Source organism: Sminthopsis crassicaudata, chromosome 2 (assembly GCF_048593235.1).
Source record: "Sminthopsis crassicaudata isolate SCR6 chromosome 2, ASM4859323v1, whole genome shotgun sequence".
NCBI classification, from domain to species: Eukaryota; Metazoa; Chordata; class Mammalia; order Dasyuromorphia; family Dasyuridae; genus Sminthopsis; species Sminthopsis crassicaudata.
Window position 1 is genome coordinate 221,529,825 of NC_133618.1, and position 144,179 is coordinate 221,674,003.

A 144,179-nucleotide genomic window follows, 5' to 3' on the forward strand; every position below is an offset into this window, starting at 1 on the left:
GTTACTTAGATCATCAGAGACAGGATAGGAATCTGAACCTAGTTCTGAACCTTGTTTCTCAGAGCTGGATAGTGCTTAGAGTCTAGAGATCTCTGAGGCACAGTAGTATTGGTACTTTCATGTTTATCTTAGAATGATTATAGATTATTCCACTTGTGACGGAAATAAAGAAAGAAAGAAAGAAAGAAAGAAAGAAAGAAAGAAAGAAAGAAAGAAAGAAAGAAAGAAAGAAAGAAAGAAAGAAAGAAAGAAAGAAAGGAAGGAAGGAAGGAAGAGAGAGAGAAGAAAGAAAGAAAGAAAGAAAGAAAGAAAGAAAGAAAGAAAGAAAGAAAGAAAGAAAGAAAGAAAGAAAGAAAGAAAGAAAGAAAGAAAGAAAGAAAGAAAGAAAGAAAGAGAAAGAAAGAAGGAAGGAAGGAAGGAAGGAAGGAAGGAAGGAAGGAAGGAAGGAAGGAAGGAAGGAAGGAAGGAAGGAAGGAAGGAAGGAAGGAAAGAAAAAGAAAGAAAAATCAGGTAGAACCAAAATTGGGGCAAAATCGATTTGCAGATTCAGAATCATTTCTTCATACTGCCATATATTAGCTGTAGATCTGCTACAATGGAGAGCCCAAAATAGAAGATTAGAAGGGAAAAAGTTCCCTTGGTAAATTAAGGAATGATTAAATAGCTTGGTTCAAAAAGGCCTCTGATACTTTTCTGCCTAATTACATGTCATGCTGAAGCTTTTTCTTGTCTGACAGTTGTATTTTGGGTTTATCTAAAGTCTTTACTAATGAACCTAATTTGAAATCAATTTCCCCCCCTGATTTTGATGACTACCAGGCACCCCATGGTGAAAATGACTTACTAAGGAACATAATCAGGAGAAAAGTAAGGATTCACATTTGCCCAGAAGATACTAGGAAGCCAAATAAAAACATGTCTAGGAGATTTATATCTTACTCATTTAATTGCCACAGTAACTTAAAGCTAGATATATTGGTTGTTCATCAAGATTAGCAGGGTAGCCTCATTACATGAGATCAAGTTTAGAGGTGTTTTGCATTGATATGAACACAGCCATCATAGTTTTTTTTGTTGTTTTTTTTTTTTAAATCAAGACCAGGCCCAAAGGATAAGAAGGGCATATAGTGCTGAAGAGGGACGGTAGCATTTATTGTTGTCCAGTTCTTTCAGTCATATCTGACTCTTAGTGATCCCATTTGGGTTTTTCTTGACAAAGATACTAGGGTGATTTGCCATTTCCTTTTCCAACTCATTTTGTAGATGAAGAAACAAGTCAAAAGAGTTAAATGACTTGCCTAGGATCACACAACTAGTAAGCGTTTGGGCAAATGAATGAGTGTAGCTTAGAGAAGAATATTAAAACTAGGGTTTTTGAAATTCAGTGATTCAAAGTCTTGCATGTGGCATATACTTACTGTGTGACCTTGGACAGATCACTTAAATTCACCAAGTCTTTGTTTCTTATCTACAAAATATAGGTGAAGAAGTATTTATTTTATGTTTTTTATGTAATTCATCTCTAATTCCATTGCTGTGGGTACTCTCTCTGCTGCTGCAGATGTCAACTGTTCCACATCTTAGCAGATAGCTTAATTAGTTGCTATGATCCCCAAATTCTGGAACCAATCTTTAGCTAGACTTTTCAACTTAGCTAGACTGTTCTTCAAATAATGGACACATTTTGTCCGTATGTGATCATGACTTTTCCACAAGGACCTCCAGATTTATCCAAGGAAGGCCTGATTCCAAAGAAGTGATCAGGCTTTTCTCTCTCAGGTTTATTGAATCCCCCATGGAGTAAAAGTCTAGGGAAATTCTAAAAACAAAGCTTATGTATAAACCATGTTTAGTAACTCCCCCAAATACAAGTCTCTTCTATAAGAGGTGTAATGTGTGAGTATTAGGTAAAGAAAATTGTTTTATCTTAACCTCTGACTTCCACCTTCTGAATAACTTCTAGGGCTCTAATGTCCAGCCATTCAGGGCATTGTTCTCTTTAGTCTTTCAGTCTCAGAACAATCCTGGGCAGTGGTCCTCTTCTTTGACAAACATACTGCTGGGTAATTCTCCCAATGGGCATCTGGCACATGACTTGAGTCCCCATGGCATCTCTAATTCATAGGATAACTTGTAATGTCAAAAACATTCATTTAGCAGACTTGTGAACCTCTCATCTGTGCCAAGAGAAAGAAATTAAAAGCAGAAATAACAATTGAATATTTGAAGTCTTGTTCTGGATCACCCCAGACCTAGGTTCTTGCTGCTTCATTCTTGTACCTGCCACTACTGCTGGGGTGAGGATGAGCACAAAGAGGGGATAAATACTCATAAATACTCATTAAATGTTGCTGTTATTCTGGAAGTGCATGTCCCTCAGCTCAGAGAGAATGTGAATATCTACCTCCCTCCATGAGAAGTGTCCACAAAAGTCCCTACCCTATAATTTTATCAAGTGGATTGTGGAACTCATTTGATTAAGAATCCTTATAACTAATCCCACCTCTATCCAGGAATTTGAGGGCAATTAGGTGTAGTCCAGGTGCTAGTCTTATAGTCAAAAATCCCCAAATTCAAATTCTGATTTAGACACTTACTAACCTCTCTCAGCTTCAGTTTCCTCATCTATAAAATGGGAATAATGATGGTACCTAATTTATAGGGATCTTAGAAGAATCAAATGAGATACTGTGTAAAGTGTTGTGTAAACCTTAAAGTTCAATATGAATATTAGCCATAATTATCTCTTAGTACCCAGCATAGTGCTTTTCAAAGAATAGAATCAGAATCATAAAATATTAACCTGGGAGGGACCTTAGATCTAGAACCTTGTTCAAGTAACTCTCAGACTTTGATAAATGTTTGCTTAAAAAAAAAAAATTGTTGACTCTATAGCAGTGAGCAGATACAGGGTCTTAAGGGGCATATTCCCTGAAACACTATCCTTAACCCCAAAACTGAAAGTGATTTTTCTCACAAAGAGGGTAAGTAGATAGAGCAACATCCCTGGCATCAGAAAGTTTTGGGTTTAAGTTCTGCCTTTGACACTTAATAGCTGTGTGATCCTGGGCAAATTACTTAACCTTGACAAGCATTAGTTTCTTCAATGTAATATGGAACATGTAACAATTTCTTCTTGTAACTTGGGGGTAATCATAAACTTGCCTCATATGCTTGTAGTGTGTATTAAATGAGATTTAAAATACTTTTTGAAAACTTAAAGACTATATGTCATTGAGCTATTATTATCTTGTTCCCCTCAAAGATTTCAGGACACATTGTCTAGATCTCTCTTCAGAACTTATTTTATAATTATTTGTGTATGCATCATTTCTCCCTCATTTGTTTGTAAACTCATAGAGAACAGTATTTTTTTAATCTCTTTTTGTATCCTTGGTATCCACCATGCTATCTCATACATGATTAGATATTAATAACAATAATAGTTACATTTAATAAGATAACAACAATAATCATAAAATAGCTAACAGTAACTTAAAACTTACCATGTTCGTGGCACTATTCTAGATGGGAGATCTAGGTTTGAATCCCAGCTCTGCTGAGTATCCTTATGTGAATCACTAAACTCTAGGAGATTCAGTTTCCTTGACCAAAATTAGTGGAGGATAAAGGAGGTGAGACTAGATGATATATAAAGTTCTAGAAATTCAAGAATCTTTTTCCCATTTAATGAAGAGAGAAAAATTCTTTGAGGTATTTGTTCTTTGACATATTTATTGTTCTACATGTACTATTAAGCTTCTTAAGAGCAATATGTTTTTCTTAATAGGTTAAACATGTGCCATAAACCTTGTTACTTTATTAAGAGTAAAATAAATCAGGCCTCAAGGAAATTTTATAGGATGAAAACAGGATAACTCCTTGAGTTGGACAGAAAAGAAGATATCAACTTTGATATACTCTCTGATCATCAATCAACATAAGGACTCAGGTATGAAGAAAAGAATAGAACATTTGATGGACTATGCATCAGGGAAGACAAATGAGGCTTACTTAAATAAGACTCCAGATCAGGGATGGATTCAACATTTTTTGTGTCATGAATCCCTTTGGCTCTCTGGGGAAGCTTATGAACCCTTCTTATGGATCCCTTCTCAGAATAGTTTTAAAAGAAAAAAATAAAATGCATAAGATGACAAAGGAAATCAATCATAGAAATATGAGTGTGTGGATATGTATGTATCTGTGTTGGTGTTGTTGTTTTTCAATAGTTCAGCCATGTCTGGTTCTTCATGACTCTGGGGACCATAGTGCTCATAGGGTTGTCCTAGTAAAAATATTGGTGTATTTTACCATTTCCTTCTCTAGAGGATTACTGCAAATTGAAATTAAGTGACTTATCTAGAGTCACACAGCTAGTTAAGTGTCTGAGCCTGGATTTAAATTCATGCCTTCTTGACTCCTGGCCACTGAGACATTGTCATCTATAAATAATAGATTGTATATGTGTATATTATATATATATGTATGTGTGTATGCATACATACACAAGAGTGTATATGTCTCCATACATATAGATAGATAGATAGATAGATAGATATAAAATAAAGATATTTTTATATCTTTAACATGTACAAAGCATTTTCCTTACAACTTTTCCATGAAATAGTTTGAGTATTCTATCCCCATTTTTATGGAGAAGAAAGCTGAGCAAGTGATTTACTCCTTGTCACAAAGCTAGCAAATAAGTCTGGACACAAATATATCCAACCATAGTTATCCACATTTGATCTCTCACTCAAGGCTTGGTTATTACTCAATCAATTTGCCAATAAATATTAAGAAGTGCCTTATATGTGTCAGGAACTATGGTAGATAGTACTAGGGATACAAATACAAAATAAGACAGTTTTCTTTCCTCCAGAAGCACATATTCTACTAGGATTTAAACAATCAGGACAATCAGAGCATTTAGAGTTATATAACCTCTTGTACTTGGTTGGCAGTCTTTGATAGTTGAGGAGTTATCTATATTGGAATACATGGGAGCTGTTGGAATACACGGGAGCCACCTGAGAGTGGCTGCTGGAAATCCAATCCAGATCTGCAGAATGGATCTCCTCTTGTAAGAAGATGATACAAGGGATTTGAGAGGCAGTTGTTTTCTCTGATCTCTCTGAATGAGAGACTGTTGAGTTTTCTGACCTCTCTCCTCTTCCCTGGGCCTCCAATTTATCTTATTCCCAGTCTATAACACCTGTGTCAGCAAAGGCTGCACTGTAACTCCTCAGCTGTGGAGGCTCTTGAAGAATTGACCTGTCCCTTAACAGTTATCAGTGTGCTAAAAATGAGCAGAAATTTTATAGGAGTTGGGACTCAAAGATTCTGGGCATTTTTTTTCCCTCAATAGTATTTTATTTTTCCCAAATACATATAAAACATTCATTTTTGTAAGACTTTGTGTTCCAATTTTTTTCTACCTCTCTTCCTTCTTTCCCCTTCCCAAGACAATAGGCAATTTGATATAGGTTAAATGTGCAATCCTTTTAAAAATATTTCCATATTTTTCATGTTGTACAAGAAAAGTCACACCCAAAAGGAAAAAACAAAACAAAATAAAACAAGGAAACAACAACAACAAAAAATAAATAAAAATATATACTTCAATCCACATTCAGTATCCATAGTTCTCTCTATATATGCCAGTGGCATTTTCCATCCCAAGTCTATTGGAAATATCTTAGATCACACACATTGCTGAGAAAAGCCAAGTCTATAACAGTTGATCATCATATAATCTTGTGGCGTGCTCACCATTTCTTATAGAATAATAATATTCCATTACATTCATATCATTCATATACCATAACTTATTTAGCCATTCCCCAAGTGATGGGCATCCTCTCAATTTTCAATTCCTTGACACCACAAAAAGAGCTAACATAAGACTTTCTACCAAGAAGGTGTTTAGTACAAAAGTTCACTGAATGAATAAGCCAATTTCTCTTTACTGCTTCACTTACTCTGTCCCCCATGATGTGATATTTCCCCACATAAATAGAGAATAAGTATCCTGGGCAAGCAAATAGAAGCTCCATGTGCTCATCCAAGAAATGAGTTCCTGAGAGAAGAATTTACTCTCTCAAGAGAAGGTAACAGTTGGGGAAAGCATATACCACTTACATGGGAGAATAGGAAATTCATGAGCAATGTTCCTGGACTCTAATCTTCTTTAGAGGGGAGATCTTTTTAAATAGTATTTTTCCTGGCATTCATTTTCACAAGATTTTGAATTCCATATTTTTCTCCCTTCCTCACCCCTTTTCTCTTCTGAAGATGGTATGCATTTTGATATAGTTTATACATGTGCCGTCATTTAAAACATTTCCATATTATTCACAGTTGTGAAAAAAAAAAACAGATCAAAAGAAAAAACCCACAAGAAAAAATAAAGTAGAAAAGAATATGCTTTAATTTGCATTCAATATCCATCAATTCTTGTACAGATAGCATTTTTGTTGTTGTTGTTGTTAGTCCTCTGTACTTGTTTTGGATCATTGTGGTACTGAGAAGAGCTGAGTCAGTCATGCTCAATCATCACATAATGTTGCTGATATTGTGCATGATGTTTTCCTGGTTCTGCTCATTTACAATTAGTTCATACAATCTTTCTGTGATCTGTCAGTTCATAATTTCTCATTGTACTATAATAGTATTCCATTACATTCATATATCACGACTTGTTCAGCTATTCCTCAATTGATGGGCATCCCCTCAATTTCTAAAATATGCCACCCTGGTGTAATATTAGGAAAACTACTCACAGAAGTCATATGATTATATCAATAGATGCAGAAAAAGCATTTGATAAAATCCAATATCTATTCCTATTAAAAACACTAGAGAGAATAGGAATAAATGGAACCATTTTCCTTAAAATGATAAGTAGCATCTATCTAAAATCATTATATGTAATGGGAATAAACTAGAAGCTTTCCCAATTAGATCAGGGGGTGAAACAAGGTTGCCCACTATCACCATTGTTATTCAATATTTTATTAGAAATGCTAGCCTTGGCAATAAGAGAAGAAAAAGAGATTAAAGGAATTAGAGTACGTAATGAGGAATCCGATGATATGTTAAACTTAGAGAACTCCAGAGAATCAACTAAAAAGCTATTAGAAATAATCCACAACTTCAGCAAAGTTACAGGATAATAAATCCACATAAATCACCAGCATTTCTATATGTTACCAACAAAGTTCAGCAGCAAGAGATAGAGAAATTCCATTTAAAATAACTGTAGATAATATAAGATATTTGGGAGTCTACCTACCAAGGAAAAGCCAGGAACTATATAAACCCAACTACAAAACACTTTTCACATAAATAAAATTAGATTTAAACAATTGGATGAATATCAAGTACTCATGGGTAGGCTGAGTTAATATAATAAAAATGATAATTCTACCAATATTTGTCACATGAGAAGGACTGCTATAGATACTTTTGCACATTTAGGTCCTTCTCACTCCTCCCCCTTTAAAAAAAAAAAACAACTCTTTGGTAGTGGTATCTCTTAGTAGTTGTATTAATGGATCAAAGGATCTAGAATTTTGTTGCCCTTTGGGCATAGTTCCAAATTGCTCTCTGGAATGGCCATTCAGTTCATAAATCCACCAACAATGCCTTAATGTCTTAATTTACCTACAATTTTCCTCTTCAGCATTTATCATTTTTTGTTATTAGTGTGAGGTGTAAGGTGGTTTCTTAGAATTGTTTTAATTTGTATTCTCCAATCAAAAGTGATTTAGAACTCTTCTTAATATGCCTATAGATACCTTTGATTTTATCTGAAAACTGCCTGTTCATCTCCTTTGACCATTTATCAATTAGTAATGGCTTGTATTCTTATAAATTTGACTCACTTCTCTATACATTTGATAAATGGGGCCTTGATCAGAAACACTTTTTTGTAAAGAGTATTTCCCAACTTTTTGCTTTCTTCCTAGACTTGGTTGCATTGGTTTTATTTGTACAAAAGGTTTTTTTTAAAATTTAATATAATAAAAATGATTTATTATGCATTTTGTAATGCTTTCTCTCTCTTGTTTGTAATCAATTTTTCCTAGAGGAGAGAAGATCTTGAGGAGGCAGCATGAAATAGTTAATAGATTGTTGGATAAATCCTAGCAGCATTCCTGGAACACTAATTGGGGACAATAGCAGTATCTGTGTCTGGAGTTGTGGATAAAGTAGACACACTAAAGAAAGACAGTTTCAATATGACACAAAATGTACAGCAGAATACCTAAGGGGTGCTTCATGAAGACCATTAGAAGTGGAAAAATAGACTTGTAGAAATCAAAAGTTGGGAATAAGATCTTTGTCACATATGATTTCTAAATTGATCCACTTTAAAAAATCAATTAATACTTGCTGGCTAATTAATATCAACTGATAATTAAAAGAAGAAGCACATTGGTGGGGGTTCATGAGCTATAGTGCTAGAGAAACCACTGCCAAGCCCCTCAAAGTTACTCATAGAGTCCTTAGTTAAAAAGTAACCACAAATTCTAAGGACATATAGTAACTAATTGTCCAGAGTAAAAAGTGTTTTGTTATAATAGCCTCAGGGTGGGAGAGAGAGAGAGAGAGAGAGAGAGAGAGAGAGAGAGAGAGAGAGAGAGAGAGAGAGAGAGAGAGAGAGAGAGAGAGAGAGAGAGAGAGGGAGGGAGAGAGGGAGAGAGGGAGAGAGAGAGAGAGGGCCACACACACACACACACAGAGACAGAGAGACAGAGAAAAATCGAAAAGGCAGGAGAGAGGAAAGAGAGGAAAGAGAGGAAAGAGGGAGGGAGGGAGAGAGAGAGAGAGAGAGAGAGAGAGAGAGAGAGAGAGAGAGAGAGAGAGAGAGAGAGAGAGAGAGAGAGAGAGAGAGAGAGAAGCAAGAGAGAGATAGCAAGACAGAGACAGAGAGAGAAGGTGGGGGAGAGGAAGAGAGAGACAGGGACAGGGAGGGAGGGAAGAAAGGAAGAATTTAAGTAATTAATATATTTTAATCACTGAGGACTACAATTAGGAAAAAAATGAGACAGTTCCCGATATCAAGGAAGTGATCCTGTAATCGGAGGAGACAACAAATAAAAAGTGTGACTGCAATGCAGATAAAAAAGACCCCCAAATCTTAAAGGGTTCATGGACAGGGCAAGTGGGGGATACTTTGGATAAATCAACAAGCCAGATGACAATGCTCAAATAGGTGTCAAAGTTGTAGAGACAGGTCAAGTGATAAAACTTGGTGGTCTTCCATTTCACCAGAAGTATTAGAGTTCGGGTTTCCAGGTCATCCAAGCAATCTAAGCAGTCATATTTCTCTTTCCAACTGGCCTGGGGCAGAGGAGGGAAAGCAAAAGAGAAAAGCAGCTCAAGTATTCATCATTCATTGAGGTCAATAGAAGACTAGTAATGTGAGACATTTTTATTTCTATTCAACAGTAAATTTTCTCTTTTTTAACCTCTTCTTGGGAACAAAAAATGTGTGTGTGTGTGTGTGTGTTTAAGGATCTGGATTCATTAAAAAAAACATTTATGTTTACCCCTGAGAGTCTGAAAGGCTATGATTTCAAAGCCATCATTTTTTCATTGAGTAGTCCCCCTAAAAAATATTGCTGGTTAGAGTGTCATAGATAGATTCTTCCCAAAAGGCTTATCTCAGCTCCTCTCTGACACTGGTGGCAGAAGGGCTGGACAGATTAAGCACTTTAGGAAGAGGTCCTGCAATGCTCATTTTAGATACTTAATATTTTTTTAAAATGAAAGAATCTTCCTTTCTTTCTTCCTTCCCTTCTTCCCTTTCTCTCTCTCTTTGTCTCTCTGTCTCTCTCTGTGTGTCTCTCTATGTCTCTGTTTTGTTCTGTCTTTCTGTGTCTGTGTCTGTCTGTCTCTCTCTTACCCACCTTGAGGCTACTATAAAAAAACAAAACAAAATAACAAAAACATCTTTTACTCTGGAGAGATATTATATATCCTTAGAATCTGTGGTTACTTTTCCTCTAAAGATTCTAGGAGTAACTTTGAGAGACTTGGCAGTGGTTTCTGTAGCACTAAGGTTCACGAACCCCCACCAATGTGCTTCTCCCTTTAATTATCAATTGATATCAGTTAGCCAGCCAGCATTAATTTGTTTTTAAAAGTGGGCTCAGCTTAGAAATCATATGTAACAAAGATCTTATTCATCCTTAAAATAAAACAAAACAAAATAAAAACCCCTCATTTAACCTTGACAAGCCCAAACTACCATTCTACTATGTATCTTTTCTCCCTCTCACTATCCAACTCCTATTTTTAAAGTCTCCAATCCTCACCACTGACTTATTTCTGAACCCTTATAATCTGCCTTATACCACCATTTTACTGAAACTGTTCTAAGGTTACCAGATGACCTTTTCTTAGTCCTCCAACCCCTTCTCTCTTTCTGTCATTTTTTTAATATAGATTGGGACCTATTCTGTTGTTGGGACCTATTCTGACACTTCAGTCTTTTATTGAATATTGGTTCATTTTATAGACATAAAACAATTCAGGAGAGTTGAGTTATCCTCAGACCACAAACACACAGCACCTTTGTTCTATTTTATTATTCCCTCCCCCACCTCATTCCTCACACCTTATAAGTTCATGTTCACCTGTGTGAAGGATAAACTCCTATACATTGAGAAAGATTTTCAGAACCTAGCCAACTATAAAGAGCAGGCTCCTATCTCTAGGAGAAAAGGCCTGAAGGCAGCTATAAAATGAGTCAAGATAGGTAGGGATAAACATAAGTGAATAGCTAAACAAACAAAATATGAGGGATTTTCTTCCTCCTTTTCTGTCAAGTAATTATGTCCAAAGATTCAAATGAATAGAAGTGGAAGCAGAGACATTAGATAACATGATGCTTTTCCATAATTTACTGACTTAGAATTCTGGAAAAACCTGAAAAGCTTGCCAGAGCATGTTAGTCATGGAATCTTTCCTGTGCAGTAGAGGAAATCTGGAAAACATATCTGTGAACTGCTGTCCAGATTGACCTTCATCCCCTACAATAATCACACTGGAAATTAGCAACACTCCTATCTCTAACTATTGGAGAACTCAATTAGATATCAAACATCCTTCAACAAATCTCATTTGAATTTATAAGTTTTGTTAGAAATTCCCTCCTAAGTGTGAATGCTATTTTAGCTTAAAATCACTCATTTGCAGAGGCTGTTACCAGCCTCACACCAGGTTATGAGAAAGTAATCAATTCTCTATCTCATTTTAAGGAAGCATCCTACAAATCTAGAGAAATAGTACTAATTGGAATTGGTGCCATGAATGAGGCTAATTCAATCCATACCCTTCTCCTAAGCACTTTTTTACCCTTGGTTTTCATGGCATTGTTCTTTCTTGATTCTATTTTCCTATCTTTCTAACTGTTCCTTCTCACTTTTCTTTGCTTAATCATTATCTGTCATTTCCTATAGTGTGATTCTCCTTTGAGCTTAATCTTAGGGCTTTTCCTTTCTTGACATTTTTTCAAAGATTTCACCAATTCTGATCTTCATGAGGAACCCCTTCTTTGATATCTTATGTACATCTTAAACTCAAAATACCCAAGAAAGCCATGTCATTTTCTCCCAATCCTCCTCCTCCTCCAAACTTCTCTTCTGTTGAGATCACCATATTTATAGTTATTCATGTTCATAACCATTCTATCTCTCTTTCCTTCTTTATATCTAAGCTGTTGTCAGATATCATCAGTTCTATCTCCATAATATCTTTTCTATCTGTATTCTTTTCTTTCAAACAGCCATTATCCATATACAGATACTATCATTTCTTACTTACACTATAATAGCCTCCTACTCTCTATTGTTTCCAGTCTCTTTCTCTTCAATCTATTCTTTATGGAACTTATGTCCCCTTCTCAAAAACCTTCCATTTTTAGCAATAATAAATTGTTCTTAAGCTTTGCATTTAAAGCCTTCAGTCTCCCACTTATATTTCCAGAATTATTTCAAACCCATTATCTTTCATGAATTCTATAATTCTATCAAAATGGACTACTAACCATCTCTTGAATTTGATGGTACTTTTCTAATCTTCACATGTTCACTCAGGGTGTTGATCTCCCCTGCCTGGAATTCACTTCTTCTTCATCTCAGTTTGTCCTTTAAAACTCAGATCATGTGCCAACATCTAAAGATAATCTCTAATTTCTCCTATTTGTTAGTACCCTTATCCTTCTCTATTTGCAACGAAATTACAAGGAAAATAGAGAAGGATGAAGGTACTATAGGATATACTATACTCTGAGGGCATACAAATAGTCCTATTCTAATGACTTATCATAATGTAAAAGGAACCCAAGAATCTCAAAGGTTATCACAGTTAACCTAACTTTGTCAGATTCTTCTATGGTAGAAATATTGAATCTACCTTTTAAGAATCTAAATGCATGGAGGCCCACTATCAGATAGATTTCCCCCCTCCCCCCCAGGCTGGGGTTAAGTGACTTGCCCAGGGTCACACAGATAGGAAGGGTTAAGTGTCTGAGACCAAATTTGAACTCTGGTCCTCCTGAATTCAAGGCTGGTGCTCTATCCACTGCGCCACCTAGCTGCCCCCCAGAGATTAGTTTTGTAAAACTATTTTCTTTCTTTTTCTTTTTCTTTTTTTTTTTTTTTTTTTTGCAAGGATGGCTTGATGGAGAGGAGAAAAGGGAAGGATAAGATCAAAGAAATAAAAGTAATACAAAACAAGAGATATCAATAAGATATTATTTTTAAAATTTAATAGTATTTTATTTTATTTTTTCTAGTTGCAGGTGAAGACAATTTTAGCATTCACTTTTCTCACTTTGAGGAAATTATGCAGTTTTTATTTTTAATACACATTGTTTTAGAATTTTGTTGGGAGAGAAAAATCAGAGCAAATGGGAAAAAACTATGGGAGAGATAAAAAAAACAGAAAAAAAGAAGTGAACATAGCATGTGTTGATCTATATTTAGTCTCCATAGTTCTTTCTCTGGTTGCAGATTGCATTTTATGTCCAAAGTCTATTGAAATTTCTTTGAATTATTGAACTACTGAGAAGAATCAAGTCTTTCATAATTGATCATCTCACATTCTTGCTGTTGTTGTATGTAATATATTCCTGATGCTGCTTGTTCAATAAGATATTATTAAAAGAAGAAATATTAAATTCAATTAAATTGAGATGGTTCAAGTCCCATCTCTGATATTTATTATTATCACTAACGCTTTGAATTCCTACCTTTCTGAGACTTGCTTTTTTTATCTGTTCAAAAGAACAATACAATTGAAGTGTATAATGATCTCCTGGTTCTGCTCATTTCACTTAGTATCAGTTCATATAAGTCTCTGCAGGCCTCTCTGAAATCATCTTGATGATATGATGTTTAAAGAATATACTTGAAGCCCAGAATACATGGGTTCTTACTTAACCAGGGAGTTCCTTAAAATGAAAGGTGGATTAGTACATGTTTAACAACTGACTCTCCCCCCCAAAAAAAAAAATCAGTATCATACTTTTAAGCTTAATCTACATGAGTAATACTGTTCCATCACTTTATTAAATTTAGATAATTAAGAAAACACTAAATCAAACCCTGATTTGTAATGTTTGCTGATTTTGGTTTAAATGTTTACACTGAAATTTTAACAATTTAACAATCAGTATTTAGGAGCTCCAAGAAGAGAACTCCAGCATTTCCCAGGCCTATACCAGTGAAATCAAAAGTTCAATCCCTATTCTCCATATTCAATTGTTAAAAGATCTTTTTTTTTTTTCAGTGAAGAATAGTATAGTATAGATGGAAAATATATAACAGTTAGAGCTGGATTCAAATCCTAGGTCTCATAGCTTTTCTATCTGAGTGGCCTTGAGCAATTAAGTCTCCTTCCAATGCTGAGTTTGAGTTTCTTCATGTATCAAATGAAGGGACTGAATTAAAATGGCTTCTAAAGTCATTCTGAGAAGCAGTGATTGTGCATTGCTAGTACCATTGCCATTGAGAGCAAGCTTTCAGCTATGGCCCTAGTTATTTCTGAGCTGGATATAATAAAAGTACATTTAGCAGGACACCAACATTCTACATTCTTTGTGCAAACTGAAATTGCTCAAAATCTCTTTTCCCAGAGAAATTCTAATCTTCTGCTTTTTGGCTTTTCATTGGGAAAGAGAAGAAGAAAAAAAAAAGAAAGAAAAAGGAAGAGGAAGAGAAGGAGAAAAAGAACTAACCACAAAAAATTTTTTTTTTTTGTTTTGTTTTGTTTTTTTAAAGACCATGGATTTGAAGGTGATTATCTTCAATGTTGTTGTTACCTAAAGTCATGATGTTACTTCAAGTCAAAGTTACTAGCTACAACTTTAGGGTGACCTAAATAAATTCTTTCCTAGAAAGGCTCTTAGCTCTTCTCCAATACTGGTCATATAAGGGCTAGAGAGATCAGGTACATTTAGTAAGAGTTCCAGTAATATTTATCTTAGCCACTTTTTTAAAAATGGAAGATTCATGTTACCTGGGCTGGGTGCACAAGATACATTAGAAGAACTTATGAGTCATGGAATTTGGGGTTAGTAGGTACATAAGAGATTATCTGTTTTGACTGCCACATTTCACAGAGGAGGAAAATTAAAATTCAAGGGAGGAAAGTGACATGTCTAAGATCATATATTTAGAAAATGGAAGACCCAGGACTAGATAATCTTCTCTGTCCACTTCTGTTAGATAGAATGCTAGGCCTGGAAGTAGGAAGACCTGAGTTCAAACATGGCCTCAATTATTTATTATATTACTGTAGGAAAGTCACTTATCCTCTGTTTGCCTCACTTTTCTTATTTATAAAAAAAAAATAAGGATAATTAATCACACCTATCTCACATGACTGTTAAGAGGCATAGTGACATAATATAAAGCACTTAGTATAATGTCTGGCATAAAGTAAGTGCTTTAGAAACATTAGCTAGCTAGCTTCTCTATTTCTAGTAAAGTCTTTCCCAACTACTGGCAAATAGAATCTTCTTTTATATCATGACTTGTTCCAAGTCCCACTTGTAAATGGCAGAGTCAGATTCCATCTCAGATCCTCCTATACACAAAGTTCAGTGTTCTTTGAATTTAGGTTAATTCAAAAATCATGTATAAAACATCTTATGTGTCAGAAATTGTGGTAGTTATTAGATACATGTAGACAAAAACCAAAAAACCCCTGCCTTTACATAACTTCTATGAGGGATATAGAAGACTCTTCCCCAAAATGACTACTCAGAGATCTATATCAGTAGAAAGCAGAAAAGTTGTTTATTAAAAACCTCTGGAGGATGAGCCGTCCCATCACAAGATAAGAAAGAGAATGCTTGTGGTAGGAGGGCTAAAGAAATAGTAAAGATACATAGCTTTTATACAAGAGATTATATCACAAGTAAGAGAGCATTGAGAAGGGGAGGGAGAAATTGGTTGTTACTATTTAGAGAGATTGGAATGGAAGGTTTCTGTTTCCAGAAATCATCTAAGAAACAGAAAATCAGGCCTTCAGGCTTAATCAAGCAGGTAATGGTCAAGCTAATAGACTAAATATCAATAAATTTTAAATACTGATAAATGTCATCAGCTCAGATTAAGTAAATATGTTTATAGCTGGCCAAGACTCAAGTAAATATGGGCTTGCACATTATTATATAGGTTAGAGGAGAAACACAGAAATAATGAAAATAAAATACAGAAAAATAATTCATACATTCCTGTAAGTTCTTCACCTTATTTCTCTATTCCATACACATAATCTACTGTGAGATAATATGTATCTTGAGACATAGGTACAAAATACATGTAAAATAATACAAGGTAATTTTAAAGAAGAAGATATGTTAGGGATATCATGAGGTTTCACAATTTATCTGGCATCTGAACTGTGCTTTGAAGTAGGTCAAGAATTCCAAAAGGCAGATATGAGGAGAGATTATATTCTAGACATGGGAGCTACCTGTCATAGAAATAGGACATACAATGTTGTGCACAGAGGACAACCAGCAGTACAGTTTGACTGAAGTGAAGAGTATTTGAAGGAACACAATAAAAAAACAAATTTTGCAGGAAAATGGGAATGAAGAGCTTCAAATTTGAAGCTGAGGATTTTGCATTTTATCTTAGAGGAAATAAAATCCCTAAGCCCTTTTTCCCATTCTCCAGATTGGGAAAATAAATTTCCCCACTCTACCCCAATATAAAGAGAATTGTTTGTATTGCATTTGAAAGGTATTCAATACTTTTAATAAATTCAAACTCTTTAATTTTTTAAATTATTGCTATCACTCCTCAATGCCTGTCACTCCTTCCTCCTCCCCCCACCTCCTACTTTCACATCCCAATTACTGATAAAACCCTTCCTTGTCACCAAATTTATTTAAGCAACACAAACCAACACAATGGCCATGTATATCAACATGTACCTCATTCCCCACCTATTCCACCACTTCTCTTTTTCAAAAAGAGGAAATTATAGCTGACTATTCAGTCCTTCAGAATCAAGAGAGGTCAGTATTTTGTTGTCTTTCAAGTTTTTTTTCCCCTTAACATCACTGTGGTTATCAAGAAACTAATAATATTATTCTAGTGACATAATATAGAAAGAAAATATGAAGCACCAGAACCACCAACATTGGAAGCAAAGGAGATCTGGAAGGTGAACACAATCATGCCTTGTTGACCACAAAAAATATCAAAATATCAACAGTAATGCAAGGCTATCACCCAGCCTGTGTAGAACACAATATTTCTTTCTTTTTTTTTTGGTTAAAGCTTTTTTATTTTCAAAACATAATTTTTCAATATTAACCCTTGCAAAACCTTGTGCTCCAAATTTTCCCCTCCTTCCCTCCATCCCCTCCCTAGATGGCAAGTAATCCAATATATGCTATACATGTCAAAATATATGTTGAATCCAATATAAGTAAACATATTTGTACAACTATCTTGGTGCACAAAAAAAAAATCTTATCAAAAAGGAAAAAAAGAGAAAGAAAACAAAATGCAAGCAAACAACAAAAGAATGAAATGCTATGTTGTGATCCACACTCAGTTCCCACAGTCCTCACTCTGAGTGTAGATGGCTCTCTTCATCACAAGATCATTAGAAATGACCTGAATCATCTCATTGTTAGAAAGAGTCACATCCATCATAATTGATCATCATATAATCTTGTTGAAGTGTATAATGATCTCCTGGTTCTGCTCATTTCACTCAGCATCAGTTCATGTAAGTCTCTCCAGGCCTCTCTGAAATCATCCTGCTGATCATTATTTATAGAACAATAACATTCCATAACATTCATATACCATTACTTATTCAGCCACTCCCCAAGTGATGGGCATACATTTTCAGTTTCCAGTTTCTGGCCACTACTAGAAATGGTTTTAATTTTTTCATCTGAAAATTGTCTGTTCATATCCTTTCACCATTTATCAATGAGAGAGTGGCTTGAATTCTTACAAATTTGAGTCAGTTCTCTATATATTTTAGAAATGAGGCCTCTGTCACCTTAAATGTGAAAATATTTTCCCAGTTTATTGCTTCCTTTCTAATCTTGTCTACATTAGTTTTGTTGGTACAAAAACGTTTTAACAATATAATCAAAATTATGCATTTGGTGTTCAATGACTTCCAGTTATTCTTTGGTCACAAATTCCTTCCTTCTCCACAGATTTGAGAGGCAAACTATCTTATTAGAACACAATATTTCATGGGAGTACTTTTTGTGGTACCAAAAAACCAGAAACAATGTGGGTAACCATCAACTGGTAAATGATTGAACAAATTGTTGGAATTTTATTGTGTTGTAAAGAATAATGAAAATGAGAAATTCAGAGAAACATGGATAAACTTGTATGAATTGATGTAAATAGAATTAGGAAAACAACATACATAATGACTGCAAAAACATATAATAGTATGTGCATTAGCTTTACATAACTGCTTTTTACTTTGTGCAGTTTGGGGGGAAGAGGAAGAGTTGGAGAGCATAACCAGTGTGATGCAATATCCACAAGGAAATTGGAGAAACAGCTTCCCAAAAGGCCTGATGACATGTGATGGAAGGACCCTGCTTCCTGATCTCAAGTATGTGCAAGACATTCTGTAACTATTTCTGATCTACTCACTACATATATAATGGAGAAGAGTCATTTTGATTAACTATAGAGCCAGAATCTTGGTGCCTTCAAAAGGTACTAGTGAGTCAAAGTGAATCTCTTGGTCTTCATTTTCTACCAACTGCTATCTTGTGAGACAGACATATCAGTGGGAAAAGAAACCTCAGGCCCTTGTTCTCCCACCAGGACCATGATGTTTCTATCTATGTTGTGTCTGGTCTTTCATGTTTTTACATAAAGAAATACTAGAAATTACTACACCTTATTAATTTTGAAAGATTATACAAGGGAGCCACCAGTAACATAGAAGCTGGTGCCCATGCTAGGATTAGATGAAAGCAAGATAGTGAGTGGCAAAGTTTCAAACAACTTGTTTCCCGAAGTAGATTAAAAGCAGCCAAAAGGGGAAGCTACTCATCCATCCCCTGACAATGGCAAATTTGTATATGAATTTGTTGGGATAAATGCTATGTAGAAGATGTTTTAAGTTTGGGATGATTCTCCCCAGTATAGGGAAGATGGTATAGGGAAGAATGTGTCCCTAGATGTTAGGGAGAAATACTTAGTAATTTCTATTCTGGTTATATTGTCAATCAATCAATAAACATTTATTAAGTGTCTACTATATACTAGGCATATAGTAAGCAATCTTCATATAACAGCTAATTTATATTAATTGGTTAAATGAAACTGGCGCCTAATCACTGATAGTTAATGTTGGAGAGAACATACTAGGATGTGCCCTACAAACAATAGCATTAGAGAAGGATCACTCCAATATGTAAAAACTTGAGGGGGAAATGTAGCCAGATTCTCTTTGGAAAACTGAGTTCTGAGTCTAGTTCTGTTTCTTTTAAATAAGTTTTTATTGGTGTCTTCTATTCTTACATGATCTTCATTATCCCCAGTATCTTTTTCTTATCTCCTCCCAGAGAACAATCCCATATAACAAATAACATTTTTCAGAGAGGAAAAAAAGACATTGAAGAAGTCTAAAAACATGTGCAATATGTAACATTTATACACTTTCCACCTCAACAAAGAGATGAGTTGTGGGTATCTTTTTACCTTTTTATTCAAGGAATACTTGATCTATGATTTATAAAATTGATTTATAATTTGACTATAATTATAATAATTATTCATTTAATACTATAACTATTATAAGTACTAATTATAATTTTATTTGTAATTTATAATATTGATTTATTTTATTAAATTTCCCTTTGATTTTTTTGGTGTATCATTGTTTGTTCCATTTACATTGTTGTAGTTACTGTGTATTTTTCCTTGGCTCTAATTACTTTACTATGTATCCATTCAACATGGATTTTCCATGCTTCTGTGTATTTAGCATATCCACCATTTCTTACAGCATAATAATATTCTATTACATTCATATATTACAATTTATTTAGCTATTTCATAATTGATAGGCATCTATTTGGTTTGCGATTCTTTGCTTTCGCAAAAAAAAGTGCTATTGTAAATATTTCAGTGGATATGGGAATTTTGTTTTTATCAATGACTTCTTTGCAGTATAACTTCTTTCTATGTTTGTTACATAAATGTACTCACTTCAGGGAAAGGTGAATGGAGAAGGTATAAAATGTGGTGTAAAAAGGACATCAGTAAAACTTGAAAAATAAAAAAAAATTCCATACAGTCTAGAAAACATATGATCAAAAAAACACATGGAAGGGCACCCAGCAAAGTGAGTGATTAGAGGATAATCTTTAGAAAAGGGAATCCTCATCAAAAACTTCCTGAGATCCATCTCTAATATTTAAGAACAAAGCAAAATCTTTAAATGTGTTTACTACTAATGGCCACTAGAGAGAGTTGTGGGCCTTTAAATATTTCTGATAAAGTCTAAAGTTATTTTCCCAAAACGTGAAGACAAAAATGAAAAACAGAAAACAAAAAACAGAAAGAAAGAAGGAGAAAAAGAAAGGAAAGAAGGAATGAAAAGAAAGGAAGGAAGAAAAGAAGGAAATAAAGGAAAGAAGGAAGAAAAGTAAGAAGGAAGGAAGGCAAGAAAAAAGGAAAGAAGGAAGGAAGCAAGGAAGGAGAAAGAGAAGGAGGAAGGAATGAAGGAGGAGGGAGGGAGAGAGGAAAAACAAAAAGAAAGGTCTCATTTTGTTTGTGGGACCTGGTAAAGAATGAAACCAAGAAAGAAGGTATCAATAAAATAAAGAAAAATTCGAAAGATTATTGTTGTTCAGCCCTTTCAGCTAAAGGCTTACGCTTTGTGACCTTATTTCAGATTTTCTTAGCAAAGATACTGAAGTGGTTTGACATTTCCTTCTCCAGCTCATTTTACAGATGAGGAAACTGAGGCAAACAGAGTTAAGTAATTTGTTCAGGGTCATGCAGCCAAACTTGGTCTGAGACCAGATTTTATTTCAAATCCACCTTACTCCAGAATTGGCCATTTATCCTGCCTGGCAAGCATATAATAAGTGTCTATGCATTAGGTCCTGGGCTAATCACTTTACAGATCTCTCATTTGATCCTCAAAACAATCTTGGGAGTAGGTTGTATTATTTATCCCCATTTTACAGATGAGGAAACAGAGGCTGAGAAAAGTTCAGTGACTTGCCCAGGATCACACAGCTGAGATCAAATATGAACCCAGGTCTTCTTGATTACAAGTACAGTGTTCTATACATTGGACCAATTAGCTGCTTCTGAAGTTTAGTATTGATTGCAAGATCACCATATGATTCATTTTTGGGGTGTGAAATTAATTAATCTTCTTCCTCTAGAAGATCTAAAATTTTTAAAAAATTAAATTTTTTAAAAATTAAAAACTTAAAAAAAATTTTAGTTACATGAAAAAAGTTTTAATATGCTTTTAAAAACTGAGTTCCAAATTCTCTCCATCCCCTCTCCTTTTAAGAAGACAAGCAATATGACCTTGATTATATATGTGATTATTTATATATATATATATATATATATATATATATATATATATATATATATATATATATATATATACATATATATATATACACATATATATACACACATATATATGTATATATATGCAAAATGTATTTCCATATTAGCCATGTTGCAAAAAAAACCCACACATACACACAAAACCAAGAAAAATAAAGTAAAAAAGTATGTTTTAATCTGCATTCAGAGTTCATCAGTTCTCTATCTGTAGGTAGATAGAATTTTCCATTATGAACCCTCTGGAATTGTCTTAGATTATATTGATCAGAATAACTAAATCTTTCATAATTAATCATCCTTATTGTATTAATGTTACTGTGGTATAATGTTCTCCTGTATCTGTTTTCTTCAGTTTGTATCTATTCATATAAATCTTCCCCAGGTTTTTCTTAAACCATCTTACTCATTATTTCTTATGACACAATAATATTCTATCATAATCATATATCATTTGTTCACAATCATACCCATAACTTGTTCAGATATCATCTAATTGATTCAGTGCCCTAATTCTTGAACTTGAGAACTTCCAAACTTAGAGTACCCATGAGGCAACTCCCATAGTTGTCACTCTCTCAAGAATCAGCGCACTGGACTCAAATCCCATCATTGATAACAAGGTCATTATGTGAACTTAGGTCACTTACCTTTCCTGGACCTCAGTTTCCTCATCTACAAAACTAAGGAAACTAGAATAAATAGACTTTGAGGTATATTCCAATTCTATATCTATGATCCTAAGATGTCTTCTTTTACTAAAAGGTTCACTTCAGGAATCATATCACTAAGGATGTCAAAATCTTGCCCCATCCATATCCAGTTCCCTATTGAATAGGCAGAGACACATGAACATTGTTCATATATCAAAACTCTATGCTTCTGTATCAATACTGCTACTGACATCTCTTGGGTTGGGAAAGCTCAGTCTCAGTCTCAGTAAATTCATCTCATACATATATATATATATATATATATATATATATATATATATATATATATATACATACAGAAAGAGAGAGAGAGAGAGACTTAACTAATGAAGAATTATTGATTGTCTTCTTTGTTAAAGCTTTTAACTTATAAAACATATGCATGGGTAATTTTTCAACATTGATCCTTGCAAAAGCTTGTGTTCCAACTTTTCCCCTCCTTCCCCCACCCCTCCCCTAGATGGCAGGTAATCCATGTTAAATATATTAAAATACATGTTAAATCCAATATATATATATATATATATATATATATATATACATATTTATACAGTTATCTTGCTGCACAAGAAGAATTGGATCAAGAAAGAAAAAAAACTGAGGAAGAAAAAAAAATCCAAGCAAATAACAACAGAAAGAGTGAGAATGCTATGTTGTAGAAAGAATTACATCTATTAGATTTGATCATTGTATAATCTTGTTTGTTGCCGTGTAAATTATCTCCTGGTTCTGCTCATTTCACTTAACATAAGTTCATGTAAGTCTCCCCAGGCCTCTCTAAAGTCATCCTACTGATCATTTCTTATAGAACAAGAATGTTCTATAACATTCATATACCGTAACTTATTCAGCCACTCTCCCCAATTGATAGGCATCCATTCAGTTTCCAGTTTCTTGCCACTGCAAAAAGAGCTGCCACAAACATTTTTGCACGTGTGGGTCCCTTTTCCTCCTTTAATATCTCTTTGGGATATAGGCCCAGTAGAAACACTGCTGGGGTCAAAGGGTTTGCACAGTCTGATAATTTTTAGAGCACAGTTCCAAATTACTCTCCAGAATGGCTAGATCCATTCCCAATTCCACCAACAATGTATTAGTCCCAGTGTTCCCACATCCCCTCCAACATTCATCATTATTTGTTCCTGTCATCTTAGTCAATCTGAGAGGTGTGTAGTGGTACCTCAGAGTTGTTTTAATTTGCATTTCTTTGATTAATAGTGCACTAATTAATAGAGCACTGACTAGAAATGGTTTTAATTTTTTCATCTGAAAATTATCTTTCATATTCTTTGGCCATTTATCAATTGGAGAGTGGCTTGAATTCTTAAAAATTGGAGTCAGTTCTCTATATATTTTAGAAATGAGGCCTTTATCACCTTAAATGTGATATAAGAATGTTTTCCCAATTTATTGCTTCCTTTCTAATCTTGTCTGCATTAGTTTTGTTGGTACAAAAACTTTTCAATTTAATGTAATCAAAATTATCTACTTGGTTTTCAATAATGAATTCCTGTTCTTTTTTAGTCACAAATTTCTTCCTTCTCCATATATCTGAAAGGTAAACTCTCCTATGTTCTTCTAATTTGTTTATTATATTACTCTTTATGTCTAAATCATAGATCCATTTTGATCTTATCTTAATGTATGATGTTAGGTGTGGGTCAAAGCCTAGTTTCTGCCATACTAGTTTCCAATTTTCCCAGCAGTTTTTGTCAAATAGTGAGTTCTTATCTTAAAAGCTGGGATCTTTCAGTTTGTCAAAAATTAGACTGCTACAGTTATTAATTTATTGATTGTCTTCTTAACAAGGCACCAACTCATGTCCATTCACCATAGAAGAAAATAGTGCTGAAAAATATTATTTCCCTTCTTTAAACCATTTGAGTTCAAATCCAACCTCGGATTGTATCCAACCAGTTGTATACTCTGGGCAGAGTTGTATAACTCTGGGCAAGTCACTTAATTTCTGTCTGACTCAGTTTTTTCATCTGTAAAATGAAGATAATAGCATTTTACTTCTGTGGTTGCTGTATGGATTTAAAGTAAAATATTTTATATTAATTTTTATATTAAAATAAAATAAATATATTTTTAATATTCTCAACTTTGATGTAAGACCTATCATCATCCTTATTGTTCAATCATCTCAGTCATGCCCAACTCTTTGTGACTCCATATGGGATTTTTCTTGGCAAAAATACTGGAGTAGTTTGCCATTTCCTTGTCCTACTCATTTTACAGATGAGAAAATGGGAGCATAGTTAAGTGACTTGCTCAGGGTCATATAACTAGTAAGTATCTGAGGCTGGATTTGAACACAAGTTGACGTCTATTTGACTCTAGGAATGGCACTCTCCACTTGCCACCTAGATATATCTTCATTATCATTGAGCTTTATTTTCCTTTCTCAACTAATAATGAACTGAAGTATACACCTGGGAAGATAGGGTACAATTTAATTCTGATATTTCAAGGTCAGAAAGTCGCCTGTAACAGGCCATTATGGACTCGATCTCTTTTTCCTTTGTGTGAGTTTAAAAATTCCCAATAAAGACTTATTGCTTCTTTTATCCATTCTAATTCATTTGCAAAGTCTCCTTTGAATCCTAAGACAGCTACAAGGATTGAGTCTTATAGCTCTTGTAGAACTGTGGGTTACTGGGATGTCCAGTTGTAATATCTACAGCAAAACAAGCAGTCTTTTCTTCCAATTTAGAGTTCTGAACTTGATATTGATATTGTAACATTATAAGCAGGATAAGTCACCATAGCAACTAGAACTTGATTCTCTGGCCAGAGAGGTTTAGCAGCTGCTGGAAATGCGTGGAGCTTTTTTAAACTCAGATGAGAAATCCAATGATTGCTGGACCATGGCAAAAGTGTTCCAGTCAAAGAAACAACTGCAAGGGGACTTGTGGCAAACTAAGTGATTAAAACCAGCCTTTTGGTTGACTCAAGGCCCTGTTCCCCTCCTCAGAAGATTGAAGAGAGGACAAGTCTGGGAGTAAGAAATGAAGAAGCATTGGTGTTTTATTTTATTGCTATTCTTTAATAGCTAACTCATGCGACCATGTACTCATGAATTCCACAGAGTTCATTTACTCATTTATACACAAAAATATTTCTTGAACACCAACTGACAAGATATAGTATAAAAGAACCCAGCTTTGGGGGGTAAGGAAACTTGGGTTCTAGTCCCACTTCTGTCACCATCTTGCTGTGTGATCAGGACTACTCACTTCCTCTCTTGGTCTGTTTTCTTTTTTTAGTGGAAGACCAAGGGCACTGGACCAGTCACAGAATCATAGAATTTTAATGATAGAATGAATGCTAAATATAATAAAATCTAGTTCCCTTATTTATAGGAAGAGAAAAATTAAAACTAGGTCAGAGAAATTCATGATCCTGGGAATGATAGATGGTTAAAGCTGAAAAGGACCTTGAAACAGAACAGAAGACATGAAAGAAGGGATTTTAGTTTAATATTTGCTCATTTATTTAATAAGCATTTATTATGTTTCCCTCCCACTTCCTACTAACCAAATAAGAAAGAAACAAAAGCAAAAAATTTGTCTTCATATTTAGATAATCCAACATAGAAGATTCCAATATGATCCTTGTCCAAAAATATGCCTTTCTCTTACTTTAAGTCCATCACCTCTCTAAAAGAAAGTGAATGGAATTCTTCACCTTCAGTCCTCTGGAATCATACTTCATCAATGTATTAATCAGAAATCGAAATTTAGAAAGAACTTCAGCACACAAATTTTGAGAGCTAGAAAGATTTGCAATATAGAATAATGATGCTGGAAGAGATGTAGACCATAGAATGCCAGAGCTCAAAAAGGATTTTAAAATAATTTACTCCAGTTCTCTCATTCAACAAGAGGAGACACTGAGAATACATGATTTCACTTGAGTAAAGACATACAACTGTCTTCACCCTCCTATCCTAGTCCCTCTGTACTTCCTCTCAGCTATGAATCCTTAATTTATTTTTTTTGGTTTATTTTATTTTTTATGTATTTAAGACAAACTGTTGTTTCCTTTTTAAACTCCCCCCATTTGTTTCTTTTTAAAATTGACATTTGTAATAATATCTTTTGTTTTTATATCTTCATTTCTCAACATATCTCTCCACCTCTCTTGAGAGAGCCAGAAGGTGTCTTATATGTGCTGTGTTGTTCCATGTGACAGTGGAGATAATAAATTCAATCCCTGGAGATACACTCTCCTTGCTGACAGAAAGGCAAATGTCTACAAAACATCATGAACGATGTCTTTTCTCCTCTGTTGGAAATTTTTCTATTTTTAGTTCTTTTGCTCAATTACTGCTCAATGTGAATGAACACAGATGAACCAATATTCTTCTGTGAGATTAATTGAAAATAAGATACATTGAAGGCTAACATTAATACCAGTAATTTCCAAGTTATAAAAGGTTGTGTTTTTTTAATTGACTTACTTACCTACTAAAATCTAAATATAGATACATACATCTCCACCACAAAAGTTCTCTTGTGTCTGTGTACTTCTATGCTGACCAGCAGAATAATGGAAAGTATAATTTTCCCAGCTGGAAGTAAAGACTTAAAGACATGATGGTTGAATCAAAGACTTAATGGAGTATTGAGGAAGCCTGGAAATTTTGGAACCCTGAGTGCTGACTGCAAGGGCAAGGCTAATATATAATATATAGTAATTAACCAAAAGAACAAAAGGAAACTCACAGACTTATGGTCCTAGATCTATTAAACTATAATTGAAACTCTAGTTCTTTCTGGAGATAAACAGAGGGATATAACTACAAAATGGGGGTGACTTGGTTTGCTGGAAGATATAAAGTGGCAAGTTTAAACCTAACAGGTTACAGCAGTGGAAGGACTGTGTGTATGGACCTGATGATGCCCCAGGACCAGCTGAGCTAAGTTTGGTTATGTTCAACATAAGAAAACCATAAAATTAAGATTTTCTTTCTTTTTCTTTTTTTTTTTTTTACCATTTAGACTCAGGAAGACCATTTTATTAAGGCAAAGAATGATCTCTTTTTAGTGTAATTTTATTTTACTTTTTAAAATTAATAAACATTTGTTTCTCCACCCCACCTTACACTGAAGAGAGAAACAAAACCCTTGTAATGAGTATGAAAACTCAAGCAACACAAATTCCCACAATGGTCATGTCAAAAATAAGTATTTAAAAATGTTTTCTCAATGACATAAAAATATTTTAAAACATAAAAAAATGAGTTTCAACTTTTCTCCTTTATTTTCTTCACCTTCTTTGAGAAGACAAGCAATTTAATACAGATTATGAATGTGCAATCATGCAAAACATATTTCCATATTAGTCATGTCATAAAAGAAAACACAGACAAAAAAACCAAAAAAGTAAAATTTTTAAAAGTATACTTCAATATGTAATCAGATGCCATCAGTTCTTTCTCTAGAGCTGAGTATCATTTTTCATAAATCTACAATCATTATATCGCTGAAAATAGCTAATTCACTCACAATTAATCATCATATAATATTGCTAATATTGTGGATAATCTTCCACTGGCTCAGCTTATTTCCCTTTAGGTCAGTTTATAGAAATCTTCCAAGATTTTTTTTTTCCTGAAAAGTATCCTGCTAGTAATTTCTTATAGCACAATAATACTCCATCATAATCGCATACCACAACTTGTTCAGCTACTCCCCAATCAATAAGCATCCTCTCAATTTTCAATTCTTTGCCACAACAAAAATATCTGCCACAAAATAGATCTTTCCTTCTTCTTTGATCTCTTTGGAATACAGACTTAGTAGTGATATTATTGGATCAAAGAGTATACAGAGATATATAGCTGTTATGATCCAAATTGCTCTCCAGGATGGTTGGATCAGCTCATAGTTCTACCTATAATGCATTACTGTTCCAATTTGTCCACATACCATCTAAAATTTCTAATTTTCTTTTTCTGTTATATTAACCAATGTGATAGGTATAAGCTGATATCTCAGAATTGTTTTAATTTGCATTTTTCTAATCAAAAGTGAATTAGAGCATTTCTTCCTATATCTATAGATAGCTTTAACTTATTCACCTGAAAAATTGCCTTGATAGACTTCCTATCCTTTGACCATTTATCAATTGGGGAATGCCTCATATTCTTATAAATTTGATTCAATTCTCTATATATTTGAGAAATGAGAATTTTATCAGAGAAACTTGCTATAACCTCCCCATTTTCTGCTTTCCCCCTAATCTTGGCAGCATTCATTTTGTTTGTGCAACTAATTTAAAAATTTTAAAAATTCTAAACTTGTAATTTAATGCAATCAACATTATACATTTAGCATTCCATTATGATCTTCATCTCCTGTTTGGCCATAAATTTTTCTCTTATTCATAGATCTGACAGATTAAATTTTCTTTGCTACTCTGATTTGCTTATAGTATCACCCTTTATGTCTAAATCATGTATCCCTATCTTGGTATGTGGTGTGACATGTTGGTCTACACCTACTTTCTACCAAACTGCTTTCTAGTTTTCCCAGCAATTTTTTTGTTAAATGGTGAGTTATGTATATCTCATTAAGCATTGTGAGTTCATCATCTATCTGTTAAAAAAGGGGTAAGATGCTTCATCATCAGTGCTCTTGAATTATAATTAGTCATTGCACTGATCATAGTTCTTAAAGTCTTTAAATCTATTTGTCTTTGCAATGTTAATGATAGCATATAAATTCTCCTGTTTATGTTTACTTCACTCTGCCTCAGTCAGTATGTCTTCCTAGGTGTATATGGATCTAATGATGCCCTAGGACTTTTTTTTTTAAAGACATAGACAAGCTTGAGCATGTCTAAAACAGGGCAACCGGGTTAGACCCAATGCCACAAAGATTAAAGTCAGAAACCTGAAGGGACCCAACAACAATACCTGGAAAAAAAGAGATTGTGTTGGGATTTGAATATTGTACTGGGCAATGCCTCTACTACCTGATGAATGGGTGAATAAAGGCATCCTGTACCAGTCAGGTGATCTCCATTCTCCAATGCTGTTTGTGAAAGGCTGGAGCTCTTGATGGCACATTTCTTCTATGTATTTCCCATCCTTTATGTTTCTTGATCATCTGTTTTCAGTAGGAGGGCATTTTTAAGGGCACCTAAGTGGATTAGCAAATAGAGCACTGGTCCTGAAGTCAGGAAGACTTGAGTTCAAATAAGGCTTCAGACACTTAACGCTCACTAGCTGTGTGACCCTGGGCAAGGCATTGCTTGCTTTTGTTCCTCATCTGTAAAATGAGTGGAGAAGGAAATGGTGAAACACTCTAGTATTTCCACCAAGAAAATCCCAAATGGGGTCATGAAGAATCAGGCATGATTGAAATAACCCAATAACAAAAGCATTTTTATGAATAGTATTGTGGTACTGTGGATATGGGAACATTTCTAATAACTTGATTTACTGTGATTTTGATAAATGTATTTTATTTTGAACTAATGTGGCCTATAACTCCTAATTATTCTTCCTGCTTCTGTTCTTTCTTTTTTCCATCCACTCTCTATGAAAATATTCTTCCTAAAGTACAAAACTGACCATGTTATATAAAGTGTTCCCTATCCCAGGCAAAGAATTCTCTTTGATGTTACTTAAACACAACATTCCCCTTTTTACTTCCATATCCATTCTCCTGTTCCTGGAATATATTCCATCTTTACCTCTGCTATTTAGAATTTTGAGCTTTCTTCAAAACTTAGCTTTCATCTCCCATACAATGTGCTTATGCATATTATGCTGCTATGCCTTATGACTTCCAGCAGTATTTATAACTGAAACAGGAAAAGGGAAACAGATAGGCAAGAAATGGAAGAGGTTTTACAATATTTTCAGAGTTATTTATCCTCTTCATCAATGATAGTGGGACCATTATGTCAGAACTCTGACTCATTTATCTCTAATGTGCAGTGCTTAGTCCAATTCAATGAGAATGTATTAAATATCTATTATTGCATAAGTTACTGTGTTAGATGCATAAAGTATTTTTGCTTTTGCAGTTGGTTAATCAACTAGCATTTACTAAGCAGCTACTTAGTGACTAGGCAGCAATCTTGCCATGAAGTCAGCAATAGTTTTGCCATTGCCATTTGCCAGAATTCCCATATTTTCTTGGGCACACCAAGATAATATGTATAAGCCAACTTTTTTCCACTCCTATCTAAGCCCACTCCCTATCTCTAATGTTCAACTCTTCTCTTCCCCCTTTCCAAATCCTAATCCCTACTCTTGCCAGAGGAAATCTAAGAATCTTTCCCCACTTTGATTCATAAGTCCGCCCACCTCTTCCCAATAGTTGTGGGTTAGATAGCCAGACCTTGCTACCTACCTTATAGTTTAAGCTTTATGACTTCTGTACTTTTTCATAGACTTATAAGTTGAACTCTCCTAAATGCTTTGATTTCCCCTATTAGAAAAAATATATATAGCTAGTCTTTATATAGCTCTGTAAACTTTGTAGAGCATGTTATACATGTCATCTCATTTGAACCTTATGGCCAACACCATAAAATGCTATTATCCCTAATTTTTCAGATGAGGAAACTGAGTCTAAGAGAAGTTATATGACTTTTCTAAGATGATATAGTTAGAAAGCATCTGTATTCCTGATTCCAGGTCTAATATCCAATGGACTGTACTACATAGCTGCCTCCTGGATAATGGGGATTCTTTTCTTTCTGGTTGTATAAGCAGAGCTTAGCACAGTACTGGACATGTAATCTTATTAAATACTTGTCATTCATTCATTCTAGAAAAACAAAGACAAAAGATCTACTTTCCCTCTATTCTATAAACCACTATCTTTCATCAAGAAGGAGGCCTAAGTGAACCCTTAATTCCACTTATTTTAGTGGAAAAAGTACCTATGGATACCTGAAGATACCTCATAATCATATCTTAGAAGAAAGAAAACAAGCATTTAGTAAGTGTTTACTATGTGCCAAGTACTTGAGGTTCATAACAGCCTTGAGATATAGGTGCTATAAATATCCCCATTTTACAGTTCAGAAAATGGAGGCAAACAAGTTAAGTGACTTGCCTTGGAATGACTGATATAAACTACCCCTTCAGAGAAAAAAAACAACCCACAAATCAAAAATTTAACCTTTGGAAAATTAACTTTTCTCTTAATCTCAGTTTCCCCACTGATAATAGATCACACTGTTATAAAGCACTTTAAGGTTTGAGGTAAATATTGTGTAAGTATGAGTAATTATTCTTATTTTGCAGTTGAGGAAACCAAGGCTCATAGAAATTAAATAAATTACTTAGGGTCACATCTATAAAGTGAAGGGAATGGCCCTGATGACCTCTAAGTTTCCTTCCATTTTATCATTGATTTATTCTCTAGGGAAGGTAACATGGTGTAATGACTGGAGCACTGAATTTGGAATCTAAAGACCCGGACTAAAATTTTAACTATGACACAAGTTCTCTGTGCCTCACCTGTAAATGAAGAGGTTAGACTAGGTAATCCTGTTTCTTAGATCCTGTGATTTATGTATTTGTGCTTTGGGACAGACTTACTTTTATTTAAAGTTCAGTTCATGCACTAGTCCTGGAGCCTTGAATATACACAGTATGTGTGTCTGAATTCATCTTATAGGATCCAAATTAAGATTTTGACTTTCTGAGATTTTACTCTTCCTTTAACTTTATTCTATCTGATATCTGTTGTTCTTAAGTATCCTTGTATATCTTTTTTACCCACAGGACTTTCACCAGCATCTTGAAAGAGAAACTCCCATCTGGTATGACTTCTCAGAAGAGGATTGGTAATGTGCATTAAGAAGCATATGGCCGCTGAGGGCTGGCACAAGCCAGGGAAGACTCATGATTTTGGATGGCAGCCCCTGAGCAGTGAAAAAGGCAAATTCTCCATGGAAAAGGAAGGCAAGCTTCCTGTCTCTGCCCTTGTTCCCCATCAGCTTCCACAATACATGGGTTAAATTACTCCTCCACGAAGGGCATCCTCTCTCTAGTAAGCAAAGGGTCAGAGGGTAGGGAAGTATAATAAGTTGTCTAGTAAGACAACAACTATTAGGAAGTGTATTTATATATCTGTAGACTATAATGCCTGGAAGGGGATTTGAAGATTATCTGGTCCAACATCTGTATTTTGCAGATGAGGAAGCAGAGGTAAAGATAATTTCATCAGGTCATATAAGGTGCTAATTGGCTGGGTCAGGACTTGAAACTGGGTCTCTTTACTATTTGGCCAATGAGCTTTCCACTGTACTATTCTACTTTTCATTTGATAGCTGATTTTTAAAAATGTGACTTTTCAGAAGTCAGTTCCAAAGAACAGTCTTCAGCATGGCTGACCATTGTGCACTGTTGTCTGAAATGTCTGGTCAAAGATTGCATTGATTACCATTCTTACATGGTACAGTGGACAGAACACTGTCTCTGAAGAATAAAAAAACCTGAATCCAAACATCAACTCATATTTAGTAACTGTGTGGCCTGGGCAAGTAACTTGTTATTCAGTCATTTTTCAATCATGTCCAACTCTCTGGGATCCCATTTGGGTCCAGTATCTTTGCAAAGGTACTAGAATGGTTTGTCATTTCCTTCTCTAGATCATTTTACAGGTTGGGAGAACTGAGGCAAACAAAGGGTCATACAACTTACAAGTGTCTGAAGGAGGATTTGAACTCAGTTCTTCCTGACTCCAAGACCAGCATTCTATGTATTGCTACTTCATGAAAACTTATTTAGACTCTATGTAAATGAGGAAGTTCACTGGCTGTCACAACTTGCACTAAATTGGATTTAAGTGAGATAGAGTTACACAACTTCCCTTTCTTTTTCAAGTCATCAAAGTCCAGTGGTAAGGCAAAGGTCAAAATTCAGTGGATAACCTTGGCATCTGATGTCTGACCAAGTTCTAAGTGCTCATAGCTTAGCTGCCTTTTTGACCATTGGAACAAATTGTTCCCATCTGCCTACTGTGCCAGAAGAAACCTTCACATGTTTGAGAGACACTCCCTTAACTCTATGATGGTTTCAAGGACTGCTGGTTATCCTAAATCTGATATAGCCTATTTGCTGAGAGGTTTTTACTAAGGTATAACCACTGCACATGGTTTCTTGGGTTAGATTGGGAGGCAAATGAAGGAAAAGGAAGGAAGAGGTTAAAACTGAACACAAAAGGTTTTAATGCAATTTTAAAAATTATTAAGTCTAGCAGGATGACATTCTTTCTCCAACATCTTTTTAAGTATCTTTGATGTCTGAGGTCTTTTGCTTATGTTGGAAGAGCTGGGCAAAGGAAAAAGACTTTATTTCTACCCTCAAAGAGCTAATTTTTGAATATGTCTCTCAATATGTCTCCTGGGAAGGGAACAATGATCACCAATCAAAACTCAGGATTTTAGGACTAGAGTTAGAAGATATCATAGAGATCATCTAATCCAGAAGCTCTCTATGATTTTCACGTCATGTCAGGCTCCCTGAAGAAGCCTATGCAACCCTTCTCAGGATAATGTTTTTAAATAAATAAAATAAAATGCATAGGCTTATGAAGGAAACCAATAACAATGATGTAAAGCTTTTCCCATTAAAATTCATGAACACTCTTAAATGTTCCCCAGTTAACAAATCCCTCATTTTACAAACATGGGGAGACCCAAGTTTATCTGTTGTTCAAGTTATACCAGCAAAGTTTGTTCCTTATTTTGATTATGGTTTTGCACATTAACCTGAAAAGGATCTCATGAGTATCTAAGAGTCTTTAAGCCTAAGTAGGTAGCTATCTGTACTAGAAATCTTTGATCTATACAATGAAGTCCCTGAAAACTGGAAATTAGTATGGCAGAAATTAGATATGGATCCACATTTAACACCATATACCAAGATAAGATCAAAATGGGCCCATGATTTAGGCTTAAAGAATGAGATCATAAATAGATTAGAGGAACAGAGAATAGTCTACCTCTCAGACCTGTGGAGGAGGAAGGAATTTATGACTAGAGAAGAACTAGAGATCATTATTGATCACAAAATAGAAGATTTTGATTACATCAAACTAAAAAGTTTCTGCACAAACAAAACTAATGCAAATAAGATTAGAAGGGAAGTAACAAATTGGGAAAATATTTTTAAAGTTAAAGGTTCTGACAAAGGTCTCATTTCCAAAATATATAGAGAACTGACCCTAATTTATAAGAAATCAAACCATTCTCCAATTGATAAATGGTCAAAGGATATGAACAGACAATTCTCAGATGATGAAATTGAAACTATATCCACTCATATGAAAGAGTGTTCCAAATCACTACTGATCAGAGAAATGCAAATTAAGACAACTTTGAGATACCACTACACACCTGTCAGATTGGCTAAGATGACAGGAACAAATAATGATAAATGTTGGAGGGGATGTGGGAAAACTGGGACACTGATACATTGTTGGTGGAGTTGTGAAAGAATCCAACCATTCTGGAGAGCAATTTAGAACTATGCCCAAAAAGTTATCAAAATGTGCATACCCTTTGATCCAGCATTGCTGCTATTGGGCTTATATCCCAAAGAAATACTGAGGAGGGGAAAGGGACCTGTATGTGCCAAAATGTTTGTGGCAGCTCTTTTTGTTGTAGCTAGAAACTGGAAGATGAATGGATGTCCATCAATTGGAGAATGGTTGGGTAAATTATAGTATATGAAGGTTATGGAATATTATTGCTCTGTAAGAAATGACAAGCAGGAGGAATATAGAGAGGCTTGGAGAGACTTACATCAACTGATGCTGAATGAAATGAACAGAACCAGAAGATCGCTGTACACTTCAATGCTGTATGAAGACATATTCTGATGGAAGTGGATATCTTCAACATAAAGAAGATCCAACTCACTTCCAGTTGATCAATGATGGACAGAAACAACTACACCCAGAGAAGGAACACTGGGAAGTGAATGTAAATTGTGAGCACTACTGTCTATCTACCCAGGTTACTTATACCTTCGGAATCTAATACTTAATGTGCAACAAGAAAATGGGATTTACATACATATATTGTATCTAAGTTATATTGTAACACATGTAAAATGTATGGGATTGCCTGTCATCTAAGGGAAGGAGTAGAGGGAGGGAGAGGATAATGTGGAAAAATGAATACAAGGGATAATGTTATAAAAAATATTACTCATGCATATATACTGTCAAAAATTTTATAAATAAAATTAAAAAACAAAACAAAACAAAACAACAAAACAAAACAAAACAAAACAAAACAAAACAAAAAAACAAAAAAAAAAAAACAAAAAAACAATGAAATCCCTGGTTTGGAGGAACAAAAACCAAGTTCTAAACAAAATACTTCCTGCCTTCAAAGTGTATATATTCAGTTAGGGCATGGGGGGGAGGGGAGAAGAGATTCCTTGTACAAATAACAAATATAAAATAAATACAAAGTATATACAAAATAATTTGGAGAATGGATGGACACTAGTAATAGAAGGGGGCAGGAGGATCAGAATAGGTCTTTAATTGTGGTTCATTCATTTCAGTCATGCCTAACTCTTCAAGATCCCATTTAGAATCTATATAAATAAAATGAGATATTTGTAAAGTGTTTTGCATAGTGCCAGATACATAGTAGGTACTATTTAAATGTTAGTTGTTGTTATTTTGAAGTAGTAAATATTGTAAGTCTGTTAGAGCAGCAGGAGGTGAAGATGTTCCTTAAATTATTTGAGAGCAAATTTTACCTTAAATATTGCACTTGCAAATCATTCTTATCAATTAACCTGTTGGGACTTGTTAGGTAGCATCATCATGATTTGTTGTATGGACTTAAAAAAGAAAAAAAATGGATTTTTAAAAAAATCTTCTTGGTAGAGATAATGCAATGCTTTGCCATGGCTTTCTCCAGCTCATTTTACAGATGATGACACCAAGGCAAATAAGGTTAAGTGACTTAACCAGGGTCAGACAGCTAGTATGTGTCTGTGGCTAGATTTGAAGTCTGGTCTTCTTGAATCCAGGCTGGCATTCTATCTATTGGGCTACTTAGCTGCCCCAGGTCTCTAATATGAGGTCAAACTTGATTTCAATCCGAAGGAAGCTAGGAATTCTGAGAAGACAGCAGAGGGGAGGATGGGAGGCATTTCCAACAAGGTTCCTTTTCCCCTTTCTAATAACCTATGTTACTTTGGAAGTTGTTTCCTCTCCTCTTGGTCCAGCTTCAAAACAAGCAGCACCTGAGTTGGGATTTGAAGGCTGAGAATGGTTTCAACTCAAAAAAGTAAAGAAAGGGATTCTCAGCCATGAGGGACACCTTGGACCAATGTCCAGAGGTAATAGAAGGCAGGACAGGCTGAGGTTATGATGGCTGATCAGTGCCCAGAAACTGCTTCAAAACTCAGAAGTCTTTAGTAATTGTAAGGCAGGGTATCTCTAGAACAAACTCTTAATCACATTCCCTAGCTGGAGAGATAGGGATTAATAGAAAGTTTGAGTTAAATACTTATCAAAGTGTCAGGGACTCAGGCTTGGTAAAATATAGTTCCCAGTACTCAGTCACTGACTTAAGAGCTTACCAAATCTGGAAAACAACTTGAACCTCCTACAGATTATTGTGGCAGAAAATCCAACACCCACAGAAGTTAATTTTTCTTTTTACTGTGATAGTAGTTGATAGAGGGATTATTATTTTTTTGCTGCTTTAATATGTATATCATTTAATTCTTTTTCCAAGCATTTTCTCTGTGGATTTGGGCATTTATTTCTCTCTGGGGCTTAGTTTTCTCGTCTGTAGAATGGGGAAACAAAACTGGAAAAGCAGCATAGTGTCATTGAAAAGAATGCTAGATTTACAATCAGAGGGCCTACATTTTAAATACCATCTCTGTGTGACTCGAGGCAAATCACTTCTTCCATTTGATCTCAGCTTCTTTCTTGAAAAAGTGAGAGTTCAGGATTAGAAAATGTCTGAGGTCCCTCCCTTAAAGCTGTTGACTGTGCTGTGTTTAAATTTCAAATGAAACAGAATTGAGGAATAAAGCCAAGATGGCAGGAAAAAAGGCAGGGCTTTGCCTGAGCTCTCCCCAGAATGTCTTTAGTGACCTTTAAATAAACTAAAACAAAACTAGAATAGCAGAATCCACAGAAGGATGGGGCAAAACAATTTTCCAGCCCAAGACAATAGAAGGTCAGCAAGAAAGAAGAGTGGAGTGCAGTACAGTGCAGACCCCACCAGCATAGACCAGGCCTCAGAAAACTAGTAGCATGCCTTTGGAGTAACTGAATCAGCAATAGCGATGGCTGCTTCTGGAGCTCTCAGCACACAGATAAGGGGATCAAACAAGTCATCAGAAGGAGATTGCCAGAATCTTTTTGCCGCTACTAGGAACAGGATTCTGGTGCTTTGTCCATACTTAGATCTGGGTCGAAGCCCTGAGTGAAAGTCCCAGGGCCAGGAGGAACATTAGCTGGGACCCTTTTCACAGTTCTGTGGTTGAAAAAGAGTGCTTATGGTCATTCATAAACTAGAGAAAAGGCCAGAAGAGTAACAAACACACTTCTCCTTAGATCATGTCATCTTGGAAGAATTGAAAATTTATAGATCCTTAGAAAAAATCTCTGAAAATAGGCATGGAAGCTTGGGACAGTGCATCCCCCATCTGGAAGCAGAGCCTTATCATTAATAAAGAGTTAAGAGTCAAGAAATAGGCTGGGAAAATGAGCAAACAATAGAAAAACCTTCACTATAGAAAATTAATATAGTGGCAAGGAAGATAAAAACACATTCAGAAGAAGATAGCAAAGTTAAAACTCCTATATCCAAAGCCTTAAACAAAACTATGATTTGATCCCAAGTTATAGAAAGGCTCAGAAAGGGTTTTTAAAATCAAGTAAGAGAGGTAGAGGAAAAATTGGGAAAAGAAATGAGTGATGCAAGAAAATCATGGGAAAAGAGTCAACATGTTGGTAATGGAGATACAAAAAATACTGAAGAAAATAACAAATTAAAAAATAAAATAGGCCAAATAGAAAAGGAGGCATAAAATCTTACTGAAAAAGAAATTCCTTACAAATTTGAATTAACAAGTAGAAATTAATGTCTCTATAAGATCAAGAAAAATAGTTTTTAGTTTTTTCAAAACTAAAAGAGTGAAAAAAGTAGATATGTAAAACATCTCATTAAAAAAAAAAAAAACTGACCCAGAAAATAGATGCAAGAGAGATAATTTTAAAATTATTGAACTTCCTGAAAGCCATGATAAAAAAAAAGCTTAATTTTTTTAAACTAGTTTTTTTTTTAATCTACAATTGTTATAGTGAATAAATAATATGACATTGAAGCAAGATTTAGTTGGGAGGGAAGGGGAACCTGGAATATTTCTTCCATTATTAAAATAATGTAATTCTTTAAATTGTCTATCTTGACAAAATTTCCCTTCTCCTTATAGACACACAATCCACTCAAATAATTTGGAGAAAATGTGCAGAATTCTTCATCTATTGTGAGAGTTACATAAAGGAAAGTAAGGGAAGAGATAGGGAAAAATAAAGAAAAAGGATGTTTATGGAAAATAAAGTAAAACCAAAGAGGAAAAAGAAAGGAAACAGAAGGAAAAGAAGGCAGTGTGGTACAGTAGAAAGAACACAGTCAGCAGTTAAAAGATATAGGTTCCAATCCTTTCTCTCATATTTAACTACCTGGATGACTTTGATCAAGTTATTGAAGCACCCTGTGCCTTGGTGTGTTCATCTGTTTAATGGGGGGAGTTGGACTACATAGCCATTCAGTTTCCTTTCAGCTCTATAACTAATGCTCCTATGAGAAGGAAATCCTGGAATAGTTTATTAGTAATAGAAATAGACATAAAAAGGACCTCTTTTTTGTAAGTCCAGAATTTCTAACTGAAAGCCTAGAACTGAAGGCATCTAATTATCTGGTTCATATCTTACCCATGGATTACAAAAAAGTCTTAGTGGAGAATCTCGGCTACTTCATAAAGACTTGGTCTCTGGATGCCCCCAGAGTAGTCCGACCTTGTTCCTATTGTGCAGACATATAAACGGAAGCCCTAAGAAGGGAAATCATTGAGGTCTTAAGTATGGCTGAGGTGGGGTAACAAGGGAGGGGTCATAAGTGAAGAGTCTGGAATTTGAGCCATAGGTTCAAATAGGAATAGGTTAGGTGCACAGGACAAAATAATCAATGACTATAGTAATCTAGTGTTAGACAAACCCAAAGACCCCAGCTTTTCAGATAAGAACAAAAAAACTGCTGGAAAAATTGGAAATTAGTTATGGTATATGAATGCCATGGAATATTATTGTTCCGTAAGAAATGACCAGCAGGATGATTTCTGAAAGGCCTGGAGAGACTTATATCAACTGATGCTAAGTGAAGTGAGCAGAACCAGGAGATCATTATAGGTGGCAAAACAGGATTAAATTATGATCAGTTCTGATGGACGTGGCTTCCTTCAACAATGATATGATTCAGGTCAGTTCTAATGGTCTTGTGATGAAGAGAATAATCTCCACCCAGGGAGAGGACTATGGGAACTGAGTGTGGATCACAACATAGTTTTTTCACTTTTTGTTGTTTGTTTGCATTTTGTTTTCTTTCTCATTTTTCCCCTTTCTGATCTGACTTTTTATTGAGCAGCATGATAATTGTATAAATATGTATACATTTATTGGATTTAACACATTTTTAACATGTTTAACATAGATTACTTGCCATCTAGGGGAGGGGTTGCGGGGAAGGGGGGTAAATTTGAAACTCAAGGTTTTGTAAGGGTTAATGTTGAAAAATTATCCATGCATATGTTTTGAAAATAAAAAGCTTAAATATCTGTTATGTCAGAGACAGAGACAGACAAAGAGAGAGAAATAAAAGAGAGAGAGAAAGAGAGGGAGAGAATAAGAGGGGGGAGGGAGGAAGGTAAGGAGAGAGATAGAGACAGAGAGCAAGAATGACACTGGGAGCAATCTATTGGAGAACAGAAGATGGGATTGGGAATATAAAGAGAGAGATATTGTATCTGGCAAGGAGAATACTAGAATGAAAGAGGAAATAATGGAGGATGATTTTATCGAAATATAATTTCAGAGGAGAAGGGGTGATCTTGAGTGAAATGTTCTCAAATATTTTGAAGTATGAGATGAGGTCCTGAGCTGAAAATTTTGTGCCTATGTGGGGAGAGAAGTCATATTATTAGTGGAGAAATCTTCCTGACTTCAGGTCTGGTGTTCTATCTACTATTGCCCAGCCTGAATCTTAGTATATTGTATAGAAATTGTTATCGTATTAACCTGTTCCCCTTCAGCCTGAGCTAAAACTGATACTTTGGCAAATAAATAAGTCCAATCTTATTTAGTCTACTATGCCAATTGAGCTTTAGACCACATGATTCCACCTCTAAATGTCTCCCTATGTGAACTTGGGTATACTTCTCCTCTCTGGCTTTCTTTATGATTTAAAATGAGGAGAATGGATTGAATGGCTTTTGAGAAACTTTCCATTGCTAAACCTAATATCTCAGAAGATTTTGAAAAATGTTGATGTGGTGTTTTAACTGAATGGCATTTTTCCATTATGTCAATTTTTTTTTTTTTGGTGATAAAAGATGAGCACTACTTTTAAAAGGATATACTGGAAAATAAAAATGATGCAAAAACAAAAACTGACACTGAAAATTCAAAAAGGGGAATACAAAATTATATGGCTAGAGGTGAGGAAAGCACCAGTAGAGAATTTCATTAAATAGAATTTCTACTTCAAGAGAACAGAGTAACAAGAAATTATAGTAAGCCAAGAGAAACTCCTCTTACTCGTTCTCCATTCATTTCAAGTAACAACACTAAAACAGATGTTGGTAATTTTTTTGTGTCATGGAACATGTTTTGTGGCTTGATTATTTTTCACAAGATTTTAAATTTATAAAATAAAGTACTTAGGAAAAGAAACCTAAGAAATTATATTGCAATAAAGTTTTCTTTTTCATTCAAGTTGATGAGTCCCCTGAAATTTACGCGTAGAGCCCTTAAATCCAAATGAAAAAACTGCTTGAAAAATAACATAGCTTTTAACTGAAGGACAAGTACATGACTTCTGTCTCAAGCTTGTTATATCAAAGCACTGTGAGACCAAAAAACAGACTTATTCACTCATCCTGCTGTTGACTGATATGAAGCAAAGGCATTAACTAAAAAAGACAAGCAGAATTTAATTTAATTTTTTTTTGATAAAGGGGACAGTAGTTGTTTTGATAAGCATTTCTCAAGAAGGGAATGTTCTTGTTTGCAAAATAATATGATTTATATTCTGGATTTCATTTGTTTACATTATACTTATAGATGGCAAATACTTTTCTTTACAATGGTTGATTTTGCTCTACAAACAATGACAATTTTATAGATGTTATCAACCATCTGACTAATTGAGTGGAGGAAGATATTGAAAAGCATTTCTGCAGAACTGTATCTCTAATTTAGTATAGTTGAAAGAAGATTGAACTGCATTCAGAAGACTTGGGTTTGAGGTCTAAATGACCCTTTCTATCTAAATGACCTGGGTCAAGTCACTTAAACTCTCTGACTTTTTTCTATCAATAAAGTGGGAATGATCACATTCATATTAACTACCTCAAGATTTATGTGAGGATCAAATCAAATAATATATTTTAGAAGTATGTTGTGACCCTAAAACTTAGAAAAATAAAATATATTTGGAGAGAGAAACTTAAAATTTATGCTTTTCTTAAGGAATTTTCATATATATATATAGCTGTAAAAATAATTTTGAGAAGACATTCCTTAAAGTAATACAACGTACTTAGCAATGTCTAGACATGCTACTTATTGTCCTCTAATACATTTGACAGCTAGGTACATTCTCCAACGTGTATTCAGATTTATTCATGCATTTCTTGGATCCCAATTTAAAAAGTTTGACTTTAAAATAAAATGTCCTCTAACTCAGGGCAAATTATAGCCTTGAATTCTCTTGCACAAGTTCACTGTTATGTTCAAGAAAGTGTGACCAAAAATACATTTAGTTATTCATTCATTCTTCTGTCTACTCAAGTTAGCTGAGTAATATTGCTAAAGATATTTATCAAAAAGGTAAGCAAAATTTTAAATGGAATCAATTACAAAACCTACCCATATCATTCATCAAAACATTATTGACATTTCTCAAGAAGGTAATGTTTCCTTATTGTATTTTATAGTTTGTTTATTTATATTAACCCAATTTTCTAGATGACAAATTCTTTTCTTTATAATTGTTGATTATGATCTGCATGGGATGGGAATTTTGTGAAAGGTGTTGACCATCTGACTGATTGAATGATTTGTGGAGAGTAGAAGAAGGAAAATTACTATCATCATTATCACTTTATTAAAGAGCTTTAAATTGCCAAGAAAAGACTGTATATAATCTAATAATAGGGAGATAAGGAGTAACTAAAATTTACTGAGGGGAAGATAGAATAGATTGCAGTGAAGAAATACTTGAATTAGGAAAGGCCTACTGGTATTTAGAAGATTTAGGTTTGAGGCCCAATTCAGACCATTACTAGTTGGAGCAGGTCACTTAAGTTGAGTTTTTCTATCAATAAAGTGGAAAGATCATATTTGTACTAAACATTTCACAAGATTTTTGTTAGAATTAAAATAAGTAAAATAATTAAGACATGTTTTGCAACACTAAAATTTAAAAAGGAAGATATTTGAAGGAGAAAGTATCAAATTAATTTCTCTCTTACAGATTTTCATATATAACTTTTTAAAAATTAATCTTGACATGATATTCTCCAAACTAATACAAAGTACTAGATGGCAAAGTCTTGTGTAGAACATATTTTTCACTTTCATTTAATACATATGACACTCTTTTTAAAAAATTCAAGACAAATTATACCTGTAAGTTCTCTTGTACAACTTTATTTTTATGTCAAAACCTTTGTGACCAAAAATGGAATGATTCATTCATTTTCTTATTTACTAATTTAGCTGAAGTAAAGACATTAATCGCATTTGTGAAGCAGAATTTGAAGTAGATTTAAAAAATAATCCAACAAAAACATAACCCTATCATTCATCAAGTTACTGTTAATTTAATAAAAATTGCTCAGGAAGAGAATGTTTCTTTTGCAAAATATTATTTGTATTTTAGTTTGCTTACTTATTATCTACTCTAATGCTATAGATGGAAAATTTCTTGATAATTGTATCAAGTATATCTAATTCAGGTTTAGTGATGTCAGATTTTATTGATGCCAGAATATTCTGAACACCTAAAACACATTTCAAAAGGCTCTGGCAAAATAGAAAATAAAACACTGAAGATAGGAGAAAGCTAAAACTTTGAAGACCACTTCTCAAACCCAAATCCTCTTTGTATTTGCAAGCAAGTAAATTCAAGCAACAAGAAAGCTGAACATGAAAAATAATGTCATTACCCTAACCTATCCTGAGTCATATTCCTATGTGTGTATATATACATACATGTTTTCATATGTGCATATTTTGTACATGTATATAATTACATATATAGAGAGATATATTTGGCTATAAAGATAAAATTTGAATAATAAAATATGAATACTTTTCTCCAACTATTCTTATATATATAGAATTTATATAAATCATATGATGTATATGTATAAAATATATAAATCGTCTATTTTTAACATTTTATATAGAGATTATATCGTTATATAAAATTATGTATGTTCATATGCATGTGTATGATATATATAGGAATATGACCCAGACAACTTAGGAAAATCACAATTTAAAATGGATTTGTATATATAGCATCCTATAAAACAATTGTTAATCTTGTAAGCATTTCATAATAGGTTTTATAAACACACATATGTATATATGTGCATATATATATACACACACATATATTTGTGTGCATCTACACATACACATATGAAATACAAAAACAAATCCTGGACTTTCAGCAATATTGCTGAGAGAATTATGTTGCAGAAAGTTAGGGGCCAGCTCTAAGGACCCCAAACTCATTTATATCCTCTTTTAAAATGGAGAATTTTAATAAAGGGCAACATCATCCATTCAGTCTCCAAATTGCACACTCTCAAGGCCATTTTCCCTTGCTCATTTAGTCTCAACTACATATACTCATGATGGTGTTGTTATTGAATTACTGCAAGGTGTCTGATTCATGCAAGTCCATTTAAGGCTTTCTTGGTGGAGAAACTATATTGGTTTGCCATTGCCTTCTCTAGCTCTTTTTATAGATGAGGACACCAAAACAAACAGGGTTAAATGTCTTGCCCAGAGTCACACAATCAGGAAGTGTCTGAGGCTAGATTTGAACTCATAAGTCTTCTGGATTTCAAACCCAGTGCTCTATTCACTGTATCATCTAGATGAACCTAAACAATTATGTGAATTTATATAAACTGGTAAAAAATGAAGTAAGTAGAATCCAGAAATTGCTATAGAAAATTACAATAATAAATATGGAAAGAAAAAAAAAAGAACAAATAAATCAGAATTGAATAAATTGCCATTAAAATGATCAAACATTTATTTTAATATAACTAATATCTTTCCAATTATATGAAAAGATAATTTTCAACATTCATTTTTATAAGATTTTAAGTTCAAAATTTCTCTCCCTCCTTCCCTGTTCTCCCCAAGATGGCAAACTATCTGATAGAGGTTGTACATATGTAATCATGCAAAATGCATTGCTATACTGGTCATATTGTGAAAAAAGAAATAGAACAAGGGGAAAAAGACTACATACAAAATCCAACAAAAATAAAAATAGTATGCTTAGATATGCACTCAGATTCCGTCTGGATGTGAATAGCATTTTCTATTATTCACCTTTTGGAATTATCTAATATCATTGTAAGAGGTAAATTAACCATGATTGATCACTGAATAATATTGATTTTACTATGTGCAATGCTCTCCTGGTTGAACTCATTTCAGCTCAGAATGAGTTTATGCAAGTTTTTCTGAAATCCACCCTCTTAACATTTCTTATAGAACAATGGCATTCCATCACATTCATATATCACAACTTAGCCTCTTTCCAGCTGATGGATATTTTTGTGATTCTCTGACACCACAAAGAGTTAGAAGAACAAAAAGTCAAGAATATCAAGAGAATTAGTAATAAAAAAACATGTAAAGGATAGTGGCTTAGCTGTACCAGATCTAAAACTATTATAAAGCAGAAATTATCAAAACTATTTGGTACTGGCTAAAAATTAGAGTGGTGGATCAGTGGAATAGGTTAGGTACACAAGACAAAATAGTAAATGATTGTAATAATCTATTATTTGATAAACCCAAAGACTCCATCTTCTCAGATAAGAGCTCACTACATGATAAAACTTTCAAGAAAACTAGGAAATAGTATGACAGAGACTAGGTATAGACCAGCATCTCACATACTATACCAAGATAAGGTCAAAATGGATAAGTGATTTAGACATAACCAAATTAGGAGAGCACAGAATAGTTTTCTGTCAAATGTATAGAGAAGGGAAAAATTTATAATCAAACAAGATATAAAGAACATTACAAAATATAAAATTGATCATTTGGATTATATTAAATGAAAATGTATTTGCATAAGCAAAGCCAATGCAATCAATATTTGATAGAAAGCAGAAAATAGAGAAGCATTTTTTACACGAGGTTCTCTGACAAAGGCTTCATTTCTCAAATGTATAGAGAATTGAGTCAAATTTATAGGACTACAAATCATTCTCCAATTAATAAATGGTCAAAGGATAGGTAGTTTTCAGAAAAGGAAAATTAACGCTCAAAAATGCTATAAGTTACTATTGATTAGAAAAATGAAAATTTAGAATAATTTTGAGGTAACACCTCACATCTCAGATTAGCTAATGTGACAGAAAAGGAAAACAATAAATGTTGGAGGAGTTATGGGAAAATTGGGACACTAATGCATTGTTGGTAGAATTGTGAAGATACTATTCAATTTGGAGCTATTTGAAAGCAATTTGGAACTAAGCCCAAAGGATAATCAAACTGTGTAAACCCCTCCACTAATGAGTCTCTAACTCAAAGAGATCTTTAAAAATACACTTAAGGAGGGGACCTTAATGCACAAAATTAGTTCTAGAGAAGAGATATGAGAATTTAACTCCCTCTCCCATTCCATGCAGAAATTAGATAGACTAGTGAGTTGGACATCACTGGCTCTAGATAATTAGAGAACTTGGATTCAAATCCCACCTTTAAATGTCTCTGTATGTGACTCAGGGCAAGTTATTTCTTCTCTCTGTGTTTCTTTATCTCTAAAATGATAAGATTGGATTAGCAAACCTCATAGACTTTTTCAAGTGCTAAAACTATGATCCTTTAGAACATTTTGAAAAATGTCAGATATAGTTCATGTGTTGGTTTAATTGAATGGTGTTTTCTGTTCTCCATAATAAGAGATGACCACTTATTTAAAAGGTTGCATAAAAAATAGAGATGATGCAAAAACAAAATATAGTCATAAAAATTCAAAAAGAGGGATACAAGATTAATATAGTTAGAGGGGAAATGCCAGTAGAATGTTTAATTAAATAGAATTTCTATTACAAAAGAATAGAATAACAACAAATTACAATAATCTCCTATTTCACTTTCTGCATTCATTTTGGGAGAACACCTGAAAACTCTAAAACAGGTATTGATAACTTTTTTTTAATCATAGAAACTTTTTTGTTGCCTGATGAAGTCTATGACTATTTTTCACAAGATTTTAAATTCATAAAATAAAGTACTTAGGAAAAAGAAACCTAAGAAATTATATTGCAATAATTTCATTCAAGTTGATGAGTCCTTAAATCCAAATGAAAAAACTGCTTGAAAAATAACATAGCTTTTAACTGAAGGACAAGTACATGACTTCTGTCTCAAGCTTGTTATATCAAAGCACTGTGAGACCAAAAACAGACTTATTCACTCATCCTGCTGTTGACTGATATGAAGAAAAGGCATTAACTAAAAAAGACAAGCAGAATTTAATTTAATTTTTTTTTGATAAAGGGGACAGTAGTTGTTTTGATAAGCATTTCTCAAGAAGAGAGTGTTCTTGTTTGCAAAATAATATGATTTATATTCTGGATTTCATTTGTTTACATTATACTTATAGATGGCAAATACTTTTCTTTACAATGGTTGATTTTGCTCTACAAACAATAACAATTTTATAGATGTTATCAACCATCTGACTAATTGAGTGGAGGAAGAGATTGAAAAGCATTTCTGCAGAACTGTATCTCTAATTTAGTATAGTTGAAGGAAAATTGAACTGCATTCAGAAGACTTGGGTTTGAGGTCTAAATGGCCCTTTCTATCTAAATGACCTGGGTCAAGTCACTTAAACTCTCTGACTTTTTTCTATCAATAAAGTGGGAATGATCACATTCATATTAACTACCTCAAGATATTTGTGAGGATCAAATCAAATAATATATTTTAGAAGTAAGTTGTGACCCTAAAACTTAGAAAAATAAAATATATTTGGAGAGAGAAACTTAAAATTTATGCTTTTCTTAAGGAATTTTCATATATATATATATATATATATATATATATATATATATATATATATATATATATATATATATATATATATAGCTGTAAAAATAATTTTGAGAAGACATTCCTTAAAGTAATACAACGTGCTTAGCAATGTCTAGACATGCTACTTATTGTCCTCTAATACATTTGACAGCTAGGTACATTCCCCAACGTGTATTCAGATTTATTCATGCATTCCTTGGATCCCAATTTAAGAAGTTTTACTTTAAAATAAAATGTCTTCTAACTCGGGGCAAATTATAGCCTTGAATTCTCTTGCACAAGTTCACTGTTATGTTCAAGAAAGTGTGACCAAAAATACATTTAGTTATTCATTCATTCTTCTGTCTACTCAAGTTAGCTGAGTAATATTGCTAAAGATATTTATCAAAAAGGTAAGCAAAATTTAAAATGGAATCAATTACAAAACCTACCCATATCATTCATCAAAACATTATTGACATTTCTCAAGAAGGTAATGTTTCCTTATTGTATTTTATAGTTTGTTTATTTATATTAGCCCAATTTTCTAGATGACAAATTCTTTTCTTTGTAATTGTTGATTATGATCTTCATGGGATGGGAATTTTGTGAAAGGTGTTGACCATCTGACTGATTGAATGATTTGTGGAGAGTAGAAGAAGGAAAATTATTATCATCATTATTATCACTTTATTAAAGAGCTTTAAATTGCCAAGAAAAGACTATATATAATCTAATAATAGGAAGATAGCAAATAACTAAAATTTATTGAGGGGAAGATAGGATAGATTGCAGTGAAGAAATACTTGAATTAGGAAAGGCATTAGAAGTCTACTGCAATAGCTGGGGTCAACTTGGTGGCACAATGGATAGTGCTGAGTCTGTGTCAGGAAGAGCTGAATTCATAACCAGGCTCAGATACTTAGTAGCTGTATGACTCTTGTCAAGTCACTTTCCTCAACTGGAAAATGGGGATAATAACATCATCCACCTGGATAGTAATAGGATTTATATAGCATTTACTATGTGCCAGGTACTGTACTAAGAGCTGTGAACATATTTCATTCCATCCATGTGAATCATGAGAAAAGCGATAAGAAAAATGAAAGTGTGTTAAGCAGGATTATTCTCAAGTCTCCTTGACTCTGAATCCAGTACTCCACCTCCTGCCATCAGGAAATAATACATTTATTGAGTCCCATGCAAATATTGATAGCCTATCCTAAGTATTTATTTCCTAGCCAAAACAGGAAGGACAAGAGAGATCTTGGCTTAGAAGATAGGATTCCCAGACTCTCTCTGTCAAAGTCCATTTCCTTTTTAGAAGGCTAGATATAACTTGTAGGAAGAATGTAGCTCTTACAAACTACAAACTCAGTCCTGTGGTGAGGTTCTTAATTACTCTGTTTGAGATAAAACTAACTATATTGAAATAAACTAACCATAAAATAAGCAAGAAGGTTGAAGAAATGAATAACATTTTCTTTTTTTTTCTGATTACTCCTTTTTTATGAATTTTATAATTATAACATTTTTGACAGTACATATGCATAGGTAATTTTTTTACAACATTATCTCTTGTACTCCCTTCTGTTCCAAATTTTTCCCCTCCTTCCCTCCCCCCTCCCTTAGATGGCAGGCATTCCCATACATATTAAATATGTTATAGTATATCCTAGGTACAATATATATGTGCAGAACTGAATTTTGTTGTTGTTGTTGTTGTTATTGTTGCAAAGGAAGAATTGGATTCGGAAGGTAAAAATAACCTGGGGGGAAAAACAAACAAACAAAAATGCTAACAGTTTACACTCATTTCTCAGTGTTCCTTCTCTGGATGTAGCTGATTCTGTCCATCACTGAACAATTGGAATTGGATTAGCTCTTCTCTATGTTGAAGATATTCACTTCCATCAGAACACATCCTCATACAGTATCATTGTTGAAGTGTATAATGATCTCCTAGTTCTGCTCATTTCACTCAGCATCAGTTGATGTAAGTCTCTCCAAGCCTCTCTGTATTCATCCTGTTGGTCATTAATGAATAACATTTTCAAAGAGTTATAAATAATAGATCTCTGGAGAATATTGAATGAAAGTAGAAATGAATGCAGCTCATGCATTCTCAGCTATGCATAGCCCCTTCACAAAAATTGTCTATGTATTAAGTCTTAAAATTACCATTTACAACTCATAGAAGAGGAACTTATAGGGAGTAAAACCTAAGAATTCCAGGACGAGGCTGGGATATTGGGCAAGATGAACTGAGCACTAGTCTACACTGTTGGTCTTCCCTGGTCACACCTTACTGTAGTAGAATCTGTATAGTAAGAGAAAGGAAAATGAAACCAGGAATTCAAGAGTAATACATGGTAAGCAAGGGGCACTGGAAATTGCTGGTTCTTGAGTAAGGAGATTGACCTTGGTTCCAATCTTGCATTTTTTTAATACTTTCTAGTTTTGGGAGTATGGACAAATCAATAAACTCCATTAAACTTCAGTTTTCTTATTTATGAAATGGTGACAATCTATTAGGACTGTGCCCCAAAGAGATCATAAAGGAGAGGAAAGGACCTACATGTGCAAAAATGTTTATAGCAGCTCAATGAGAAGGAACTGGAAAGTTAGTGGGTATCTATCTGTTGGGGAATAAGTTATGGTATATGAATACAATAACATATTATTGTTCTACAAGAAATGATAAGCAGGCTGATTCCAAAAAAATCTGGGAAGATATACATGAGCCTATGCTAAGCAATAAGAACCAAGAGAACTATACACAGTAAGAATAAGAATATGTGATGGTCAACTGTGATGGACTTAACTCTTCAACAATGAGTTATTTCAAGGCAATTCCAGTAGACTTAGGCTAGAAAATACCATCCTCATCCAGAGAGAGAACTATGGAGACTGAATATGGATCAAAATAAAGTATTTTCACCTTTGTTTATTTCTTATGATTTTGTCTTTTGTTCTAATTTTTCTTGCACAACATGACAAATATGGAAATATGTTTAAATGAATTGCACATATTTAACCTTTATCAGATGCATACTGTCTTGGGGAGTGGGTTGATAAGGGGGGAGGGTGAAAAATTTGGAACACAAAGTCTTACAAAAAATAAATGTTGAAAACTATATTTACATGCAATTAGAAAAATAAAATACATTTGAATTTTTTTAATAGTGACAATAATAAATCTGACATAAGATTATTCTGGTAGGTATCAAATGAGATCATGCATGTAATGTTCTTTGGAAAACTAAATGAAATATATCAATGTTAGCTATTCTTATTCATGAAAGAACTCTTAAGAGATTTTTGCTGGGACTAAGCCTGAAGCCAGTCATTTATTTTTACACCAGGCAAAGCAGATTCCTTTTCTTTATTAAATTCTCTTTTTGCCCAGCATCATTTGCCTCTTTTTAAACTCTAGTAGGTTGACACATGTACTGAAAAATCTCTCCAGTGCCTCAAATTGTTTACCCAAATACAATAATTTCTTCATGCTAAATTTCAAAGGAATGCACATGAATTCTCTATCTCAAGCTAGATTCTAGGAATCTAGTTTGTTGTTGTTATTTTTATAGAAGTAAAAGGGAAAGGAGCCTGAATATTTTACTCTTGCAGTTTAATTGTAATTGTCTTCCCAGATTATTTTTATTTCCTGGAGACCCTTTAATTCTGGGGAACTCCAGTAGCAGACTGAAACTGGCAATCCATTTCTCTAGTAGAAGAGAGAGAAAAGAATAGAACAAGTTGGGGAAAGAGAAGCTAAAAAAATTAGAAAGAGTTGAATATAGCAGGAGGCAACCTCTGTTTGGCAAGGAGAGTCTATCACATGCTGGCCCCTGCCTACCTCTGCAGCCTTCTTTTTAGTTTGTTTGGATTTGTTCTTGTTGTTGCAAAGAAACTGGGTTTAAGAGACTTGCTGGGGGTCACACATATAGAAAGTGTTAGGTATCTGAGTCCAGATCTGAATTCTAGTTGTCCTGACCCCAAGGCAGGTTTTCTATCCACTGTGCTAGCTGGCTTTTTGCTGCCTTTTTATATTTTACTTTTGCCCACATGCTTTTTGTCCACACATGCCTTCTTGTTATCTGTCACACAGGCTACTACATCTCCTAATTCTGTTCCTTTTCATTCTCTTTCTGGAATGTACTCTTTCCTCTACACCTACTAGCCCCTGTGACTTTCTGCATGTTATTCAACCAGAAATACATTGTATACAATAATAGCAAGATTGTGTGATCATCACCTATAAAAGACTTGCTTCAGTGACTCAAGGCGATCCTCATAAACTTTGGCTAGAAAATGGCATTTGTTTACAGAAAAAGAACTATGGAGATTGAATATAAGTCAACATGTACTATATTCACTTCTTCTTTCTCCTTTTTTTTTCTTTTATGGTTTTTCCTTTTTTTCCTGATTTTTCTCTCCCACCATGATTCATTAAAAATGTATATTTAAAAACTTAATATACATATATAACCAGAAAAAATAATTAAAAACATATGAGCACAAGTTGTCCAGTTGTAGCCAACTTGTGATCCCATTCAGGGTTTTCTTAGCAAAAATACTGGATTGTCTTTCTGGAAGGGCTCAGAATACAGACCTGTAGTTGGACAATTTGTCTACTGTTAAGCCATAATGTATAGTGCTGGATTTAGAGTTTGGAGGACTTGACAGTTATCATAGGAGAACAATGGCTATATTATTTAACTTCTCAGCCCCAGTTTGCCTATCTGTAAAAAGGTAGTATTAGTATCATCATCTCTTAGGACTGCTGTGAGGATCAAAAGAAATAACATGTCAAGCATTTTGTAAACTTTAAAACACTGTATACACATTTACTCTTATTACTGACATCAGACAAGCCTCACTAGGTTTAGGAAAGTTTTAGGAAAACATGGACAAACAAATGGTGAATATTTTTAGCCAAAGAACAAATTTCCATTGCCTACTACAGTGTAGAGGTACTGTTTGTAATTTGGAGGAAAGAAGACTCGCAGTGATGAAATCATGGACCCAGAGCATAAAGTTAAAAGTCACCAGATGAGTTTGGAGTCGGCTCCAAAACTTCTTATTGCTTTTTGAACTTAGACATGTTACTTGCCTTCTCTGAGCCTCAGTTTTCTTCCTTTGAAAAATGAGACAGTTGGACTGGATGACTGAATTTCCTCTAGAAATAGTGATCTATAATTCTTTGTAGGCTAAAATCTTCCTGTATCTTATTGGCATATACAGAGCTCAGTTCTAATTTAATTCACATTTATAAATATCTTAAGCACCTACTGTGGCTAAGGAATTTTGCTTGCCTGGGGGACATAAATATAGGTACAACACATTTTCTGCCCTTTAGTAAATTACAATACAATGGAAATGTGGGAAACAAGCATACAAGTAAATATAGTATGAATGACAATGGACTAAATTTAAAGGAAAATTTCAGGAAAAGTATTCTGAGAAATTTGAGGAAAGTTAGGTCACTTTCACATAAGCACAGGTTCAAATCAACAAAGTTTCCTGGTGGAGGGAGCAGTCTCTAATAGTCTTGGTTTTGTTTTTCTCCTTTTCTCCTTAGAACATAGAATCTTCCACATAGCAGTTTACAAATAAGGAAATCAAGACCTCTTGTCCAGCGTCCTACAGTTAAGAGCCTGAGATTGAAAAACTACTTTCTGATTTCAGGGCCAACACTCTATCCATGGTGCTGGATATATTTATTGGGTTAAACTGGGTATTTCTAAATGCTATCGATCTAGTCCATATTATATTTTATATTTATTTTCTACTTCCTTTTCTATGACCACTCTGATACAGGCCTTCAGTATGAACTGGCAAGGTGACAGGATCTCATAAATAGCATATATGACCACATCATGCTAATCCAAACCTGATCTGGTGAAGAAGTTGGTGATCACTTTTCTTCTTACCATTAGACCCACAGTATGCAGAAATAGCTTTGTCTTTGCAGATAGAGGATAGGAATAGGAACCAGACTTGTGATTTTTTTGATATAAGAAACTTCTGGTTGAGGAAATACTCTCAACCCACTTTCTCTGTAATTTATACAAGAGAGTGGACAGGGTGGGGTGCAATGAAGGTACAGAGATTTTCCAAGGTGGTTAGGAAAATAATGATGAGAAATACAGAAGAGGAGATCCAGAGAATGGTTGTAATTGTGATGAGGTAATAAGGGGACAAAAGATGACATTTATTTTGCAATAATTTCTCTTGGAAGCATTTCCTTTTATCCCAGTTCAAGAATGAAGAAAAAGAGAATATTGTGATTTACTATATATGGTTTTCCCATTGCTGAGTATTGTCACAGAAAACCCCTGAAAATTTGCAGTGGAGTTCCAAGGAAGCAGAAATTATAATGGAATAATGACTAGATTAAATGTGATACCTTTGTAACTATTAAAAAGCTACAATAAGAGCAATCAATCAAAGGGAAATTCTTGGCCCACAGAAGTAAGATGGAACCAAGATGACGATAAGAATGTATTTATCTGGAAGATTTTTTTGGGGTAAAATTTACCATTCTTCCTCTTGACTTTCTGGAGAAATGGTCATGATCAATGTTTACCTAGTGACTAACCAAGGAAAGGGCCCAAAACTGTGGTTATATAAGGAAGAACAGGGAAGCAAATAATAAACAAGTGCCAAACTTTTCTCTTTTCTTCCAGAAGAAGTTATAGAAAAGTTTAGCACACAGTCCATAAAATATATTTATCTTGAAAGACTAAGGTAACCAACATATCTATTATTGAATCCAAGAGGCAACCCAGTCTTACTTTGGCTTCCTGGCAATTTTCATCAGATTCATCCACAACAGGAAATCAGGTAGGATACTTCAATATTTCCTTAAGAATTCTTATTCTAGAGTCCATGGATTTTCTTTCTGAACACATCATTAACTGCATTTCAATATAATTAATTTTATTTGCAATGCTATTCATTTTATTTTATGCTCCTAACTGCATTATACCAGGAAGAGATCTTTAAACTTTACCAGACTGTCAAAGATGTCCATGACACTACAAAGGGTTCAGTTTACTCATTGCATGATCTACAGTATTGAGTTAAGGTCTATTTTATTTCTGATATGAAGGAAACAGGGTTTAGCTTGAACCAAATATTGCCAGGCTCAGGACAAAGGCGAGGGTGAGGGGTGGGGATGGGGGGGGTGGAATCTCATCACCAATCCAATTTAATCTACATTTTTGTTCGCAAACCTAGGATCTGATATTTTGAAGGAAATATTGTCCTTAATCAATAAATCAAGTAATGAAAATCTTGAAAGTAAAGGAGATTGTTCCTCTTTAGGTATTTTTTTTTTTGCTGAGGCAATTGGGGTCACACAGCCAAGTAGTGTTAAGTGGCTGAGGCCAGATTTGAACTCAGATCCTCCTAACTTCAGAACTGGTGCTCTATCCACTACACCAACTAGCTGCCCCAACTAGGTAATTTTTTGAAATTTTTAAATGAATTTTAAACCAGAAAGATTTTTAATGAATTTTAAAGAAATATAATGTAGACAATATATTTGTAGGTTTTGTGCTATTCCATTGCTATGACTTAGAGGAGGGTATTGCAGAAGAATGAGATGAATCATAAATGCAAGTAATAGGCTTTTATCACCATTATATTTTAATTCACAATAGAAGGCCTGTGAATTGAGACACTCAAGGGCATGAAACAGGAAGTGAGGAAGTGGAGAAAAGCATACATTCACATCAGTTTCTAGTAAGATATAAGTACAACTAGAATCCAGAAAGGGCAAATTACATAGCATCAGGATCAAAATTACCATAATCTTTCTTGCTATGTTGCCAGTTTCTTTCTTTTCTTTTCTTTTTTTCTTTTCTTTGCTGAGGCAATTGGCGTTAAGTGACTTGCCTAGGTTCACACAGTTAGGAAGTGTTAAGTACTTGAGGTTAAATTTGAACTCAGGTTCTTCTGACTATAGGGTTGGTGCTCTATCCACTGTGCCATCTAGCTGCCCAGCCTATGTCTTTTATTGATCAAACATTTCTTGGATGGAAGCTCTTTGAATTTTTCTTTTTTTTCAACTTTTTTTTCAAAAGTTTTTTTTAACTTTTAGCTTGTTTCTGTCTCAAAGGATTTAAGGCAGTGTGCAAATAAAGTCCCAGAATTGGATAAAATATTTAAAGATATACCGAGTAGTAAAAAGAAGTAGCAAACATTGTTCTAATACCCAAGATGAGCAGATTTTAATGCTTGGGTAATAAATTTGACTTTAAGTCTTTTAACAAAGTAAAAAGGAAAACACATTGAGTCATATACTTTTCAATTTCTTATTACAGAAAACATAATTCATCCATGAAGAGAACCTTTTTTTCTGATACCCAATTCAAGCAGGAATTCACTGTATGGAACTATATTTAAAATTCATTGTGTACCACTTTGGGATTTCAATAAACAAAATTTCCATCATGTCCACATCTAATCTAAATGTAGAATTCATTGGTATCATAAACCAGTGAAATATCATACACACACACACATATACACAAACAAAACTTCACTGACAACTTGTGGACCCAGTATTGGTATAGTTCTGGGAAATGAAGCTGCACGTATGACTGTAACATATTCAGACAATTCTATTCATGTTACAGGCATATTGGAGAAGATTTGAGGCTATTAGGAGCTCTATGTGTGAGGTGTGTGCATGTACGTTTGTTTGTTTACAGAGGTAAACAGAATGAGAAAGCTCTATTTATAAATGCATCTAGAATGAATAGACTCCAAGAACTTTTGTAGCCAGTGATCCCAAGTATACCAGAGAAGAATAGAAATTGTTGGGATTTGCATAGAGTCAAAGATTGCAATTTGGGATGCATCAGATATTGTAACTATTACTGTGTATATATATATGATAGAAACCAGTGCACAATTAGTAAACCAGAATCAATCATAAAGTGATATGAGACTATATATTTAGCATAGTTTCACAAAAGAGATGAAGGTGATGTTCAACCAGATGACTATCTTATTGATACTCCATAAAGGCAGAATTCCTGACATTAAATTCCTGTGTTTCAGGAAGAGAATATAATGTGTTAGATGTTTTCAGAAAATCTAATACTCCAATGGATTTGTGATCTCATGGAATCCCAGACTTTCAGACTTAGAAGGAATCTCATTGGTCAATTACTTCAACCTATATCTAGAAAAAGTTATTGGCAATTTCTTGGTTGACATCTCCTAAGACATAACGCTGTTACAAATCCACAATAACTTTTAAGAATTTGGTGCCTTCTTTTTAAGACCTTTCAATGAGGTAGGCCTTTCATTGTTATACTCAATAAGTATAACATTGAGGTTATAGTTATCTATATCCTAATAATTTTCTAGGTTATCTGTCTTCCACAGCCCTTGATCACACACTTTTTACTAATTTTTTGTGTGTTTTACATCAAGAGGAAAAGCAAAAATAAAAAGACAAAGGAAAAAACATAAATTGGCTTCTCTTGTTACATAATTGAAATATGATGCTAGGATGTTTTGGAAATCATCCTGAGAGAAAAAGGAACTAAGATGTTCTTCGACAACTTTCTGTGTGGTACAAAAAGATAGCAAAGCTGAAAATATATAGCTACAAATGGAACACATTTGTGGATAACAGAGCAAAATTTTCTTCTACCCTTCTCACTGGTATTCCTCACAGGAGTATTTGTCTCAATCTTTATGACTTTTTCTAGTCCCAGAGAGTAACAGCTACTGGAGAGTATTGCCTCCTTCTTTTCTCACATACATTTCATCTTTCAAGAAATTCTTATAGTTTATCCCCTCCTTTCCATTCCATTATACAAGTTTAGTGGGTCAATGCCTTTGCATTTATCTAATGAAATCATTTCCTAATTGGTCTTTCTGAATTTAATCTCTTCTTCCTCCAATCTTGTTCAACATTACTAGATTAATTTTCCTACATAATAATCATGGTTGGAATTTTTTTAATGCCTCTCCACTGTTTACCAAATAAAATCCAAACTCCTTTATGGTTTTCCATAATCACAGGACAATCTACCTTTGCAGACTAATGTAGTCTTTGCTTGCCACAATGGAATGACTTTCCTCCATGCCTTTGCTCATACCATTTTCTATAGCTATATTCCTTCTCTATCCTATCCCCACACTTAATATGTGTTACGAAATCTTGCCTATCTTTTAAGACTTAAGCAGCACAAATTCCAGTCTCTTTTTAGAATTCTTCCCTGATTATTCTTCCAAATAAAGTGATGTGTCCTTCCTCTAAACTCTTCATGAACTTTACTTATAACCTTTTAATATACTTATGTTTTATATTATAATGATCAATATATATCTAAATCTATCTATCTATCTATCTATCTATCTAAAATTTTCATTTCCCTGAAGGTAGGAACCACATCTTACCCATCTTTATATATACAGGGTCTAACATTGGGTTCTGGACAACATAGATACCTAAAAAAATGCTTGTAGCAAAATAAAAGGAATCAATGTATCTATGTTGAAATTGGTTACGTCCTAGCTCATAGGAGCCCCTTGACATTGAGGTCAGAGTTCTCTTCCTCTATGGGAAACCTTGAATCTAGTCTAGCCATTTATCCAAAGCCAGTAGTTGCTTGACTGAAAGAATAAAGGAAGAGAAAAGGAGAGAATGTGGCATCTCTGGGCAAAAGAACACAGGGATTCAGGCACTCCTTGTAAAAGTATCTCAGTCCCCCAGTAGACACACTTCTTTGATTAGGTTCACAAAGTCCTCTTGGCATGTTGAAGACAGCATTAAATGAAAATTTTCATATACATGGAATAAGCCAGAATAAACCATGAAAGAATAGGTGATTCATTCTCATAAAAATTCTTTCTTTTTTACCAGAGCAGGGTAAGCACAATATTCCAACACCATGGACAGCATTGTGAAATTCAAAAACCAAGACTTCATCTCTTTGAGGAATGACTGTTTAAGGAGAGGCCAACTATTCGAAGATGACATGTTCCCAGCCAATGACAGAGCTATAGGGCAGAAACTCCTGAATGATAAAGACATTACAAGCCCTGAATGGAAGAGACCAAAGGTGAGTTTGAGCATTATTGATAAGATTAAGCAGAAGAGTACCAAGATGAGTTAATGTGAATGTGTTGGAGGAACTCAAGTGGTCAGTTTAGAGAGGAAAAAATTTGGGGGACATAATTAACTTTTAAGATCCTCTATGTGATTTACTCACATAGAAGAGGCATTAGATGTGTTCTAGTGAACAGAACTAGTAGTAATGAGGAGAATTTGCAATATATATGGAAAAGTTCCCCAATCACTAGAGCTGCCCAAAAAGAGAATGGGATACCTTTAATAGTACTAGGTTTCCTCTCAGTGCAGACATTTAATTGAAGGCTAAAAGACTATTTGACAGTTTATGATAATGGTGATTCCTCTCATATCAGAGAATCATAGATTGAGAAGTGAAGGAGGATTTATCTAATTTTTTAATAGCCCTTCTGGGGAAAGTGAGACATACACACATACGTATGATGCTCCAATAGCCTTAATAAAATTTTAATTATTAAAACTTTAAATTGCTTGAGACTTTCTCTTAAGTTGATAAATAATCCTGTTGGGTAGGTATACAGATATTATTGTTCCCATTATGTAGAAGAGAAAAAGCAAGCAAAGAAAGTTTAAGTGACTAGCTCATGGTCATGGTGTCTAAGGTGGGTTTCCAATCCAGGTCTTTGCTGTCTCCAGGTCCAGCCATCTTTCCACTATACAATGTTTCCCCTATGAATCCATAGTGTCTATCATCAAAAGTGCAACATGGAAAGGTTGTTTGCTCACCAATAGAATCTACCCCAAAATCATTAACCTCTTACTCAAAAAGTCAAATTAATAAGCATTCATTAAGTGTTTAATATATGTTTGGTCCCTAAATACCATGGGCAAGCCAATGTGCTACATTTAGGAATACGAATGCAGCTTAAAAACAACTCCTTCATCAAAATGCTTAGTAGCACATTGGCCCACTATCTCAGAGTCAGGCATTTATATATCCCCTTTGGAGTCCTAAGGGGTACTTTCAGGGGGGACAAATCTCTTCTCTAATACAATTGATTCAAGCCATCACTGGTTGTACTCCTCTCACTGTTAGATACTAGTCAGTGACTAATGCCAGTTAAATGTCACTCAATGTGACTGAACCACTAAATATCAATTAGCTTTTTAAAAGGAATATTTACTTTGAAGATAGAACAATAACAAAAGTACAAACATTTTCTTGACAACATTTTGAGGGCTACTCCCTCACCACCTCCCATATAACATTAATATTTGGGGAGAATGGACTCAGATTTAGCAGTTTCTTAAGAAGCTTGGAACTGCCAAATTTTTGATTAAATATAATATTGTTATCTAATGAGTCCCCCATGAGGTCCTCACATCTCAATACCTTATTGTAAGGCTGAAAAAAACTACATGAAGCCAACTTCCAGAATCCTATATGGGATTCTAGGATGTTAAGAAGCTAGGAAGCCTCAATGATCTGATTCTCAGAGACTTGTTTTCTTAATATTTTGAAATTCACATAGAACCTCCAGATTAAAAACCTTCACCTACAATTAAAAAAAAAAAGCAAAAGACTGAAATTCATTTTCACAGGACCTTATATGGGACTCACAGGGAAAGGGTCCATTACCTGTGCAATAGCAACACTGTCTCTCATAGGAAGCCATCTGAAAAGGCATAAATCAAGAGCAGAGATCCACCAAGAAAGAAGCAGAGGTTGACTAGTATCCTTTTGAATGCCTTCACAGACAATCAAAGAACTATATGTACCAAATTGGAACCAGTTATATGATATGTACTCATTCTCAAAGTCTCTCCAAGGCACTTCTATTACATGTCATCTTTATTCTTATACAATCAGGTCATGCAATCCTCTCCACAAGAGGAGTAGTATCTGGGGGCATAAAACTGTAAACAGATAAATATCCATGTGGCAATTTGAGGAGACAGTAACACTAAGAAGTAGGAGAGATGAGAAAAGCTTTCTGTACAAAATGCTCTTATGAGCTGAAACTTCAAAAGATCAAGGGATTCCAAGAGATAAAGGGGAATAGAGACAGATTCCAGGAGTGGGAACCAACCTGTATAGTGGTGCAGATGGGTGATAAAATGTTGAGCCTGGGGAGTAGCAAAGTAGCTAATTTGCCTGGAATAGAAAGTATATGAAGAGTAGTAATGTGAAATAACAGCAACATTATAGAGTATGCTACAAATACTGTTTCATAGGATTTTCATAATAACTAAAGTCCACCAATGAGGAGAGTCTTATGCAAATGACCTTTGAATCAATGTAAGATCTCCATGTTTCTGAAATCTGTTCTCCTTTTAGATCATAAGGTCCTTGAAAGGAGGTAAGACAAGGCAAGGCAATAAGTATTTCTTAGGTGCTTACTGTGTGCCAAACATTATCAGGGGATACATATTCAGACAAAGAAGAAATATAAACCCTGCCTTCAATAAGCATACATGCTACTCAAGGAAGACATGAGAAAGAGAGTTATAAAGGAATTGGGAGAGGGGAGCTTACACAAGTTGGGGAGGAGTGGAGGCTATCACGATGTCAGGTTTATGAAAGTGATTAGCAGAAACCAGTAGGGAAGGGAAGGCTGGTTAGCTTAAGCCATTCTCCAAAATGGAATTCCCCATTGGAATTCACCAATACAAGAAGGCAGCCACATGACAGAGCACTGAATATTTCTTCATGTTAAATAGTCAGTACCTTTCACAGTACTTCATCCATGGTAGCCTTAATAATTATTTGCTGGGTTTAAATGTCTTATTTCTAGTAATTTTTATAAATCTGTACTAATAAATGTTATTTAATTAGTACTATTTACTTAGTTTTTTAATCTATAAAAAGCAACTCTTTTGTTCACAAGATACTACATAAGGATACAGATTCTTCGAGCACCTGAATATTACTTAACCTTGGGCTGCCAGTTTGTTCAATAATTATTAAGTGGCATTTGTTGGAATCCTCAGCATATGGGCCTGGAACATAGTAGGTACATAGTAAATGTTTATTAATTGATTGATTAAAGGCAAAATTTGAGGATTGAGCTAAAAGTTCTCAAATGAAATTTTAAACACTTAGCTAAAAATAATCTCAGACCTCAAAAACATTTCACCAGGTCATAATGGTAGGAAAAAATCATAATCATGACTTTTTCTTTTTCCTTTTTAAGGATATAATGAAATACAAGACCCCTAACTTTATTCTGAATGGTATGAGCAAGTTTGATCTTCAACAAGGATCTGCTGGTAAGATGAGGGCATTTTCTTTCCCAGGTACAGATTCTGAAGCCATAGCCACATAGTAGCCATCATGTTGGACTGGTAGAATTTTCTTCTCAAATCTACCCTCTGATTAGAGCATCCCTGCAACAAAAGATGTGCAGGTGATCCAAGAAAGCAAAGGCTCATTAGAAACAAAGATTCTGATCTTGAAGAGACTTGAGATAATTGCTAAAGCCTGTTCTCCCTCAATGGCTAGTATAGATTTAATTATTCTTATTTTTTCAGTCTTTTTATACTTTCCTCCTCTCCACACACCACAAATCTGCTATATTAGCCATCTTGCTATGCCTTCAAAACAACAATGGAATTCTTATCTCTATGCCTTTGCAATTGTCATATCTTCATATTCAGGATACTTTCCCTCCTCTTTATTTCTTTCCTGAATTCCTCCAGGTCCCAGTTTCAATTTCGTCTTCTACAGGAGGCCTTTTCTCATTCCCTGAGGCTGCCTTCCATCTATTCTATATATTTTGTACAAAACCAGTTTTATATCTGGTTATATACTTCCTCCATTAAAATATATAATCCCTGAAGACAGGACCTTTCCTTGAATCCTTAGAGCTTCTATTTATTGAGACTTCCCATTTTTATGAAGTATTTCCTGATTTCAAAGGGTCTAAATGCACAAGGGTAATGAGTAGAAAATATTTTTTTACTAGTTTTACCTACTTTTTATTGAATCTCTTTTTCACACAATAATTCTTTATTTTTTCCTTTTGCAAAACAGATTTATTTAGGGGAATAGTTTACAAATCAAATAAAGGGATACAATAGACACAAGGAATGGTAAATATGAAATAGAGTTGGGAGAGCATATGATTAAACTAACCAGAATTAGCCAGAATAAGGAGAAAGATGCTTAGAAGAAAGGCACTATGAGGAGGGCTTAGTAGCTTACTCCTGAAAAGAACTTATCGCACACAATAATTCTTCAGATACTTAAATACAACTCTTATGTTCTTCTACAGCCTTCTTTACTCCAGAAAAGACTTTCTCCAATTTCTCAATTGATTATCATGAGATCTTTGCCTTCCTAGTTGCCTTCCTCTCAAAGTTTTCCAATTCATGAATATTCATCATAAGTAAGACATCTAGAATTGAGTACAATATTTCAGATATGCTCTGACCTGAATAGAATACAGTTATATTTTTGGACATGTCCAATACAGGACTTTCTTTTGCTCAACTAATATTTGTTAAAGAGATTTTCTTTTCTTTTTCTTTTTTCCAAGAAAGGGGGTGTTGGAAGGCAGAGAAATTAGGTTTATGTTAAAATTAGTTTCAAAATGTCTTTTGGAAGAGGGAGTTCACACATTGGTGATTCTTTTATACTGCCAAAATTTTAGGTCATTTGAATGGCAAGATATTAAGAAGAATTTGCAAAAAGGGAATTCAGATAAAATAGAAACAAAAGAAAAGTTAGGAGCATAAGTTGATTCTTGGGAAAAGCAGATCCAGAAAAAGCAGCAAATGGGGTGTCTTGTGGGAAGTGAAGTATTAGGGAAGCTAGTTCCTTAGAATTATAGCAGTTTTGCAAAGGAGGAATCAGAATGTCACAAAAGAACAATATTAAGTACTTTGCACTGGCAGGAGAGAATATATCTTGGTATCTTACATGGTTCTGAAATTTACTACCGAGTAGATGCTTAATAAATTGTATTGATTCATTGATACCATGAAAAGCTCAGTTGCATTTTAAGCTAAAGCAGTAAACTGAGGTTCTTTGGGTATGACAGATATATTCACTCCCTGGAAATGGTGTGACTCACTTATCTCTTCTTGAGGGCTGAATCTGACTAACCATCACCCTCTTTTCGGTTTTTCCTGGACATGGACAACTAATATTTATCCCAAAATTCATCCAATTATACAGTCAGAGATGAACTATAGGATCATGTGTTTAAGAAAGGTATTGTGGTATAAGAGGAGTAGTCCCCTAGGAACAGCACTGAATTTGCAATCAGAACACCTTAGTTTCAATTTTGATCCTGCCACATACTGCCTATGTGACCCTGAGTAATTCAATCAGCATTTCTGAGCTTCTATTTCCTTGTCTATAAATTGAGAGATTTGGATAGTTTCTAAAGTCCTTCTTAGATTTATTTCTTAAAATTTTTACAGAAAGGAATGAAAAATTTATGATACATCATTCCTATGACAGGGTGATGTTTCAGGTTAAATCAGTGTGATGAGAGACCTTCCAGTTAATGAAGCCGTTCAGGAATGGAATGAGCTATTTTAAGAAATAATTAGGTCTCTGTGATCACTGGGAATACATCCAAGAGAGGCTGAATAACTATTTGTTGGAGATGTTGTCAAGGGAATTCTTGGTCAGGTACAGGTTGGAGTAGGTGACCTTTGAGTTGCCTTCTAATCCTTGAGATTAGATTCTACAAGTAATTTTTCTATGTCTTTTGACAGGTGACTGCTGGTTTCTAGCAGCACTGGGCTCTTTAACCCACAAACCAAAACTTCTGGAAAATATCATTCCAACAAACCAAAGCTTCACACAAGAATATGCAGGAATTTTCCATTTCAAGGTATGTATATCCTGGTGCTTGTCTTATAATAAAGTGGCCATTGAAAAATAGTAGAGTATTTAAAGACATTCATAATATGATAGATAGCTAGTGGCACAGTGAATAGAATGTTTGACTTGGATTAGGAAACATTGATATTTACTAGCTTTTTTCAGAAGGTACTAGGCATTCTTTCCTTGAAGTTCTTCAGACAAAAACTGAATGAACAAATCCTGTATATAGTAGTCAGTCAGTTAGTCAACTGGCATTTATTAAGTACTGCATTTTACAATTTTACAAGGATACAAGGAAAGGCAGGAAACAGAAACTATGATGTGGTGAACTATATAATTTCATGGGTCCCTTCCAATTGTGAAAGGCAATAGGCTAGGCACTCTCTTACATCACTTTGCTGTCCCTAACACTTGCTTTTTTTTATATCAATATGGATTTTTAAAATATGATGTGGCAGGAACTATGTTTGCTGTTGATAGTACAAATATGACAGCGGGACAGGTCTTGCTCTCAGTGAATTCACATTCACTGTGGAATTCCACATAGGTGGAATATAAAAAATTTACAAGATGTAAATACAGAATAAAGTCATAAGAAAGAGAAAGTTATTCAGGAAAAAAGGCACGAACAACTCAGGGAATAAGAAACATTTAGGAGAGTAGGAGGGAGGGAGGGGGGAGAAAAAACATTGAGAGAGACAAAGACTGAGATAATAATAGTGGCTAGTATTTAGGATGTGGACTTTGACAGAGTTAATTTGGTCCCCATTATCAAGAAAATGAAAAATCCCAAACTGTCTTGTTTGCATAGAATGATGTGAAGCTGAAGTTCCCTTGGTTTTGTCTAAGCTCTGAATTTGTCCAGTTAGCATCTTTAAGCAACCTTTGTCCAAACAATTTCAGCATCTCAATCCACGCTTCCCTAGATCTTGCCTGCTACTCTTTTATTTTCTCTGGTTATAAAAGATTGTATTGCCCCAAATCCAATTGTTCAGTCAGTATGACTGTTTAATGTTTTATAGGTGCTTGAACCTGTGAAGATATTTTAATGTAAAATAAATAGCACTGAAAAAAGTTCATGTCCAGTATGAATTCTACTAGATCTATTAAATGTCCCTGCTGGTTGAAAGGTTTCTCACATTTTTTACATTTAGATTTCTCTCCAGAATGAATTCCTCCACATATAGTAAAGCATGAAGTGATGTAAAAGGTTTTGCCACACTCATTAGGTTTTTCTTAAGAACATATACTATAGTAATGATTAAGTTTTGAGTGGTAATTGAAAGATTTCTTATATTTATTAAACATAAGTTTCTATACCATAGAAATTCTGCTATGTTTAATTAGGTCTGAAAGCCATTTGAAGCACTTTCCAACTCTACCATGTTTATAAAAACAATTTTCTATAGACACTGTTTTGGGAGGAGGACTGAACTGAAATTGAGTTTCTTTCATACTGAAAAAAATTGAAACACTGAACTTGTTTTTCTATAATTAACTATTATTGAAACACTGAACTTGTTTTTCTATAATTAACTATTAGTTTCTTGGACTGTCTTTCCATGTTTTCTAATCCAGTATCATAATTCCAAGCTTCTCCCTATTTAGAATTCCTAAACCATTCTTTTTTAATCTTCTGTAGATGACTTTCTTGTAGAAATATATTGCTTTGGAGTTGACTCCTTGATTTTACATTCTCTCAGTGGGGAAATCTAGGATAAGGCACTTGGGAATCCAGAAGTAATTTTTTTTCCCTTAACTCTCCTTTTCTGAGTAACAGGCAAAGTCTTGGTATGGCATCCTTTCTCTTGAGGGTTATTGCCCTCTAAAATCATTCCTTCTCGAGTGTTTTCTTTGATATTCTGACCTTTGCCAAGTTTTGTCTCCCTGAATGAGGTGCCATTTTAATTCCCCCTTCCCACCCTCTCACTCCGCCCTACACATAGCAGACAAACCCTGAGAAGGCAGGACATCTTTTTGATTTTTTCCCTTAGGCACTTTTTTTTTTTGAACAATTGCCTTTCATTTTCAAAACACATGCAAAATAGTTCTCAGCACTCATCCCTCCCCTGTGTTCCAAACCTCTCTCACTCCTTTCACTCACCCCTTCCCTAGACAGAAAGCAATCCAGTATATATTAAACATGTGCAATTCCTCTATGCATATCTTCTTGCTGCACAAGAAAAATCAGATAAAAAAGAAAAAATGAGAAAACGAAAAGGCAGCAAAGAACAACAAAAAAGGTGAAAATATTATTTTGTGATCTTCCCCATAGTTCTCTCTCTGGCTCTCTCCCTCATAAATCTATTGGGATTGTCCTGAATCACCTCATTGTTGAAAAGAGCTAAGCCCATTAGAATAGAACATCACATAATCTCCTTATTGCTGTGTGCAATGTTCTCTTGGTTCTGTTCACTTCATTTAGCATAAGTTCATATAAATCTCTCCAGGTCTTTCTGGAAATCATCCTTCTTATTGTTTCTTATAGAATAATACCGTAACTTATTCAGCCATGGACAGCTATTCAGTTTTCATTTCCTTACAACTACAAAAAGGGCTGCCACAAACATTTTTCCACATGTAGGTCCTTTTCCCTTTTTTTATTATCTCTTTGGAATACAGACTGAGTTGAGACACTGCTTGCTGAATCAAAGGGTATGCACAATTGGATAGACTTTTGGGCATAGTTCCAAATTGCTCTCCAGAATGGTTGGATCAGTTCACAACTCCACCAACAATGTATTATTGTCCCAGTTTTCCCCCATCCCCTCCAATATTTATCATTATCTTTTCCTGTCATTTTAGTCAATTTGAGAGATGTGTAGTGGTATCTCAGAATTGTCTTAATTTTCATTTCTAAGCATGAGATTATTTAGTTTCCAATTAATTTTTGGTCTATTATTCCCTGGCCCTTTATTACATATAATTTTTATTGCATCATGATTTGAAAAGGATGTATTTCCTATTCCTCTTTTTCTCCATTTGATTTTGAGAATTTTATGCCCTAATACATAGTCAATTTTTTTGTAGATTTTATGTGCTGCCCAGGAAAAAGTATATTCCTTTCTGTCCCCATTCCATTTTCTCCAAAAGTATATCATACCTAACTTTTTAAAAATTCTATTTACCTCCCTAACTTCTTTCTTGTTTATTTTGTGATTTTATTCATCTAGTTCTGACAGAGTAAATTTGAGATCCTCCACTAGTATAATTTTACTGTCTATTTCTTGTTGTAGCTCCTTAACTTTTCTAGTTATCTGGAAACCATACCACTTGGTGGAAATAAATTGAGTATTGCTATCACTTTTTATTTATGGTACTATTTAACAAGATTCCGTTTCCTTCTTTATCTCTTTTAGCTAGATTTATCTTGGCTTTTGCTTGATTTGAGGCCATAATCACTCTCTTTGCTTTTTTTTACTTCAATTGAATAGATTCTGCTTCAGCCTTTTACCTTTACTCTGAATGCATCACTCTTCTTTAAATGTATTTCTTGTAAGCAACACATTGTAGGAGTCTGGCTTTTAATCCCATTTGCTATCTACATCAGCTTTATGGGAGAGTTCATCCCATTCACATGCATAGTTAAAACTTCTAACTATTTCCTACTATATTATTTTCTCCAAGTTATACTTTACTCTTTCCCTTCCCTTTTTCCTTTTCCCTCTTCATCAGTGTTTTTATTTTGACCACCACCTCCCTCAATCTGCTATCCCCTTTTACAGCCCTTCCCCCTTTCATATCCCTCTCTCTTTCTACTTCTATTCTCACTTCTAGTAATCTCCTCACCTTGTTCTCCTTTCCCCTCCTACTTCCCTATAGAGTGAGAAAAGTTTTTGCTTTAAACTAAATATGTCTGATAGTCTCTCTTTGAGCCAAATCTAATGAGATTAAGCTTTACACAATCCCTCTCTCTTCTTTCCCTCAACTGTAATAGGTCATTTTTGCCTCTTCGTGTGATGTAATTTACTACATTTTAATTCTCATTTGCTCTTCTTCCAGTACAGTCCTTTTTCCATGACTAGTTTCTTTTTCATATATCACAATAAAATAAAATTATACCTGTATCCTCTAAGCATAACCATAACAGAGATACAAATCTCAAGAGTTAAATATATCATCTTCCCACATAGGTATAAAAACAGTTTAACCTTTAAAAATATAGTTTTTTCCTTCCTTTCTACCTTTTTATGCTTTTCTTATACTCTGTATTTGAAAATCATATTATCTGTTCAGCTCTGGTCTTTTCATCAAAAATAATTGAAAATACCCTTTTTCATTGAATGTCCACTTTTTTCTTCTGAAAGATAGTGCTTAATTTTGCTGAATAGTTGATTCTTGTAGTCCAAGCCCCATCACCCTCTAGAATATCATATTTCAGCTCCTTTGATCCTTTAATGTGAAAGTTGCTAGGTCCTGGGAGGTCCTGATTGTGTCTTCTTGATATTTGATTTGTTTCTTTCTGGAAGCTTGCAGTATTTTCTCTTTGGGCTCATAGTTCTGGAATTTGGCTACAATATTTCTTGGAGTTTTCATTTTGGGATCTCTTTCAGGAGGTGATCTATGGATTATTTCAATGGCTATTTTACTCCCTGGTTCTAAGACATCAGGGCAGTTTTCCTTGATGATTTCTTGAAAGATTTTGTCTAAGCTCTTTCTTTTATTGTGGTTTTCAAATAGTCCAATAATTTTAGATTATCTCTGGTGGGTCTATTTTTTCAGGTCAGTTGTGTTTCCAATGAGATAGTGTCCATTTTTTTTCTATTTTTTCTTTTTCATTTTTTTTGGAGGATTTTGTTTGAATGGTTCTTGATATCTCATTGATTCATTCTCTTCCATTTGTTTGATTCTAATAGCTTTAGTGAATTATTTCCTTCAGTTATCTTTTTTTACTTCTTTTGAATTTGGTCAATTGAACGTTTTAAATGAGTTGTTTTGTTCATTGGATTTTTTTCCCATTTTACCAATTCTATTTTTTTAGGGAGTTGTTTTCTTTTTCCATTTCACCAATCCTGTTTTTTAAAGAGTTGTTTTATGCAGACAATTTCTGTGTTTCCTTTTCCAAAGCTCTCATTTCCTTTCCCCATTTTTTCTTGTAATTCTCTTTTGAATTCTTCTAAGAGAGCCTTTTGGGTTGGAGACCAACTCATATCATCCTTTGATGCTTCATCTGGAGATATTTTGCCTTTAGTGTCTTCAGAATTTAAGGTCAGTTTTTCCTTGTCTCTGTAATAACTGTTGATGGTCAGAGTTTTTTGTTTGTTTGCTCATTTTAAAAGGTTGAGGTCTGTTCTTAGGGCAAAGGGGAGATTGTCCCAAGCTTCCTCTACAGGAGGCTGGCTTCATGATGTCCTGAGGCAGGTACTGCCAGCTTCCTCCCCATGCTGGGTGAGCATGTTCAACTTCTGGTTGTTATGAAAGTAATTCAGGGGCTCACAATTTGCCTTCTGTAGTTGTGTTTCAGATCTCATAGCTGGTCTGCTGATTTACTAGCTTCTGAATCAGGACAGAGTAGCAAATTCTGCTGTATTTTGGTTAAGAGGTTCCCACTAGATTATCCCAACACACCAAGAACTCTCTGCCTTGGGTCTCCCTGTGGGCTGCATCCAGTATACTATCTTATTTGATTCTTGTGAAGAAGATACAATTATTATTCCCATTTTGCAGATGAGGAAACTGAAGTTGAAGGAGGTTAAATGACTTGCCCAAGGTCATATCTAGTTAAGGTTCTGAGGCTGAATTCAAACTCAAGTCCACTAAATCATGTACTTTATACATTAGCCCACCTAACTGCCTTAAAGGTCTTTTCTCACACCAATCCAATGAGATTTATATGGGCTGCAGTTAATTCCTAGGTTCTATTATTTTCCTCTATGACCTTTTAGAATTCCTAATTTCTTTCAGGGATTAGTTCAAGCATAGTGCTATCTAGAAACTTCACTGAGCACAGCAAATTTCATGGGAGAGTGATTCTCAACTGATTCTCAACACAGTTTGTCCTTCCCAATAAAAATCACTTTTCATGTATCTTATATCTATTTTGCATATACTTTTGTAACCAACAGACATTGCTATTAGGGAGGTTTTACTAAAAGCAATAATATTCATTATCTTCTGTCCACTTTCTGAATATTACCCAATTCCTGGGCATGGCCATGGCCATGCTTCCCACTCTTCTGACACCATTCTCTTTTCAATGCATAGCCCTAGTCACAAGACTATCCCTTGGGCTACTCTTTTATTCTGACCTTCATTCTATAGGTAGAAACTTCATTGAAATACTAGTGCTTTGTGGTTCTTGCATTTTGCAAATTCCTGGCTCTGTAGCCTGGGGTAAAGATTTGAAGTCATATGGTGTTTCTTTTTATATTATTTAGGAACTTATAAGAGTTGGTCAAAAACATATATAAAGCTCCTATTATATGCCAGGTACCTTGCTACATGCTGGAGAAATTAAATCAAAAAAGAAAGACAAGATTCTGTCCTCAAGAAAATTACAATCAGATGGGAGGGAAATGAAGAAAGGAACCTGAAGGGGGTTAGGAAGAGAAGAATATCTGTCCCAGGCATAACTGAGAAATTCCCAACACATAGTGTTGGGAAATTCATAGCCAGGCTGGAAATGAAAAGATGGCTAGTCTGAGGGTGGGGAAAGGTTATATGAAGTTATTAATAAAAATCAAACCCTTAAGATTCACTCCTTCAGTTCAGCCCTTAAATAACAGAAGAAAAATAAAACACCCTGACATTTTTTTCAATTTTGTATATTCCAGATTATTCATGACTTTCTCCATTGCAACCCCACTTAGGCAAATAATAAACACTCATGAATTGCATTATTTGTGACCAATATGGAACAAAATCAGAAATTAGAAGCAGTTTAAAGAAATAGAAAAAATATTCTAGAGGAAGCCTACCAGTGACAGACAAAATGAAAGGACAAGGGGTATTAAAACATTATTATACTTTCATGTATCTACAAAAGTGATAATAATCAGATGCAGCTTCTAGACATTCCAACTATATCCATCAGGTGGAATTTTCCCCTCTCTAATAAATAGAGACTGTGGCATTAGGAATTAAGCCTGATACTCAGATTCTAGTCTTCACATCCTTTGTTTAAAAAAATAAAAAAAAAAAAGCCTATATGAGTTTTTCTTTCTTCCTCCTCACTGCCATTATGATTCTGTACTTACTTCTCTTCAGAATTGAACTCCTGAATTTTTTCCTCAGTCCTTTTAGATCATGGTCCTCCATCTAGAACCTAGGTTCTTCCTCCCTGTATATGTATTTTGGAGGCAAGAGAGAGTATTGGGCAGGAAAGTCGCATTGTCCTTGAATTGTGATTTACAGAAGTCCACTGGGACTTCTGAATCTCGTTTTCATGACGTCTCAAAAATCTGGATAATGAAGTTAATATGCACACATACATATGTTTGTTTGCATATCTTTTTGAAGAAAGGAACTGTTTGCCTCCTTTCTTTGTATCCTTGATGACTAATATAATACCCCCATAGAGTAAATGCTTAATAAATACTTGTTGATTGATGGATAGGATAAACTTTTGGTAAGTTGTTTTAAATATGCAAAACCTAGGACTTCAAAAGTAGGAATTAGTAAACTATGGCCCATTGTAGAGCTAAGAGAGTGAGCCATACAGAAACTAGGTATCTATATGTCTATCAGGTAAGGTCACCGTTTCACATATCTATCAGGGTAAGTTCAAAGTGGGTACATGGTTTAGACATAAAATGTAATATAAGCAAAGTAGGGGAGCATGGAAACTTTTACCTTCCAGATCTATACATGAGGGAAGAATTTATGACCAAATAAGTGATAGAGAGGATTACATTAAGTATATTGGATAATTTTGATTTCATAAAATTAAAAAAAAGTTTAGCACAAATTAAATTAGTGCAGAGAAAATTAGAAGAAAAGTAAGAAAATAGGAAATCATTTTTACAGTAAGTTCCTCTGATAAAGGCTTCATTTCTCAATTTAATAGGTTACTGAGTAAAATTTATATAAAAATGAATTTCCAATTGATAAGTGGTCAGAGGATATGAGCAGTTAGTTTTCAGAAGAAGAAATCAAGATTATCTATAATCATATGAAAAAAAATGCTCTAGATTACTACTGGTTAGAGATTGCAAATTTAAAAGCTTTGAGGTGCCATCTCATGCCTATTCGATTGGCTAAGATGACAAAAAGGAAAATGATAAATGCTGAAAGGGATGTGAAAAGTAAGCACATTAATGTACAATTGATGGAATTGCAGACTGTTCTAATCATTCTGGAAAACAATTTGAAACTATAGTCAGAGCTACAAAATTATGCATACTTTTTGACTCAGCAATACTACTACAAGATTGGTGTCCCAAAGAAATCAAAGAAAAGGGGAAATAACCCATTTGTACAAAAATACTTATAGCAATTTCTTTTGATGGCAAAGAAGTGGAGATTTAAGGGATGTCCATCAATTAATTGAACAATTTGTATATATGATGGTGGTGGGTTATTATTATGCTATAAGATATGACAAAGGGGATCAATTCAGAAAAACCTGGGAACTTACATGAATTGATGCAGAGTGAAGTGAGCAGAACAAGGAATTTACTGTACAACAGCAATATTAACAGCAATGATCAACAGTGAAAAAAAATAAATTATTCTGAGTACAATGAATCAAGATAATTCTGAAGAATTAATGATAAAATATGTTACCTACCTCCAGAGAAAGAACTGATAAACTCTAAGCAGAAAATGAAGTATTTTAAATTTATTTTTCTTTCTTTTAACAATTGCAATAATATTAAATAGAAATATGTTTTATAAGATTTTCATGTAAATTAATATCTTATTGCTTGTCTTCTGAATGGATGTGGGAGGGGCTGGAAGAAAGAAGAGAATTTGTAGCTCAAAAAAAAATTTAAAAGTTGTTAAAAACCAATATTTCTTTGGGGTGGAAGAAGAATAGGAGCCATGAAAAATAGGCAATAGACATTATTTGGCCTGCAGATCATAGTTTGTTGTTGTTGTTGTTGTTGTTGTTTTTTAATGTAAAACATTCTTAGCTCATTGGCATACAAAAACAAACTACTAGTTAGAGTATATTGATCTGAAACTTAGAGAGGTCATTGAACATGGCCAAAGTAACATAGAGTTGGCAATCATTGTTGGAGTAGTAGCAGCAGCAGCAGTAGCTGCAATCTTAGTAGTATAGCAGCAGCAGCAGCAGCAACTAATTTTTACAGTACTTATAATGTATCAGACCTTATACTAAGAGTTTAACAATTATTCTTTTATTTGAACCAGAGCTTAATTTAAATCAAGGTCATTCTAATTGGGAATTTTCTCCCTTCTCTTTCAGTTTTGGCAATGTGACCAGTGGATAGATGTGGTGGTGGATGACCGTCTCCCTGTGACATCAAACAGGGGAGGTTTTCTTTTTGTTCGTCCTCGAAGTGGAAACAATGAATTTTGGCCCTGTTTGCTTGAGAAGGCTTATGCCAAGTAAGCATTCTATGAAATTTCCAGTTCTCCTCTTCTCTCTGCTTTCCTGGATGGGTGTGCTTACCCAGCTGTACCAGTTGTGACTTGCCAGATGGCATTAATCTTTAGGCAAATCTGCTGTCTATAGGGCATGCCTTGAGAGAGAGAGAGGGAACTGGGGCATTGAAAATAATATTTGTTATGACTCTATATCAAATGCAAAATTCTCTTTGACAACAGGACTGAGATTTCATGCCTTGAAGCTCAGGTAATGACTTTTCTTTGTTTAAAATGCACTTATTAATCTATTTTATCCCAAGTTACAGAGCTAATAAAGTGTCAAGGTCAGAATCTGAGTTCAGTACTTTTTGTCTCCAGATCTAGCACTTTACCCATATAGAGAGGGTAGAGAGGGAGGGGAAGAAAGGGGAGAGAAAGAGAGAGACAGAGAGACAGAGACAGAGATTAGATATAGAGATATGGAAACTATCTTCATAAAAATGATAAATCAGTTTATGGGAGCTGATGAGATCACCAAATGAGATAGTATACATAGAGAAGAGCTAGGGTAGAGTCTTGAATGACATCTGAAATTAGTGGTCCTAGCTAAAGGGCTTCCTGAGAACAGTTCATCAGATAGGACACACACACACACACACACACACACACACACACACACACACACACACACACTCTATCTCTATCCTCTAGGGATTTCATTAATTTCTACAAGTTCAATGATTATCCTGGGGTAGTTTCCCAAATTGATATTTCCAGCCTTAATCTCTTTCTTGAACTGCTTCATCCACCCCAAATGGCCAATTACCTATTAAGCATATTCCCTAGGATATTCCAGAAACACTCAGACTCAACTTGTTCAAAACAGAATAGTTTCTCAAGTCCTCTCCTCCTCTAAACAAGCCTCTTCTTCTGAGGGGAATATCATCTTTCTTCTAGCCACTTATGTGAACAACTTTGGAATGGTCTTTTTTCTTTCCATAAACCTCCATACCCTGTTATTTTCCAAGTCTTACTGATTTAACCTGAATATCATCTTACATCTGTATCCTTCCCTGTACTCACATAGAGTCTCTTATTCTCACTCATACCCTCATTGCTTTTCCCCCCTGAGGCAATTGGGGTTAAGTGACTCACCCAGAGTCATACAGGTAGAAAGTGCTAAGTGTCTGAGGCCAGATTTGAACTCAGGTTCTCCTGACTTCAGGGCTGGTGCTCTATCCGCTATGCCACCTAGTAGCCCCAAGTCTGTAGGAAATGACTTGAGAGAGAGGGAATTGGGGCATTGAAAAGAGTGTTTGCAACCCTTATCACTTCTTACCTGGCATACAAAAATATCTCCCCTCTCCAATCTGTCTTCCATATAAATAGCAGCATGATTTCTCTAATTTTTCTGATTATATTATTTTGCTACTCAAAAGTCTTCTATGGTTTCCTATTGTTTCCAGGATAATATCTAGCCTAGTATTTGTAATCCTCTGCAATCTGTCTCACTTTGCCAATGTTACTTCTTATTATTCCCTTTTCATACTCTCTACTTCCTAGCCCAAATGACCTTCTGACTATACAAATCATCCTCTTTGACACTTCTGTGGCTTTTGTGAAAGTGATTCCCCTATGTCTGGAATGTTCTTCTTTCTCATTTTCCTATTATGTGCATGTGTGTATGTGTGCGTGTGTATACATATACTTATATATGTATATATATATATATATATATATATATATATATATATATGAAGAGAGAGAGAGAGAGAGAGAGAGAGAGAGAGAGACATATTTAGAGAGAGAATTTGTCTTCCTTAAAAGTCTAGTTCCTACATGACACCTTTCCCAATCTCCCATATACCCTAATCCTTCCCTTTTGAAATTAGTTTTTATATTTTCATCTTTGTTCATATCTCCTAGCAGAAAATAAGTTTATTACTACATATAATAAATATTCAATTGATAAATTGATAATTTGTTCATTTGAATTGAATTTATAGGCTTTATCACCATAGCTTGAGAATTTTTGAGTTTTGCTTAATAATACATGGGATAAGTATTTACTTGGAGAATATTTCATTTGGCTCAGATCTGTAATTTCATTGATATAGAGAAGATAAGGAAACCTTCCCCCTACTAATATAAATCAATATTTTCTCTTCAAATTATCATCTTCAAAAATTGAATCGCTTTCTATTCACTGACATGATTCCTCTAAGAGTATAATACTAATGAGTCAATTCTGTAAAATTTCTTTTCTGAACTCTGAGTGTCTAATGACTAATTCCAGTTTCTCTTTGACAGGCTACATGGCTCCTACTCCCAGTTGCATAGTGGCTACATGAATGACTCACTGGTGGAATTAACAGGAGGGGTGGCCATAGAAATCACACCAAAAGAAGTCCTTTTTAAGAATTTGCAACTGGCTGAGCAATATAACTCACTAATAACATGTGGGCTTGTAGATGTAAGTATCAGGTGCGGTTGTGCCATGTTCACCAACTGTTTTGTCTCATCATCCTGTCTTGCTAAAGTTAAAGTACTAGCCTGTATTAGAGGCTATTTCCCCCCCAAAAAAAATCTTCACATATGACATAATGACATGAATATTGACTCTTAAGTTACAGAGCCTGAGTTCAAACCAGACCTCTGCCATTTACTACATAAACCACTCTGAAACTCTGTTTTTTCATCTGTTATTGGAGAGTTGGCTTAGATTGCCTTGGAGCTCCTTTCCATCTCTAAACTTATTATCCTATTAACCAGGATACCCCAAGGCAATCTTAGATCCAGTCCAAAAATGATTATGACAGCTTCCAAACTGATGTCACAGCTCCAGGTACTTGCCTCTGCAGTTCCTATCACTAGTACTTTTTATCATATTACTTTCCTGATGAAAATCCAGGGAAAAGGCTACCTATAGAGTAAATAAGAAATCTTATCTTAACATTGAAAGTCTTATTTTCTGACCACATACTATATTTGGAGACTTAACTCCAACTCCTCCTCATGCCCCCAAAGTTCCCAGTAAAACTAGGCTGCTCTTGGTGTGATCTTCTGGATTTCAGAGTTAGACCTAGGATTTTTATTTTCAAAAACAGTTTTGTCAGTTCTCCAGAGACCAGAATCTCTGAGAGCTGTTTTTGTTAATCAAATTCAATAAGAATCTTATTGATAAGATAAAATTTATTCACTTATAATGATATGAGGATAAACATCTATTGTCTAGACATGACATCTATCCTGAATTGATAAGGCTACATGAGCAACTATATTATGAAATGAGATCATTGCTGTATGAGAATTACAGCTGAGAGACATAAATGTTCTTCTAGGACTTCAATCAAGCTACAGTAACTGAATGAATTGTTCTTATCTACTCTAGGAATAATTCTCTTTAAGGAATCAGGTTAGATTATCCAAAATAGAAGACTATATTCCTCAGGCCAATGGTTCTCAAACTTTTTGGACTCCTTGATACTCCTTAAAAATTATTGAGAGTCCTCTCAAAGAATTCTTATTCATGTGGGTTATATGTAACACTATTTACTATATTAAAATTTTTAATGTCCTAATATTATTATAAAAATAAGTTTGCTCTCACAGATCCTCTGAAAAAGTCTTAGGAATAACCAGAGGCTGCTGGAAAATGCTGGAGAGAGACACAATGATTTTATGAGAAAATGGGGGAATACTTAATTTGAAGGGAAATCTCAGCAAATAAGAGCTTCAGTTCTTTAAGCCCTGAAAGGCTTATTTTACAGAAGAGATATTAATTATAATTTATTTGATCCTAAAGCACATAACCAGAAGCAGTGGTTAGAACTTGCAAAGATATAAATTCAAACTTAATGTCAGCAAAACTTCCTAAAAATTATAGTGTAATGGGCTACCTCAAGATATGTTTGTCCTTATTGGAAGTTTGCAATGAAGATTGGATAATCATTTATTGGGTGTGATAGTGATTTTTTTCCCCAGTATGAGTTGGATTAGATGTCCCCTAAAATATCTCTCAGCTATGAAATTCTATGATTCTTTGCATTTTATCATTAGGTGAACATGTCCTATGTTTTCCCACTTTGTCACTTTTACATACACTATATCATGTTTCTATAAAGTTTTCCCTCTTCTTCCTTCCTCTATCCCCTGCAATAGTAACTAGTAGGACTAGGGCCTCTTTATTTTTTCTACATGTTTAGAAGCCCAGCTCAGATGCCATTCCCTCCACAAAGCCTTTCCTCTCTACCCCTTACTTGGCCAGTGATTACCTTTCCCTCTTCTAGACTAATGTAACATTTTGTACCTCTCTTTCATACTTATTACATGTTACAATGTATAATGTTTATTTATGCTAGACATGGTGTATGCCTTTAATCCTTAATACCATGAAGGTCGTGGATGCTAGATCTCTTAAACGCAAGTGGTTTGAGCCACAATAGCTAAACCAATCAGCTAATTTAAGGGGACAAACTGATTCAGGTCTGAGATGGACCAGGTTGAAACTCTTATACTGATTAGCAGTGGGATTCAACCTGCCATTAGTCATAGCACTTTCAAACTGGAAAGATAGGAATACCCAATCATCATCACCATTTTTGCATACTTTTTAAATTTTCTTACAAATTAAAAAAACCTCCTTGAACATAAGGGCCATGTTTCACTTCTATTAGACTTCCATGATAGCTAATAGAATGGTTGTTTCACATTAGGCATTTAATATCTGTTTTCTGGACCAATGTTGAATGAAGACATGTGGTGTGTTTGAAAGGAGATGCCTAGTTTATTATTCAATTGAGGTTATATAGTAAAAAGCCCACAGGAACATTCATAGTTTCTTTTAGTTCTGTTACTAATCAATGGAAATCATCCTGCCAGTATAGATGCAAATGCTTAAATGCTACTACACATTTGAGATACTCTGTATATGCTTATATGTTTCCCTGTTTGTGTTACTGTATAACAAATCAATTCTGAAACTAAACACTGTCTCACTTATTTTTTTTCTCTTGAAGTATTCAAACAACGTAGAACGCTTGGGACTAGTGAATAAGCATGCCTATTCGGTGACTGGAAGTGCAGAGGTGAGAGCCCTCTCTTCTCCTTTTGGTAGATGAAGTAAGCAAGGCTTGAGGTGGGGGAGTGGTCCTCACCACTGTCGGGGATGACAGTAGAAGACAGGTTCAGCAAAAGGTTTATTATAAGATTCTGGAAGAAGAGCACCAGGGTTCAAATACCACCTCTGCCTTGTTTTTCCTCGGTGTCCTTCTTGTGTGAGAATTTCAATTCACCAGGTTTCAATTTCTTCATATTCCTAATAGCCAGTATCTCTTATATTTATCAAACAATTAACTATAAATGAACAAGCATATCACCCCACCTCTCTCAGGCACTGCTGAACACTGGAGAGACAAAGACAAAAGTGAAAGAATATTTGCCTTTAAAAAGCTTCCTTTATAATGGAGAGAATGTATACACAGCATAAGCAACATATAAAAACTAAATGCAAATAATTTCTGGGGGTAGTTGGGGGAGGAGAGAATGGACAAACAGCTGATAAGTTTTTTGAATTGAGCTTTGAAGAAAGTCAAAAATTCTACCAGAGTTGTTTTAAGAGGCCAAATATCTTCCATCCCTGGCCCTGCCCATCAAATCAAAAAATAAAATAGAGGGGGCAGCTAGGTGGTGCAGTGGAAAGAGCACCAGCCCTGAAGTCAGGAGGATCTGAGTTCAAATCTGGTCTCAGACACTTAACATTTCCTAGCTGTGTGATCCTGGGCAAGTCACTTAACCCCAATTGCCTCAGCAAAAAAAAAAAATAAAAAATAAAAAAAATAAAAATAAAATAAAATTAAATTAAATTAAATTAAATTAAAATTAAATAGAAGATGCATATAGTCTGCCCATTTTGACAAATAAATTTCCCAACAATGGATCTCAGTTTTATTCTCTGTAAAATTAATGCATTAGATGAGATGAGATCCCTTCCAGTTCTAAATCTATGATTCTCTGACCCATCATAAGTAGTTTCTCTAGCTATGATAGTGGATTTAAGTCATCTCTAGTACTAATCTAATCCAATCCTTTCATTTTATAAATGAAGAAACTAAAATTTGGAGGAGATAAATGACTTTTTCTAGTTATCTGTAAAGGAAGCATCACATGGTCATAGAAAAAAGTTCACTTGCATGTTTCAAGATGCACGGTCTGGAAGCAATAAATTACAGGCTTTAGCTAACTGAGCTAATTAGTCATAGACTGGATAGCAATACAACTCTCCACCAGAGACTATCACAACAGAAAGCTTAACAAAATTTTAGCCTCCTTTGCCAGCCCTGCAACAAATTCTTGAGAAAAATCAATGGCCTTATTCTTGAGTAGCTTTAATAATTTGAAAAAGGGCCCTAACCGATAAATTAAAAGATTATGGTCATTCACAAATGTGTTGTACCTGTTTATTCTTCAATCCTTCTTATTCTCCTCCATAGGTAGATTCATAGATAGAATGACTATTTTTTATTTTTATATTCTTTATTATTTTATCACTTCTAACCAAACATAGAAAATCACTTACTTGGAGCATTTGGGGAATAATTGGATGGCTCAGTTAGTCTTGTTTTCAGAATTTTTCTGAACTATTAGTCTTTCTTCCTCTCAGTGTTCATACAGTTCCTTAGCAATAAGTTATGTTTTGAGGAAATCTGGCTAAGTATTTCACTAGGACATGATTTCTTTCTTTCTTGGTTCAAAAATAGTTTAAATTATAAATTTGGTATCATCAAAAGAAATTCAGTGAATAAATAAAAATTTAAAAGAGTATACATAAAATCATGAGCTCCAAGTTATAATTTTTAAGAAATGTATATTAACAGAAATGTAAAGGTGTGTGATATCAATATCAAATATAATTATTTCATTCAGAAATTTCGCCAATGTAAAATTGCCACAAGAAGATTTAAGGAATATTGAAAGTGTTTTAGTCAAAAAACATTTGATAAATCAAATGAGATAATATTTCTAAAGTACTTAATACAGTGCCTGGCACTCTGGGCGCTTATTAAATGCTTGTTACATTTCTTCCCCCGCCTCCCAGCCCTTCACTTATCAAATGGAGAGGGATGGCTGCCAAAGACAATGCTGGGTTATGTAAACAAAGTGTGTGTGTGTATGTGTGTGTATGTGTGTATGCATGTATGTGTATATATACACATACACATAAACATATATACATATACATATCTATAGAATATAAACAATCCTTTACAAAGAAGGATGATAGATGATTCTAAACAGTATTATCTCATAATGAAGAGAAATTCAGTGACAAGTAAAGCCAATCTAAATGAAGTTAAAGCACTAGCACTACTATCCCAGTTCCCACTCTCATTTGCAAGTCAATCACAACCTAGAAGTTGTGATTAATTCATTTAATGCCTTTTATTGATTGACTGAATAGGGGTGTTTTCACCTAATTGAGGCATCAGGGTTAGAATATGATTATTTGTCACTTTAAATGGGGCCCAGGTAGAGGTGGATGGGTGATTGGTTAAGTTAATGATACCTTTACATAAAGAAATCTATACTAAACTAAATCATCTTAAAAGCATTCAGGAATGAAATTGAGAAAATTATAAACAAAAGAAAAAGGGAAAAATTTGCAAAACTTATTACAACACATTTTTCTCAAAAAAGATAACAGAACTTTGCACTTGGATACTCATATCTGAATCACTGAAGTGTTTCCAGAGGAATTATGGGAAAATGATGCAAGGACATGAAATTTGGGTTAGAGTCAATATAGGAAAGTGCTCCAGTCACAGAGAGCCCCTCTATTATTTTGCTGACCAGAGAAAAGAAAAGACAAGGAAAAATTGGGGCCTGGATCTTTAACCAACTACACCAATGATCCTCAGACAGCAGGACAAGTAATTCTTAGGCAGTGGAAGTAAGGACCTATCATGTCAAACAAAAAACACCTACAACTTTTTCCCAAGCCAATTAGAAAGAAAATTGTGAATTGAGCAAAGTTTTTCTCAAGCAGCCTCTCCAAATCTATTTTCAGTTTCTTTATCACCTCCCATTTTCCAAATTCCTCACCTATAAAATAGGGGGATTAGAATAGATGATCTCAAAAATTTGGCTCAACTATTATTCCTGTAGCACCAAGTTTTAAACACATGGAGACAATTTAATTAAGTAATTCATGTATGGTTTTTAAAAATACCTAATTGTGTATTTACTTATTATATTATATATTATATGTATGTAAATGTGGTCATAAGTGATGATTTCAGGAAGGAAAATATATTTCAATTCATCAGAATGACTCTCTAATGAAGGAATTTCAATTAATATGGCAAGCACACAGACATGTTTGGAGATAGGGGACTTTTTTTGATGGTCCATAAATGATAGCATATGATTGCTTACTATATTTAAGCAAAAGTTTAATCCTACTTCTATCCTTTGGGCTATATATAGTCACTGACTTTGAAAGAATTTGAAGGCAACCACCAAATAGAAGACTTATCTAACTTCCATTGCCACTTTTGGTAAATTTCTTCTCTAAAGAATATGATGGGCTTGGGATTAACAGCATTTTCCTTTTTCTTCCCTTAAAACTCCTTGCTAACTTCAATACAGCATTTGTTGTCAAACAAGTACAAAATATTATGCCACAGTGTGAAGAAATCCCCTGGTAATATCTATATAAAGATTAGGTAAATCACAAGTACACAGATCCATGTGATTCAATTTGCTTGATTTCAGCAAAAAGCATGAGTCCCCATTTCTCTATGTTTCAGCAAATCATTTGGAACTGACATCCTCCTTGTTTGTTCAGTCATCTTCCCCTCCAACTCTAAAGTAGAGTTGGTTATTTACAACTCTCTTTGTCCCATAGAGGTCTTTTTCATCTGGACTCCAAAGGAAAAATGTTCCCTTGGATATTCTGACTCAGTAGAATCCCTTAGATTGCACCCAAATAATTCCTTGAATTTGCCATTCCTATCCTCTGGTTTCAGAATTTGCCTCCAGTTTCTCAAGACCATCCTTCTAATAACAACCATTTGGCCTTGTACTTAGTGCTTCTCTTAATCTTCAGACTCTTCAATTGGGATGGATTTACCTTGGTTTTTTTTTTTCAGATTTTTCTCTATTATTGTCTTTCTTCTTATTCTCTAAAGGTTTGAATGATGTTTCCTACCCCTCTCCACTATCCAGGAGTGATGTTTTTCTAGTCTCCCTGGTGTGGGATCATTTCCCCTTCCCTCAGTGAATCACCTCTCCAAGTCCTCCTCGGTGTATCACTGTCTTCTTGTAAAATCACAAAACAGTAAAGACAATAACATATCATGGCAATGTACAATGATAGAATGATTACACTTTAATTCATTTAAACTCACAATCATAAGGAAGATATATATTATAATATGATTATATAATTATATATTATATTATAAATTACATGTAATATATTATAATTATATATAATATTACATATAATATTATAATTATATAAGATGTATTATTTCCCCCCTTGCTTCATTTTACTAAAAAAAAATTTGACTGTAGCCAAATGAAGTTAAATTAATCCTTGAAGATATAATCCCCACCTTTCTGCTATTTCTATTTTTCTTTTTTGTTCTTTTTTCATAGGTTAGTTTGGGTACTCATCAAGAAAAACTCATCCGTTTGTGGAACCCTTGGGGTAAAGTAGAATGGACAGGAGCTTGGAGTGATAAGTATGAGAATTTTTTAAAACGTATCTTGCTTCTACCATTGGGAAGAAAACCATGACCTTTCAAGAATACTTTCCTCCTAAAACTCATGATGTTTCTCTGCCCCATGATTACCCATTCAAATTTTCTCATCAAGTATGTCCAGGGTTACATATGCCACATCTTCTCTCTTATTATAGCTTCATATATGAGTAGGAGGGTGTGTATGCTCCCTCTCAGGTTTTTTTTTCTCTTTTTCTTATCTTCTATCTACTCTCCTGTCTTCTTATCTTTTTCTTCCATTTTCACTATTGTCTCTTTCTCTCTTCTATCTATCCATCCTCCTTTACTTTTTTTCCTCTCTTTTCCATCTAGGCTTCTCTCTCTCACTTTCTCTCCTCCTCCTCCTCCTCCTCCTCCTCCTCCTCCTCCTCCTCCTCCTCCTCCTCCTCCTCCTCCTCTCCTCTCTGTGTATGTCCCTTTATCTATTTCTCTATCTATTTGAGAATATAGCCCCATAGGAAAGCAATAAAAAGCTCCATCTTTATATAATATATATATATATGTTATATGTGTTATATGTATATTTAATTCGCTTCTGGGCACCACATTTTAGGAAGGACTTTGATAAGGTTTAACATCTCCAGAGATGAGTGAAAGATGTCCAGAATTCTCAAGTTCATATTCTATGAGCATCCAACTGTGAATACTGTACACAATGACTAATTTCTCTGGATCTCAGTTTCCTTATCCATAAAATATTTGTACTGAATTATTCTTAAGTCCCTTCTTTATGCTTCAGAAGATTGAGGATGCAGAGGGGGAAAAAAGGATGTTAACTGTTTTTAACTATTTTAAGAGCTATCATAAGGAGAACAATAAGTTTAGTTCCTTGTGTGAGAAGTTCCAAAGAAGCAAAGTTAGCCCTGATATTGGGTGGGGAGCCTTCCTAATTTTAGAGCTACCCAACAGTAGAATTGGATTTCTTGGGGTGTAGTAGTTTCCTCCTCTTTGGAGGTCTTCAACCAAAGGGTTGGTGGTCCTTTGGCTATATGGTAGAAGGGCTCTTTTCCAAGTACAGATTAGACTATATAGATTCTGAAGTTCCTTTTGATCTTAAAATTCTGTGATTCTATAGTGTACATTGCACTTCTTTTTCCTAACTAACAAGTTTTCCTAAGTCAAACTCATATCCATTTCCCATTTAAATTGTTCTCCTTCACCAGTAGTCTAGTGCCAAAACCTCTTGGGTGACTGTTTCATCACTGGTCCTCCCTATAACTCAACCAAGCCTAAAGAGACAGTAATTATGGAATACATATGATGAGGTTAGTAAATATATTAGATTCTGAGGATCCAGATGACTATCATAGTCCTTGTCACAAAACTTACACTATAGGAGGTGACTACAATATAATTTAAATTATTAAAGTGCAATAAAAAAGGACATACAACTTGCTATAGTAGTTCTAAGGAGGTAGATATGATAGCATCATAAAATCTTAAGACCAGAAGAAAATTAAACATCCAATAAATGAATATTCTCTACAACATCCTACACTTTACTCAAGTACTATCAGTTTCCAGAAATCCTCTATTCTGAGATTTCCCATTCTATTTTCCTGCAACTGTTATTATGAGAAAGTTCTCCTTTATGTAGAAAAATAGGGAATCCCTACTTGTATGTGAGGATTTCACATGTGATGAGGGAGTATTGTAGCTGGAAGAAAGACTAAACATCTCTAGCCTCCTTTTCCCTAACTCTTCTCCAAGCAAGATGTTTATTCCTGTCAGGAAGGGAAGCAAGAGAATGGGGCTGAATGTTACTGTGCACTTCTCAGAGAGAGGCTGTGTCAGGATAGAAATATATCTATCTGCTTCCTTAAATTTTATTATTCTAGGGTATATGACCAAGTTCTGTATCACTTTGAATTACTTTGTCATTTTTAGGGGAAAAAAGGACACCCAAACTCTATAATCCCAAGCTTGAATTCCTCTCCACAAAATTCATGAACACACATAGAGAATAGCAAAGAAACCCATTTATCCAAATGATTAACAAAGCAGAAATTGGAAAACATAGACATAGGAAAATATATACTAGAAAATCATGAGTGAAGAGGCTTTCCCCAGTGGAGTAAAATAACCATTCAGTCAAGAGAAAGAGAATATTGGATCTCACTCAAGGGGAAACTTCCTGAAGTCTCTGGAGTAACAATCTGAGAATGAGGACATGATGGAGACTGCCAGTTCCTCTCATGTTTCTTTCAAATTTTTTACTTCTACATCCACATAGCCTCATCCATCTTCTTTCTCCAATCTGGAAACTCACTTAATACTGAAAAAACTTGAAGTTTGACCAGTCCCAGAGGGGAGACTCTGAGAACTGAAGTTATCTCTCTCTCATCCATTCCACTCCACTTCTCACATAAATGAGAACCCTCATCTCCACCAATGAGGAGAAAGACCCATACCAAAAGCTTTGGGACAGGGACTATATTTACAATAAACCAAAATCTTTCATGAAGATTCCACCATTAATCCTAATTCTGTTTTTAGGAGCTACACAGAATAGGTGTAATCTCTCTATATTACAATAGCCTGAAACATCTTCTGAGGAAGTATACCAAAGAAGGGGTTTTGAAAAAGGTCTGAAGAAGTGTCTAGACTGCTATCAGGCCTACACTTTCTTTTTCACCTGAGGTGCTGTGGAACAAACATGACAATAATTCCATTAACTAAAGAATCAAATAAAATTAGAAGAAACTATAAGGGAAAATATTTTACAGTCATCCCCAGTGTAGAATCTAAAGAAATGAATATGTATGTATCTATCTATCTATACATATATACATACATTTGTGTACATATATATATATATATATATATGTGTGTGTGTTCATATATATGTAAAGAGAGAAAGAGGGGCATATACATACATGTAGCTGTGTATTTACACAAATGTATACACATATGTACACAAACCTATTCATCCATAGTGGTACATGTATGCACACATAATATATACATGTATATGCATGTATATATACACATATACAAATATACACAAATGCGTTTATATTGTATTTTTATTTACATATATATATTTATTTAATGTACTTAGAAATTAAATATGTCTGTGCAGCAGTGATATTAATTGGTCATTGGACATATTATAATCTAATGACTTCTTAGAACAGTTCCACATTGTTTTCCAGACTAGTTGGACTAATTCATAGCTCTACTAGTATTATATCAGCATTCCCATCTTTTGATAGTCCATGCAACATAAGTCAGTTTTGGCATTTGTCATTTTTTCCAATTTGTGAAGTAAAACCTTAAAGTTTTTATTTGCATTTTTACTTGTAGCCTTCTTTTGTTTGCTTTTTGATAGTTAATTTCTTTTTTAAAAAATTGCCTGTGCCCTTTGGCTACTCATCTATTTGCAAAGTAACTCAGTTCCATCAAACCTAAATATCCCAATATATCTTGAATATCAGCTCTTTATCAGAGTCAATAATCAATATCATCTCATTGCATCTATGTGATATCTTTTTCCATTAGGCTTTTGAACTTATGTAATAAAATTTTTCTTTTTAATTTTTATTATCATCTTTACTCTTAATTTAAGAATGTTCTCTCTATCCATATATCTGATCCTTATATTTTCATAGCCATATTGGAATATGCAGCTCCATGGTATAGTAGATAGCTGTACCAGAAGTTAGAAAAAAAAAGAGTTCATATCTAACCTCAAACAGTTGCTAATATGCAATTTTGGGCAAGTTTCTTGATCTCTGTTTATATCCGTTTCCACAACTGTAAAATCGGGATAATAATAACATCTATAATTACTATGAGGCTCAAATGAGATAATAAATTTAAAGCACATAGCACAATGCCTGACAAATAGTGGATGCTATTTAAATGTTAGGTTATTATTATTGTTTCACTCTAATTTTTTAAAATTGATTTAATATAATAGATACTTATCCATTTGGACTTAAATTCACTTTTTGATAGGAAATTATTGCCCAAGATTTTATTTTTGCCAAAGTCTGTTTCTGTTATCAACTTTTCTATTTTTTTAACTTATGTAAAATTGTTTTGATGATTACTGCTTTAATGTATTATTTGAGACCCAACAATGCTAAATTATCTTTCTTCCTACTTTATCTCCTTGAGATCTTTATTCTTTTATTCCTAGAGATAAATGAAATTCTTATGTTTTCTATTTCTATAAAGTATATTTGAGTGATAAAACATTGTGTTTGTATGTTAATTTAGATATTATTGTCATTTTTATTATACCTGCCTCTTTTAAAAATTTAAGAATTGAGGAGGGGAAAGAGATGGAATAAATAGGGCTAATACAGTATGAGAAAATGTAATTCTTAGAAAGAATCATTTGCTTGACCAGCAGGGGAGGTAGGTTCTAGTACTATCTCTCTCTTTATTGTACAGCACTAATAATAATAATTATAATTATAATTATAATTACTAATAACATTTATATAGTGTTTTAAGGTTTGCCAAGAGCTTCACATAATAATTTTATCCTCATTTTATTCTCACAACAACCCTAGGAAGTGAGAGCTATTAATATCTTTATTTTACTAAATGTTTGTCTTCCAAGCTGGGGAAAATTATAGGAGGCCCTAGGAACCTTTAAGTTTTTGTTTGTGTTCAGGTACTATATTTCTTTTCAATTTTGAGATAAATAACAGGATAGGCAGAGGTTCTAGATGCTTTAATCTCAACCATAATTGACATCACAGTTGTACCCATTTGGAGGTAAGCGTACTTAAATCAATGCCTTATTGATTTACACTATATTTTTTCTTACTTGTTGAAAAAATGCAATTATTGCTTAATTATATAATTTCTATTTTAAAATCAAACATCTGACTGTCTCAGCATGTTGCAGAAAAATCAAGAGATGATTATTCTTCCCAGCGTAGAAATGACTCAAGGGGTAGAGAGGAGCAAAACCAGCCTTACACAGGGAATGAACACAGGAAATAATTAGACCCCAATGCAACACTTTGTATATTTCATTTAACTTTTAATGGAAGGCTTATTGGTCAGAGTAAACCTGGATAGAGGGAGCAGAACCCACGGGTATGGAAGGCTTATCACTAGAGGAATAACATACAGTTCTGAAGAAGGCATACAAAAGCACAGTCAGGAAACTAGATTTGGCTCCTTATTGGTCAGAGTAAACCTGGATAGAGGGAGCAGAACCCACAGGTATGGAAGGCTTATCACTAGAGGAATAACATACAGTTCTGAAGAAGGCATACAAAGCACAGTCAGGAAACTAGATTTGGCTCCCATCCCTTCAACTTTCTGAGTGACCATCACTCAAATACTTTTCTGTCTGTAAAGTGGGGCCAATACCCTAAATTTTAGTATTCTATGATACTAGCCTCTGACTTCTCTGCTTCCATATAGGTTTGAGGGAACCACAATATCAATATCATCAAGCATGGGAAACATAGTAGAGAAAGAAGTAGTCAAGAGAATCACAGATCTTTACATTAGAATGAACCTGGATGAGCACATATACCTATACCTAAATGAGTTTCTCCATTCACTGTCTAATCCAATTTTCTTTTAAAAGATTTCTGTCTTTTAAAAGCTGGCTCCCCCAATTGATGCCTTTTGTTATATATATATATATAAAATTTGATATATTGATATATACTATAATTATTTTCCAATATCCCTAGTGTCCATTGTAATTATAATGCCTTCAGGGGAAAGGGGAAGAAGAATAATCTGAACCATGTAGAGGGTATAAAGGGATTTGGCTATTCACTCATCTCTTGTGACTAAGGAATGTTCTATGGCTTTAGGACAGAGTCCAAGGGTATAGAGAAAGAAAAAAAAAAGAAAGAAGAAAGAAAAGAAGAAAGAAAGAAAGAAAAGAAGAAAGAAAGAAAGAAAGAAAGAAAGAAAGAAAGAAAGAAAGAAAGAAAGAAAGAAAGAAAGAAAGAAAGAAAGAAAGAAAGAAAGAAAGAAAGAAAGAAAGAAAGAAAGAAAGAAAGAAAGAAAGAAAGAAAGAAAGAAAGGAAAAGGAAGGAAGAAAAGAAAGAAAAAAGAGAGAAAGAAAGAGAGAGAGAGAGAAAAAATATTCCAGAAGGAAAGGAGAAAGCAGGGTGCTGTTTGATGGCAGTAGTAGGGGCAACAGCTGAGAATTATTTTGTAATAGCAGTATCTTTACAACTAAAACTTCAGGGAAAGGTCAAAACTAAACAGTCATATGTGACTCAGCCCAAACAATTTGCATCCAGAGAAAGAACTAATAAATAGATGTATAGAATAATGCGTGTGTGTGGGTGTGTGGGTGTGTGTGTGTGCATGCACCTATTTGTATCTAATGGTAGCCATCTTTAGGTACAGGGGGAGGGAAAGAAAAAAAATGCATGATAACATTGTTTTGCATTTGGAGGCAATGTTGTACATGGTAGATGGGCAATTCCATATGCGAGCATTTTAAAAAATTGTACTATGCTATAGAAATACATCTTTGTTCTATGAGTTGAAAATAAAATTATATTAAAAACTGAAAAGGTCAAGCAGTGGGATATAGGACTATATTCTCTCTGTCTTCTGTCTTTGTCTCTCTCTGTCTCTCTCTTCTCTTCTATTCTCTTCCTCCCTCACCCCATCATAAGCTATTTATATTAGCTCTACTGGTCTTTGGGAAATGCTCAGACTATGATGAGGCATATTGAACATGAAACCCAAATGTTTGTTAATTCTGCTCTTGGGATTTAAGTTATGAAACAGATGCATGGCTCATAATTATGTCCTGGGCTAGGAAGTGTTTCTAACAAATGGAGTTGGAATTCCAACCTTACACTACAAAAGTATTAACACTAAAAATTAAATTCACCAATAGAATGACCTTTCTGATAACATAGGACTCTTTCTGTTCCCATAGACCCCATCTCACTATTAGGAGGAAATGGTTTTTGTCATCTTTGTTTCAGGATCATTTCAGATCATTGAAATCCGTCTGACTAAAACTGTCTCTCATCTCCCTTCCCTCCCTTCCCCCTACTTTCTCTCTCTCTCTCTCTCTCTCTCTCTCTCTCTCTCTCTCTCTCTCTCTCTGTCTCTCTCTCTCCCTCTCCCCCTCTCCCTCTCCCTCTCCCTCCCTCCCTTCCCCCTACTTTCTCTCCTACTCTCCCTCATTTCCTCCCTCCCTTCCCTCCCACAAAACTTTTCTACCACTCTTAATCTAGAAATTTTTTTTCTGTTTTGATTTACATAGAAAACATATGTAATAAATGGCTTTCTAGAATTGTTTGATAAATTCACAATAATTTTTGGTGTAATTAGTAAAGGAGGTTATTATTTCAGCTTTTTCATTTCCATGGTTAATTGAATAGGAATGGGAAATGGGAAAGGACTAAGAGTAAAACTTCTTGCTACAGATACTAAAGTTGCTTGCTGTCTGCCAAATTTGGAGCATGCCAAGACAATTCATCTCAAGCAAGACAAGTCACCTTTCTGTGGGTTTTTTCTCATCTATTACAAAAAGATGATACTCCCTTCCCTATGAAATGCTGAGGGAAAATGAAAAGCCAGCCACTTGCTTTCTGTGTAATCCTGAAAAAGTCATTTAACTTTTCTCAGCCTCAGTTTCCTTATCTATAAAATAGATAAATTATATATATAGCCCTGTCTCCTAGAATTATTACAAGATTCAAATGAACTAACACATATTATCTATTTTGAAATTTTCAATGTGCTACATAAATGTTAGCTATAATTAACCATTGTTTTTCTTGTTAAGATTATTCTCATAGGATTCATTTTATGCTCTCTTTGTCTTTATTTTGCTCTCTCTCTCATACACACAGCTCCTCAGAATGGCAGAAGATCAAAGAGTCAGAGAGGACCAGGCTTTATAACAACAAAGAAGATGGAGAGTTTTGGTATTTTTCTCTTTTATTCATTTTTTTTTTAAATTTAGCTTAAACTGCAATTCTTTTCTTCCATCCCTAAGCTTAGATAAAGGTTTAATGATGAGTTTTGCTAATTGTGCCTTTTATGCCACCCACTATGGGGCCTGGAAATAACTTGTTCTATCAAGTTTCAGTATTTTTGAAGTTGACAATCCAGTTGGACATACAGCCAGTGTCCACAGTAAGCTTGGAATTCTGGTTATGCCATTCAATAATAGTCAATTAAAATTGGGTTACATGGAAGATACTGTTTTGGACACTGAGGAATCTGATTAAAAATGACATGTTCCTAGACTTTTATGTATATTTTGGAATTATAAAATTTAATATATGACAAAGTTTCATTACAATCATCTTTTCATTGTATTACATTATGGAAGTGCTTGTTTTACCCATAAATTAAAAATTAAATATATTTTAAAAGGAATTATTACATTTAAAAATTGTCATATCAAAACTCATGCAACATTAATGGAACACAAAACCCCATCAGCCTAAGACAGCTATAGAAAAAATTAATATTTACTTGCTAAATAGGAAGAAGAAAATGGATAGAAATTATCAGAGTACATGATAAATAGGTCAAAACTTATAAAATTACTTTGGAATAAACAAACATCACTTCATCAAGAAATATTAAAAATGAATGAATGATCTACAACATCAGATTTGTTGAATGCAACCAAGTTTTTTTCCTTCACTTGGGGTGTGTGAAAGTGCTATGATACCAGAGCAGAATCAAACGGTCCTCTATGGATAGCATCCACATGAATTCAATAAGTGACTGACAAAATTTAAACAAATGGCTGAGCCAAAAAAGATTCTGAGGGAAGGTTCTCTGAGGGATAGTTGCAAAAATAAAAGACTCTAAATAGTAGTAATTTAAATCTTGAAAAGGACCTATTTCAACTCTTTCATTTTGCCAATAAAGAAACCTGAAAAGTGCTATACAAATGCCAGCTATTGCTATTCTACAGATGAAGAAACTGAGGCAGAGATTAAATGACTTACCTAGAGTGATTCTGTCAGTGTCTCAAGAAGGATTTCAATATAGGTCCTCCTGATTTCAAATCAGGTGCTCCTTCTACTACCACACATCAATAACATTTTTAAAAGCAACATTACATCTTGCATAGTTCTATTTGTGAAAACAAAACAAAACTAACAACAACAAAAAAAAAGCAAGGTCTTATTTTATTTTCTTCCCTATATCTTCCATTCACTAATCAAGTCCTTCCTGGAATTACACAAAACAAATACTTCTTTCACATTCCAAGCCTCTAATACTCAGAGATTTCTTCTTACTCAAAGACTCCTTCAGGGTTAAATATTGTTATTTCCTCCAACTTTTACTCCTATCATCACATGATTTCAAGAGCAAAGTCTGTGTCTAAAAGAATAGTAGATCACTTACAGTAGATGTGGAGTAATTTATTGGCCACAGTAGGATACTTAAGCCACAAATATCCTGGCTTTTGCCAAACCACATCAGGGACTCTTCTCAGCTTTATCTTCATTTCTAGTAAAGATATCCTGGGCTCCAATGATATTTTCAAGTAAGAAATGAATTGTCCAAAGTGACATAAATAATATAAAAGATATCACTCACATTCTTAATTTACCATGTGCATTTGTTTTTCATAGGATGTCCTTTCAAGACTTCCAGGAGAAATTTACCATGATGGTTATTTGCTCTAAATATCCAAAGATAATGAATGATAGAAATCTGAAAAATGGAGGATGGTGCCAAAGTCCATACAAAGTCCAAAAAATTAAAAATATTATGAAATATAGTAGCTTTGGTAAGTATTTGATTAGACAGAGTAGGAAGTATTACAGGCTGTCTATAAAGTGGCTATTTATTGACTTCAAGAAGAATGACTAGAAATTAAATAAAAGGATCTTTTCTGGCATGAAAAGTTGGGTAACAGCAATTGGGGACAAAAAAGATGACAGTCACACAATAAATTTTATTCAGAAATGGTTTGGTTAGATGATTATCTCAAAGCAAATTCCTTGCCCTACTTTGGAGTCTGGAATCTGAAATTTTTAGCATAATAATTATAATAAGTAATATTTAGATATTGTCTGCTATGGGTCAGGCAGTGTACTAAGCACTTTATAAATATTATTGCCACAACCCTACAAGATAGATGCTAAAAACTCCAATTCAACATCAAGGAAAAATGAGTCAAGTAGCTTAAATGACTGCACAACTGGTAAGTATCTGAGGCTAGATTTCAACTCAGGTCTCCTTGACTTTGAGTCCAATGCTCTATCCACTATACCATCTGGCTCTAGGAATCCTGTCATTTGAAAAATCAAGGACCAAATACCATAATATGATAGAATACAACAGTAATATAACTTACTGGAATCTGATTAATAAGCTACCATGCCAACCAATTGCTAGAGAACAAAGTTACATCTGTCTAATTATGGAATAGCCAAAGAAGGCAAAATGCAGGAAGGATCTCTTTAGCATATTCTGTCCTGTTATTGCCTTGGCACCTCAGTCCTAGAGTCTGAACAATCATACAGCTTCCTATCACAGGATTTATAGGCAGAAAGCACTTCTGATGACAAGTATTCCAACTCCCTCTTTTTGCAGATTCAAAAATTGAAATCCAGAGAGGTGTGTGACTTGTCCAAGATCACATAGATAGCAAGTGAAAGGACTAGAATTTGGATCAACACTTATTTCCCATTGTCTCTATCTGGAGAGTTTGCTTTTTCAAGTTCATTGCACACCAGATTCTGAATGTTTCCTGCCTATGCGCACACGCATACACACACAAACACAAGCATACACATGCACAGGCACATGAACATGCACATGAACATGCACATGCACGCAATATACAAACACAAACACAAAGGAAGACAGAGTGATTAATCTAATGCAGTATACTCCTGTCACAATGAACTCACTGATATAGTGAGCAGGAGTTAACATAGGAAGGTCAAGGGCTGATTGTGTGTTTTGTTCTCTTTTATTTAGATGTCTTCAGGAATATGCATCAGTACTTTTTCAATGTGACAGAATCCATGGAAGGTATCAATGTGGTAGTCTTCATCAACATTCAGTCTAACCAGAATATATTGATGCCACTTTTTGAAGTATACCAGGTACGGATGGAGTTAGCTCAGATTTGTGGTTCATAATTTCCAGGCATTTCACTATCTTATGGAGTAGTCATGAAAAGAAATGTTAACTTAACAGACCATATCCTAGGCTTCTAAGTTTCCTTTCTAAATGTTTTCTGAATAACTGAACAAAGAATCATAGAACTATAAAATGTTAGAGTTGGGAGAGATCACAAAGATTATATATTATGAAATGAAAATTTTATGAAATACCTAACATTGTGCTAAGCACAAAAAAGCTCAAATTCTAATGGGAGAGATAAATTATAAAGGAAGACTCATGTTCAGTTCATGGCAGATGGAACGATCAGATAGTAATTATGTTCTGACCAAATATGTTTCTCTGCATATTGGAGACTGAACAGCCCAGAGAAGATACAGAAAGGCCAGAGGATAGAATGAATCATAAACAATTTCCTTGTGGGCGATCTTCCTCCACACAGAGCACTGCTCAGTAACTCTGCTTCTACCTTCAAAAGGTCATTTTTCAACACCTTTGTTTTCAGAAATATGAAAACTGAAACCCAGGGGAAAATAGCTATTATGCCAACTTTGAGTCTTTTCTCTTCCAGAGTATATCCCCAGGCCAAAAGATTCAAAGATTCTAGTTCTAAAGCTAGAACTGACCTTAGAAATTAGCTAGTTCATCCTCCTATCCTCTCATTTTACAGATGTGAATACAGAGTTATAAATGAGCCAGATTAAGGATGACTGAGATGATAAACTTATGGAGGAACCAATGGTAAATGGGATCAAGAGCCCAAGTGGGAAGGCTGGTATTGCTCTCTGAATGGTTGGATCAATTCACAACTCTACCAACAATGTATTAGTGTGCCAGTTTTCCCACATCCCTTCCAAAATTTATCATTTCTATTTCCTGTCATTTTAGCCAATCTGAGAAGTGTGAAGTGGTACTTCAGAGTTGTCTTAATTATTTTATTATTTACATTATTTCATTAGAAATAGCAAAAAGAACAAAGATTAGTAGATGGAATGAATGAAAGCAAGTCTATTGCAGAGTAAATATAGTGGAACAAGGAAAGTGGGGGCAGGAAATTCATTTATTGAAATTCCAGGAGTTGATTGCTGGCCACATTTCCTTTGATTTTATTTGTATTATCTTTAAGAAATAACTATCTTAGCTATATTGTTAGATGGCCATTTCAATGATTCTTTGGCCAGACATGGTTAAATTGCACTGATGAATCAAGGGGATTCCTAGGGACATCTTAAACCTAGTTCCTAAGTAGAGAAGGTGATGTATTCCCACTCTTGTCCTTTTTTTTTTTTCTTCAGTCTTCTATTATCCACATGGCATTGAATCCAGTGGATTTTAAATTCACAAATCATATCCAAGGAAGGCATATTATGTCCCACTGGAATTACACAGAATACTTCCATTTGGACCGTGGTACCTATGTGGTGGTCCCCATAAATGACAGAGGATTGAACTTTTACCTTCGAATATTTCTGAAACATCAGGATGCCAACAGGTGAATTTATTCTGATCTATAATGGGCCAAAGGGGAAATGGATTTAAATATTCATAAGGTCAGAGAGTTTGAATTGGAAGGGACTTTCAGGATCATCAAATCAAACTCCTTTGTTTTACACATGAAGGAACTGAGGTCCAGAGAAATCAACTAACTTCTTTGGGAGTCACTTCCCTATTGATATCTGAGATAGGATTTAAACCCAGACCTTCCTAACTCTAAGTCAAGCTCTCTGTCAACTATACCACACTGTATCTCCTACAAATATCAAAAATATAGATGTAATAAAGATGACTTAGTGGGGTAAGAATCAAAGCTCTAACAATCCATAGGGTTATAGATCTAAAGCTAGAAAAAACCTCTAATGTCCTCATTTTACAGAAGAAAATAGGGAGGCAAAGAAAGGCCCCTTTCAACTATAAATTGATGGTCCTATGATGTGAAAGTCTGCAGTCTTTAAGTTATAATCCTTCTCTGGGAGGAGATCTCTTTTCTGTAAAATCTTTTCCTCTGTGAGCAGGTTTCTTGGGAAGTTTCTGGAGCCTCCAGCCAGACTCTCTCTTTCCAGACCACCATCCCAACTCTGTCCCAGACTAGAGACTACTCTCCAGACCCAGTGCTGCCCTCTTTTATCCTCTCAGAGATTGTAGTGAGAACTCAATGGGGCTTGTGAGAACTCCTACAGCCAATGAACTTGCTCCTTTTAAAGGGGCATGTGAGAACTCAGGGGCTTGTGGGAAAATACTTCAACCAATGAACTTGCTCCTCTTAAAGGTTGTGTAAATTCTTTTTCAGAAGTTCAAAGGTGTAAACTCCGCTAAAGGCGGGAACTAAAGGTGTGAATTCTGAGCTAGAGAATTGCCCAGACAACCTGAGTTCTCACTTTGTAATCCTAACACCATGACTCTATTACATTCATGATATATGCTAAATAGTAGTTAAGGACTCAAAGAATTGCACAAAATCATACCACTGAGGAATGATAGAATTGGGATTTGAATTCAGGTCTTCCTCACTCTAAGCCATGCTTCTTAATAGGTTGAACAGGTTCCCATGATTCCAGGCCTGGGACTAGGAAGATAGAGATAGTAAGGCATTCTTCTAGGGAGTGTGTCATAATGTAAGAAATTAGTAAAAAGAGTTTGCCAGATTTCTTTTCTATAACACTTTCTTATAACTTCCTTTCCTATAATATTTCAGTTAATTCAACATGTATCATGTTCAGGAAGACCTGGGGTCAAATTTCATCTAAACATAGAGATGCTGTGTGACTGCAGACAAGTCAAAGTCAACAATGGGGTATCATAGAGTCAGAAAGACTGGAGTTTAAACTGAGACTCAGCACTTTAGAGTTGTGTGAATATAGTTAGATCACTTAACTTCTTTCCCTTCTGTAAAATGAGAGTATATAATAGCACCTACCTCTTAAGGTTATTGTAAGAATCAAATGAAATAATATTTTTAAAGCATTTTGCAAACTTAAAGTGCCCTATAAATACTATCTATGGTTATCACTTAATCTCTCCATGCCTCAGTTTCTTCATATGCAAAATGAGATTTGACTTGACTTTTGCAATCCTTTCCAACTCTGAATCTTTGATTTCACAGTCCTATTAAGCTCCTACAAGGCTTTGCGTTGTACAAAGGCTGATCAAAAAAAGAAAGAAGAAACAATTGTTGTTCACAAGAACAAACTCCAAAATCTGAAATAGTTTTGTAAAGAAACTTATTAGATCATTTGGTAAAGATTTAGAGTCAAAAAGGTGTGGTTCACTTCACAAGTCTGTGAGGTTGTAATTAATAGAGTTCCAACGAGGGCATAAGAACATTGGTTTGATTGGTCTCATGTAGGCAGTTGGTAGTATCCAAGAGAAGAGTAGTTTGAACTGTCCATTGGCAGGTAAGTCTAAGATCCCATCATTTTGGAAAACCAAGATACAAGTTTTAGATGGATCCAATACAATACCTGAGAGAAACCAAAACAAGTGGGATTTAAACATTCTTTATAGTCATCCTTCTGTGAGGGAAAGAATCCTTCATTCTGTCTCTGAGATCAGCCTGACCTTTATCATAAGGATTTTGGGTTAGACCAAATAAAACTAGCTTTAAACAATATTAATTAATGATATATAATAATCCAAATCTTCCCTGACCTCAGTGAAACTTGCAGTTCTTTTTCTATTCTGGAAAATTATAAGTAGTCTAAGTGAGCAACTGAGTTAAATGCCTAAACATTCCTGGTTTTATAAACTGGATGGCCACCTAAAAGTCCCTTCCTATCCCTCATTAAAAACCCCCAGTATTAAAACCCCCATATTAGAATGGTAATCTTCTTGTTGATTTTCTTCACTGATTTTCTAGGGATCTACATGAAAACTTCAACTTGAAGATTTTTAAGGTAAGTAGCCAGTGAGGATCTGAGCTGAGAAATCACTGGACGTCATCCTAATTTCCAGAAGCTTATGTTTTTATTTTCTTTCATTCTCCTTACTGACAATTTGAGAGGCTATAATGAACTAATGATGTCATCTGACTCAGTTTAATCCAATCACCATTTCTTAAGCATCCACTATCTGCAGAGTACTGTGTATGATCCTGAGGGAGATAAAAAGTCAAAATAAAATACAATCCCTGCCTTCATGGAGCTTTAGAGTAGTAGAGGGGTATTTAAAATAATCTGTTTATAAAATAAGTTATATGCACAAAAATGGAATACATGCATTAAATGGGGAAACAAAGTTTTACATAAGAGCTAAGTGGGGTAAGTAAGGCAGGAAAGGAGATTTTGTAGAAAATGTGACATTTAATCTGTATATTAAAGGAGGGATGCTAGTTTATAAAGTAAGGAAGAGGGTGCAGTGGCAGAGGAGAGAGAAGGAAGGAATACCATGAAATAAAAACTAGAAGTGGAAAAGCATGGAGCTATTTTACCTGGAGTTTGGCTAGAGCACAGAGTAGCTAGAGAAAAATAGTAATAAATGAGGCTAAAAAGTTAGGGTATCACCAAATTTTGGTGAGCTTTGCACACCAGAAAAAGAAGTTTGAAATTTTTTGGTAGGCAGCAAATAACTTTTGAAAGATTTTGAAAAGAGGATTGGCATGAGTAGATTGATGCTTAAAGAATAACTGCCTGGAATTTGTATTTGGAAGAGCAAGGAGACCTATTAAGAGAAGACTCTAGCACCAGTTTAGGGAAGTACAAATAAGAACTCACACAGATTCCCAGATGAACATGGTGATAAAGAAAAGGAGAGAGCAAAGAGAGGGCTTATGGTAGAAGAACTGATAGAATTTGGCTACTAAGTAGATTTCAGAGGTGAGGAATGAAGAAGAGTTGAAAATAACACTAAGATTTTGAAATATAACATAAGAAAGAGAAGTGAATTTGAGGAAAAAATAATGGACTCCATTTGGCTACATTTTGTAGTCACCTTAATAGAAGGGATAGTTGAGGCCATGGGAGAAAATGTGAATATCAAAGGAGAGAATACAGAAAGAAAAATAAAAGATGGATGATAGAATCTTTGGAATAGATGGTTGGCAAGGGTAGGGCAAGAATCATCTCTCTTGATCATGTTTTCATTTCTAAATCCACATAGCCTAAAGCCCAACCTTTTTCTTTTGTGGAGCTTAGTATTCCTGTCTATAATAGTAGATGAACATCTGTAGCAATGTATAAGAGAGCAACTTACCAAGTTAGACTTCTGGCTCAGAACAGGCATGAGGTTTATTTGTCCCTAGTGAAGTTGAATAGAACAGTGGGAAAAGTGCTTGGACATAGGATCACAGGACAAGAATTTAAATCCAGATTCTATCACTTACTATCCATATGATTTTGACAAGTCATTTAACACTTCTGGGTCTTGGTTTCCTTAATTGTCTAATTAGAGTTTCAGATTAAATTATTTCTAAGGTCCCTTCCAGCTCTAAATCTATCATCTTTCCCCAGAGTTTACTTTTCTTAAATCATATAAACTGCTTGAGAATAGGGACTGTCTCTCTTTGTGTTGGTATCCCTTTTTATTAGCATAGTTTGCCATATAGTAAGCACATAATAAATATTTTTTTCTCTATTCACCTAGGAGAATCGTCTACAAGACCAGAATTATGAGAGCATTTTCAACAGATATGTGCAACAGGTACAGAACTCTGAATTCAGAATTCTTTGAAATGACAATCAGAGGGAAAAATCACAGAAAAAAAAAAAATCTCTTGAATTTCTATCAGTGCTTAAGACCTATATATATATATATATATATATATATATATATATAAAACAGTAAAGTTTTATCATTTCTCTCATTTCCAACATTGTTCAGGCTGCTAAATGCTACAAAGAAATGGCATATCATTAGATTTCTACAGGAATTGAATGAATTACTTGGCATAGGATGGGATGATTAAACAACAACAAGCAATTAACAGTATCCCTTGAATCTTTTCCCCCTTGATTGGAAACATTTTCAACACAAGCAGACTGGTTTTAGAAAGTACCAACATCACACAGTGTTGCAGTAACTGATTCCTACCCTGCTAGTCAAGTTGGATTCATTCACAGGAAATTTAATTTAAGAAACTGTTTTCCAAGGAGCTTGGGTGCTGTGCCTAAAAGTCACACAGGCAATGTCACAGGAGAGATTTGCCAAAAGGTAACATAGAAAAGCAACAAAGAAGAATCTGACACATGTTTACTTAGTCAATTTTAGTTCCCTATAATAATAACTCCAGTTTTCCTGAAAAGAGATAGGCTCAACAATCAGATTAATCAAGAATGAGGAGAGATCTGAGTGCTAGAATTCTCTTGGGTTTGTTCCCTTTTCCTTTCTAGATGCCATACAAATCAGGGCAAGATAAGACTGGATTTCATTTATTACCACAGATCATTCCCCTTTGCTAAGAAAGAGAACAGTGACCAGTCTGAGAGATACACAAGCAGAATAAACTCTTGTCCTTTGTAAGGCCTGAATTTTCCATCTGTATAATGAGAATGCTAGGATAATCAACAAGACATTTTAAGAGCCTTCTTTATTTGTCATTAGTACTGCAATAGATATGGAAAAAATAGATAGAGCTCATTTTTATGTGTAATTTCTTTAATTTCTGGTTTTAAGTTTCCTTCCTCTTAAGATTAATGTATTTTTACTCACTTCTGTACATTTCTTACCACTCTAGGATAATGCTTACTTTTTGAGGTCAGGAACTTTTTCAGTTTTGTCTTTGAATCTTCAGAATCCAGTAGGTAGCTGGCACAGATGAAAAGCTTTAAAATATACATTGCCTCTAAATGAACTGAAAGGAGAAGAGGTATCATACTTTAAGACAATATAAGTGACAAATGATCAACACATCTAGTAAATGCTTTGGGAATAGAGATTTCACAGGAGCTTGAGATCCCTGCAACATCACAATAGAAGAAGGGCTTAGCTTGGGTCTCAAAGGACTTCATGTACAATATGAATTAATTCCTTGGAATGCTTGATTCTTCTATAGCAATCAGGTGCTATGTGTCAGACAAATGATGAGTTTTTAAATGTTTTTATATTTTTAATAACGATTGCTATTGTTATTCCAACCCTCTTCTCTTTTTTGCCTTAGGGCACAGATATTGATGCCTCACAGCTACAAAGCCTTCTCAACAAAGAACTCCTTGAAAGTAAGAGATGCTTACTGGGTTAGGATGTCATCTATTACACCCTAGAAAATATGGTCTTGCTTCCTATTTTCCCACCACTGTGTCCTTTTTCTTTCCTCAGGTAACTCTTCTGAACCCCTAGAAAGAAACTTCACCTTTGATGAGTGCCGAAGTATTGTGGCTCTGATGGACGTATCCTTTGTGCCATTTGTTTCCATTATTTCACTTCACTCTAAAGTTAATTCTACTTTGATATCCCCAAAGAAACTGGGTGTGAGAAATTCAGGGCTAATTCCATTTCTCAATAGTTAGTTGTCTAAGTACTTATATGAGGGAATGAATTTTAATTGATTCTGTCCACAGTTGTGCTCTGAGATCTAATCTGTTTAGTGTATCTCCCACTATTGAGAATGAAGAGTTGAAGTTAATTGTGTGTGGATTAGTAAGGATAATGATTAATTTTAAACATACTGAATTGAAGGCACAATTGGTAAAGTGAAAAATAACACTGTCTGTTTCTGGAAGATTTCAGTTCAAATGCTACCTTCAATAAACCACTCAAATGACCTAGAAGTCACTGAATCTCCTTGGGTTTCAATTTTATCATCTTTAAAATAATGTCTTTGAACTGAGTAGCCTCTGAGGCCCCTTTCAGCTTTAAAGTTAATCGCCATTAGCTGAAAGGGGAGGGACATTCAGAAAGGAGACTAAACACAATCAAAAGATAGGAGCAGAGCTAGAGATATTTCTATGGATACAACGGAAAACGAGATAAAAGACATGTGTGTACAAAATTCCTCATACAATGAGTGGGAACTTCTGTAACTCAATATAGTGCTTAAAATGTAAAGATCCTTGGAAGATGTGATATATCACTCTAATCTTTAGATTAACTCATAAGGTTATCTATTTCTAGGTATAAAGGCCATCAGAGGCCCTATAGTTTACAGTTGAGAAAAGTAAAGCTCATACACGTAAAGAGACTTTTCCAAGATCAAATAATAATGGTCTAAGACAGGACTTGAACTTGGGTTCTTTGATCTGAGTCACTCTTTCCACTGTCTATCAGATCCTTTCTTAAGAGAATATTTAGATAAGGCAGGAAGAAAATGTGCCTTCCTCAACCTTCCTTGGCTCAGATTCCTTTTATTCATTTTTCCTGAGAAAAGTTCAATCATCATTCAACATGTTTCCCATTTAGTATCCACTCTACTTTTCAATTCAAGAGAAAGATAGAGATAGAGACAAGGCAAAGAAGACAAGGCCAGAGACAGAGTGAGACAGATACAGAGACAGAAAGACACACAGAGACAGTGACAAAGAGAGAGAGAGAGAGAGAGAGAGAGAGAGAGAGAGAGAGAGAGAGAGAGAGAGAGAGAGAGAGAGAGAGATGGAGATGGAGATATGGAGGAGGGGCAAGAGAAAAGAAACCTTGCTAGCTACCCAAAAAGTTATTCATTAGTGTATGTGTGTATGTATGTGTGTGTAAGAGAGACAGACAGAGAGCGAGAGTGAGAGCAAGAGAGAGAAAGAGACAGACAGACACAGAGAGAGACAGAAAGACAGAGATAGTGACAGTGATAGAGAGAGAGAGAGAGAGAGAAGAGAGAGAGAGAGAGAGAGAGAGAGAGAGAGAGAGAGAGAGAGAGAGAGAGAGAGAGAGAGAGAGAGAGATGGAGAGGAGAGAGAATGAATGTGCATGAAAGTGTACTCCTGTGCATTTTTTATACCTTTTAGAGTGAGACAGATTATATCACTCTTCAACTAACAATTAACAAGACTATATTGAAAATGCATTGCTGGTCATTGCAAAATAAGAGGGTTTCTTTTTTTTTTTTTTTCTTTTTTTTTTATTATATATATATATATATATATATATATATATATATATATATATATATTTTATAATATTATCCCTTGTATTCATTTTTCCAAATTACCCCCCCTCCCTCTATTCCCTCCCCCCGACGACAGGCAATACCATACATTTTACATGTGTTACAATATAGTCTAGGTACAATACATGTGTGTGAATATCATTTTCTTGTTGCACAATAAACATTAGAATCCGAAGGTACATGCAACCTGGGCAGACAGATATTAGTGCTAACAATTTACATTCCCCTCCCAGTGTTTCTTCTCTGGGTGTAGCTACCTCTGTCCATCATTGATCAACTGGAAGTGAGTTGGATCTTCTTTATGTTGAAGATTTGCACTTCCATCAGAATACATCCTCATACAGTATTGTTGTTGAAGTGTACAGTGATCTTCTGGTTCTGCTCATTTCACTCAGCATCAGTTGATTTAAGTCTCTCCAGGCCTCTCTATATTCCTCCTGCTGGTCATTTCTTACCGAGCAATAATATTCCATAACCTTCATATACCACAATTTACCCAACCATTCTCCAACTGATGGACATCCATTCATCTTCCAGTTTCTAGCTACAACAAAAAGAGCTGCCACAAACATTTTGGCACATATATGACTCTTTCCGCTCTTTAGTATTTCTTTGGGATATAATCCCAGTAGTAGCGCTGCTGGGTCAAAGGGTATGCACAGTTTGATAACTTTTTGGGCATAATTCCAGATTGCTCTCCAGAATGGCTGGATTCTTTCGCAACTCCACCAGCAATGTATTAGTGTCCCAATTTCCCCACATCCCCTCCAACATTTGTCATTATTTGTTCCTGTCATCTTAGCCAATCTGACAGGTGTGTAGTGGTATCTCAGAGTGGTCTTAATTTGCATTTCTCTGATCAGTAGTGATTTGGAACACTCTTTCATGTGAGTGGATATAGTTTCAATTTCTTCCTCTGAGAATTGTCTGTTCATATCCTTTGACCATTTATCAATTGGAGAATGGTTTGGTTTCTTATAAATTATGGTCAGTTCTCTATATATTTTGGAAATGAGACCTTTGTCAGAACCTTTGTTTTTAAAAATATTTTCCCAATTTGTTACTTCCCTTCTAATCTTGTTTGCATTAGTATTATTTGTACAGAAACTTTTTAGTTTGATGTAATCAAAATCTTCTATTTTGTGATCAATAATGATCTCTAGTTCTCCTCTGGTCATAAATTCCTTCCTCCTCCACAAGTCTGAGAGGTAGATTATCCTCTGTTCCTCTAATCTATTTATTATCTCCCTCTTTATGCCTAAATCATGGACCCATTTTGATCTTATCTTGGTATATGGTGTTAAGTGTGGATCCATATCTAATTTCTGCCATACTAATTTCCAGTTTTCCCAACATTTTTTTCCGAATAATGAATTTTTATCCCTAATGTTGTAATCTTTGGGTTTGTCAAAGATTAGATTGCTATAGATGTACCCTTTTTTGTCCTTTGTATCTAATCTGTTCCACTGATCTACCGGTCTATTTCTTAGCCAATACCAAATGGTTTTGGTGACTGCTGCTATATAATATAGCTTTAGATCAGGTACACTTAGACCACCTTCCTCTGAGTTTTTTTTCATTAGTTCCCTTGCAATTCTTGACCTTTTATTCTTCCATATGAATTTTGTTGTTATTTTTTCTAGGTCATTAAAATAGTTTCTTGGGAGTCTGATTGGTATAGCACTAAATAAATAGATTAGTTTGGGGAGTATTGTCATCTTTATTATATTCGCTCGGCCTATCCAAGAGCACTGAATGTCTTTCCAATTATTTAAATCTGATTTTATTTTTGTGGCAAGTGTTTTGTAATTTTTATCATATAATTCCTGCCTTTTCTTTGGTAGATGGATTCCCAAATATTTTATACTCTCAACATTTGTTTGGAATGGAATTTCTCTTTGTATCTCTTGCTGTTGCATTTTGTTAGTGATATATAAAAATGCTGAGGATTTATGTGGATTTATTTTGTATCCTGCCACTTTGCTGAAATTTTGAATTATTTCTAGTAGCTTTTTAGCAGAGTCTTTGGGGTTCTCTAAGTATACCATCATGTCATCTGCAAAAAGTGATAGTTTAATTTCCTCATTTCCTACTCTAATTCCTTGAATCTCTTTCTCGGCTCTTATTGCCAAGGCTAGCGTTTCTAGTACTATATTGAATAGTAATGGTGATAGTGGGCAACCTTGTTTCACTCCTGATCTTACTGGGAAAGGTTGCAATTTATTTCTATTGCATATTATGCTTACTGACGGTCTTAAATATATGCTCCTAATTATTCTAAGGAATAATCCATTTATTCCTATACTCTCAAGAGTTTTTAGTAGGAATGGATGTTGGATTTTGTCAAATGCTTTTTCTGCATCTATTGAGATGATCATATGGTTCTTATTAATTTGATTATTAATATGGTCAATTATATTAATAGTTTTCCTAATATTAAACCAGCCCTGCATTCCTGGAATAAATCCTACTTGATCATAGTGTATTATCTTGGAGATGATTTTCTGAAGTCTTTTTGCTAATATCTTATTTAAGATTTTAGCATCAATATTCATTAAGGAGATTGGTCTATAATTTTCTTTCTCAGTTTTCGATCTGCCAGGTTTAGGTATCAGTACCATGTCTGTGTCATAAAAGGAATTTGGTAGGACTCCTTCATCCCCTATTTTTTCAAATAATTTATATAACATTGGGGCTAATTGTTCTTTAAATGTTTGGTAGAATTCACATGTGAATCCATCTGGCCCTGGGGATTTTTTCCTGGGGAGTTGATTAATAGCTTGTTCTATTTCTTTTTCTGAAATGGGACTATTTAAGCAATTTATCTCCTCCTCTGTTAATCTAGGGAGCCTATATTTTTGGAGGAAGTCATCCATTTCACTTAAGTTATCAAATTTATTGGCATAAAGTTGGGCAAAGTAACTCCTTATTATTTCTCTAATTTCCTCTTCATTGGTGGAAAGATCCCCCTTTTCATTTGTAAGACTATCAATTTGATTTTCCTCTTTCTTTTTTTTGATCAAATTTACCAAAGGTTTATCTATTTTATTGGCTTTTTCATAAAACCAACTCTTGGTTTTATTTATTAATTCAATAGTTTTTTTACTTTCAATTTTATTGATTTCTCCTTTTAATTTTTGTATTTCGAGTTTAATTTTTGGTTGGGGGTTTATAATTTGGTCTTTTTCTAGCCTTTTAAGTTGTAAGCCCAATTCGTTAATCTTCTCTTTCTCAATTTTCTTCAAATAAGCCTCTAAAGATATAAAATTTCCCCTTATTGCTGCTTTAGCTGCATCCCAAAGATTTTGATATGATGTCTCATCATTATCATTATCTTGGGTGAAATTGTTAATTGTTTCTATAATTTGCTCTTTCACCCAGTCATTCTTTAAGATGAGATTATTCAGTTTCCAATTACTTTTTGGTCTATTTACCCCTAACTTTTTACTGAATGTAGCTTTTATTGCATTGTGATCTGAGAAGAAGGCATTTATTATTTCTGCCTTCCTACATTTAATTTTGAGATCTTTATGTCCTAATATATGGTCAATTTTTGTATAGGATCCATGAACTGCTGAGAAGAAAGTATATTCCTTCCTATTGCCATTCAGTTTTCTCCAAAGGTCTATCATACCTAGTTTTTCTAATGTTCTATTTACTTTTTTAATTTCTTTCTTGTTTGTTTTGTGGTTTGATTTGTCTAAATCTGAGAGTGCAAGGTTGAGATCTCCCACTATTATAGTTTTACTGTCTATTTCTTCTTGCAGTTCTCTTAACTTTTCCTTTAGAAAGTTAGATGCTATACCACTTGGTGCATATATGTTTAGTATTGATATGGCTTCATTATTTATGCTACCTTTCAGCAGGATATAGTTTCCTTCCTTATCTTTTTTAACAAGATCTACTTCTGCTTTTGCTTGATCTGAGATAAGGATAGCTACCCCTGCTTTTTTGGCTTTACCTGAAGCATAATAGGCTCTGTTCCAACCTTTTACCTTTATTCTGTATGTATCTCCCTGCTTTAAGTGTGTTTCCTGTAGGCAACATATTGTAGGGTTCTGCTTTTTGATCCAATCTGCTATCCGTCTCCGTTTGATGGGATCGTTCATCCCATTTACATTTACAGTTAAAATTACTAATTCTGTATTTCCTGCCATCGTATTATCCCCAGATTATGCTTTTTTCCCTTGACCCCCCTGATCCCCCTCCCCGATATTTAATTTACAGACCCCCCCTTGTGACGCGCAACCCTCCCTCTTTTTTTTTTTTTTTTTTTTTTAGGATCCCTCCCCCCTCCCTCCAAGTCCCTTCACTTATTCTCCTTTTCCTTTTCCCTTTTCCTCTCCCCCCTTTTAATGAGGTGAGAGAAAATTCTCTGAATAACAAATATGTTAATTATTTACTCTTTGAGCCTCTTCTGATGAGAGTAAGATTCACACAATGATTCTCCCCCTCACTAAGTTCCCTCAGATATGGTGTATTTTCTATGTCTCTTCCTGGGATGTAGTTTCCCTCTTTTTATCACTCCTTCCCCTTTTTCTGAACCGACCTCCTTCCCTTTACTACACCCCCCTTTTTTTCTTTTATATCAGTAAAATCAAATTATCCTTGAGTATTTTTTATATACCCACAACAGAGTTACAGTTCTCAAGGGTTCTGTGTACCTTTTTCTGTTTCTCTTCAGTCTTGTGGATGTAGATCAAATTTTTTGTTTAAGTCTGTTTTTTTTCTTAGAAACATATAGAATTCCTCTGTTTCATTGAATGACCATCTTCTTCCATGGAAAAAGATGCTAAACTTAGCTGGGTAGTTCATTCTTGGTTGCAGTCCTTGATCTTTTGCCTTACGGAATATCAGGTTCCAGGCCCTTCTATCTTTTAATGTGGAGGCAGCCAGATCTTGGGTGACCCTTATTGTGGCACCTTGGTATTTAAATTATTTTTTTCTAGCTGCTTGCAGGATTTTCTCCTTTGTGTGGTAATTCTGCAGCTTAGCCACAATATTCCGTGGTGTTCTTTTTTTAGGGTCTATTTCAGAAGGAGTTCGATGAATTCTTTCCACATCTACTTTCCCTTCTGTTTCTATTATCTCTGGACAGTTCTCTTTGATAATTTCCTGTAAAATAGAATCTAGGCTCTTTTTTTGGTCATAGTTTTCTGGAAGTCCAATAATCCGCAGATTATCTCTCCTAGATCTATTTTCCAGGTCTATAGATTTTCCCAGTAAGTATTTGACGTTGTTCTCCAGCTTCTCATTTTTTTTGTTTTGTTTGACTGATTCTTGGGTTCTCTGTGAATCATTCATTTCTATTTGTTCCATCCTGACTTTTAAGGAGTTATTTTCTTCTTTCACAGTTTTTAGTTCTTTTTGTAAATGCCCAATTTCGTTTTTAAATGAATTATTTTGCTCTATTGAATTTTTTTCCATTTCCCTAATTTTTTTTTTTGAGAATTATTTTCTTTTTCCAATTCAGAAATTCTATTTCTTGAGACTTTTTTATCTTTTCCAATTCAGAAATCCTACTTTCCTGTGTTTTTTTAACCTTTTCTAATTCACTAATTTTGTTTCCCTGCATCTCCTGTGAATTCTTTATTTTTTCCAACTCCAATTTCAGGACGTTGTTGTTCTCTATCATAACTTCCCTTTCCTTGCCCCATTTTTCTTCGATCTCCCTCAATTTTTTAAGAGCTTCTTCTAGGAGAGAGTTATGTGATGGGGGGCAGGAATCGTTCCCCTTTAGGTTGTTATCTGATTCTCTGCTGTCAACTTCCTCGGGGTTGGATACCCGCTCTTTCTCTGTATAGAAGGAATCTATAGTTTTTCTAGCTTTTTTGCTCATATTTAAAAAAATGTTTTGGGGTCTGTCCCTGGGGTAGGAAATTATTTACTTCTTTACCAGCTTCCTCCCAGACTGGATGGATGCAGCTGCCCCTGTGCCTGAGCTAAGAGAGAGCTCTGGGAGAGAGTTCCCCACCCCCTCCCTGGAAGTGCCTCAGAGGTGATTAGCACTACTGTGCTTCGAGGGCGTAGAATAGTGAAGACAGCACAAAGCCCAGCCTATGTGTCCGGGTGAGGAGTGGATGTCTGCAGCAGGTGACGTGAGAAGCCCCTGCGCTCAAACTGGAAGTGTCTGCCAGAAACCGCGGTCCCTAGTTCAAAGGTTCCGCTTCTCTGGGACTTCCTGGAGCTGAGTTCCACTCCCTCCAGCTAAGCTAGGCAGTGTGTGTTGCCTTGGGCCGTATCCACCCACTTGTCAGTCTCTTAACTATTCTCAGGTGGTAGCTGAGGCCACACCCCCTGGTGCCGAGTCAGCTGAGTCACCCCCAGGATCGGGGAAAATCTAATTTGAGTTTTAAAATATTTTGGCTTTCTCTTCTGAACTGCTAAATAATTAGCAGAGAAGAGCTAACAGCCTGTGCCAGATTCCTTTACCTCAGTGGCTTCTCTGATCCCAGAGCCCTTCCCAGCGCAATGGGCGCAGTGTGCCACTACCCCACCGTCTGTGCTGGTCTTTCTTATTCCTCCCCTGAGAACTGACCTTTCCTGTTGAAACTCCAGATTCTCTTCAGCTGGTAAGTCGTGCTTCCAGTCCTTGTGGTATCTATCAGTCCTGAGCTAATTCTGAGACTTAATTTATCTAATTGGTTGTGAGGGAGTGAGGACGTTCACTGAGTCGTGTGTTTCTTCTCCGCCATCTTGGCTCCGCCCCCCATAAGAGGGTTTCTTGATAAAAAAAACATAGATCAGTTTTCTATCTCTACCTAGATTTCTGTTTATCCTTGCAATAATTCTGCAACATAACTAGGACATTACAGATCTCTGACAAATGAATAAAAATAGCCAGAGGCAAACCTACTGCTTGTAGAGGGCAGGCAGGTTTAGAAATATCTATGCTGGGTATATGCAAAAAGCTGACAGAATCTTTCTTTCTATCTTTCTTTCTTTCTTTCTTTCTTTCTTTCTTTCTTTCTTTCTTTCTTTCTTTCTTTCTTTCTTTCTTTCTTTCTTTCTTTCTTTCTATATATGCAAAAAGCTGACAGAATCTTTCTTTCTTTCTTTCTTTCTTTCTTTCTTTCTTTCTTTCTTTCTTTCTTTCTTTCTTTCTTTCTTTCTTTCTTTCTTTCTTTCTTTCTTTCTTTCTTTCTTTCTTTCTTTCTTTCTTTCTTTCTTTCTTTCTTTCTTTCTTTCTTTCTTTCTTTCTTTCTTTCTTTCTTTCTTTCTTTCTTTCTTTCTTTCTTTCTTCTTTCTTTCTTAACCAGTCATCCTCTCACCTCTCAAATTTCTCTCAGAGATGTATTATTTAAGCCATGGTTTGTTGTCCACTCCATTGGACAGTATGATCTATTCTCACCTTCAAATATAAGAGGTATTTTATTTGATGAAGACAGCAGGGGAAGGGGGTAAACATATAAACATACTTCCTGCTTTGAGAGCCTAAAATGACCTCTCAAAGATCTCTCCCCCAACTATAAAAGAAAGATCCTATCTTGTCTTGTCAAATGCTTCATCTTTGGCAATATGGTTTTCTTTGTTCACCAGGAATTGCCATAGAGTCATAGTTCTTGATGTGAGGAGCAATAGTGGTGAAGTGGAAAGGGGGCAAAAATGACTTCATTGCCCAGATCCAGACCAATCTCTACTTCAATCCCATTCCTGCCCTGTTAGATCCTTCTTTCAGTGGCTATACTGCCCAAAAGATAAAAACATTCTTGAAGGAAAAGGTATGGTATCTCCTAAAATCTTAATGAAACTCAGATGGTCATGAAAGTAGAACTGAACTTTTATAGGTGAAAAGATGTAAACATTAATGTGCATTTGTAATCATAATTCAAAAGTTTATATGAAGATGCTGAGAACACCTTCAAAGTGCATTTATTTAGTAGATAATACCTCATATTTATACAAGGCTTTTGGAAAGTGTTTTCCCATCTCAGGCTTTATTGGTACAAATAAATCAGGGTGGAATGATGAAATGTTTCTCCATCCCAACTCTGATGTGTTTAATAAATTTTAATGACATTCATTAAAAAAAAATCTTTCCCAATCTACTAGTCTGTTGCACCTGCTGAAGACTCAGTGGGTTTTCGCCTTCATCCAAATCCCTAGTTCTTAGCTTTCTTTTGAAATAAAGTTTAAGCCAGGTTTATTTTAGGAGTTGAACTGAAATATAACTGATTAATGATGATCTGGGTTGTTTAGCGATTGTTAATCACCTAACTTGTGGCTGAAGCATGGCTCCAGTCATAGCAAACCTTGAACCAATCTCTCTAATCATTAGCACATTGGAGAGTGTTGACCTTAACTCCCCTTCTGACAAAGGTTGAGGTAAATGGACGTCTTGACCTAGAAGAATTCGAACAGCTGTGGAAGAAACTTCTTCAATATCGGGTAATGGCCTATATTCTTATGACCTTCAATTAAGTCCTGGTATAGTGGAAAAACACTGGACGAGGAATTGGCTAAATTACAGTCTTGTGACTAACTAGTTAGTATAGCAAAAATCCCTTAAGGGTATGGATTATCTATCATTTGCAATTATATCCCCAGAACCTAGCGCTTGGTAGGTGCTTAATGCTTGTGGATTGTTAGATCTTTGATCCAGTTGTGTAACTTTGGGCAGTCTAATTCAATTTCCCAATCTGTAAAATTAGACAGTTTTATTATATATATATATATATATATATATATATATATATAGTAATATATATATATATATATATATATATATAATCCCCCCTCAGCTACTCACTGATTGTGTGACCTCCAGACAAATCAGCTCACCTCACGGAGCTTCCTCATTTGTAAAATGGGAATAGTAATAGTTCCTTCTTCACAGGATTGTTGTAAAGATCAAATGACACAAAAATGACATTTTATAAATTTTAATGCTCTACATACATGCCATCATTATTATAAATATTCATTGAATTGAGAGTAGTTTATTTAGGATAAAGTTAACACCAAAACTTGAGCAAATACCAGTTTACCATATTTCCATGAATAGTTTCTGTGATGTTATTTTGATCCCTCCATAAAGCCTCCCAGCCAATATCCCACCCCAAAGACACATTCAGTTCTAAAACCTGCCTTCTCAGTATTTTGCCTGAACAGTATTCCTCCATTGGTGCTCCTGGGTGACTTCAAGGAAAAGAAATAGATAAATCATGCTAAATAGGTTGAAAAGAATCAGATCTAGTTAGAATATTAGTGGTGCAAAACAAGGCAAGTTTTTCTGAAAGAATTAGGGCAAGGAAATACGTAGCAATTAGAGATAAATGGAAATAGAGAATATCAAAGTTGCTGAACATGAAGTGGCAGCCCAGCCATGGTGGATTTAAATATATTGTTGAGCTTCATCTATTTTATTCCATTCCCCATCTCTACCTTGTCTGTTTTCCATAGCTGGGTCTCATTGCAGTATTATAAAAATAATCTTCATGAATAATCAATCAACAAGTACTTATTAAGTACCTACTATGTGCCAGGAATTGTATTGAGCATTGGGGATGCAAAAATAACAAAACAATCTTTGTGCTCAAGGTGCTTACTGTCAACTGAGAAGCTTATAATTCTAGTTTGTAATCAGAAACAGGTACTACAGAATACCTTCTCTTATCCACAAAATTCTCTTATTTTTTTTAATTAAAAATTTTTATTTTCAAAACATATGCATAGTTTTCAAAAATTCACCTTTGCAAAACTTTGTGTTCTAATTTTTTCTCCCTCCTATCCTACTCTCTCCTCTAGATGGCAAGTAATCCAATTTAAACATTTTCAATTCTTCTATACATATAACTACAATTATTATACTGAAAAATCAGATCAAAAGGAAAAAATGAGAAAGAAAACAAAATCCAAGCAAATAACAATAAGAAAGTGAAAACATTATCTTGTGATTCACACTCAGTCTCCACAGTCCTCTCTCTGTGTGTGGATGGCTTTCTCCATCACAAGAGCATTGGAACTGACCTGAATCACCTTGCAGAGCATGATTAAAGATAAAGCAATTAGATACTCGACTTTTAAGTTTTTAGAGAAGTAGCATGATATTGCTAACAATTATTTTTATATTTAGAGAGCACTTTAAGAATATTTCAATTATGCCCACAAAAACACTAAAAAGTATGTAATATTATTGTGCCCATTTTATAGAGGGAGAACCTAAGGCAGACAGAGGTAAAGTGACCCTAAGGTGATAAAGACAGTATGTCTGGTCTTCCTGAGTTCAAATCTAATGCTCTATCAATAGAGTAGCCTAACTGGAGCTAGTTCTAGCATTTGCTGCACGATTGTGGGCAAGAATTTCAGTGTCTCTCAATTTTGTCATCTTTAAGATGAGAATAAATAATACTTGCTCCAGCCTACATACCTTATGAAGAAAAGCCTTGAGATCAGGGCCCAAATATCACCTCAATTGTGTTTCTCTCCCAGTGATTGACACTTCTCCCAGTCATCTTCACACATTGGTATCTTTCTCTTGATTGGTTTAATGAACAATTTCATTCCTTTCCCATATAAGAACATTTTCCGGAAAGTAGAGAAGAACGGCTCTGGATACCTCATGGATTCAGATTTGGTGAAAGTGATAAAAGAATCAGGTACAAAAAGATCTTATTTAATCACCTCAACTCTTTGTACATCATTTTCTTCATCTGTACAACAGGAATAATCATATTTGCAGTGCAGTGCAGAGTCACATAGGGTTGCTATGAGACTCATTTGAGAAGTGGGTAATTTTTTAAAGTGGTATTTGTAGGCTATAAAGCACTTTAATCTGCTTAAATGCCAGTTATCAAAATGATTATTGTTTTATCAGTGGGTCAGGTAAAAGGTTAAATGACTTGCTCAAGATCATATAACTAATAGTGTTAGTGGCAGGGGTTTTAGAATCCAAGTTTGCTTCACTCTGAGGCTATTTCTCCATCCACTATACTACAATGCTTTTCAAAGCTCTATGAGATTACTAAAATGTAGACAGTATAACTAGCTAGTTCAGACTAGAACATCCTTTCAATGGCTTTCTTTTGTATTGAATTAAGACTAGGATGGGTCTGTAATCTTATTGATATGGCTACCTCCTCCAACTGTACAGATTGCAACCCTTCCCTCTCCTCTCATCACATATGACTGTTGTTCTTGTCCTCTTGGATATACTCAACTTAAAGAGAAAGGGATAAAGGCTGAGATGGCAGATTCCAAGGACAATTATTCCAGTCAAGCTGGATAGCCACAGGAGAGAGGACAGCATTGAACTAAGTTCCTTTCCTCTGCTGACCTCTACTGGCTTCCAGGGCTCAGATGCTCTCAGCAGTTGGCTGGTTTCTCCTGTGCTGGCATGTTTATCTGAATTGGCTTTTCTCCCTTGTATCTCTGGTTGTGAAAAAATGGTTCTGCCTGATAAGCACCTGGAAAGGGAGCACACATTAAAAACGCTTTCATCTCAGCATCTGACCAGCTGGCAGATTGATGGATCCCTTTCAGGAGGAATTTAGAACCAAATGAAATGGAGTGAAATCTGATATTTTGAAGGAAGAAGCATATATAAGCAACATGCAAATAACAGAAAAACTTTAAATTCAGGGGCAAATATTTTAGTTAATACTTAGATTTTATCAGATAAACAATTGGCGCCTTAAACTGAGGCTGGTTAGGAGTAGGCAAGAGAGGTAGCTGTCTAGAGTACAACACTCAAGTTGTCACCATAAGAAATTGTTTTTAATTTGATATATGTGCATTGACTTTTAATAGTCCAAAAGCTAGATTCAATAGAATCAATAACATGAGAGTCAATAACATGTTTTTTTGTGATCAGGATTATTCATAGGTCCTGCCATTAACAATGAGCTGCTAAACCTCATGGCCATTAGGTTTGGAGATGGAGCTGGAAAAATCTATTTCCCAGACATGATTTGTTTCCTCATTCGACTTCAAATCAAGTCAAGTAAGTGATGCTAAAAGGAAGGTTAAATTTCTGGGAAGCCCTCTTTCACGGGATTGATAAGCAGAGGACAATCGTAGGGATCACCTTCACTAACCTTGAAAGATCCACAATGTTCAGCCCTTGACTGTGTGGAAGAAAAGCAGAGCCAGACAGGTCCTGCCTCTCTAATCTGCAGTGCCTATAGATATTGGTTGTCATCTTTCTTTCTTGAAGAGTATAAAAATTATATCACTATGTTCAAGTCCAGTCACAGTGTGTCTGACTTTGGTTCATCAAATCAATACAAGCTCAGAATGCTCTGCCAAAAGGCAGACACAAATAGTCACTATGAACTTTTAGGGTGAATTGTCTAACTCTGCACATCTCACATTTCTTCTAGGCTATTTCAATACCTTTTTTGCTCATTGAGTGCAGTACCTTTTCTGATGAGGGTATGCCATGCTGGGTGTTCTTGTACTAAGATGTCTCAGATCACACAATCAATTCTAAAATACTTAAGAGTGATAAGCTACCCTTTCTCAATAGGGCTACAGAGATAGAGCCAATTATAGGCAAATTTTTTTTTTCTTAAAAGGTAAAGTTCAGAGGATCACTAGATTTTATATCTGGGAGGAACCTTAGATTCTACTTAGTCTGATCTCTTCATAGTCAAATAAGGAAACTGAGTACCAAAATAAGGTGATTGAATATAGGTGATTAAATTTGGGTTGAATGATCCTTATTAGTCTTGGATGTCTCCAGTATTCCTTCATCTTTCTCCCTGACATAGCACTCCATCCTTCTTCCTCTTGATTTACCTGGTGCCCCTTCTCTCCTTTATAATCTCCTTCAAATTCCATAATATCAATATCTCAATAGCAGTCACATGTCATAATATGAATTTTAGTTAATATTGTTATCTTCCTCTTAAAAATAGGATGAAATTTTTGATCTTTGGATAAAATAACTTCAGACCTTAGGAATCAGAATCAAGCAGTCCTTCTCTTATTGCCCCAGAAATCTCAGCTACCTATTTTGCCCCCTCCATTCTTAAATGCCCATTCTCAAAAATATATTAAGAGTGAAAATTTTACAGAATTTAAATCAATTCTGAAGGAGCTGCTAGGATACTGAGTTCTTCCTTTGTTCATGAGTCAATGCAATTTTGGAGATGAGGAAATGAAGTACAGAGAAGAAAAATGACTTTTCTGAGGTATCTTAGTGTTCCTCTAAGTTTGAATGCGTGCTATACTAATCATTCTCTCTCCTGTCTCACTTAAATTTGGCTTAGAGTCATTTAACATTTTTGGCCTTCAGTTGCATCATCTGTTAAATTGGGGAAGTTGAACTATATGGCCTCTGATGTCTTCTCCAACTCTATATCTTTGATCATAAGATCAACAACAGAGAGTCTGCCAAAGAAAGCATGAGAAAAAGACTTTGGTGTACAATTCTGACATCAATGAATAAATATTTTCCAAAAAATATCTAGGTCTAAACTAGATTTTCTTAACATCATGAGAGAAATCTAAGATTTACAGAGCCTTTATGCCAGAGAATTCACAGTCTGTTGTGAAGACAATATTAATGCTGTGAAATAAAAAATAAATTATGCCAAATATAACAGAAGACAACCAAGTAAGTATTATCTTTTGTGGCTCCCATTCTAAGTGTTAAAGGAATCTAGAGAAGAAAGAGATGAGTGTGGCCTTGAATCATCAGAGAACATGCTCTGGATGGGGAGAGACATCTAGGCTGAATTTTAGAAGGGTAAAGATATGGATTTACATGGAAAGGGAGGTGGAATGAGGACTGTTAAGCAGGGACGATGTGAGCAAAGCAATAATAAGGAGAATGAACAAAAAGGTACTTAATCAAGACTTTTAAGAATTCCAATATCATGTAAAACTCTAAAATTTCTTCCACTTGCCTTTTTTTCCTTCTTTTTTCCTCTGAATGAAGCATTTCTTTTTCTCTCCTTTTCGTAATCTTTCCCCCCAGTTTTAAAAACTGTGAACTTAACCAACATAAATGTATTGTTTATACATAAAGAACAACAGAAAGGGAAGGTTTTGTCTATTCTATATGCATTTTGTGTATCCTACACTATTTTTCCCATTAGAATGTAAGTTCCTTGAAGGCAAATATAGTTTTATTTTTTCCTTTTGTTCTCTGGTGCAATGTCTGGCACTCAGAGAGTGTCTAATAAATATTTGTTGATTAATTGATTGACAGATTGCATATGAAATTGTAAACATTTATTACACAGCTTTTTAAAAATGCAATTGCATTCAATATGTTAATTATAAAAATGCTGACTTATCAAGGGCAGACCTAAATTTCCTTTGTCTGTACATTTAAAAAATCATTTATTGATAACTCTTCATTTTCTTCTTCTTCTTCTTCTTCTTCTTCTTCTTCTTCTTCTTCTTCTTCTTCTTCTTCTTCTTCTTCTTCTTCTTCTTCTTCTTCTTCTTCTTCTTCTCCTCCTCCTCCTCCTCCTCCTCCTCCTCCTCCTCCTCCTCCTCCTCTTCTTCTTCCTCCTCCTCATCTTCCTCCTTTTCTTCTTCTTCTTCTTCTTCTTCTTCTTCTTCTTCTTCTTCTTCTTCTTCTTCTTCTTCTTCTTCTTCTTCTTCTTCTTCCTCCTCATCTTCCTCCTTTTCTTCTTCTTCTTCGTCTTCTTCATCTTCTTCTTCTTCTTCTTCTTCTTCTTCTTCTTCTTTTTCTTCTTCTTCTTCTTCTTCTTCTTCTTCTTCTTCTTCTTCTTCTTCTTCTTCTTCTTCTTCTTCTTCTTCTTCTTCTTCTTCTTCTTCTTCTGCCTCTTCTTCTTCTTCTGCCTCTTCTTCTTCTTCTGCCTCTTCTTCTGCTGCTGCCTCTTCTGCTGCTGCTGCTGCTTCTGCTTCTTCTTTCTCCTCCTCTTCTTTTTTTGTCTGTCTCCCTCTCTGTATCTGTCTCTTTCCATCTCCCTGTCTTTCTCCCCCTCTCTTCCTTTCCCTCTCCCCTTCTCTCCCTTTCCCGCTCTCTTCTTTGCCCTCTCCCTCTCTCCCTCTCTCTCCTTCTCTCCCTCTTCTTCCCCTTTCACTCCCCTTCTCCCCCTCTTCTCCTCTGGCTCTCTTTTTCTCTTTCTCTCTTCCTCTCCTCCCTCCCTCCCCCCTCTCCCTTCCTGTCTCTTTTTCTGTGTGTCTTTGCCTCTCTCTATCCCTTTCTCTTTCCACAATCACTACCTAGGGGACTTTCATAAACTCTCAAAGGATGGGAAAGGACTATACTTGACTGAAACTGAGGTAAGCCTTTTTCCTTCTTTCTAGCTCAATGCCTCGAATCTCCAAAACCCAGGCCCTAATATTCTTTTTACAAGGTGGTAGTTTTTCTTGGAATTAATACAAGGATATTTATCACTGTGTACGTATGAGCAAACCTGGTGCCATGCAGTACATCAGAGCCTGGCAGCTCGCCTTTTCCCAACTACAGCCTTTATATATTGTTTTGTGTTAGCACTGCTTTAAGATCTTGAGAGATGGATTTTATTTTTTTTCTCAAAGGTTTAATAAACCAAAAGATTATGTTGGAGTAATAAATAAAGGAGGTATAGGAAGATCTCTGAGTTTGGGCACAATGAGTTTGTCATGTTGGATTGATAAAGAAATAGTCTTTAGGCCTAACCAATAGGCACATCTCTTTGATATGCTGGCTTTTCCTGCTTCTACTGAGAGATGGCAACAAAAATATATGAGCATGCAAGGAAGCTTACTGTGGTCTCTCTTTAGTTACTTTCCTAGAGTTGGGGTTAGGGAGAAAGAAGGATATAGAAGAACTGTAAGAACCCAGGGTGATAAAATATCTATTGCCATGGGGTTCTGGACAGTGATGGAATAAAGCAAAAAATTGTGAGGGAGTTGAATTTGCAAATGTAAAAAGCTACAGTGTACTTTCAGCTTGTTCTTGAGTCAGTAAAGATGAGGGAAGGATGCAAGAAGAAGAGTGTCCTGAAAATAATATTTTTTTTTCTTTTCATGCTAGTGGATCAAGCTCACCATGTATTGCTAAGATGTTGATCAAGCCTTACAGAGAAGATACAAAGAGGACTTAGACTTCTTTCCAATAATATGCATTCTTTTGTTCACTTTCTCACCAATGATTATAAGATTCTTTCTTAGGGAGCAACAGCAAACTATCTGTCCAAGTCCACACAGAATCATGTGGTTGGCTGGACCGCTACAATGAGGAACCAAAGTTGCAGATCTAGAACAATAGTAATGTACCCACGAAATATGTCAAATTATTTCAAAGTGATTTGTCAACAATTATAAGTAGTTGGGGTTGAAATTTTAGGAGTACATGAGTAATACATGAATCAAAGGAAAGGAAATCTTTTCTTTTGGTCATTTTCTCTCTACCCCCCCAGCCACCTTCTAGACAATCTCAGAAACTTTGTTGACCTGCCAATCATCTTCATGTCTGGAAATTCTTCCCTAGTGCTCCTAATAATCTGAGTGAGGATTGTCTCTCCTAGCCCAGTATTTTAAAAAGGCTTCAACCATGCTTCACTTCACTGCCTTCTCTCCAATCATATTCTCAACAGTATCACCAAGCATCTTGTAGCCCTGGTACCCTTTACAATCTATCACCTTTAGTCTGGAACCATGATTAAATCAACTCTGTTTTTACTACTAGAGAGATATAAAAATCTACTCCATTATGTCCCCACCTGACATCCCAGTATATTTCCTGAACAAAGTGTCCTTCCTTAGTTACCACAGCCCTATGTGTGTTGATTACATATTAAAACATAAACTTGAGAAAAGGAACTGTCTTAACTTGTGGCTTTGCATTCCTAGTACCTAGCATACTGCATTACTTAATAAAATCTATATCACTGCATTGCATTCATTTATTCTTTCATTTCTTCGTTTATTTTGATACATTATTTTGAAAGAGAAGCCACATGGTAGCTTGCATAGTTCTCTCTCTCTCTCTCTTTCTCCGCCACCCCTTTTTCTGTGTGTATGTGTGTGTCTCCCCTCCCTTTATTCTTTTGAAGAAATATGAGTCAAATGATAACAAAGTTGGAGTACTGGTTTGCCTGGTTTCATTCAAATAATAGTTAGTATTCAATATTATCATGGTAGAATGTGATGTTCTGTTTCTCTAAGTTGTAAATCATTTTCTTGGGGAGCTTCTGGAGGCAGCCTTAGTTTCAGTTCAGATAATCCCAAAAATGCAGCCAGGAGTTAAAGTCCAGATCCTATATTATATCCTTCAAAATCTTGAATCTTTTCCTGGGGCCCAGTTAGCTTTAGTAGAGGCCTATCTCTCTTCTTGACTCCCGAGAGCTCTTGTCTGAGTGTCTCCAGCCAGCACCAAGGTTAAATCTCGAATGACTCTTCTGACTCTGAATCTCCATAGTGGTCCTCAAACTTTTAAAATAGAGGGCCAGTTCACTGTCCCTCAGACTGTTGGAGGGCCGGACTATAGTAAAAACAAAAGCTCACACACTGTCTCTGCCCCTCAGCCCATTTGCCATAACCCGGTGGACTGCATAAACATCCTTAGCGGGCTGCATGTGGCCCGCGAGTGGTAGTTTGAGAACCCCTGTCCCTAGAATGTGGGAATCAGATCCGCCTCCCAGAGTGGGATTGTGGGCTTCTGTGTTGTGAATCTCCCAGAAGTCCATGAGCAGGCTTTTCCTTTAGACTTGTGAATCTCCTGGACTTGCAAATCCACTGAATCCTGGCTCTGAATCTCCTCAAGCTTCCCTGAAGTTATTCCCTTGACTCAATCCAGACTCTGACCCTCCCCACTGAATCCTGGCTCCTTATATCCTCCCAGAGAATGGGCATTTGGGTACTCCCTGGGCTTGTGAGAACTCCTTAAAAGTATGCTCTCTTAAGGTGTGAATCTAATGTGTGGACCAATAAGTGAACTCCTTTAAAGGTGTGAACCAAGTACATTACCTTGTCTCAAGTTCTGGCCCATAAAATCTGTAAGAATCCTAACGGTAGAAGACCTGTTCTGGAGGGTCCCAGGGATATATATTTAACCCTGAGCTTTTTATCATTTTTATCAGTGACCTGGACAAAAATACAGATGACATGCTATTTAGGTTTTCAGATGATAATAGTTTGACCTTTTTTAATCAACTCAACACACCAACATTTAGCTCATCATCTTTTCACCTCTTCCCAACTTCTCTATTTCAGTTCATGGTACCAACTATCATCCTCCCAAATGCTTCAGACTCAAAATCTTGGAGTCATCTTTGATACTTCAGGTTTGCTTCATCTCTCTCACTCCTTGACATCACAGCCCCCAAGCAATAAAGAGTCATGAACTCTTGGGAATTCTATTTCCACAAGACGTCTTTCATCCATTCCCTTCTCTCCATCCACACTTTTTTGAAGCCTCCCATCTTCTCTCTCTCTCTCCTGATAGTTTCCTATAATATTTTGCTTTATATTTCTTCAGTATCTTTCTATTACATCCTACCCTATATAACACTTACCTCTACAGGTCCATTTTTCTCTCACACCTACTCACCTCTAGAAAAGTAAACTACTTGAGGGCAAGGACTATTATTAAAAAAATAGTAATATCCACATTCTCAGAACCCAACACAGTATTTTACATAGTAGGCACTAAAATATTTACTTTTATTTTTAATTAGGACAGATGATACTAAGTTTGTTTTAGGGCACTTCTAAAGCCAGTCTTCCAATGCCCAAATTTCTCCTTGGCAAGAAAATGAGTACACATAATTGGAAATTGTTTTAATTATTTTTCTCTTTTTATTATTCTCTTATATTATTATTTTATTCCAGTGGCTGGAACATAGTGGGTACTTTAAGAAATACTTATTGACTGACTTGATATCTTGTTATAGGCCAATTTGGAAGGAAAACTTGACACACCTCAGTGGCACAGTAGGTAGAATTGCAGACCTGGAATCAGGAGTTCAAGTCTGGTCTCAGATATTTTGCTGGCCCACCTCATTGCCTCCTTAGCACCCCAAGTAGCTCTCTAAGACTGTAACTCCTGAAGCAGGTACATACTTACCTTGGATTTGGCATACAGTAGGCATATAATAGGCACCAAATATATATTTTATTAAATCAACTACCCCTATGACAGCCTTACAAAGTAGCAAGAATCAAGGGTCCTGGATTCAAATTTTGCCATTTGCTACCTGTAGAACTTTGGGTTGTTCTTTTCCTACCTCCTACTAAATAAAAGACTTTAAATAAATGATTCCTGAGTTTACTTTTACCTCCAAATACTCTAAACTTAGCTTATATGCAGGTTTTCAACTACACACAACTGTACTGGACTGTTGTGAAGCAATTCCCTCTCTATTACTGGATCTTAATGTCCTCATTATTATGGGCCAGAACTCTGAACTTGAAACAAAGGATGCTCACAAGGTATTGTCAGTGGAACTGATAGAGACAGTAGTTATCTAATTTAGCATGGTTCAGTATGATTGATTTAATCCTACAAGGAGATGTTATGGGCCAGAACTTGAAACAAGGCAGGGTGGAGAGAGAAGAAGAGAATCTGGGACTCAAAGTTTTAAAAATCAAATGTAAAAATGGTTTTGCATGTAACAGGAAAATAAAAATATATTTTAAAAATTTCTGGGCCTTAGTTTTCTCACCTGTAAAATGTGGGAGTTGGACTAAATCAGGGGTCCACCTGCATTTTTATTTTTAAAAATATTTTGATAACTATTGAATATAATTGGTTGTCTTTGCAATTTTATATACTTTGAAAACATTATTCTTTTTTTCCCTGCTGTGGTAATTGGGGTTAAATGACTTGCCCAGGGTTCACACAGTTAGGAAGTGTTTAAGTGCCTGAGACCATATTTGAATTTAGGTCCTTCTGACTTCAGAGCTGGTGCTCTATCCACTGCTCCACATAGCTGCCCCCAAAACATAGTTCTAGGAATAGTTCATAGGCTTCACAAGACTGCAAATGGGTCTATTTTGCATAAGAGGTTAAGAAGCTATAGACAAATGATCTCTAAAGTGCCTTTCAGCTCCCTCACTTGTGGAATGAAGATACTTTTTATATTTATTAAACCTTTTTATTTTCAAAACATATACATAGATAATTTTCAACATTAACCCTTGCAAAACTTTGTGTCCCAAGTTTTCCCCCCTTCCTTCCTTCCCCCCACCCTCTCCCTTAGATGGCAAGTAATGCAATATATTTAAAACATGAGCAATTCTTCTATACATATTTTCACAATTATCATTCTGCACTAGAAAAAAAAAGATCAAAAAGAAAAATAAATGAGAAAGAAAATAAAAACAAGCGAACAACAAAAAAAGTGAAAAAATTATGTTGTGAGCCACATTCAGTTCCCACAATCCTCTTTCTGAATGCAGATGGCTCTCTCCATCACTAGTCCATTGGAACTGTCCTGAATCACCTCATTGTTCAAAAGAGCCACATCCATCAGAATTGATCATTGTATAATCCTGTTGTTGCTGTGTATAGTGTTCGTTTGGTTCTACTGATCTACTGATCAGTTAATGTAAGTGTCTCCAGGCCTTTTTGAAATCATCTTGCTGATCTTTTTTTTTTTTAGAACAATAATATCCCATAATATTCATATACCACAACTTATTCAGTCATTCTCCAACTGATGAGCACCCACTCAGTTTGAATGAAGATGCTTATTCCTTTGGACAACAGCTTTTATTCTGAGGAATAGGTCCATAATATTACATATTAGATTAGAATATGGGACTGTGATCTGATAAGGGATTTGTGAGATCATTTATTTTATAGGGACAATGTAATAGATAATTTGAAATTTTGTATGATAAACCATTGTAGAGCATATTCAGTTTGATTTTTGTTGTTTAGTCAACTAGTTGTTTCTGACTCATTATCATCCCATATGGGATTTTTTCAGCAAATATACTCATTGATTTGCCATTTACTTGTCCATTTCATTTTACCGATGAGGAAAATAAGGCAAATAGAGTTAAGTGACTTGTTCAGGGTCACACAGTTAGTAAGTGTGTAAGGCCTTTTTGATTCCAAGGCTACTTTCTATATACTGCCACATCTAGCTATCTGTAGTTTGATTTGGTTTGTTCTAGTTGAGTTTCCCTGTCCCACTTTCCCCTCCAAACCCCTACATTGTCTCTCTAGAACTACTACAAATCCAAGCCAGAAGGCTAGATTGATACATAAATTCAAAAGATTTCCACGTTTGTTTAAGAAAAAAACCCACATTCTTTGTATTTCTCTAGCAGAGGTTTTGTTCTGTTGTGTTTTTGCATTTTCAAAGTATTTTCATATCTATTTTTTTCCTATTTTCTTACTTGTAAAGGCAGTATTATTTAAAGCTGAGATTGTTTTCTTTACCAGGACTTCTCGTCCCAGTGAAATGTGTTAGTTTCACATTTATCTGCCTTGTAGATGAGAAGTTCTGATCTCAGGTGCTAAATATTTCTGTTTTCTTCCACTTTTCAATAAAGCAATGAGGCAATGCAGCAAAATGGAAAAAACTGAGAGGATATGAGTTCAAATCCTTGGTCTGTTCATTACTATCTAAATGGCCTTGGGCAAATGACTTCACTTCTGTAGGTCTTAACAATTTTCATGTGAAAGATAATTATTCTAGTTGACCTCTAAGATCCCATTCCCATAAAGAAGGGGAAATAGTAGTTCCCATATCAAAGTATATTATAAAGCAATGGTCATCAAAACCATTTGATAATGATTAAAATAGAAAAATTGCTCAATGGATCTGACTACACAAAGGAGAATAAAAAATAATGGAACACAATACCTCAATACTCATCAATAAACTCAAAAAAGTAAGCTATTCAGGAAAGAACTCTCTATTTGTTTTTTTTATTATTATAGCTTTTTATTTACAAAACAGATGTATGGGTAATTTTTCACCATTGACCCTTGCAAAATCTTCTGTCCAACTTTTCCCCTCCTCCCCACTCCCTCCTCTAGATAGCAGGTAGTCTAATACATGTTAAATATGCTAAAGTATATGCTAAATCCAATATATGTATACATATTTATGCAATTATCTTGCTACACAAGAAAAATCAGATCTAGAAAAAAAAAAAAAAGAAAAGAAACCTGAGAAGGAAAAAAAAATGCAAGCAAACAATTACAGAAAGAGTGAAAACGCTATGTTGTGGTCTATACTCATTTCCCATAGTTTTCTCTTTCTGGATGTAGATGATTCTCTTCATTACTGAACAATTGGAACTGGTTTGAATCATCTCATTGGTGAAGAGGGCCACGTCCATCAAAATATATCTTCATACAGTATTGTTGTTGAAGTGTATAATGATCTTCTGGTTCTGCTCTTTTCACTTAGCATCAGTTCATGTAAGTCTCTCCAAGCCTCTCTGTATTCATCCTGCTGATCATTTCTTACAGAACAATAATATTCCATAACATTCATATACCACAATTTATTCAGCTATTCTCCAATTGATGGGCATGCATTCAATTTCCAGTTTCTAGCCACTACAAAGAGGGCTGCCACAAACATTCTTGCACATGTGGGTTCCTTTCCCTTCTTTAAGATCTCTTTGGGATATAAGCCCAGTAATAACACTGCTGGGTCAAAAGGTATGCACAGTTTGATAAGTTTTTGAGCATAGAAGAACTCTTCTCTTTGTTTAAAAAAAAAAAAAGGTATTGTGAAAACAGGAAAGCAGTCTGACACAAATTGGGTTTATGTCAACAACTTATATCATATTTCATCATAAATTCAAAATGGATATAAGAACAGAATATTAAAATATAAAACAAGCAATATACCATTAAAAATAGAAGTATGGAAGAACTCACATGCTTTTCACAGTCATAGATGTGTTGCACACATATGTTCATATGCATATGTATGTATGTGTATATATGTGCATACATATATACGCATATATATACATATGTATATATATGATACATATTTGTATTTATGTGTGTATAAATGTATTATTAACCAAAGGAAAGAGTCAATTACAAGAGATAAAATAGGTCACTTTTATCATATGATAATTGAAAAGCTGCTGCACAAGTAATATAAATGCACATAGAATAAGAAAGAATAGAGGAAAACAATCTTTATATCAGATTTATCAGATAAAGGGTCGGTATATAAAATATATGGAAAACTAACACTAAGATAAAAACCAAAAATAATTCACCAAGGAAGTAAAACAATCAGAGTATAAACAGTTCTTAAAAGAATTACTATGATCAACCATATGAAAGAATGCTCTAAATCACTAATAAGAAAAATACAATTCAAAACAATTCTGAGGTTTTACTTCACAGTTAGCAAATTGGAACAGGTGAACAAGTAACAAAAAAGAGAAAAGTCACTTTTTGAAAAAGTTATGGAAAGACAGGCACACTAATTCATTGTTGGTGGGCCTGGGAATTAGTATACCATTCTGCAAAGTAATTTTGAATAATGCAAATAAGGTGGTTAATATTCCCATATATTTTAATCTAAAGATTTCACTACTAGGCATATACTTCAAATACTATATATATAACCAGATACTAAATTTCTTGCAGCAACAATTCTTGTGGCAGCAAAGGACTAGAAACAAAGTAGATGCCCTTTGGAACAGAAATTGATTAAAGATATTGTGATACAAGAATTTAATGGAATATTATTAAGTAGGGATGACTACAGACAACTGTGAAAAACTTATATGAACTGATTTAGAGAGTAGAAGGTAGTATACAGTGATGACAGCAATAAAAATGGAAAAAAACCACAAAACAATAGAAAAATAAATGATGAGTTCACATTTTCCTAGGAAGAATATGAAACATTAAGAGATACAAATACAAAAGAAAGTCAAAAGAAAGAGAAAGTTACTTGGAGATAGGGACACAAACATTTAGAAGAGTAGGAGGGAGGGAGGAAGAGAGGGTGAAGAAAAAACATTAAGAGAGAGACAAACTGAGATAATAATAGTGGTTAGTATTTATGTATGACATGGACTTTAACAGAGTTCATTTGGTTCTCACTATCAAAATAATGAATAAACCCATCGTGTCTTGTTTGCATAGAATAATATAAAACTGAAGTTAATTGGCTTTGTAATCCATACTATGTCCAACCTCTGAGGTTGTCTAGTTAGCATATTTAAACAATCTTTGCCCAGTTTCGACATCTCAGTCCACTCCTCCCTAGATCCTGCCCCCTCCTTACTCCTCTATCTCCCCTGGCTAAAAAGATTATGTTCCCCCAACCCAATTGCTCAGTCAGTATGACTGTCTAATATTTATAGCTGCTTGAGCCTGTGAAAATATTTTCACATAAAATAAATAGCATTGGAAAAAGTTCATGTCCATTAAGTTCAACTAGATCAGTTAAATATTCTTGCAGGTTGAAAGTTTTCTCACATATTTTACTATTGGATGATTTCTTTCCAGCATGAATTATCTAATGTTGCTTAAGATTTGAGTTGTATAAGAAAGTTTTCTCACATTCATTACATACAAAGGGATTCTCATTTTGTATTATGTAAAGTTTGGACTTCAAGTTTAGTGTGTTCCAACATTAGTACATTCAAAGGATTTGTCTCCAGTATGAATTTCTTTATGTTTTTTAAAGTTTCCATGCCACTTAAAAACTTCTTTATACCCTTTTTATTTATAGAGTTTCTCTCTGATATGAATTCTCTTATGTGAATTATGGATTCTCCTATGGTGGAAGGCTTTTCTACATTCATTATATTTATAAGGTTTCACATGAGTATGAATTTTCTCATGTCTATTTAGGTGTCTCTTAAGGTTGAAAGCTTTTCCACATTCATTATATTTATAGGGTTTCTTTTCAGTATGAATTCCCTCATGTACGTCAAAGCTTCTTTTATAGCTGAGGGCTTTTCACATCCATTACATTTATAGGGTTTCTTTTCAGTATGAATTCCCTCATGTATATCAAGGCTTCTCTTACAGCTAAAAGCTTTTCACATCCATTACAATTATGGGTTTCGCTTCAGTATGAATTGTCTTATGCTTTTTGATGCCTTCTTTAAAGCTAAAGGTTTTTTCCACATTCATTACATGTATAGAGTTCCATACCAATATGAATTATCTTATGCCTAGTAAGGCCTCTCTTATACATAAAGGCTTTTCCACATTCATTACATTTATAGGGTTTCTCTCAATATGAATTGTCTTATGTGTATTAAGGCCTTCACTACAGCGAAAGCTATTTCCATATTCATTACATTTATTTGGCTTCAATCCAATGTCAATTTTCTTATGTCTATTAAGAAGTCCCTTAAAGCTGAAGGTTTTACCACATTCACTACATTTATAGGACATCTCTCCAGTGTGAATACTCTTATGTTTATTAAGGCCTCCTTTATGACTGGAAACCTTTCTACATTCATTATATTTATAGGGTTTCTCCAAATACAAATTACCTCATGCATATCAAGACCTGTCTTACATCAGAAGGCTTTTCCACATTCATTACATTTATAGAGTTTCTCTTCAGTATGAATTGCCTTGTGTTTATTAAGGTGCCCCTTAAGGCTTTTCCACATTCATTTCATTTATAGAGTTTCTCTTCAATAGGAATTCTCTTATGTTGACAAATATATCCCCTCTGGCTAAAAGTTTTCTTACCTTTCTCACATTGTTGAAAAGACTTTTCTTCCTGAAGATTTTTCTGATGTACAGTAAGGTGTGAATTGTAGCTGAAGACTTACCACATTCACCAAATTTGTGAGCTTTATCTCCAGCATGAATTCCTCCATGTACAGTAAGGCATGAATTTATGTAGAAAGTTTTGTCACATTCATACTTCTATGGGATTTTTCTTAAGAACACACTCTAAAGTAAAGATTAAGTTTTGAGTGGTAACTGAAAGATTTCTTATATTTACTAAACTTACAAAGTTTCTTCACCATGGAAATTCTACTGTTTAATTAGGTCTGAAAGCCATTTGAAGCACTTTCCAATTCTACTATGCTTATGAAAACAATTTTCTATATAAACTTTGTTTTGGAAGGAAGACTGAACTGAAACTTAGTTTTCTTCCAAACTGAAAATGATTAAGTATTAGTTTCATCCAGTATCATAATTCCAAGCTTCTCCCAATTAAGAATTCCAGAAACCATCATTTTTAAACCATTTTCTGGATGGCTCTCTTGAAGAAATATATCACTTCGGAGTTGTCTCCTTGATTTCCCATTCTATTTTCTCAAGGAGGAAATCTGGGATAAGGCAATTGGGAATCCATTTTTTCCTCAATTCTCCTTTTCTAAGTAACAGCAAAATTCTGAGATGGCACTCCTTTCTCTTGAAAGTTATTGCCCTCTAAAATCATTCTTTCTTCAGTGTTTTCTTTGAGACTCTGACTTTTGCCAAATCTTGTCTCCTGAATAAGATGCCATCACAACTCCCCAAGCTGATTGAGACCTTTAAGAGCAAGATGTCTTTTTAATTTTTTTCCCTAGGTACTTAAAAACCCAATAGCCTTTAATTTTCAAGCTACATATAAAGATAGTTCTCAAAACCTTGTGTGTCAAACTTCTTTTCCTCTTTTGCCCCAGTTCCTCCCTTTGACAGAGAGCAATCCAATATATATTAAACATGTGTATTCCTCTGTGCTGCACAATGCTCCACATTGATCATGCTACATAAGGGAAATCTGATCAAAAAGGAAAAAATGAGAAAGAAAACAAAAGGCAAGCAAACAACAACAAAAAGGTAAAAATACTATATTATAATTCACCTTCAATCTCCATGGTTCTCTCTCTGAATTCAGATGGCTCTCTCCATCACAAGTCTATTGGAATTGGCTTGCATCATCTCATTGTTAAAAAGAGCCAACTCCATCAGAGATGATCATCACATAATCTTGTTGGTGCTATGTAAAATGTTCTCCTGGTTCTACACACTTCATTTAGCATCAGTTCATATAATTCTCTCTAGACCTCTCTGAAATCATCCTTCTGATAATTTCTTATAGAGCAATAATATTCCATAACATTCATCTAACTTAATCAATCATTCCCCAGCTGATAGGCATTCATTCAGTTTCCATTTCCTTGCTACTACAAAAAAGGCTGCTGCAAACATTTTTGTACATGAGTGTCCTTTTCCTTTTTTATGATCTCTTTGGAATACAGGTCCAGTAGAGACACTGCTGGATTAAATATATGCACAGTTTGTTAGCATTTTGGGCAAAGTTCCAAATTGCTCTCCAGATTGGTTGGATCAGGCCACAACAACTGGAACAATATAAATTGTTCCATGTACATGGAGGTCCATGCATATGGTCAATTTTTGTGTAGATTTCATGTACCAATGAGAAAAAAAGCATATTCCTTTCTGCCCCCATTCCAGTTTCTCCAAAGGTCAATTATACCTAAATTTTCTAAAATTCTATTTACCTCCTTAACTTTTTTCTTGTTTATTTGATACTTTGATTCATCTAGTTCTGATAGAGTAAAGTTGAGATCCTCCACTATTATAGTTTTGTTGTCAATGTCTTGTTACAGCTCTCTTAACTTCTCATCTAGAAATCTGGATACCATACCATTTAGTGAAAATAAGTTGAGTATTGATATCACTTCATTATTTATGGTACTCTTTAGAAAGATACAGTTTCCTTCCTTATCTCTTTTAACTAAATTTATTTTTGCTTTTGCTTGATCTGAGATAATAATTGCAACCTCTGCTTTTTTTTTTTACTTCAATTGAAGCATAATAGATTGTGCTCCATATGTATTTATATCCATATGTATCACTCTTCTCTATATGTATCACTCTTCTTTAAATGTGTTTCTTGTAAACAATATACTGTAGGATTCGGGTTTTTAATCCAGTCTGCTATCCACTTCTGTTTCATGAGAAAGTTCATTCCATTCACATTCATAGTTAAAAATTACTATTTCTTATCATTTCATTTTCCCCAAGTTATACTTTTCTCTTTCCTTTCCCCTTTCCCTCCTAGTTAATGTTTTGCTTTAATTAGCCTCCTCTTTTTATTTCCCTTTTCCCCTCCTACTTCCCTATAGGGTAAGACAAGTTTCTATATTAAACTAAATGTGTCTGATATTTTCTCTTTGAGTCAAATCTAATGAGATTAAGGTTTAAACAATGCTCATTCTCCTCCCTTCTTTCCCTCAACTATAATAGGACTTTTTTGCCTTTTCATGTAATATAATTTACTCAATTTTACCTCCCCTTTCCTCTTTTTATATCATCACAATAAAACCAAATTATTCCCACACCCTCTAAGTATGCCCCTAACAAAAGTACATTTCTCAAGAGTTAAACATATCACTTCAACAACAATACTGTATGATGATTAATTCTGATGGTCTTGGCTCTCTTCAACAATGAGATGAACCAAATCAGTTCCATTTGTTCAACAATGAAAAGAACTAGCTACACCGAGCAAAAGAACTATGGGAAATGAGTGTGAACCACAACATGCATTTCCACTCCCTCTGTTTTTGTCCGCTTGCATTTTTTATTTCCTTCTCAAGTTATTTTTACCTTGTTTCTAAGTCAGATTTTTCTTGTGCAGCAAAATAACTGTATGGATATGTATACATATATTGTATTTAACATATACTTTAACATATTTAACATGTATTGTCTACTTGCCATCTAGGGAAGGAGGGAAAAAGTTGGAATAGAAAGTTTTGCAAGGGTCAATGCTGAAAAACTACCCATGCATATAAAAAGCTATAATAATAATAAAAAAAGAGTTAAACATATCATCTTCCCATAAAGGGACAGAAACATTTTTAACCTTTAAAAACATAATTTTTTTCTTCCCTTTAAAAGCTTCCCTATTTATGTTTTTCTTGAGTTCTGTATTTCAAGATCAAATTTTCTGTTCAGCTCCACTCTTTCCCTCAAAAATAATTGAAACTCCCCTATTTCATTGAATGCTCACCTTTTCCCCTGAAGGATAATACTTAATTTTACTAAATAGTTGATTTTTTGGCTGAATTCTAAGCCCTTTTTTCCTCTGGAATATCATATTCTAGGCCCTTTGGAAGCTGATAGGTCCTGGGTAATCCTGATTATGGCGTCTCTATATTTTAATTATTTCTTTCTGGCTGCTTGCAGTATTTTCTCCTTCATCTGATAACTCTGAAATTTAGCTACAATATTCTTTGGAATTTTCATTTTGGAGTCTCTTTCAAGAGGTAGATCAGTGGATTCTTTCAATGTTTATTTTAGTCTCTAATTATAGTACATAAGGGCAATAATTCTTGTAGATTTTTTAAGTTCTACAGCAGTTTCATTAGCAATTACTTATAAAGTCATGGTAGAAGGCCTTGTGGTCAAGGTAGCCCACCCAGGATATAAGGAAGGCAATAGTCTTTCAGATCCACATAAGAAATCGTCCCAAGAACTGAATTTTAGCAGTGCACTACATACTCTTTCAGTTGTGGGTGCAGTAAGAGAGGGAACCACCCAATAATTTCCAGGGTCTTCTCCTTCATTTCGAGGGTCTTCTCTTTTTCTGTCTCTCCCTGACAGACAAGGCAGATATACTGCATCAGCACATATCGGGTTCCTTCTCCATCTGTAGAGACACAGGAAAACCCTCTGTCCCAAGCTGTCTGGTCCCTTCCATTCACCATTCTCCAGATCTCTCCACATCACCTGGCAATTATCCAAAGATACCAAAGCTGCTCAAACTGGACACTGCCCTTCTGACAGGTTATGCAACCTGTCTGCTAGAGCCAGTGCATTCTCATCAAAAGCCAAAAATTTAATAGTATAAAGGGTTAAGTTTAGAAGTTCTCTGTGGTTACCCATGGCTCCCTCTCTTTTTTGTTTTTGGAGGAGCATCTTGATATCCCTGTTTCTCCTCTCTACTATTGCCTGTCCTTGAGGATTGAAATATACCAGTAGTGTGTAAAATCTGATAATGTGCCCAAAAGTGTGTGAAATGTTTGGAAGTATAATAAGCATGTTCACTATCTGTTTTTATAGCTTATGGCACATGCATAATTGCAAAAGCCTGTGTAAGGAATTCAGTGACCACCAGGGCCATCTTTGTAGATGCCAGAATTGCAAAAGTAAATCCTGAGAAATTATCCATGATAACAGGATAAAAGATAGATGACCAAAAGATTTATAATGTGTCACATCAATCTGCCAAATTTCATTGGGCCTCAAACCATGAGGATTCTTCCCTGGAGGGAGCATAGAAGTGTTGAAAGGGAGGCAAGCCATACAGGTTTTACTATGCTCCTAGCTTCCTCTTTTGTTATCCCAAAATGTAGTTGTAAAGTTCATGCAGCCTGATGATATCTAGAATCTTGGGTAGCCTGCAATAGGGAAGCATTTGCTAACATAGTGAGGAGGTGATCAGCCTCTAAGTATGAGAAGGGACCATGCAAAGTAGACCAGTATGAGAAGGGACATGCAAAAGATACTACTTACCTGGGTGGTTTTGCACTTGTTCCTGAAGTTCATTAAAAAGCTGATATATGTCAGAGGCTACAGATTTTATCTGGCCTGTAGCAATTCTTTGGACTACTCCTACTGAATAAGCTAAATCAGATATTATATTTACATCTTTTGGATAACAAATAAGGGCTAGCATAATTGTACACAACTCATTCTGCTGCATGGACTGAAAGGAAGTTCTAACTGCTCTTTTTATAGCTAAGTCAGGAGAATACACAGCACAAATGTTATGTTTTGTCACATCTGTAAAAATGGTTGGTCCTTCAAGAGGGGTCTTAGAAACCTTTTCTTCAAAAACCCATGGCCAAATTCTCCAATTGATAAATAGTCAAAGGATATGAACAGACAATTTTCAGATGAAGAAATTGAAACTATTTCTAGTCATGTGAAAAGATGTTCCAAATCAGAGAAATGCAAATTAAGACAACTCTGAGATACCACTACACACCTGTCAGATTGGCTAAGATGACAGTAAAAGATGACAAATGTTGGAGGGGATGTGGGAAAACTGGGACACTGATACATTTTTGGTGGAACTGTTCTGGAGAGCAATTTGGAACTATGCTCAAAAAGTTATCAAACTGTGCATACCTTTGACCCAGCAGTGTTTCTATTGGGCTATATCCCAAAGAGATTAAAGGAGGGGAAGGGACCTATATGTGCAAAAATGTTTGTGCAGCCCTTTTTGTAGTGGCTAGAAACTGGAAACTGAATGATGCCCATCAATTGGAGAATGACTGAATAAATTGTGGTATGTGAATGTTATGGAATATAATTGCTCTGTAAGAAACAAACAACAGAATGATTTCAGAAAGGCCTGGAGAGAATTACATGAACTGATGCTGAATGAAATGAGGAGAACCAGGAGATCATTATACATGGCAACAACAAGATTATATGATAATAAATTCTGATGGACATGGCTCTTTTCAACAATGAGATGATCAAACCAATTCCAATTGTTCAATGAAGAAAGCCATACACCCAGAGAAAGGCCTGTGGGAATTGAGTGTGGACCACAACATATCATTTTTAATTGTTCCATTTATGTTTGCTTTCATTTTGTTTTCCTTCTCAGGTTTTTTTTTTCTTTCTAGATTTGATTTTTCTTGTGGAGCAAGATAACTGTATAAATATGTATACATATATTGGATTTAATATATTTAACATGTATTGGACTACCTTCCATCTATGGGAAGGGGTGGAGGGAAGGAAAGAAAAATTTAGAACAAAAAGTTTTGCAAGGATGAATGTTGAAAAATTAATCATGCATATGTTTTGTAAATAAAAAGCTTTAATTAAAAAAAAAAAAAAACAAAGGCCAATTATGTATTAGTTGGGCTATCCTTAAAGGGGACCTATATGTAAAATTTGGAGTGGTGGTCAATAAAATTTGTCATTGCTGGATGGTTTCACAGCATACATTAATTTGCATATTAGCATAAAAGATGTATATCTTGTTGAGTTCTATTCCAGATAATTATATTACTTGTTCAATGTTTTCCAATATTTAGGTCTTGAAAGGCCTGCTTCATAGTCTGGGCATAGAAGGTATGTGTGCCTATTGTGGCACAGCACCTTTTGATTTCATTTAAAGGGGCATCGTTTTTCAGTCCTAGTATAACTCTTCATAATTTTCATTAGTGTTTTCTCTGGCAATTTGTCTTATTATAATTTCTGTTGCCTCATTTCCCCAATAGTCTGTGTGATGGCAGTCTGTAGATGTCCTATGAAGTCTGCAAAGAGTTCTTTGGGATCCTCAGCATTTTTATACATTACCAACACAATCCAACAGCAAGAGATACAAAGAGAAATTCCATTCAAAATAACGGTCGATAGTATAAAATATTTGGGAACATACCTACCAAAGGAGAGTCAGGAATTATATGAGCAAAATTACAAAACACTTGCCACAAAAATAAAGTCAGATTCAAATAATTGGAAAGACATTCAGTGCTCTTGGATAGGCCGAACGAATATAATTAAGATGACAATACTCCCTAAACTAATCTATTTATTTAGTGCTATACCAATCAGACTTCCAAGAAACTATTTTAATAACCTAGAAAAAATAACAACAGAATTCATATGGAACAACAAAAGGTCGAGAATTTCAAGGGAAGTAATGAAAAAAAAATTAAGTGAAGGTGGTCTATCGGTACCTGATCTAGAACTGTATTATAAAGCAACAGTCACCAAAACCATTTGGTATTGGCTAAGAAATAGACCAGTTGATCAGTGGCATAGGTTAGGTTTACAGGGCAAGATAGTGAATAAAAATAGCAATCTAGTGTTTGACAAACCCAAAGATCCCAAATTTTGGGATAAGAATTCATTATTTGACAAAAACTGCTGGGAAAACTGGAAATTAGTATGGCAGAAACTAGGCATGGACCCACATTTAACACCACATACTAAGATTAGATCAAAATGGGTCCAAGATTTAGGCATAAAGAACGAAATCATAAATAAATTGGAGGAACAGGGGATGGTTTACCTCTCAGACTTGTGGAGGAGGAAGGAGTTTGTGTCCAAGGGAGAACTAGAGACCATTATTGATCACAAAATAGAACATTATTGATTACACCAAATTAAAAAGTTTCTGCACAAACAAAACTAATGCAAACAAGATTAGAAGGGAAGTAACAAATTGGGAAAACATTTTTACAGTTAAAGGTTCTGATAAAGGCCTCATCTCCAAAATATACAGAGAATTGACTTTAATTTATAAGAAATCAAGCCATTCTCCAATTGACAAATGGTCAAAGGATATGAACAGACAATTTTCAGATGATGAAATTAAAACTATTTCCACTCATATGAAAGAGTGTTCCAAATCACTATTGATCATAGAAATGCAAATTAAGACAACTCTGAGGTATCATTACACACCTGTCAGATTGGCTAAGATGACAGGAACAAATAACGATGAATGTTGGAGGGGCTGTGGGAAAACTGGGACACTGATGCATTGTTGGTGGAGTTGTGAAAGAATCCAACCATTCTGGAGAGCAATCTGAAATTATGCCCAAAAAGTTATCAAACTGTGCATACCCTTTGACCCAGCCATACTACTACTGGGCTTATACCCCAAGGAACTACTAAAGAAGGGAAAGGGACCAGTATGTGCCAAAATGTTTGTGGCAGCCCTTTTCATAGTGGCTAGAAGCTAGAAGTGGATGTATGCTGATGGAAGTGGATTTCTTCAACATAGAGAAGAGCTAATCCAATTCCAATTGATTAATGATGGACAGAACCAGCTACATCCAGAAAAGGAACACTGGGAAATGAATGTAAACTGTTATTTTTACCTTTTGAATCCAATTCTTCCTGTGCAAAAAAAAATTCGGTTCTACACACATATATTGTATCTAGAATATGTATGTCTTCCCCTGATCTGACCTGGAGACCCATTAAGTTCTAGTTCTTCAATTACATAATATGCTTCCATTCTCAACACAAATGTATCTTGTCCCTCTTCTTTTGCCTTAACCAGTGCCTCTTATAATCAGGCCATAGGAGGAGGACAAGATGGCAGCACTGGCAGTGCCAATGTCACCACTTCCCTTCTTGTTTTTCCTTCCCCTGCCCACAAAGGTTTAGTTTGAGGAGAATGACAAATAAAGGAGTCAGAAAGCTAAGAATATATCAGGATCACAGGCCCAGGGGAAGACAGAAGCGGGCTGAGGAACATTAAAGTGCCACACCCTTCAAAACTCCCAGTGCCATCTTTGTCTTTGTTCAACATGCCATATCCTTTAGAGTTGTTGCAACCATCTTTTTTGTTTATTTTCCTCATCCTCCTTTGTTTGGCACCTTACACTGAAAGCCCTCTTTTTTTGATAATATGTAGAGTGTCTTAAAGCCAATTTTATTACATTGTATATTGTTTTGTCCTGCTTTCAAGAAACAAGGGTGACAAAACATACCATTGCTTTTTAGAAGTGATGAAGTGATGAAGCGGGACTCCTGAGGATGGTGGGAAAATGGAGTCCATTTATTTCAAGGACTTTCCCCTTTATATAATGTAACAAAAACAACACTGTACACATGGGACCACATAAACAACTTGCTATTGTATGGTATCACTGGTATCACTCTGCTTTAATTACAACACACATGTCACCACCCCCTGATTTCTCAGGAAGGGCGAGAACCCTTAGGGAAGCTGAACCAGACATTGTTAGCAGGTTCCCTCTGGGCTGAAGGGTCTTATACTTCACCCAGAATTTTCCCACTGACTGTGACCCTCTACAGAACATAGAGAATGTGTGCTTGTGGATTGAGCCAGATCCTGTGGTGTGATAGTACTCAGTTAGTTGTTCTCCCACTATCTTCCACTTTTCTGGCTCCTTTCTTTAAAAAGCCACGGAGATGTACGTTCTACAATACCTAAGAACTCAGTGATCTGCTTCTGAGTTACTAACAAACATTGCTCTTTTATTAACCTAACCAAGCATTTTTCATACTTCCCTCAAGAGAGGCTCCTTTGTTAATGTTTGCCCCATTTCAGCTGGAAAACAAAAGTGACTAAATTATCTGTCCAGATGTGTTCATGGGAGGACTTTGGTACCAGCCTGAGCCTTGTTCTTGGGTGAAGAGTGAAGAGATGGGATCAAGCAGGAGGCTATTTATTCAAGCAAATCTTTAATCTTATATACCCTGTGGCTATGTAATGCACTTACATAACCACAGGATATTGCACACATGCTAACTTTAGGATACTGCAGCATGCACTAACCATAGAATACTGGGCATGCACTAACTACATGGTACTGCACATGTGTAACCATACAAACAACTTGCTATTATGTGCAGATGTTTCCTTGCCATGTACTTGCTTCAAGTACAATACAGGTTGTCATGCCCCCTGACTTCTCAGGAAGGCCCAGACTCCCTTAGGGGGGATGAGGTGCCAAACCAGATATCAGCAGGGTTCCTTACTGGACTAAAGGGTTTTATTCCTTGCCCAGGGTTCCCCACTCTCTGTGCCCCTCAACAATTAGCCCTTGATGAATCATCCCACTGCCCATTTATACTTTCACTGGTCCTGGGTACTGGCAGTTCCTCATCTGAACTTGCACTGTTCATGTCAGCCGAGCCACTGTATCTGTTCTTAAGGTCCCTATACAGGCCTACTTGTTCAGATCTATTCATGGGAGGACTTCGGTACCAGCCCGAGCCCTGATCATGGATGAGAAATAGATGGGACTCAGGAGGACAGTCAGAGTCCGTTTATTCAAAGAAACCCTCAGCCTTATATAACATTTGCTTATGTAATACTTACTTAACTAAATGGTACTATGCACAGTGACTACATAAACACCTTGTTTTTGTGTGTAGATGTTTCCTTGTCACATCAGCATAACTCTGCTTCAAGTACAACATAGCTTGTTGTGTCCCTTGACTTCTCAAGAAGCCCAAAATCCCCTTAGTGGGCATGGGGAGCCAAATTAGATGTGTCAGTAGAGTTTCTTACTGGACTAAAGATTCTTATATTTTGCCCAGGGTTCCCCACTATCTGGCTCTCAACATCCAACATATAATAAACACTTAGTAAATGTTTGTTGATTGATGGATAACATAAACTTTCTATAAGTTGTTTTAAAAATTCAGAAACCAGGGCTTCAAATGTAGGAATCAGTAAACTATGGCCCACTATAGAATTAAGAAGGTAAGAGTTTTACAGAAACTAGGCATAGACAAATATCTCATATGTCTATAATGGTAAGGTCAAAATGGGTACATGGTTTAGACATAAAGTGTGATATTATAAGCAAATTAGGGGAGCAAGAAAAATTTTACTTGCCATATCTATGCCCAAATATGCTGAAGATCTTCCAGCAAATGGGATGACAATACCTAAAGATAAGTGATAGTTTTAACCTCTATGATCCCTGAATATTCATCTTTCTGAGTTCAAATCTGACCTTAGACAATTACTAGCTGTGTGATCGTGGGCAACTCACTTAACCTTGTTTGCCTCTGTTTCTTAGCTATAAAATGAACTGAAGAAGCAAATGCTAAGGCACTGTAGGATCTTTGCCAAGAAAACCTCAAATGGAGCCACAAGGAGTCAATATGACTAAAAAAATAACTGAACCATTATACTTCAATGGGTATCCTTTCTCATCATCAATAAAATTGGATACTTTCTCAATTTTTATTATTTTTATATATTCTCCACAAAAGATGTATTCAATTCAGTAGTTAATACAGAGATGTCAGGATGAGCAGCTTGTTTGAGTGGAAAAGATACTAAGTATAGTTTTATACATATTGGATATAAGGTGAGAGTGACATTCAAATAAAAATGCTCAGCAATCAATTAGAGATGTGAAATAGCTCAGAAAGTAATAGGATCAGAGATAAGGATTAAGGATTCATATGGTAGAGGTGATGATTAAAGGCTAGAGAATATGTGATTGAAATTCCTTGAAAAAGAAGACAAAATATCTCATTTTATATTTAAAAGTATGTTAGAATACAGTGACTCTTGGGAGAAGTAATACATTGACTTAAGGTCCTAATAAAGTATAAATGTCAGATACTTTCCTGAAAGTAGCTTTTGATGAGGTGAAAAGGATGGGTACAATGGTATAGTATTATATCTGTATACTTCAACAACAAAGATCTTTGAAGCATACAATTACAATTTCAGAAATAGAGCTTAAGTGCCTCAGAATAGCCTTATCACAGGGCCACCTGTGCCAGGAAATTGATCCTACCAAACCATTAGGGAGATTCCAAGCATAGTTATAACATACACATGCTCAGAGAGGAGGAAAATGCTGGACTTCCCTCACTATCTTTTCATGGGACAAGATACAAAGTGAGACACAGAGAAATGTCTGTGTCGGGGAAGTCCCTCAAGGATCTCAAAATACAACTGAGGAATGCCTGTGTCTTGGAGCATTACTTGGGACTAAATTATTGTCAATGAACAAATGAATCTGCCAAGAAATTCCATAATATCAGCTGATCTAATTACAGCCAACAACTTGTCTGTCTGTGCATCAGAGTATTGGCCAACCAAGCTTTCTCTATCCATGGTTCTGACCAAACTAGATGCTGCTAACTCTGCTTTTACCTATAGTTACAGTGCTAAAAAATATGCTTTAGGAAAAAGGATCAGGGACATAAAAGATGTTCCTCAAAGACAACTAGTTCAATGCCTTCTCATCTTACAACTGAAAAAAACTGTGCCCCTTGGAGTTTGAGTACTATGCCTAAGTCACATAGGCACTGTCAGAGGAGGGATTTTCCAAAAGGTAACATAGACAAGCAACAAAGAAGAATCTGACCCAAATTATTTAGGGTCAATTGTAGTCCCCTGATAGTTTCTAGTTCCCAATAGTTTTAGTTTTCCTGAAGAGAGATATGCATAACAATCAGATTAATCAAGAATGAAGAGAGATATTGGTGCTAGAATTCTCTTGGGTTTGTTCCCTTTTCCTTTTAGATGCTATGCAAACCAGGGCAAGATAAGTCTGGCTTTCATGATTAACATAAGTCATTGCTCTTTACTAAAGGGATAGAATAGTGAGTTTCCTGAGAAAATACTATCAGAGTACACTTTTGTCCTTTTTTAAAACCTTGAATTTTCTACCTTTATAATGAGAATGCTAGAATAATCAACAAGATATTTTAAGTGCTTTCTTTAAATGTCATTAACACTGCAGTAGATATGATGGAACATACAAGATAGAGTAAAATAGAGCTCCTTTTAAAATAAACCTTATTTTTACTCACTTGTGTACACTTCTTAGCATTCTAGGAGAATATATACTATTTGAAGTCAGGAACTTTTTCATTTTTGTCTTTGAATCTTCAGAATCCAGCAAGTCCCTGGCACAGATTACTTTACAATTAGTTACTTTACAATGCACATTACATTTAAATGAATTAAAAGGAGAAGAGGTATCATACTTTAAGACAATGTTAACTGCCAAAATATCAATATATCTTGTAAGTGCTTTGGGAATACAAATTTCCAGGAGATTGAGATCCCTGTGGCTAGGAAAAACAGCACAATGGAAGAAGGGCTTAGCTTGGGCCTCAAGAACTCCATGTATAATATGAATCCTTTGGAATACTTTATTCTTCTGTAGCAAATCAGATGCTGTGTATCAGAGAGATGATGAGTACTATTTTTAATAATCATTGTTATTGTTATTCCAGCCTTCTCTTTTTTGCCTTAGGGTACAGATATTGATGACTCACAACTACACAGTCTTTTCAACAAAGAACTTCTTAAAAGTAAAAGATGCTTTCCTGGTTAGAATGTCACCTACTATACCCTAGAAAACATAGCCCTTCCTTCCTATTTTCTCACTATTGTGTCCTTTTTCTTTCCTTGAGTAATTCTTCTGAACCTCCAAAGAGAAACTTTACCTTTGATGAGTGCCAGAATATATTGGCTCTGATGGACGTATCCTTCATGTCATCTCTTCCCATTATTTCATATCAGTTTTAAGCTAATTATATCATATATATCTAAGAGCACAATTTTCATACCCCTAAAGAAGCTGGATGTGAAAAATTCAGGGCTAATTCCATTTCTTAGTAGTCTAAGAACTCATATGAGTGAATATTAAATCTCCATTGATTCTATTCACAATAGTTCTCTAAGATCTAATATTTTTAGTGTAATTTGTACTATTGAAAGTGAAGAGTTGAAGTTAATTGTGGAAATAAAAATAATAATTAATTTTAAGCATATCAAATCGAGCAAGTGGTAAAGTAAAAAAAATAACACTGACTCTGTTTTTGGAGGACTTTGGTTTAAATGCTATCTTCAATAGACCTCTTGCATGACCTAGAAGTCAATCTTCCTGGATCTCAATTTTATCATCTTTAAAATGAGGTCTTTGATCTGAGAGGAGTCAGAGTCTCCTTCCAGCTTTAGAGCTAATACCCTTCTATTGAAAGGGGAGGGGCATTCTAGTGCAAATGATTTAGAGTATTGGAGAGAGGTGACTAAACAAACATAAGATTAGAGCAGAAATAGAGATACTTCTATGGATACAGGGGAGTGCTAGAGATAAAAGACATGTGTATAAAATTCCTCATATAGTGAGTGAGAACTTTCATTCTGTAACTCCACATAAGGTTTAAAATGTAAAGCTCAAATGTGAAGTTTCCTTACTTGTTGCCCTAGAAGTTATTCATTCTTTGTGAGTATGTGTGTGTGTTTGTGTGTAAGAGAGACAGAGAGAGAGACAGAAAGAGACAGAGAGAGAGACAGAGAGATAGAAATAGAGACAGAAACAAAGGCAGAGACAGAGAGACAATGAATGTGTATGTGTATGCATGTGGTGCTGCTGTATCATTTATCCAACTATTAACAAGACTATATTGGAAATACATTGCTAGTCATTTTAGAAGAGACTTTCTTGATGAAAACATAAATTAGTTCCCTTTCTCGCCCCATACTTCTGTTCAGCTTTGGAATAACTCTGCATCATGACTAGGATTTACAGATCTGTGACAAAGGAACAAAAATGACCAGAGGCAAAACCACTGCCTATAGAGGGTAGAAAAGCTATAGAAAAATCTATGAATGCTGTGTTTATACAAAACACTGACAGTCTTTTTTTTTTTTCCAATTATTCTCTCATCTATCAAATTTCTCTCTGAGATGGATTATTTCAGCCATGGTTTGCTGTCTACATCATGGGGTAGTATGACTTGTTTTGATCTTCAAATATAAGAGATGTTTTATTTGATGAAGGGAGCAAGAGGGAGGGAATAAATATCTAAATATACTTCTTGCTTTGAGATCCTGAAATGACCTTTTCTCAATGACCTCTCCCCAACTATAAAGGAAAAGTCCCATCTTGCCTTGTCAAGTGCTTCATCTATGAAAATATGGTTTTCTTTAACCACCAGGATTGAAAGCAAGAAGAGAAATGGGAAAAGGAAAGGGAAGCTTGGAAAGAGAGCCTGGAGAAGTTATCCAGAGTGGATAAAGAGATCAAATCATTGGGAAATAAAATTAGTGAATTAGAAAAGGCAAACAACTCCAAGGAAAACAGGATTAGTGAGCTGGAAAAGGTAAACAACTCCAAGGAAAACAGGATTAGAGAGCTGGATAA

General features: G+C 34.9%; 1 protein-coding gene across 1 annotated transcript; it reads left to right on the plus strand.

Annotated features, from left to right (window-relative positions):
* The first annotated feature begins 58,355 nt into the window (after nucleotides 1-58,355).
* On the plus strand, nucleotides 58,356-120,480 carry LOC141552720 (calpain-13-like). Its single transcript, XM_074284744.1, has 18 exons — nucleotides 58,356-58,526; nucleotides 61,690-61,765; nucleotides 64,223-64,341; nucleotides 73,705-73,847; nucleotides 76,137-76,299; nucleotides 78,845-78,913; nucleotides 83,487-83,538; nucleotides 94,529-94,656; nucleotides 95,971-96,167; nucleotides 98,529-98,565; nucleotides 100,250-100,306; nucleotides 101,763-101,820; nucleotides 101,921-101,991; nucleotides 112,017-112,085; nucleotides 114,217-114,295; nucleotides 115,510-115,638; nucleotides 118,846-118,901; nucleotides 119,638-120,480. Exons 1-18 carry the CDS (start codon nucleotides 58,356-58,358, stop codon nucleotides 119,662-119,664), a joined length of 1,701 nt encoding a protein of 566 aa, XP_074140845.1. The 3' UTR covers nucleotides 119,665-120,480.
* Nucleotides 120,481-144,179: the final 23,699 nt, after the last annotated feature.

Bases quoted from the DNA above. Each gene is read 5' to 3' on its own strand.
- LOC141552720 (XM_074284744.1), top strand. From the start codon at position 58,356: ATGGACAGCATTGTGAAATTCAAAAACCAAGACTTCATCTCTTTGAGG. The intron at 64,342-73,704 runs GTATGTATATCC...CTTCTCTTTCAG, and splicing joins CAGGAATTTTCCATTTCAAG to TTTTGGCAATGTGACCAGTG. The intron at 83,539-94,528 runs GTAAAGTAGAAT...TCTTTTATTTAG, and splicing joins CCGTTTGTGGAACCCTTGGG to ATGTCTTCAGGAATATGCAT.